General features: G+C 43.0%; 1 long non-coding RNA gene across 1 annotated transcript; it reads right to left on the minus strand.

The window, feature by feature from the left end:
• Positions 1-17,690: 17,690 nt before the first annotated feature.
• Positions 17,691-116,690, minus strand: LOC110475946 (uncharacterized). Its single transcript, XR_004147777.1, has 3 exons — positions 116,647-116,690; positions 18,505-18,596; positions 17,691-17,737 (listed from the first exon to the last, which is right to left on the minus strand). It is a non-coding gene; the product is annotated as an uncharacterized LOC110475946 (long non-coding RNA).
• Between the last annotated feature and the right edge of the window lie 27,489 nt (positions 116,691-144,179).

Raw genomic sequence — 144,179 nt, forward strand, 5'->3', positions numbered from 1 at the left:
GGTACAACTCACATCAGCTTTTTAGCAGCTTGAGGCTTTTGTCCTCTCCTGATAATGAGAGTAGGTGGGAAGTATACAGATTTAGAAGTTCATTCCTAAATTCATTATGTGCTTGCATATTAACAAAGGCTAAACTCCTTTCGCCTTGCCATGGCCTGTCTCTAGCTGAAGTGACTGATTTCAGACTCAGCATTGCAGTGGGCCTTGTAGGGTGCAAGTCAGGTACAAAGCTTACAAAGCTACAAAATATTTTCTGAAGAGAGGGTCATTACAGTTTCTCAGGTGTGCCTTCAAGTTGCTGAAAATGTGCATGGGCATTAAAAAAGTGCAAAAGCTGATGAGCTCAACCTCCATGGAAACAGCACAGCAGCAGATGGATTTGCTGAGGAATGTAACTGTTGGCAAATGCCAGGATTTTTTATTTAATATCAAAAAGGAGAAAGCTGCAAAATTTGGATCTGAACTTCCCTGAAGTTTAGTAGAGGAGCAGGGAGGAACTCTTTGTATCAGAAGTTTTGGTCTATCTCCTTTTTTGATATTTAACTGCTGTCAAAAAGCATCAGTGAAAGAAAGAAAATAAACCATCTGGACACTTTATTATTAGCTATGCTTGATATTTTCCTATCTGCTCTTCTTCTAACCCTTCTCAACTCTATTTCCAGCCTTCATTTCACTGAGATTATTCTACATGCTAGACCTGTTTCTCTATTAAAGAAATCAACTACAAAATCTTTAGACATTTGCCCCTGGAAAAGAAGCACACTGTAAATAATATACAGGAGTAAGAGCCTCATGAGGATCTGAGTCCAAGCAGATGTCACTAACTTGGAACTGAGTAAAACAGCCCTACTACCTCTGAAAACAAACCAGCCCTACGGTCCCAGCCTCTGTCACCTCTTCAGTAATACCTGATCATTGGAGCAGGCTTGGCAATTCAAGGAAAGCTGTCCTTTGCCTCTTGTGAAACTGGCACACAGGCACACACCGCCAGCTCAGAGTTGAATTGTTATGACACCAGAGTTGCTAAACATTTTACACAGAGTTGGAAGCAGCTTTTACATGACTTCCATTTCCTCAGGCTCTTTTTCAGCCTCTTTTCCCAACCTCTTTTTTCAGCCTCTCCCTTTAGCCAACAGAATGAAAATGTCAAGAGTGTTCTCAGACCCACTCTCTTGGGCACATTCACCTGAGTGAAAACGAGTTTGTGGCTGTGAGTGCAATATACATTTATTGAGCTATCTCCCGAGATACCTGTGGTCACTTTTTCAATTCAGCCCTAACTAACTCAGTGTCATGGTGGAAATGAAGCAGCCGGTGTAAATAAATAGATGTTTTGTGCCTGCGGTTTAGATCACTTAAACTGTCTTTTAGAGTTGAGGTACTGAGTTAAGAACTGACTTTGGAGGAAAAATGTTAGCAGCTGCTCACAACGCAGTACACCCTGAGCAAGGATATCTACAGAGGACAGTGCCTGAGTCCTTGCAAGTATTTAGATTCACACATAGGTTTATAGCACTGTAATTTTCCTGTGGATCCAAGCTTTTAAATGTTAAATTGAATTGATTCTCAGATTTATATTGGTATTTGATATGCACACATGCACATATTTATACTCTCATATACCCATGTGTTTAATCTAACTTTTCACCTTTGATCACCTCAGTCCTTAGCCCTGGTTGCTTGGGAAGACTTTTCTTCAAGAACAACTTTTTGGTTGTGAAGTCCCCTGGGATTATGTAGCTGGAAATCTCAGCTCTAATTAGAACAAATTTATCTGCTTGTAAATGTGAACATGTAGCTGAGATTTCATACCTCAGACAATTTCCTTTAAGCTTCTGCACATTCTTTGGCCAAGAGCAAAAATTTCTTTTTCAAATACAAAATCCTGCTTCTACTCAAAAATCAACCATATAATCAATCAACTACTTTGCTGTTTTTTCTGTATGCACAGTATTAAATCCCCTGAAAAGTGACATTTGTAAGAAACAATTATCAATATATATCATTATGAGTGCTTGAAAAGAAGGCTTCCTGCTACTGCATGGCTGAGGATTTCTAGAGGAGCACAGCAAGGGTTTCCAATTGTAGCAGTTTGGAAAAAAGAAGATTTTAAAAAGTCAAAATGACTGACAGAACTGCTGTTTTAAGGAGTTGCTTAGACATTTTTAAATGCACCATTTATACTTATTTTCCCTTCCAGGTCTCTGCTAAGACAAATTAGCAGTATAGATCAAGACATTACAAAAGAAGACTTTAATAAAGTCTCAGATTTAGGTCTTGTGCCTGTAAATTCCTTGGCATAATCAAGAGGCAGTGATATGACACAGTAAAAATCCAAGTGTCAGTCATGCCATGGTGACTAATATAACTCACTTGTGGCCTCATTAATCATGAGTGGAGCAGGCATCCGAAATTCATGTCAATAACAGTTTTACACCACCCTGGCAAATAAGAAATCCTCTATAGATATCCTCAGATAGAGTGGGAAACCCTGGTCCTTTCTGGTGTAAACCACCTGAGCTCTGCAAAGGGCTGGCAAGCAATGACAATTTTTCTTAGCTGAGCATCTGACCTACATTTGCTATTCATTATTCCTGTATTATTTTTTGGGAGTCAGCAGAGTTCTTCTTCTGGCTCTGAACAAAGTGTTTGTCTTGTAATCTAACCAGACCAGGGATGTCTCCAAATACTCTTTGGGAATTTTATAAAAAATGCAGCCTCTGCCTTAGCTGTAGAAAATAAATTGAAGGTTTGTTTCCCCTCAGGTGAAACTGATACCATCTTAGGACACTTTTGATCGCTAGATAAGGGGATCACACAAGCAATCCTAAGAAACATTTACCACTTGAGTTGTTAGATTGTGAGAGGGTGGTAACTAAAAAAGGAACTATTTGGATAAGTATGGCTAGATTTCTTTAAAAGCTCTTTGCTTGTGCACGTGGAAGATTTTTCTTGCCTCTCCCTGCCTCTATGCCTCTAGAGCAACATTCATTCGGGATGAGGGAGACGTGTTGCTGTCAGGACTGACTCAGTTGAAAAGCCATCACTACTTTTTGCTAGGAGTAGTGTCCAGGTGGATTGGGTCCTTGATCTGTGTGACCTCACTGCCACGCACTAGCAGGAGGGAGGCTAATTCAGATGCTGGGCTAAGGGCAGGACCCTCCAGCTCTTTTGGGGGCTTTCTGCATGTGGGTCAGCTTAGTCTAAGAGTCAAAAAACTCTATGAGGTGAGGGGAAGAAGATCCATTGCTCTCCTGCATCCCCTCTAAGCATATCTCTATATATATCTGCTTCACAATTCAGACTTTCCTCAAGAAGCTCATCATAGAGTGGTGCTGATCAGGAGCCCTCCTGACTGCTGTGCAAGACCTCCATGTGGCCCTGAAAGGCAAGACAGACTGCCTTTCCAGCTCATCTGTGCCCAGCCCATTCCCTGGCCCCAGAGGGTGAGCTGCAGTTTGGGTCTGCCAGCCTGGAGTCTGCAGGATGCCTGTGGGGCTGTGCCAGCCTCCTGGGGCTGCATCTGCCACGCCTGCCTCAGCAGCAGCAGTGGAGCATCTGGAGGAAACGTGAGGTTCAGATTTCATGGAGCATTCTCAGCCCAAAGGAAATGGCACAGCTGACTATTCCTTTCAACACGAGCTGCTATGCAGGGTGACAAAAGTGCAGCTCCTGAGTGCATCTGCTGCTGCTGCTGCTCATAGTGCTTGGGGAAAACCCCCAGTGAGGTTGAAATCTGCAGCCAGATGTGTCCTCACCTCCTTGCCTTCTCTCCCTGTGTCATCACGATGCAGGAGCACAAGCCAAAAGCAGTGGAGGACACCTCACCAAGCACCCTGATTTCCCCCCCACTGGAAAAACAGAGCTCCCTATAGACAGAAAACTGGTGCTGCAATATTCCTCCCAAATCCCAGCATGTTTAATGTGCTGTCAAGATAACTGAATATCCAGTTGATGAGATGTAAATGCCTGTCATCAAGAAGGTCATACATTTTCAGCTGAAGTTGATAGGCTGGTCATATGGATGAATGGAGACTGAAAAAGAAAGACCTGGACCAAAATAGTTTTCTAGATATTTTAGTGAGAAGGTAAAAGTCATTCTCTCTCCATAGGGCAGAGCAGCTCACATACTGCTTATGTAACTTGCAGGTCTAAGGCTTCATTTATAATACACTGACCACATGAAAAGCAGTATGTCCATGGTGGTGGTTGTTCTTTTGTCTACAAAGATGATGATTGCTTTGCTACCAGGGAAATTTGTGGGCAGCTGCTCACACTCTCTTGCACACCCTGAGCTGGCTCGGAGCAGACCCACTTCACACCTCTGAAGCTACAGCAGGTGCATCTTGCCCAGGAGTTCACTCATGCACTGAAAAAAGGCCATGCCCAGTCTCTTGACAATAGACTTTGGTGCAACTGTTGCAATCCCCGAGTATAACTCCATCTTGCTGGTTGCTGTGGTTCTCCCCCATGCCTCATTTGTGGGGAGAAATTATATATTTAGGGTCATACCATGAATTAACATTGAGGCAGGTTCCTGGTATCGGACCCAAAGTGGAGAGGCACTCAGGGGCTGAACTAAATGAGTGCCCCTCCGCTGAACATCTTCGATTAAGGTCAGTGTGTGGTTACAAGCACTCCCAAGGTTGAGCACTGATGTGGTGGTAATTGGATCTCACTGGTCTGGTCAAAGGGGAGTTCTACTTCCCAGCAATTATTGCCTGGGGGAGGGAAGGGGAATGGAAGAAAAAAAACCCCAAACCTGGAGGCAGGGAATTAGAGTAAGTGCTGATGAGTTGGCAGATGCTGCCAGATCAATGGCTGTATCATGGCAGGGAAAACAGCGACAGCCCTCTCAGAGCCATCAGTCACTGTTGTTTTGGGTAAATGCCAGCAAACAGAATGAGAGGAGAGGAAAGATGGGGGAGGGAGGCACCAGCCTGCTGGACCACTTTTAATTACTTTGGGTCACATCAGACAGAGAACTGCCCACTGTGACAGATCAGTCCTGCTCAGAGGGCTTGCACGCAACCCAGGGTAGCAACCAGGACTCATGTTTGCGGATCTCCTTTTATCCAGAAAAAAACTCTGCACAACTCAAATCACCACAGCCAAGTGACAGGCAGAAGCATATTGTACACATCCACGCATCCCCATGCCATGCAGGGCTTCCCTGGGCTGGAGCAGCAAGGGGTGTCTGTCTGACAGCGCGTGCAGCAGCACTACACAACTTTCTGGGCAAGAGCGAGGGCAGGGGAGGCTTGATGGTACCATTGCTTCCCTGGATGGGAGCCAGAACATTAGCACATCTAAGGTAGGGCTCCTTTCTCCACATGGCTCAAGTTGTTGCCACAGCCTCCAGAACAGGATCTTGCAATTTTTCACTCCTTTTCTCCTTCGAAGCCTTCAGTGGGTCTTGTGGCAGCACAGGTGCCCTGTAAACTCTTATTTATGAGTGGTTTTTGCAGCAACAGCAAGGTGCTGTCATAGGAATGGTCACTGACTTTCTGTACTTGATTGCCATCACAAATTCCTCAGAAGTTTTAAAAATAGAAAATAAAGAAATATCACCATTCTATAAATATTTTTATGGCAGAATCCATCACTGCCAAGCACGACAATTTCCTGTTGATTTCATGGGATCTGCATTTGCATTCAGGTTGCACGGTCAGGTTGTTAATTATGCAAACTCACCTGGTCCTCCTGAGCTCAGCACAAATTCAAATGGACATGCCCTCATGAAAATAAGTCCTTCATTACCCTGCTGCAGATTTTAAAATACTAGTTTCCCCAGTGGAAACTGTATTTGGTGTTTCTAGAACACTGATGATGTGTGGCTCCTCCTACTTTCTTCTCAGTCCCTGTTTTAGTGTTGTTTAGTTTCAGGCCTTCTGTCCCTGCACCTGTGCTTCTCCTTCAACTTGATAGCTTGTGGTGCTGGGCTTTTGACTATGCTAATCCAAGTTTAAATAATTTTAAAAAAGCAGGCTGGTTTTACAGTGCAAATCATTTTACCCATAGACAATTCAGGGATGGAAAAAAAAAAGAGAGGTAAAAATGACAAACTGAAATTTGCTGCCACAATATTAAATTGCAGTAGGAGCCAAAATTAAACTGCTTGTCAGCCACACCAGTGCAGATAGGAGAATTAGGCATTGTTTCTGTTTCAAATCAAATGGGTGTATAGTCCAGGGGTGCCAGTTTAACTCATATAAAGGAGAAACCTTCATTATAAGTCTGAGAGGCCACTTTAATGAGCTGTTTTAATCTGACGTAGTTCAGCTGATTGTGGTGGCTTTGGCAAAGGCGGTGCTGTGCTGTGTGGGGGATGAGATCTGCTGTGTGCCTTTGCCCCCAGCAGAACCTGTGTGCCCCTGGTGCTCCTGCCATGTGTGGCTGTATGCCCCATGGGTGTTACAAGCACACTTGGCTGGTGGGGTCTCACTTGCCCCATTTAACTTGGGATTTTTGTTCACTCCCCACATTTTCTTCAGCTGGTGAGGTCTGGCTAACAGTTTTGTCTGGGGGAATCTAAGGAATGGGCAACTTTTGTTTCCTGAAACTTAGCAGCTCTAAATTGCTGCCAGACTGGGTTTTTTATGGTGGGGTTTCCCTGCTATGATGTTCATGGTAATGTCTGCTTGTGCTACTCTGTTATTTAGGGGGACAGTCTTTCTGCTGCTTCCTTCTTTCTGCAAACACCTTTTAACTCCAACAAGGTTAAAGCCTGGCATTCATATTCTTAGTCTGTTGGGCTGCTGTAAGCAGGCAATAGAAAAATTTTAGTGCCATCCTAGACTTTCTGTGTGACTTCAGAATGGTTATTGTAATGGCAGAGTTGATCAAATACAGTAGAAATGTTGTTTTTAAATATTTATTGCTATTCCAACTGATGACTACTCAACAACAACTCATACTTTATTTACTTATTTGTTTGCTATTTGAACATCTACCTGAAGAGAGTTTTCTTGCACAAATACTAGGGGAATGGCTGTTCTTTGTACCAATACCCTTGTTTAGCTCCAAGGAAAAGTATTTGAGAAAAGACAAGAAATGCATGTCTCTCATTGCTTTCCAGCTGCTCCTCTTCATCAATTATTGCTATTACTCCTATTGCTACAGAGTCAGAAGGTCTTGGATTGGGTACAATTACTGTGTGATCTGGGTGAGAGCTGTTCTGGCTTGCTGAGTTAGGTGATCTAACTGTAGGTCAGCAGCAGGATCTACAAGGCATTATCTAACCCTATGCTAATAAAGATCTGCTGTAAAGATCTCCCAGGTGAGAACTCTCCTGCTTTCACAGGTTCCAGCATCAGACCACTAAAAAGACTAGATATTATTCAGTGACAGGAGTACTCGGTGCAGGAAGAAGAACATGTACAAGCAATCACAGATTCAAAGGTTAAAATCAAGTTGATAAGTCTCAATGAGGAAAACAAATCGGCAATTAATGTAGGCAGTGCTAGGGATAAAAGAGGCTTGGAGGAGGAGGGGAGTTGATATATTGAGACAGAAGGTTACTGGATGGAAGTACACTCAGAAGGTGACAGGAGACTTTACAGTGGGATAGAAATATTTTTTACTTGGGGGTTGAAGATTCCGGTAGCTACTGAAATCTGCAGGGTGTTCACTGGTTGTTGTCCAACTTTTCGGTGGTAAATTTATACCACAAAAAAAGCCCCCAAAATATTTGTCCTCCTTCTTTCTCATAGGCTCTGCCATGTTCAGATGGAGAGGGAGGATGGACTTCTTCATATTTTTCTCCTCTGTCACCTCTCTTTTTCACTACAAATGTCTGTCCAGGTCAAAGCATCCTAAGATGCACATCCCTCTGCTGGATATTGGACAGGCATTTTGGTCTTTGTGCTCTGGGCTGCCAGAGCAGTAATATTTTATCCAGGAGTGCTAAATTCTTGCCAGAACTATTTAAAACAAATAAACAATTTCTTTTTGCCAAACTCTTATTCTATTACACAGGTCCACTGGTAACTTTTTAATGAGAAATATTTCCTGAGGTTTCTGTTCATGCCTGGACACATCAATTGCTTACAGAAGCCACATTGTGCACACATTGGACTGAGTGTAACAGCACCTGCTGCTTCTCCTGCTGCTACTGAAGAGAGAGCAACTAATCTCTATAATTATTGGAAAAGAATTAAGGCTTTGATTTTTCATATTGCAGAAACATAGATATTTTCCCCCCCTGCAGGCTGGGAAGAAAATGCTCTTTGCCTTCCTGTTCTGCTGCATGAGTGAGGGGCTTAAACCATTGGGTGGGTGGCCTCCACCGGCAGCACCCAAAGGAAAAGTAGGATTGTATGGACACCCACCACTCCATTATCTATGTGAGGATTGCCACCCATGGGTTTTGTCCCACAATGACAGCACTACATGCAAGACAGAGGGGCCAGTTTGCTCCCTGGAACTGTGGTAGAGGCGATTCCTTTGGGTCCCATAGGCAGCAAAGGGGACAGGCTGAGGGCAGGGTTAGGCTCTCTCTAGGAGCAAGGTGAATGCAAATGGCAGCAGGATTGTCTGAGCACCACTGGAGCCTGCTCCTCTACAGGCGTGCTGCATGTTCTGGGCGTGCCGGGGAACCACAGGACCACCGGCACATCGGCTGTCTCCAGCCGATGCAGACAGCACACCTGCTTCTTTTTCCTGGGAGGAAGAGGTGGGGAATCCAAAGTAGAAAATAATCACGGGGAAATGGTTTTCTTGATAAGGATTTTGTAGCTCGTTTTTAGGGAGACCTCCCTGTCCACATGCTGCAAAGTCACACTCTGAGGGGCACCAGGAGTTAGAGGAGCTCTTGAAGGACTAAGGAGGGTTTGTTACCAATCATTCCCTACAGTCAAAGCTGGACCAGACTGGGCTGTAGCGTTCTTCTCTCAAACATTACCAACATTTCATTAGTCTCCTTGTCTCAACTCCCCTCCCAGTCCATTTTTCTGTGTATCCAGACCCTTATCCCCTTGTCAATGTTAAAGCAAGAGGAGTGGAAAAGAGCATGGAAAAGAGCAAAAAAGATCCTTTCCATTCTTTCGGCTCCCTGCAGCCCTCCCACCCCCCCACCCCTTCCCACAAAGGAGCTTCACGTATTCCTCTGCACTACAAAAAGGACCTGCCAATGGGTCTAGGACAGAAAGAGTTAAACTCAGAGGAGCACTAGCTCCAACACAGTTAATCCATATAAAGCTCATGGATTTCTCTGCAGTGATCTTTGTGGTTGTCATTTGCATTTTTTTTCCTTTTGTGAAATCTTTTCTTCTTTCCTTTTACACTCGTATGCATGCAGAAATTAGCATATTGTACCGAGAGTGGGAGATGTAAGAAGCCGACCCCCTGCTGTTCAGCGGATTGTGCAATCTGCAGGCGGCATCAATTTTTCAGCAGTTTTCTCATTTCTCATTACAGTCAGGGCACCGCACAGCTCCCGATTCAACACAATCCCTAGTGGTCCTACAGACAAGCATATGGGCTGTCGAATAGCCGTACTGCTACTTTTATAGCATTAATATCCTTGTTTATGCTTCCACCGTAATTAATCCTGGTATTAATATAGTTTGGGCTTAGCTTTACTAATTATGTATGGGCTAGCAGGATAATTATGTCAGCAGACTCCAGCGCTGATACTTGACAGCAGTTTGCTAACCTTAGGAGCTGCACATAAACACTTTGGCTGATCCTGCCTTGGAAACAAGGAAGGCAGAGAGAGAAGGAGGAGGCTGTACATGGCGACTCGATGTGTGATACCTATAAATTCTGTTTTTAAAATAAGGAAATTTCACAAGCACAATAAAGTTGTCCTTAGGTATCAAACTCTGTGGTTGTCATAGTGATGTGTGCATTATTAAGAGGGTGTTGTTCACTCTGGCATCTAAGCTTATAATGAGGACAGCTCATTATCGGCCCAACGAGAGTTCCTTTCCCCACTGACCACATCGCAGCTTGATGGTGTGTGGGGCTGAGGGGAACTTTTTCCCTGTGTTCCTTCCCTGCCTTCCATCCCACTCCACCCCAAATAAACTCAGCAAGCTATTGGTACAGCATACTGCTGTGCAGGGCTAATGAATTGCCAGTGCTAGAAAAGCCATTTCCCAGTTTCCCTATGGTTTGGAGCATGCCTATGACTTTAATGGGTACGAAAAATCATGCTTTGGCCATTTTAGACTCTTTGGTTGTCACTGGCCTGCACCTTCATTAACATTGCAGATTGGGAAGTTTAAAACAAGCCATTAGTTTGCTTTTATTTCTGCACCTGTTTCTGCTGCCTGGCTGTTCTCAGCAAATATCCTTTGTGGGGTCAATGATGCCCCTTTGCGCCAGGCACACGGCTTAATGGAACTTCCTTTGCTTATCATTAACCACTTTGCATTTTTATAGAGCACTATTAACTGGGATGCAGACTTGCTTTTAATTCCCTTCTGAGGTTTGTGCACAGTGGTCACATCCCTCCCCCGCTCCTCAAACAATCCAATTATCACAGTTTGTCACACAGACGTGGATGACCCACACACCACCTGCTCCTCTGGCGAGCTCGATCCTCCGGGATGGCAGCCCAGCATAGCAGTTCGAGTTTTGCCTCAGAGGGGCCCTTTAAATGGCTTCAAATATCGTATATCTGCTTTTGTTGGCAAAACCAAACCCAAAACCCAAAATCAGCTGTGAAATTACATTATTTGAAGGTATGAAAGGGATGTAGAAATTGCTTTAAGAATTTCAGTTTTCCTTCTCTCCCCCTTTTTTTTTTTTTTTTTTTTGCCATGAAATAGATTTATATCTAGACAGGCAACCTGTGTATTGTTCAACCTCATTAGGCAATCCTGGTCATGTAAGGATCTGATCATGTGGAAAGTTTGAAAAGTGAAAGTTAGTGAGAATGCTGCTGTTGGCCTCCTATACAAGTATGTATGTAAGCATGAGGTCAGAATTAAGGATGTGATTGGATGTCATCAACTTCAATTGGATTTATTATGTGCTGATACATTTTCCTGAAGTGTCTCCCAAATCTTAACCCAAAGAAATGGGTGGAAATGTTCCCCATGTCTTCAGCTCATTTTGGAGCAGACCCATGGAGCTTTGCCATTAAATTCCCCAGGTCAGACTTTCCTCGTTCAGCCCTCCCTGTATGATTTCAGTGCCTTTCTAGCAGCATTTGGCTTTTGGCCTGCAACAGCCCAGGGATATATGGCTCTTGTTCAAAAGTGGCTGTACCATCATAGAGCACAGTACTTTGAGTCCTGCTCCAGTACCTATTCTTTTAATTTAAAGAGCCACTTGCCCAAAAACAGAACCAATCCTAACACCAGAAACTTTATCCCATCAAATGCAGAGATTGTAACCAGAGAGGTCAGAGATATGTGCTCTCTTTGGCCCTGGACTCTGAAATTTTCTTTGCCTGGCAGCAGAGTTTCTGTAAGGGTAGAACCTGGTCTGAGTGGCCAGTGTGTGACTTCACGAACAGGGATGCTAAATCCATGGCCTGGGTGATCCTCCTATATCTAGTCAAGGGTGAGCTGTGAGTTGCCCAAAGAAGAGGCAATCCCTCTAAATTCTCCACAAAGCATTTGAGAGATCTCTTCTAACAGAGACTTTTGCATGTTTACAATTGAACTAGGGGTTTTCCACAGCTTCCTTCCAGTTTTATTTTATTTTTTCTTTTGGTCATTTTATTTCAATGGTCAAAAGTAATGAGGCCCCTTCAGTAAGGGTTTCATGCTGCATGTTCTCTTTGTCACACAAAAATCAAAGGAAATTTCACATGTGAATAAAATAAGAGCCCCTCAAGCTATAGCTAGAAGGTCCTGGATTACTCCATCAGTCTACAGGAGAAATCCTCCTGCCCTGAAGCAGTCATCTCCAAGGAAAACCTCTCTGTTTGTGTTTTTAGATTCTGGAGGGAATTTGGATACACTGTGGAACTGCATGAAAGTGTTTGTTTTTCCACCAAATCCTGGATTTCCCGATCCTGATGCAGATCATCTGAAAGTTATGTATTGTTTAAATGCTGGACATTCCTCTTAGTTCTGTATCATTTCAAGGCTGAGAGCTGGTAGCAGGGAGCAAAATAAGCAAAATGTTTCAAATATGTGTGACTAGTAAATGGACTGGTGTTTTGTCTTGTATTTCAAAAGGCTTTTTCTACTGTGAAATTAGCCTCTACTCATAGCATTGGGATAATCTGCTTATAGTCCAGTTCATCAATATCTTAAGTACCCACAATGATATTTAGATGCTGGTTGTTAACCATCTCAAGTAAATTTCCTAGCAGAATATGGGTGATTTTTAGACAGCTATGCATATTTTATTAGCACAGACTGAAGATGCCTATCAGTAGTTAACAATTTCCAGATACCAAAAGCTTGTTAGACTCTTGGACTACAACTACGTTTCTCTCTATGCTCAAGACCTTGCAGGTTGACACAAGATGCTGTAGAGGAAGAGAAAGGCCTGGAGGAGTATGGACATCAGCATGAGACTGTGGGTGCTCAGCAAAGGTCCACTGGCAGAATGGAGAGGTAATAAATTGACAGGATAAGTAGCAAGTACATTTGTTTGGCTCATTCTTGATTATCTACTTCAGCCTGTAAACTTGGTCTTTTTGGATTCCCTGAAATGGAGGAACACAGTCCTCAGTTTCACCTTCCAGTAGTCAGTGACAGCAGAAATGGCTCATGGAGCTACAGTTAGCGATTGCTGTGGCAGCCCTGGGTGTATATGGTTTTGGCAAAATTCAGCACAGAAGTGGGGATGAGGGATCTACTGGTGCCTAAAATATAACCTGAGACCCACAGAGTGCCTCAACTGTTTACTAGCAGAAGCTGTGAGGGCATATAAGGGAATAATCCTTGTACACAAAATGTGATTCAGTTCTTTCTAAACATCTGCTTGACCACTGTCAGAGAGAGGCTACTGGGCTTAACAAACACTTTTTTTGATGCAATGTGACCTTTCTTAATCTATTTGAGGGTATACTGTTGCATACCCAGTGCTTCTCTCTCAGTGGCATTCCCTCTATTGCAGGTAGCACTGCAGACACCTGGGCAGAGATCGAGGCCCTTGCTCTCCATCTCCATGAGTCAAGCCAATGAAAAGTCACTTTCATCCCACATGGGGGCAGAAATACTAATGCAGAGGGCAGCCGAGAATTTCCCTCTTGCTCTGGGGTCTTGAAAAGGCAATCTTAGCAAATTGGGGCAGGTATTAGTTTGTTTGCCATCTCTGCCCTGAGTTACTACAAGGGAGATATGTTGTACCAGAAACATAAATGAAGCACAGGAATTTTATTTGTGTGTGAGCACTGAAACTGCTACTCATGGTGTATAGTTTGCAGTTTTAGGTTATTTGCTGCATGTATATTCATCAGACATAAATATCTGACAGCAATTACACTTAGTGATACTGTTGGAAACCTGAGTCATATCTACTTTATGAGTTCATAAAAGGACACTTTCAACTTTAAAACACCAAGGTAGCAAGCTATACAGATGTGCAAGTTATACAGATGTGTTTTTTAAGCATGTGCTTTCATCCAGGGCCAGTCCTTGAGACATACGTCAAGTTGAGCAAGCAGGGGAGTAATTTTCTCAACCAGACCTAGGTGCATTTTCCAGTCACTCTTAGAATTCAAAAAACTGGAGTTATCTTAATAGTTTTGAGCCTTGTCTTTGTAAGGAAGTCATACTCTGATAAAGTATTTCCAGTTGGAGGAAGAAAATTAGTTTTGGAGCAGCTTCTCTGTTTTGCCATTTGTTTTTATTCTTCCCATCCAACATGGTGATGGTGATGGATGAGGAGGTGCCCAGGTGAAGTATCAAAGGACAGTTGGGTTATTGGGTTATTGTCTTCTCTCCAGAGCTGTGTGGGTAACTCCGGCTTTTCCTTCACAAGGGTATGGCTGAAGGTAAACAGTACTGTTCCAAACTTGATTTAAACAGTATTGAATGTGCTCTCCTTTGAGAGACACTGAACAGGTGAGCTCATCCACTTGTTTTTATTCACCACTACAAGCAATCTTTGTTGCACACAAAGACTTAATCTAGTTTGTGACAGCTCTCAAGTATTTTCTCTCTATTTAACTTTTCTCATGGAAGATAATTTACCTTAAAGCCTGTGGGTTTCCCCAAAGCAGAGAAATCACCAAAAATGTCCCTACAGCAATTTCTTCTCTTAGGATCTACCCCCTTTCCTGGTGATGTCTGTAAGGGCAGCAAGGCCCAGGTACCACTTTATTCTTTAGTCCATATAACACTGAAGGCTCTTGGTGATGGTGTCCTGCTCCTGCACAAGCCCCAGGTATGCCAGTGGTGAGGTGAGAGATCTGGTCTTTGCTGTAAGTAAAAGAGGTCAGGACAGAAGGAGTGGGTCTCTGATGAGTTGCACGCTAAAGCAGATCCACATTCTGCCAGTTGCGTGATTATACACTGGGACATGATTTTTTAATGAAGATGGAAAACAGACATTCTGACAGGACTGAATTTTGCTCAGGGCTATCTGTGTGCTACTCTCAGTGAAGAGTCTTGGCCGAATTTGTTCCTGGATAGAGAAGACACAACTCTGCTGTGGCATGATAGAGCTGAGTTTGATACTGAAGTGCAGCTGTAGACAAGTATTCCATGTTGTCTCCTGTCAGGGCAGAGAGAGGAGCCCTGTGAGATGCTAGTTATGAAATCCTACTGCTGCCCTGTGCTTCTTTGTCTAGCAAGCATGCAGATTTAAAGAAAAATGTTTTGGTTATCTAATTGATCTTTAATTTCAACTCTTTTAAGCTTGTCTTGTTGAACATGCTACCTGTAAATATGTTGTTGAGCTTAACCTGTTCTGAGATTTCAGAAAATCTTAAAGAATTTCAGAGTTTCATGGGTGTAGAATTGATTGAAATATAAATAAATGAACAAACAGAGAGAGAAATAAAAAATTGCTGAAAGGATTAATCTGTAGTTGCATTTCAACTCCTGCAATACAAGAGAAGAAAAACTTTTCTAAGTTCTTGGATGTGCATCTTGCTGGAAGGGATCATGTCAGAGCAAAGTGACATTTTTTTCCCTTTGGTGATCTGCTAGCAGGGCTTTGGAAAGCACTGGTGCTCTAAGTATGGCAGCATTATCACAATCTAATTATGGATGGAATTTCTTTCCCTTTTAAAATGGTATTTTTTTTGAGATGCCTATATTGGTACTGAACCACCTGTCTGGAAGGCTTCAGGGCAAGTCTGAGACTGTTGGAAGGGGAACTGTAGTGAGATAGAGGTAAGCTTGGCTGAAGAGCAGAAGGGTAAATATATCAAGTGTTTTATTCCTTGGGCCATATCAGATAGGAAGTTAGATGAGGTGATTTGATAATCAAGCCTAAACCAGCCATTGCTGAACTAATAGGAGACAGCAAATATGTAAGTTAATGCCAAGATATCAACAATGATGGGTTCCTCAGAGGACTTCAAGAAATACTGGAAAGGAGTTTTAGTCCAGCACACTAGATTTCCCATACTCTGTGCACCTTTGGCAATCCCCTGAAGGCATAGCATTTATTCTTGTCTCCTGGCTGAGCCATGTTTACCTATCTTGGTGGACTATCAGCTTAACTTTATCCTGCAAGGAAGAAAATAAGGCCAAGTCCCTTGTGACCTCAGGGATGGAAAAGGGAATGGTTTGGCAGTATGACTGGACATTTCCCCATACAAGGAGTACTGTATAATGGTGCTAGAGATGGAACTCACCACCTTCTGTTGGCAGTCCTGGTATTCCATAGATAGTCCCACCTAACTGAGCTGATGTAAAAGATCCTGCCAATAACAGTACTGGAGAACAGCACCCTTCATTTATCCATTGAACTCACTGAATGCTTCACCTTACAATGCACAGCTGTGGTACCCTGTAGAACTGTGTGGGAAGCTGGTATTTCATATGATAGCTCACAGGGGTTCATATGAAGTCCATTTGAGTTACTTCCTGAGAGGTTCAAAAGGTCACTTCTGGGTGATGGCCAATGGTTGTCTGCCAGTTGTGACAGCTGGACCTATCTGACTCTACCCCTTGCACCAAAAGTGACTTTACCACCTAATTCCCTCCATCGCTGAGCAGCCAACCACTGAAAATTATTTTAAGTCTTTTCTGTCTCTGCAGGGCCCAAAATGAATGTGCAGAAGGCAAAGCTCTCTTCTGCTACTATTGCATGTGGCAGCTTGTTTACTCCTTATTTGTGAAAGAATGTTTCTTTGGAGTCTTTTTAGAAAAAGTCAAATATGACGAAAGGGTGTGAAAAAAAGGATGGAATCAAGATGCTTTCAATGAAGGAGGAAATAATTCTGAGAAACACAGCAATTTAGACATTAAAGTCTTCTTTCTCCATGAGAGAAGACCCCATTCATTAAAACAGTCATAAAATCCTTTAAATCAGGCTGCGGTACCTTTTGGGAAGATGATTGCCAGTTCAAGATCTGTTCAATGTGGAGAAGTACAAATGTACCAGTTTTAATCATGATAAATAACTTCTCTTTTATCATATCGTCTCTGCTGGAAATAGTTTCACTCTGTGCAGTAATGATAATTTGTGCACTTATCATTCGGTACCTTCCCAAGACAAGCAGCCAGCCATGGGATGTAATTTAACGACTTATCAACCCCAGTTTTATCCAGCCCTTTCCAGCCAGAAGGGTATTTCACACTATTTAAGTGACTTCACCAGATATTGCCATCAATTTAAGGTTTTACCAGCCCCTAGTCATTAAAATTTTCCACTCAGCACTTCACTTTATAACCTGGGGACGTAGCTGCTGAATGGCACCAGGAGCCTCATGGAATTATCTGCATTGTGCAGGTGATGGGATAATTTACCAAAAGAATGTAAATCACTGATTGGCTCTCAAAGGCTGCAATCATGATTTGCTGTATGTGTCATATACAGAGGCTGGAAAAGCATGGGGGGAAAGAAAAAAGGAGTATCTGTGGCATGCTTATACCCTTCCTTGTGTCTTTGCAGATGAAGGTGTCTCTCCGAGGTTGTGCCTGTTGAGCTCTCAGAGGGTGGGATCTGGCACCAAACTCAGTGGGTTGCACATAATCTCCAGTGCAGCAGGGAGGCAAGGAATGTTGGAGAGGTCCCACAGTTCACTGCCCTGCAATCCTTTGCGGTAGGTCCAGGTCTAGAGGAGCCCTGGCTTCAAGGTAAGAGTTTGTCTTAGTGTAAAGGCGTTATTCAAGTCTTATTAAAGTCAAACACGCAGGAGTTGTGCTCAGGAGTGGTTACTCATTTTGGTCCTAGTGAGGAACTGGCTGGTGGTGGACACAGGGCAGCACACTCTGTGCTTCAGGTGCAGTGCTTTGAGTGAGTTTGGGATCCCCTCTGCTGAAAACACCTGCTTGGTGGTGTATCATTTCTTTTTGGATGACACGTTCAAATGAAAAGAGGTTAGAGGGACTTACCCACCCAAAGATGCTTTTCCTCATCCCAAATTTCTACAACAGTGACCCCAGTTTTCCATTGTAGTCAGGATACACAAAACCAGCATAGTCTTGGGTCTTCCCCTTCTTGTCCTCAACCTTAAACTGTGTTGTTCTTCCCCCTTTCCATAGAGAATGGGATGAGCAGCTTAGCAACAGACTTTTGCATTGCAAATAGTGAGAGTCCTATTTGCTCCCGTTGGGATAGATTTTATGAGACTGGGGGCCATCCCTCGCCCTTGTAGCAGCCTTCCATTGACAGTTCTGCCAGCACTTACTGGTGCTGCTAGTACAATCTGAAAAAGAAGCACAAAAAAATCACTTTTTGGCCTCCTGATAGACAGAATAGGGCCGTGTGGCCTCCAACTGGCTATTGGAGCTGTAAATTTCCCCAAAGCCTGCTAAAGCCTCACTGCAGCATACTCAAATTTCTAACTGCACCCCTTACTCCTCCTGGGAACCACACTGCTCATGGCTGCTTCTTTGCTCTTCCTTCCCACTCACATCTCTGTTTGGATGAGGAGACCTAAGAAATAGTGACAGCCTTCATAATTATCAGCACAGTGGATGACCTAACATGAACCTTTTCTCCTGTTATGGCTGCCTCAAAGCTCATAAGAATCTGAGGTGTCTGCCTATTTGGCAAACCTGTCTGAGCCTGACCAGCCAATCTAAAAGGGGTTTGGGGAATTGGTCTGCAAATCTCGTTTCCTCAGGAAACCAGCCTTTATTTAAAACTTCACTTTATTTGAACAGAAATAGTTCCTTTCCTTTGTCTATTTCTTGCTTTTAAAAGATCCTTAGGACTGGAAGAAAAAACATATTATACCATCCATAAAGGGTTTAACATCTGTTTAAAACACCCACAAAACTTGAAAAAGTAATCTGCTTCTACCCCTCTTGCTGCTCTCACCTGGGAATGTCAACATAAGATACACTGCACAGGAACCAGAAGTCAAAGTCTCAGATGAGACTTTTACCATTATGTGTTGGCATAAAAGAAGAGAGAAGGGATAGAAAAAGGTGAAGGGGATAGAATAAGATGGAGAGTAAAAATACTTACAGTAAGATGAATTCTAGATGTACTTTTTCCAGTCATTTTTCATTATGAGGTGGCTTCTGAACAGATTGTTGTGCATGGTAAGTCAACCAGACCTGTTAGGGCAAAAACTCACTGTGCAGCACAGTTTAATTACAAAAAACTGTTGTAGGATTCCGGAGCCTCCTACCACCTCTGCAGTGTGGGAAGCTGTGCAAAACTGGGGGCTGAACTGTCTGCTGCTACACAGCACTCGCATCCCTGGAATCCACAGCGCCTTTTACTCATCACATAATTTTTCTCTACTGTGCACCTCACCTCTCTTAAGGCTTTGTTGCCTCATGCATAGGCAGTGCCTGGTGTTTTTATGGTTGGGTACAAGCTGTAGGAAACAGGGAGGGGATGAGTGAGAGGCCTGGGCACGCTCCAGCTGTTTCCCCCCTGGCACCACACTAATGTGCTGACCATCTGGCTGTGTGCTGCTGTTTCCTTCTGCAGTGGCATTTAGTGCTGGAAGATATGTGGGCCAAAGCACAATCTCACATTGTTCTGAGAGAACCTTTTCTTTTTTTTGCCAGCTAACAAAGTGACCCTGCCATCAAGTTGGTAAAATACCACTCCACTGTTTGACAAAGGAGGAAAATTCACATTACCAACTGTGATGAATTTATTCCTGGGCTTACACCTGTGTAAACATGAGGACAGAGAGGCCGGGCAATGGCAGAAGATTTACAGCTGAGGGAAGACTTTAAAAAGATGGTGGCAAGAATAGTATTCTGCCTTTGCAGCCAGGATCAATATCTCTTATTGCCATAACTTTGGGGTAGGCTGCTTGTGTTTGTGTAGCTGTTTACCTTCCAGATGACCTACAGGTGCTATACAGAATCAGCATTAAAGTCTGCTTACATAAGGTTTTAGGGAGGGAACATTCACTTAGTAAAAACCCCAACTTCTCAAAATACATAAATATTCTGTTATGCCATGTTATTAAAATGCAGAGATTGGTCAGTGGATTTTTTTGAGCCAGAATCCAGATTTTCAAATGCTTTTATCCTTAAGAATGGGGATAGGCTTTAAGAAGATGCCCCTTCTTGTCTAGTTGGTAACATCAGGGCAGGGTCTATACCAGCCCCAGGTGTTTGGCATCACGCAGGGAGCTGCTCAAGGCTAGAGTTTCTGTTTTGCAGAAGCCAGTGGATGTTTTTGAAGTCGGATGTACATGTCTGGGTTGTTCTTCAGTGAGGTACAAATGCCTGGGGAAGGCTCTTTCCTCAGCCCAGCTTCCCCTCTCTGGGCTGCAACCTGGGAGGCTCTCCCCATACCATACTTTTTCTCCACCCAGGTAATTGAGGATATTTTAGCCAGGCTCTCAGTCCTGGGCTGTATTTTGTATTTCTAGAGTGGATTTCTGCTGACTACACTGCAGTATTTATCTTAAGTGTTTAAAACTCTGCTGGAGAGGGGAGTGCATATTTTTTCCCAGAAGACCTGGTGAAACCATTTTCTATGTATCTATTGTTACCTCTTGGGAAAGTTGTTAGGATGCATGTACCTGCTGTTTCTGAGTGAACACAGCAAAGGATGTGTCCTTCCACCTCCTCTGGCTTTAGTGTCCACCGAATACCTTTGGACACCCAATGGATGAGAGAACCTGCCCTAGCAGCCAGCAGCACTCATCCACGCAGGCTGGGATAACTCAGCAGAGCATTTCACTTCCTGACAAAGCCTCTTGGCCTCACCTTGTTTCTTCAAAGAGGGCTCTGATTGCTGATGCAGCACCATAAATCATCATGGCCAGGAAATACCATTTTGAACCCCACAGTATAATTTTAAAGCTATGGACTGTATGTGGTCTTTTGGCAAATACCAAATGTACACTTAAAAATTGAAGGGTGTTTTTCCCCCCAGAAGTGGTCTGGAAAGGAGCAGATTGTCCTTGGACTGTTTGCAGAAGCTGGAGTTCAGCAGCTGTCATTTGTTTGGCTTCTCCCCACCTCCAGGACTGATGATATCCTGGAAGGCAGGAGAGGGGATGTGGCTGGGAGGGGCTGGGGCAAGTGGAAGAAGGTTTGGAAATTGCTAGCTGTTTAATACTTTCACATCCAAATGATCTCTCTTCTCTCATCTCTTGACTGTATTGTGCTCATTTATTATTTTCTTTGACCAGAGGCCAACAAACGGCAAGCAATGCATATATTTTGTAGAACAAAATTAAGAAGTGGTTTCTGGTAATAAGTCTTGAAGAATTATTAAGGTATCTGTGTTCATTCTGCATGATAGGGAGGAATCAATGCTGCAATTGATAGTCATAAACAAAACAAAAAAACAGAAAACTTCCACCCTCTATAAAGAAAGGTGAAAAGAATTCTGAGGAATTTTAAAATTGGTAAACATTTTTTAAGATCTGAAACAAATTACTATGGGGAGCTCAGAATGGAACAAACTGTGGTTCACTATCCAGAGATTTTTGTAAAAGACTGAAATCCAATGAACTTTGTGCTCCTGAATGTGTTAAAAGATTAAGAACCCTTATTGCATGCTACTTGAAGACAATGGAGATTTTGACTCCATATGAATCCATATGACCTTTTGACAAAGGTCAGACCTAAATAAAAGATTTAGGTTTTGAACAAAGCAGATGTAATGTCCTGCAAGTGGTGGGCAAAACACCTCTGTCTAATCAAGCAGATCCTGTTGTCCTGGAAAGAAGCCAAAGCTCATGTCTTCAGGGAATGCCTTTTTCTTGCCTTTGGAGAGGAGTCTCCAACTGCAGCTGCCCATGATAATATCTGATTACAGAAGGCATGAAAGTCAGTATCTACTGCAATCATCCCACCACAGTGAATTCACGTTTTATTTCTACCTAACTCATCTGCTGCACACCCTTTTAAACCAATGAAGGGGCCACAAAATTTGCCCTTGCACAGATAGATACAGCACCACGAGAAGCTCAGAGAAGCTGGGCAGGAATATACTACCTGCCTGCCTTTTCCAACAAGGAGCACATTCCTTTTCTCTGATATTCCATGCTGGGCCCTGATGGTAGTGGTCTTATAATAGGAGCAGGTCACTAGAGGAGAATGCGTGAGGAGGGTGATAGGTATAGCCCACAGGTTTTCACCCTGTTGAGGGAGGCAGCAGTTAGTTTGCTTCATCTGGGTCTCTCTGCTTTCACAAGATTTGTCCTCATACAATCTATACACTTGGAACAGGCTGTGCCAGCAGTTCCAGTCACTTTGGGGCTTCAGTCTCAAGTTATGCAAAACTGCAGATGTGAACAGTGCAAAACTGTTATTAGCTATTTGTTAAACTAGGAAAAGAAAAAGCACAGTGTGTCACCATCCTGACATCTAGCCTAGTACATGAGTTTGTCCTGAAGGCAGCCATATATATGTTTGTCTCTATATCAGAGAATATAAGTTAATTTTGTTGTTGGGGTATTTTTTATGCCAAGGATAATAAGCCAAAGGACTCCACACCCAGCAGTGATTTTGTAGAGTGGTGGCATGAATGTGGATCAAGTTAACAGAAACAGATTTTTATTGTGCTAATCTCTTTTCTGGTAATATCTAGATTAACAGTAGAGGTGACAGGCCATGCAATCAATAAAAGGCAAATTCTACATCACCATAGTCTCACCAAAATGAAACTCCCCTGTATAATGGTAGAGTAGCATAGACATGTTTTAAAAGTGAATATATCTTTCTGACAGCTGAAGAACAAAGCCCTCCCTCACCTCTCTTTTAATGCCCCTGAAAAAGGCATTACTACTGCCTACTACAGCAGTTTTACTGCTGTCCTGAAGGCTAAAAGGGGAGCACATGTGACTTTTTGGTCTTTCAAATAAAATGAAATTTATTTTTGAAATGTTTGTTCTTTCATTGTCTTGCCAGCTGGGTGGCTTCAAGAGTTTGCATAATACATGGACAGCATTGCACAGTAATTGTTCCCCATCCTCAAAAATTCACAGATTATGAATTCATAGATTTTTTTAATGCAGTTGACTGTGGCTGTGAGCTTCTCCATAGCTAAGAAAGACTGAAACCAGTACAGACTGTATGTGTACAGCTTCATTGAATCCATATTTATCCTTAGCCTAAGTTAGCAAAAAATACATCAACCTCAAGTCTAGTACAAGAGGTACCTCAGGGTGGCAGGGTGTGAAGCCCAGATTTATTCTGGGTACCCTTAAATAAAGGGAAATCTAATTGAGGTGCCTGATTCAGGAATATCACCAGAGATACAATGCCTACAGCAGTGTAAGACCGCTCCAGAGGGCAATGAGATTGGGATGTACCACCTTACAGTACCTCTTTATCTATCTAGGGAGAAGTAAAATAGAGCTCTTGGTGACCAGTCAGTAAAACAGAGTACAGATAATGTGTACTGAGGCATGTGTGTCTGAAAGTGTGTGGGTCCTGCCAGAGAGGACTACAGAGGCAGTGAAGTGTCAGAATGGCTGCTGTTGTGTTCCAAGCACTGCTGAGACCTAGGCAGAAGAACGACCTCACAGCTGGAAGTGGGAAGGAGAAAGGGAAAAGAGTGAGATAAAGACAGAGGAGCAATTAGGAGTAAGGAATGTGAGTAAAGGAAGGAGAAAATGCAAGGAAAGCTAGAACAAAGAAGCTGAAAAGGACTCAACACCATGGTAGGTGCACTTTGTAGTGGTGTATATATCTACAAACCTGCTCTGAGCAGTGTGTTTGTTCCTCTCTCAGCAGAATGCACAGGCGCTTCAGTTCCTCACCACTGAGCATCTCTAATGAATGCTCTTTTGTAGCCTCCTGAACACCTCCCATGGCTAATGCAAGGTACACTAACATATTTGAAAAGGTTTGCTTAGCAATGAATAGATCTGCCCTAACTTCAAAATACATCAGTAGCATGTAGCCTCAGGACCCCCTGTATCTTAAACACATCCCTGGCGGCAAGTCAGATTTAACTGCACACAAAGCCATGCTGCTTTCCTTCTTTAGGGCACCACCTCCACATTCAGTGAGAGGAGCTGCAGCCATGCACAGCACATCACCCTGATGTGAGCCCACAGGGGACAGAGGTGTTCTCCTCACAGGTGAACTCGTCCCGTGCATCCCATCGTGGGCCCAGGAGTCAGCTTCAGCACTGAGAAGATTTATATCTGATTGCTCTTCTTTTTAAAGAATGCCACTCTTGGAGAGAATTTCAGCGCCTGGGGACAAAAGGAATTTGTCAAAAGGAAAGGATTGTTTTGGTTGTTTTGAATTGAGCATTGGCTCTTTGCATGTCAGGGTACTCTGCTTAGGTTTCCCACTTGTGGGTTCTCTGCGTGCATGCTGGAGTCTTTCAGCAGACCTCCCTGGTAGCACAGCAATAGTGGAGTGGGTTAGTCACAACTTTGAAGGGATTTGAAACTTGACAGAGTATTTCTATCTCTGAAACAATGAAGTTATGCCTGCAGGGAGGTCCTGAAGACCTGGCAGGTATTCTTGGTACAAAAATTGGACAGAGGTCTCAATCCTACATCTCATCCCACCATATGAACACAAGCGTTCCATGGGGGACTCCTTTAGGATGGACATTGTGCATAAAAAAATAATTTTTCAGGGTGAGATTGCTCTCTGCTGCCTCTGAGCACTGTGCATGAGTGAGGTGGGGGAAGGGATGGTACTGGGAGACCTGCAGCCTGTCCTGTGCTTGACATCAAGGGTTGCTGCCTCTGGAGTATAGTTTGGAGCAACCCTATGTAACACCTTGAGCAAGGGGATATGGGAATCTCCTCTTCAGTTCCTTCATTTCTCTGGTGCTGAAATCTGAGATGTCCCCAGAGGTCTGAGGATTTAAAAAAACCATCGCCCATTCCCAGCTTCAGAAATCCACAAGGTTACTGAACTTAGAAAAACTGCTATTGAGTATCTGTGAAAGGAGGTGGTGGCTTTAGAGTGAGGATTTGGTTATGCAGAGTGGCTGAGAAAAACTTACTCTGAATTAACAAAGTATATGAATAGAAAGTGGATTATCAATGCCATATAAATGGATGAATTCCTTAAATTCTTCTCTTCAGAATTAAAATTATCCTAATTTGTTTCAGTATAATTATGAAAGGGAATGTTATGCAGGTCTTTAATGAGATATAACTTACTGACTGTAAAACTTAGCCTGGGTTAATTTTTTTGTGTCTCCCAGTAGGGGTTAGATTGGAATACAGGCTTGGATTTTTTTGTTAGTAGGAAGCTTATATTGTCTTTACTGGGGATTTCAGTAACTGATTCTGGTAATGTAAGAATCAGGTTTTATTATGATTGTACTATTAATTAACATTAGGATATGAAATCTCTGAATAAGCAATTAATTAATCCTCACCATGTCCCTGTGAGGTTGGTAAAGGCTTTGTAGCAACTTCACTCTTCTTTGCTGTGCTAGGTCTGCTTTTAGCATGGAATGCAGCAAGGCAAAGTAGGGCTACGAGATATGGCAGGGAAGGTGAGAATAAAATCTTATTGGACACATGGGAGGAATTAAGCAAGAAAAAAATGTTACTGCCCACCTTAGAATTTGGTCAAGCCACCGTGAGAAAGTGTTGGGGGAGTTTTAGAATCAGGGTGTCTGCTTTATGTCTGACCAAATCCACACATGAGGGTGCCACACACACAGTGCACTGTGGTGAGGACCAGCTTAATAGCAGAGTGTAAATATTGTAAAAATACTTGTAAAGATGTGAAAATAATTTATCTAATTTCCCTCTGTTCAAAAGGAGAATTTTGCTATTTAAATTAAATCCCTTTAAATAAAAATTAAAATAAAGAGGGAAAGAACCCTGCCCTCTGAAGGCTTATTCTCCATTGTCATAGGTTGCTCCATCGGTGTTTCAGTGCAAGTGGTACTCCTCACAGTTCCTTCTCTGCACAGGCAGCTTCTTCTTTTCCTCAGAAGACAGTTTATTTTCTACCCAATGCTAAATCTTGTGTTTGTCTTACTTCTTTGAATGAGCACAAGCACTGTGCTTTTGTTCTTCTCATTTTCCAGTGCCTTTTTGCTGATCTTCTCTGCATGTCTCTGAAAGGTCAGGAAAACAAATCAATATGGAAAAGGACCTCCTGTCCCTTTTAACCTAGCCTGTAGGAGGGAGGGAAGGGAGATTGCCACTTATGTGAAAGGGAGCTTTAAATATACTTGAAAAAAGCACTGTGGGAGTGAGGGTTTGGAAGGACAGGTGTTGACAAGACCATTCTCTGCAGTTCACAGGGTGCCTTTATGAACTCACAGTCTCCTCCTCCACAGCAGTGTATACATACAGATGCATAGAGCTGAAGCGTGTCCCAGGAAAGTGGCACTGACAGGGAATGGCCCTCTCATTTCAGCATCACTGACCATGAAGGTCAGGCACAGGGAGCTGGACTGAGACTCACCACATAGTTTGAGGGCTACCAAATGCTGACCTGTACCTTCTGCTGCCTGGGCTTTCTTCAGTACTCTCTGGTTATTCCTCTCTTTTTTCCATTCCTGAAGGTAACCAGCTCCTTCTTCTGCACATAACTCCCCATGCACATTCCAGAGCATCAGAGAGAGCCTCCACATCTGCAGAGAAACTAGATTCCTGCTATACCATCACTGTTGCAGTGAGGCCTATAATTGAGTTCTTGTCTAATCATTCTCAAAAATTGAGTCTCAAACATTCTGCTCAATTAGAAGAGCACTCCTGGAACCTCCTTGGCAGTCAGTGGAGAGGAGGGAGCTCTCCCTTTACTTCCCAATGATGAATGCTTCTTGATCACTCATTTATGATCGTCATACAAATGTCTTATGAAAGGTGCTAACAATTCAGTTCTTAATTTCTGAAACTATTTTAGTCTTTAGATACCTGTCTTTGAACTTAGCCTTAATTGATCTATCAGATATAAGACCCTTGAACAACCTCCTAAAGTATCTTCTTTTCCCCCAGCCCCATCCCAGGTGCTTTTTTAAAGAACAGCTGTTCACTTGCTGCTTATTTGGCTTGCTTATTTTGACAAGTACTGGTGTGGAAAAGTGGCTAATTGGTCTGCCCTCCTTCCAGCATCAAGGTCAAAAAACAGAAATGCAGAGAGCAAAGTGAGTCCCCCTTTTAAAGCATGGAATTGGAATCTCAGAGTGCAGCCTGGATAAACAACAACCTTTTGCAAAGGTATCAGTGGGGTTCTGCAGCCCACACTACCTGTCTGCTTTGTTTGTGGTCTCTCATTTTTGTTACATTTGTCTTACCAAATCAGCAGTAGCAAACAAACCTTTCCTTTTTGCACATATCCACACATATAACCTTCTTGCAGGGGGAAAACAATAGTGCCTGTGTGTCTCAGAAAGCTCAGCATTTGTGCTGCTGAGTGGAGGATGGTGGTGCTCCTTCTGCACTCTGGTAGTGTCAGTCACTAGAGCAGAGAGACAAGAAGGAGGGGACAGAAACAGTGACATAAAGGCATTTTACCTCTTCCTGGTGTCATCTGTTGGACTACTGAAACTGCTTTAAAAATTAAAAGCTTTTTAAGAATACCTTTGCAGCAAAAGCCTAAAATACCCAGCTGCTAGAAAAAGAACGTTCTTTTGCAGATGATAAAAACAGAAGCCCACATGGTAGATGGTTTTCAGTCTTCCCTTTCCTCCCTTGTTTGTGTCCTGCACCAAGCCAAGCCACTTTGGGCCCATTCTGGCTCTCAACTGACTGCACAATTCCAAAGGCAGAGTCATGCTAAAGACAGATGATGCTGGTGTGTTGCACCTTGCATTTTGAAATGTCTCATGTGGGAAAGTTGTTGACATCTGCTGTAAGTTTGTTGTGCCTCTTGAGACACTGCTTTCACAGTAAGATCAAACTCTAGGACTCCAAAAGGAGAAACTTAAGTGAGGAAACCATTCAGGGTCTTGAGCTTGTTGGGTGAAATTTCTTACACTGAAATGCCCAATGCTGTCAGAAAAGGAAGCCTAAGATTTATGCACTCAGAAATGAAAACTGAAATTGGACCATTAGACTGAGCAGAGAGCAATTTACCTGCAGATGCCTTTACTCTAAATGAGAACATAGACACTTCACTAGGCAGAAGCAATAGACTTTGAGATAAGGTGGGACTGTGAATTTGGCTTCCTTTTCAGCTCCAGTCAGCTCTGGTCTTCTTTCAGGTCTCTGGAATACTTCAAAAAACTGATACTAAAATACTATTAACAGAAGAAGGCCCCTTACATTGTGATTGTCATCACAGACACCTTAATGAGCCCTTCCTATGGAGGGGGGCTAGATTTTGATCCCAGTGGCGTGAACCTGGGAAGTGGATTTTAGTGAATTTCAGCAGGATTCCTCTAGAGAAATCCATGTACAATGAAAATTAATAATTTTTAAAGCAATACATTTTCATAACTCTTAGCTACCCAATCCTTCAGCCTTAAAAAATTTTGGGGGATTCTCATGTTGGTTTGATATGGCAGTGCAAGAAGATATCTAATTAATCGCTATTCACACTCTTACAGGAATTTCCTTCTTGCAGTCCAACATACCTCAGAAAATGACACTGAACAGCTCAGAATCTCTCTGAGGTGATGGTATGGCGACCCATCTGTATCTTGCCTGGAAGTATTTTGCAGATCTTTTGAGGCTTAGTTGCTTAAAACATCATAAAATTGTGTTTTGCCTGAACTTCTGCTCATCTCTATCTCTTAGTGGAGACAGCAGTAGCAAAGCAGTAATCCCCCCTGGGACTGCTTACTTAATGCACGCTCTAAGTGATCAAGACATGCTGCTTACTTTCTCATCCACAAAAAGAGAAGTATGTGACTTACTAAGACTTGAGCAATGAAAGAGCAAAAAGCTGTAATGAAGCAGACTGATGACAGTAAAAACAGATAATTAACATGTAAAAATTAATTGTTGAAGGCATTACACGTGGACTGAGCTGTTTTATGCAGATGCAAGCTTGCTGTTTGCTGGGATGTAGCAGGGGTACACTGAGTACCCTGGGCTTACACAGGGTCTTCACACCAGGGCTATGTGTTTATTCTGACAACCAGATAGCTCTGCTGCCAGCTACTGCCATCACTCCATGAAGTTTACCTTGTACCATGGGCTGAAGTGCCCCAAGGCCAACACCTCAAATATGGTGTTCAGTTTTGGACCCCTCATTACAAGAAAGACATTGAAGTGCTGGAGCATGCCCAGAGATGGGCAATGAAGCTGGGGAAGGGTCTGGAGCTCAGGTCCAGAGGAGTGGCCGGATGAGGAGTGGCTGAGGGAACTACGGATGTTTAGCCTGGAAAAAAGGATGCTCAGGGGAGGCCTTATCATTCTCTACAACTGCCTGAAAGGAGGCTGTAGTCAAGAGGGAGTTGGCCTCTTCTCCCAGGTACCAAGCAATAGGACAAGAGGAAATAGAATCAAGTAGCACCAGGAGATGTTTAATTGGATATCTGGAAAAATTTCTTCACTGAAATAGTTTTAAAGCATTGGAAGAGGCTGCTCAGGGAAATGGATGAGTCATCATCCCAGCAGGTATTTAAAAGATGCATAGATAGGGACATGATGGACCTGACAGTGTTAGGTTAATGGCTGGACTCAGAGGTGTTTTCTAGATAACATGATTCTATATTCATCTTTCCTCTTCTGCTATTTTAACTCTGACTCTGCTGAAAAATTGGCACCATGTTCCAGAAGTTAATCAAGCCCTTGTCTACTCAACTTTGCTAACAATTTTCATTTAGAAAAATGCTATGAAAAGCAAGCCACCAGGGAAAATGTTGTAATCCCATGCAATGTGAGCCTGCAGAATTGAGATCTTGATACTTCTGATGGTTTTGGTTTAAGGCTTTAGATTAAGCCACCAACAGTATATTCTGTGTGTATGTGTGTATGCATAACACAATAATGTTTTTACTGCACACAGATTCAGACATACTATGAGACAGACCAAGCTGTCTGTACATTTGGATTCAGGAAACAGATGTGCATGTATCTTGCAATGTCCTCAGGTCTCTCAAGGAGACAAACTGCAAAGATCAAGAGGATAAATTACTTTAAAAGTGGATCTCCATTATTCCTGAAGAAGGCAGGAACAAATAGCAGACATTTGCTCTGAAATTCTACCTGGTGGTTTCTAATCTGCAATACAATTGCACTTGCTTATTTCATGACAGAGAATCCTGGAAAATTTTACAGGTGGCCAATAGACCTAATAAGTGAACCCCAGCCATCTTCTGTGAAATCCTTGAAACAGTGAGACCCATGCAGCACCACCATGTCTTGGGGTCAGACTCCTCCTTCATGGAACAGAACTGATAAAGCTCTGGGTAGCTTCTTGGAGGGTAGGGAAAAGGCCTTTCATGGTTGACTGGACTTTCAAATTCCTAAAGCCACCAAAGGTTTCTGAAACAATGTCTAGTCATTGTTGATACACTTGTGCATGTATTTGCTTATATTGGAGAGGTAAACTAGGAACTTTGTAAGAGGTGAGCTAAGACCTCTTTTTGGAGTCCTCTTTCCCTGGCAGACTGCTGGGATACAGATATGATCAGATTTGGATTTGAGTTATCCATGGTTTTGGTTTAATTTTGCAAAACATGAATCTCCCAGTCGAACTTCCTTAAGAGCATCCTGCAATCACATGTCTGATTTCCCCTTGTGCTGGCAGGGCTGTGAGCATCCACTGTGAGCAAAGGGAACACCTATAACCATGTGACTCCTATTGTGCTGGGTGATCTTGTGGTTCAGTCCTTCATCCAGCAGTAGGGATTGGTGTCAGGGGAATGGTGCAGGCTAAACCAGCTATAGATCCATTGACTTTGATGCTGAATTTTCATTTTGGCTAAGCCAGTGCCCTTGGAAAACCCTAAAATCTCAATAAGTAATGCAGTCATCTTCTTCAATGTGTGAACAATACCACCTTCATTCTCACTCTTCATTAATAGTAGTAGTAGTAGTGGTAATAAAAACAACAATAACAGTAATAATAATACCAATAATTATAATATTAATGCTCTGAAAACCTACTTGGTGTCCTTCATTGTGAGTCAGAACTACAATAAGCAACATCTAGGTTTTGTGGTTTTCCTGTCCTGGGTTTCCAAGAGCTGTTGGTAAGTCTTACTAGGGCAGTAGCCTGAATCCTTGAGAGGAGAAATTGTCTTTCCTTGTTCTGAAGCAACCTCTCTGACTAATCCAAAGCTTCACCTAAAGTAGCCCTTGCCATATCTTCTGGATAGTTGAGAGCTGGTAAAAGGCAGTGAGAAGTGGAGAAGCCTCTGAAAAAGTCATGTCCTTCAGACCCAACACTTTGAGTGACTTGTGGTCTAGGGGTTTATCCCTCAGTAAGGTGCAAAGCCTGACAGTGCTGTGTCACTACAAATTACACCATGGATGCCTCTGCTATCATTACTGCCTATAATTTGTGTCACAGCACAGCCTTATTGCTAATTTTTCCTCCTCCTTTTATTATATAGGCCCTTTTCTGTCTGCAGGCAAGTCACGCAGTGAGCTTTTCCGTGATGACATCAAGCCACAGTATTTACTGAAGGCAGCTGAGTTGCTGGTTTGGGGACACATGGGAAGATTGAAGGAAAAAGGAGGCCAGTCCCATTCCCTGCCTCAGCTTCACTCAAGCTGGAATCTCAGAGGTCCAAGTGAGTCCCAGGGACTCTGAAGAAAGCAGGCATGAAGAAATCTGTAAGGGATTAAAAAAGTAAGCCTGTGTATGGTCACTCAGCAGTATTAAGGTCTGTCTCACTCCAGATACTGAAGCCAAATTCATGGGAATAAAGTGCTAGTGTGATTGGGTTTGGGCTGGCAAAGCTAGCCAGCCTTGACAGGAGCATCCATAGAAACAACCAGCAAGGTCCTGCTGCACAGGATGCCCGTGGCAGGGCAAGAGGAGATGGAGCCAGAGCGTGTCACCACCAGAGTTGTTGACCCAGCACAGCCTGGTCCCTAGGGGTGTGTCCACTTCCATTGCTGACCCAGGAGTGCTCAGTCACCGGCTGTCTGTCAGGAGAAGGATTGGAAGCTGGATACATGTGGAATGATTTGAAGCATCTGGAATGCTGTTCTGGTTCTTCAGAAGAGAAAACACCACTGCTAAAGTCAGTGTTGGGTCCATACATAACCTAGCTTTGGAAGAAATCCCAGCAGTTTTGCTGGTTATCATTTCTTCAGGGCTGGGAGAAGAGTATGAATTAGGGTTAGAGGTTTCATTTACTGACTATAACCTTGCTTTGCTCTGACTTCATATGGACAACAAAATGATCAGCGTCACATCTTACAACCTACTTACTTGATGGAGAGTCAGACAAACAGTGTCATACAAACTTTGAGGATATAAAATGTTGATTTTTAAATTAATAATAACCAGGCTTTGATGGCTTGGTTATTATACACATAACTTGATTTTGGTATCTGCCTCCTTGAAACCTGAACACATGCTTTGAAATAATGGCGGAGATTCTGTCTTTTAAAATACCTGCTCTGAACTTTATTGACAACACAAATTCCCCAGTCTCAGTCAAGTTCAGACTTTGGCGGTTGCTTTTCAATCACACTGGCAACTGCAGGAGCAGAATGGCATCCTGAAAATTAAAATCACTGTAAGGCATTCCTTATCCTCCACAACTTAAGGGAAAAGGCTGTAAACACTTCATCCTAAACTCCTTGTTATGCTGGCTCAGAAAGTGTGGGCTGTAAAACCATTAATTTTATTCTGTGGCGCTGAGGACTAAATTTTATTCTGTGGCGCTGAGGACTAAATTTTACTCTGACACTGGAAAAATGGTACAACTCTGGATTTACATGAGCGAGGTTATGCTCTGTCTGAGACTTTTGTAATTGCATAAATTGGGGAAGGTGCAGGAAGAATTACTTTTGAATGGAAGGAGATCAGCTTACCTTAATTCTGAAATGTGGTCTGAGACTAAAAGGTAGAGTGATCAATTCCTAATACTGCAGAATAATCTAAGAAGAGGAGATGTCCTCCTCATTTCTATACTACAGAGAAAAGAAACAAATAAAGGCAGCTTGCAATAACACTTATTTTTGCCTAAACTTTACAAATCTTTGGGAAAGAAAAAAAGGGAGTATGGTGAATTGATAAATGCAAAGCAAAATTCTTTGGGAAAGAGGAAAGAACTGCAGTTATTGACACTGTTTTCTAGCTTTGGGTTACTCAGACTGAGGTTCCTGGAACACTTATGTTATGGTATTTCAGCAATCAAGTAATATCATCACAATGACATGGCATGACAGGCCTTTTATCACACACAAGCTATATGTGTTGTCTGCAGAAACACGCTTATCCTGTGTCTCACAATAGATGCTGGCACAGGGGTGCCAGGTTCTCTGTCCTTAGAAGTAAAGCAATATTAATCCCACAAAAGGCTTTACACAAACCCTACGAGTCAGTCAAGACTGGTTTTACATGGAGTAACTGCTACTTGTTTTGACTTGTTTGGGTTTTGTTTTTAATTCGTATTCCTGTTCCAACATGACTTGCAGAAGTTGCCTAGAAACCATCTCGCGTCAGCTCACTCATCCAGGACACACAGCTCCCCATATGCAGGCGAAGAGATAAGCTTAACTTCCTTAATTTTTAAAGAAATGCAATTAACTCCCCTCTTCCTCCTGCCATGGATGTGATATCTGAGAACTTGCTAAAAAAATCCTCCAACATCACCAAGGTAGAAAAGTCTGGCACATGTTACATGGGGAAGTGTGAACAGACAAGGTTGTCTTAAGGTGGTGACAAAGTCAGAGCCACATTTATCCCCACTAGAAGGTCCAGCAGGCTTGTAGGGGACCCTTCTCTGCTTCTGCTGGCACAAAACAGCCACAGACTTTGACACTTTAGCCTCCTGGCATGTAAAAATGCCAGCTATTTCCACTGCTCTGTGTTCTGTCCAAAATATCCTCTTGGCTCTCCCTACATTCCATAGTACTTCTGACCCACAGCTCTTACGAAGTCAGTACATTAGGGAGCCTGAAGATTGGTGGAGTTTCTTGTGTTCTTCCAGGATAAAATACTTTACATGAGATAAATCCAGAGGCGCTGATAGCATTAAGCGCAAATCTGGTGGTGAAAGCATCCTGTGCAAATAGAGCTTGGAAAATAAAGGTCTTGTCTGGGCACCAGCTGGCCTAAAAGAATTTGGATCTTGAATCAAATTCCAAAGGTTTTATTAAGCTCTATGGGAAAATACAAAACCATAAAAATAATTTTGGGTTGACCTGTAGCACTTTATTTGGAAAATATTTATTTTGGGGTGCCTAGCATTTTCGCTTGTAACTTGGGATGCTTTTCAAATGAAAAAGTGCCATCTCAGAAAGACGTGTTGAAAGGAATTAAATACTTCTTAAGATGAAAATTAATGTTTCAACACTGGGAAAAAAAAATAAAGCAGCTCCCTTTGTGGAACTTGAAACAATGAAATTTGGATTTAATTTCCCAATGCTTCTTGTCTTCTCAAAACTGCACTTTCTGGCAAGATTTGCTATGACTTGTCTGTGTTTTATGTGTACGCAAGTAGAAGTTGAGGACAAGTGTGAACACCAGCAAAATAGGAGGACCTGTATTGCAGCTTCCAAATACAATTCACTGTCAATTTTAACCTGTGCCCCCTCACTTCTTCCTCTCTTATTGCCTCTCTCCTGCTGCTCTTGCTTTTTTTACGGAGTGTTTTAACCTGTTTTCTATGCAATGATCTTTCCTACCAGCAACTCCCGAGGGCAATAGATGTGGCTTGCTCCCCCGCACCATTCATGTCCCACACTAGGATGTGGTTTATGTAAAGGAGGCTAGTACAGAAAAAAACTAGAATTGTGATGCACTTGTGGTGTAGTGGAGACAGGCAGGGATGGAGGCCTGACCTCCCCAGGGCCAGAGCTTGCCATACCTGGGGAAGGGGAGAGCCCTTCACTCACCACTCAGGCAGTGGAGGCAGGACCCTCCAAGTTGACAGAAGCTGGACAGCTTGTTCAAAGTAGAAAATGGTTTAAAAAGTGTAAATGGCTATTGACCAACTGGCTGGCCTTCAGGTTTTAAGTCAGCTTCTGTGCTTGCCAGGCAATAGTCTGGATCTATTAGCACTAGGATGCTGGCTGAGATGGCATGGCTGAGGATTTCTGAAAGCCTTGGCAGCTTGAGTGGTCTGGAGCAGTCAAGGTGAGTAGAAAGGGCAAGTTCTTGGCTGTAGTGCAGATTGTTTATCTGAGTTCTGATCCTGTTTTCCCGAGCATTTTGTCAGGTGTCAGGGTTGGGAGGAATGGGGACTAAGATAGCTTTAATTGTTAGATCTTAGTTTTTATCTGTGACTCAGAAACCATGGGTAGATTTTGATCTCTGCAGTGTTGACTTGGTTCTCCAGGTGCACCCAAAATGCAAAAGACTGGCTCTCACCAGTTCCAGAGCTCATGGACAGCCCCCTTCATGAGGATGGTAGGGAAAATCTTTCTTGATGAATGCTTTAGGGAGTATGTTGTACTGGACTCAGAAATTGAAGAGATAATTTGTTTATACCTTCCTCTCTTCTGAGAGTGATAATGAGATATATGAGTACATGACTGAGGCCTTTGAGCTTTCATTTGTGGCTACTGATTTTTCCCACCTTTCACAGTAAGCTCTGGAGAGACACATGGGATTTTACAGGCATGGTAGAGGTCAGGTAGCAAGACATTACTGTTTGGAAGAGAGATGCTATATCTCCTTACAGATTTAAATGCACACATTGCTCCTGGAAAGCCATTCTGTAAGTCTTGAATACTGAACTAAGGAAATAATTATAATAAAGCAAATCATTTCCTGGAAATTAGGGTGCATGGTGGACCTTTATCTGAAATTGTGCAGAATATCATTGTTCTGATGATCTAACAGACTGAAGACAGATTCTAATTGCAGTGCCAATGGCACTGCTACCACTGAATAAAAGCTCAGCTCCTCAAGGAATACAGAGTTGTTTAACATGGGGTAGTTATTTCAGCAATTCAAAGATGACAAGCATTCTAGGAAATATTTGAAAGAAATCTTTGTGTGTTGCTGCAAAAATGATACAGATTAAATCTGTTGAAAAAATCCTTACTTTGCCCTGCAAAAGAAATTGAAATTTTAAAGTAAAACACCTGATCTGGAGCAGTAAGCGATCTAGTCCCTTCTTGTATGGTTGTGTAGCTCCAATATAAATACATGGTATCATTTTCTCCCTCTATTGCTGCTGGAGAAAACTTTGGAAGCTAATTTAGACCAGGTGCAAGTGCAGCTAATAATCCACTAGGGAGACAGAGTGCTCTTGGGTTGCCACAGTGCTCTGACCACAGGCCACGGCACGTTACCTTCCAGTGTGGCCAAGACAGCATTGCTGCTGATAGCTGGGCACAAACTCTCAGGCAGCTCTGGAAATGAGTGATCAGATGGGTGGACCCTGCCAGTAATCTATAACCTTGTATAGATTTGTGTGCACCTTTATAAATCATAACCAGCTTATCTTAGTTACAAGCTAATGCCTTCACTCCGGCAACACAAGGGTTTCCTTTTTAACTGTACAGGAATGTTGGACAGAGGACTGGCAGAAGGTTAAGCATCATAGAGACCAAGACTTTATTTTTAACACAAAGCGTTGTTGTAAATCTGAAAATTCATTTGACACTCAATGTGCTGCAGGTTTTCGGAGGTGTGAGTGCATTAATCACAGGTAAGGAGATGGAGTTGCACTTTACAGCAGAAGGAGGGAACTGGTATGTGAAGATCAAAGCGTGCCTCGTGCTTCCCCAGTACAAACAGCACTTGCTTATGGCTGTCTTCTGTGGGTTCAGCTCCCTTCCAGTTACGTCCCCCTATCTGTCTTTGGTTATACAGGCTATATGAAGAGTCTCCTGTATAAATTAATCAAGTTTACAAGGCAGAGTTGAACCTTGGTTGAACAAGTTTTCCTTGACAAGAGCCAATAAATGGAAGAGCCACAAAACTAAGAAGGAAAGCTAAATGCAGTCCCTGGAATTTGTCCCTCTGCTTTTTTAGAAGGAAGATGCATTATATTCCAGAAGTGTAGCAAAACAAGTGCAAAAAATAGTGCTGTGGTATATTTGTATATCCAAACCAGGCCTTTGCTACTGAATCTCTGAATGCTGGGGCTATTAGGTCATGACTGTTATAGTTTCTAAATAAGCAATCAGCTAATTAAGTTATTTGATAAAAATTCACGTCTTTTGCTGTGTCTCACAGCTTCCCCTACAGCAGTAGTTAAAATATGTAGTTGCTTTATTCTCCTGTTTTGTTTGCATGGAGCTCTCTAGTTAATATCAAAGGAGCAAAGTTCAGAGAGATCACAGTGCAAAACTCAAGAGCTAAAAATAAAGAACAGGTTAAATGCTCAACAGAAAATTGGGCACAATAGCCACTGAAGTCAAATGCAGCTGAGCTCCAGTTCTTGCCCACGTCTGCCTGCAGGAACTCTTGTATCAGGCTTAGTGGCCATAAACTGTACAGTCAAATTTGAATTTAATAAACCTTCAGGAATATGTTTCACAAAACTCTGACTAAACATATCCTCCCATACTGTTTCGGCAACTGTTTCCTGTGTCTCCCAACCCTACAAAAGCAACCTGAGTAAGGTGTCTGGCTGCTTGGACTCAGCAACTTAGCCATAAATCCCTAGCTGTCATTCCTCTGCTGAAAGCTGTCATGAGGCTGCTAGAGGAAAAATTATCCCCAGCTTCAGCCTTGCCTTCAGTCTAGACATATTCTCCTTACCTGGCATGCTGTGTAAGTGAGAAGGTATTCTGGAGTGTTCACTGATGATCCATCTGGGAATCATGATAAACAGAAAATATTTGAGAACTGAAACTCAGCTTACAGCCCCTAAGTGCACCAGAGCAGCTCAACACCTGCAGCCTCAGAGGCTGAGCTGGAAGATAAGTCAATTTTTTCATACACCATATAAGGTTGTTAGCAGCTTCCTCATTATGGGAGATAGTTTAGGTAGTGAAATAAAATGCAGGAATCCAGGCTCTAACAAACAGTGCGACAGATCCGTGGATGGGATAAACTGGGGTGCATAAATTGTAGCTACAGCATCTGGGAGCAGAGGATGAAATAACAAATGTATGGCCATGGACTGAAGTGAGGTCTGTACTTAGATGAAACATATTCCTTAGCAATATCAGGGCTGCTGTTGTGGACTCTAAATGGGTTCCTGTGATGAGCCCGATCTTTGATGATATTGGATTAATATCACTGCTCATTCCAGCTTATTATGTGTCCTGCAGTACCTGTCATGTCTCTCCGCCATCTACTGCAAGTAATGACTCCAGCAATTATGAAGGCTTTGTACGCCTGCAGATCAGAAATACTATCTCACAAAGGGCAGACTTTCCTCATCTCATCACTGCAGATTCTTCCTCCACATAGTGATTTGGCCCTTTTCGTCTCCCTTTTGCTCTGCACCCGCTAGTTTGCGAAACAGCAGAAGCTTTACAGAAAATGGAAAACAAAAAAAAAAGAGAGAAAGCTCCATGTCCTATACTTCCCATTTTTCTACCCAACCCTCCTCGTTCCCTCTGGAGACAGAAGAGTTTGGTATCAAACATGCAAGTTCTGCTTCACCCAGGGTCTGATCAAAAATGCACTAAAATCAATGTAAAAATTCCTGTGGATTTTGCTGTTCTCTAGATTATTTCCACCCCCCCCTCTGGCTACAGCCCTTTGACTGTACGGGCATGCAGGGTGGCTGTGGGAGCTCAGGGAGGAGGATTTTCAGCAAAGCAGCCCACAAAAAGGAGTCTTGTATCCCTTTGCAAAGCATGAGGCTCTTGAGTTTTCCACTTGGACCCAAATCTGCATTTCATCTGCTTTCCCATGCTCTATTCACACTGTAACCCACAGTCAGCCAGGCACTGTGCTGAGTGCAAGGCAGTTGAGAAGAAATTTTTCCTTGCTGCTGCTTTTTCCTCTAGTTTTTTGTTTTTGCTCCCTGGTCCCCCGCAACCCTCCTTGCCTCCAGCTTGACTATCCCAAAGCACCAGTGATCCATTGCCTCACTTCCAGCTCAGCCTCCATCTCTACTGACACCTGAGAAGGCTGTTGGGTTACTGCTTCCTGATGTGATTGTGAAATCCAAATCAGAGCTTGCTTTGTGGTCCTCTCTGGCTGCACCTCCCCTTTTCCCTGAAGCAGCGCCACTTTGTTGACTGCATCTTCACAAAATGATGTTGAAACCAGACATGGAAACAGAACAACTGGGGCAAATGGGAGCAGTCTGCTCAGAAATAAAGTATTGGAGGTAACGCTTTGCATTTGACACAGATGGCTTCAGCATGGGAGCTTTGGTTTGGCAAAAATATGGAAATAATAACAGCATTTTTGATCTTTAAAGGGTTCTTCATTCACTAACTAAGGAGTGTAATGTTCAGCTTTACAGATTGGTCATACTCTGAAAATACATTTGGTAGCAAAGACAAAGGGTCAATCTTTCTGCTACTGTAATGCCTTTGAAATGTCGGTGCCAATTTTGTAGTGTGAAAATTAAGGACCAAAGTCCACTGTAAGGGTACAACGTCCTGTTTAGTCAATGGGAATTTCATGCCTGTTAATGAGAGCAGAATCAGATCCTAATTAATTTCAGGCTTGACACATATATTCTTCCATTTTAATACACAATTACTGGCAATATCTGCCCTCACATGTGAACAGACTTGAGCCTTGAAATATATGAATTGGGTATTGGCCCTAACATAAGACTTAATATTTCTCACAGTTTCTGAGGGATCCTTTGCCTAGAGAGTGAGAATGAAGCAGAAGTAACCAGCCAGTGTCAGCTGTACAATGCACAACAAGTGTGTGTTTATGTGCACACCCTCCAACACAGACACAGGCTCAGCTGTAGCTTTGCAGATGCCCTAGGATACCCAGGAATGAACCTGGGATGTCAAGTCTTTGGTTTGTCCATGCAGTCAGAGGTTTAAAAGGAAAGCTGCACCAGCTCTGCTTCTGATGTATAGATGACGTGGCCATGTCTCCACTCATTCCAGCCAGGATTATAAGAAGTGTCCCACCCCAAACACAGCAGGGAAAGGTCGGGGTCTTTCTCTAGGAGCAAAACCTGAGTCCCAGCCTTGCAAGGTACATATGAAGTAATATAGTTTTAAAGTAAAAAAATTATTCAGGATTGAATAATTCAGCTCTGCAAAGCACAAGGTCCCTGCTTGGAATCATCAGAGCAAGGTAAAGGCTGGCTCATAACGAGTAGGTCCTAGAACAGCTGCATTTAAAAAGCTGCAGACACTGATTCCCAGTTCTCTTGGGTGAGAGACAGATCAGCATTGTGTTTGTGTTTTCAAGATTAAGTATCTCAAATCATAAATGTCAATAGAATTATGAAGTACATTGAAAGCTTCCAAGTTCTTTAAAATTAAATAACAACCCTGTAATGCAGCCAAGCTGAGTATTGCTCAGATCCGTTCGACCCTTACAGGAGGCAAAGGACGCTTTCAATTTCTTTGTTCAATCACTTCATTAAATTCTAATTCCTCTTAAAAGCTCGGCAGTCTTAATTCTCTCCCACTTACTTCTGATACAAGTCCCCTTTGTCTGCACTCAGATTTCTCATGCTTTCTATGCTTATCCACCTTCCTATATGCCCAAGCCTCCCCGAGCCTCAAGGCAGTGCTCTAGTAAGGACAGTTAAAGGCATTTTTGCTAGAAATTTACTTGTCCTGTGTGGCCACTGCATTAGGCTATGATGTGTCTGTGTGCAAGTGAGAGAAACACTGCTCAGCTTTTTGTGGGGTTTGTGATGGGAAGTGTGCAGCATGTTGTTAGCCAGCGATGCCTTTGGGGGAGATGAAAGTGTGTTGGTCAGCCCTTGTCCTCAGCAATATGCCCCCCTTAATGTGGAAAGAACCTGAACTGAGAGTTAGGGCAGTCATGTCAGTGGAGTTACATGTTAAGGACAAAAGTTCTGACCTCAGGAACATCATTATTGCACAAGGGGAAAGCAGGGCTGAGCCCTGCTGTAAAATCCCAGTACTTCTACCTGGCAAATGTCCCTGCCACCCTGGTCAGGCACCTGTAATGGGGTTTTAACCTGTGAGAAACACCACTGCAAGGGTCTGTGGGTTTTCAGTACCTGGATGTAGCTCTAGCCTGTGGCAGGTACATTTTTTTCTGTATGTTTCCCTCTGAGGACAGGACTGGTATCACCATACTCAATGGTAATGGGGAAATAGAACCAACAGGCTGCCGCTCAGTCAGGACTTACACTTTCATGCTTGGGGTTCATTAGCTTTCCTCTTCCAGGTACTCAGGGACAGGCAACAGCAGAAGAGGCTGTAGGATAGAGCCAGAAGAAATAAACCATAATTCCCAAAGGATGCCGTTTTTCTGTTTCTGAGAAGAAGTTCTATTCACAGCTGAAGTTGCTTTATACTTTGACTTGCACTTACAGCATCCTGAAGAAGTAGTGGGCTTTATAGCCTCTGATGTTTTCTCATTTCTGCTGGGCCATCCCACCATCACAACTGTGGTGCCTGGGCTTATTTTCTTTTATAATCTCTTTTTAGGCTTTTGCTGAGATTTCCTGTCTTGTGGGATCTTGCTTAGGATGAATGAATTACTCAGATATTCTTGGTCCAGCTCCAATTCCGGCTTTAATTTATCTCTAGCTGTTAGGGTTTCTGAGTGGAAAAAGCTACCCTATAGATTAGTGAAGTTGTAGTGAATGAGGCCCAGAAGCTGACATGCAGCAAATGAGTTGGGACCCCTATGGGCACGGCTCACCATTAATACCGGTGCAGAAAGAGCTTGCCCACAGCGTCTGCCTGAAGGGCTCTTGCCACCAGCAGGATGATCCTCCCAGGAGCAAAGAGACCCATTCAGCCCATTTCCTGAAGGAAGTGAGAGGGTCTAACTTGTACAGCTTTGTCCCCATGGGCTTCCACACCACCATACCCCATCTCCATAGGAGAGAAAGGGTCTGTGCTGCACCTTGCTTTGTACACTCTTAATGAAGGAAAATCAGATGTGGAGAGAGGAAGTTTTCAAATCCTCCGTATGCAAGGTGACGGAAGATCTCATGTGTGCAGTACAAGGGAGTTTTTGGGCCTAGTGCTGGGTGCACACATCCTTTGCTCTGCCAATCCTTGTTGATTCAGCTCTGGGTACAATTCCTAGGCAAAGATACACATGAATGGTCTGTAGAAGTTGGCATGGGGGGATACATGCAGAAATACATACAGAAATCACAACAGAAATTGTGATTTATGATTTTGTGATTTGTGCTGAGCTTACAGGTCTCTCAGTTGAGACAGGCATTACTAATGGCTTAGGACAGCAGTTTTGCAATGGCTGGTGAACTCAGATACTTTGGAAAGGCTGGACATGAGGCTGACTTGGCAAACTGCTCCCAAGACCAGTGCTTGAATCATGGGCTTTATTCAGCCTATGACTCAATGTAGTACCTGGCTTTCAGTAGCTCAGTGCAAGATGCAAACTCAAAGTTTGTCTGTGCAAATCCCAGGTGTTTTTCAAAAATTAAAGCTCCATGACTTGGACATATACTGAGATGAACCTGCAGTTCCTACCAGACCTTTCACCTCTCCTCATCTGCCCTCACATCTGTGATAATTAAGTTTAATCGTTTGCCAGTGCCAGACAGAAGTTAAATAGGACATCAAGGGCTCAGCATACTCCTGATATTCTTAAAACTCTATTCTACCATGCCATAGGAAAACATATTTTGTTTATTATGTGTGGCCAACAACATACATTCCAGTAGCCTAAATTTATCCAGCAGGGGCCAATAGTGTATGTAAATCTACCCAATTCACTGCAGGATTTCTGAGAGGTGATGCTTTAGTTCTCTTAGCACGTCTAGAAAAAGACCTTGTGATTCCCCTACAGGGAGATTGTGTACAAGCCACACTAACTGCTGAAAGAAGTGGTCCCAGGACTGTTCCAACTGGCTGATCTGGTGACATGAAAGTGTTGTTGTTTACACACTGGAGAGCTTCAGGATGCAGGAAAGATGGATGGTTATTCTTCTTGTGCCTGCCTAAACAATATATTTGATCCTGTCACTTGCCCTGTGTGAACTGCCTTCTTTAGAAGTCAGTATTAATGATGCAGATCAAATCTAGATGCTGTCACTTATCCCACTTGCTCCAACAGCCTTTGTTAAAAGAAAAAAACCTTAAAAAGTGGAGGTGATGTTAATTTTTAAAACTGTTAGGAGAGGTTCTAAGGACTAGAAAAGTGCTTCTTTGGAAGCATGTATTAGCAAATGCTACTTAATCACAGGGACACTTGTATCCTTGGAGGAGATATAGAAAACAGACTTGTCATCAGCTTATATTCCTCACATATTGGCATCACTTGTTTTCACAATGAACCTTGCTCTATGGTCTTTAAAAACCTTTTAAAAAAGCACTGCTTGACTATGCAATGAATGTAACAGGTAGTGCTCAAGGTCCTTTACAACCTTCCCTCTCTTCATCCCAGAGTCTAGCCCTACATCATCACTACCTACACGATGTCTCTTCATCAGACTTTCTCAGCTGGAGCTGACACAGAGATTTGAATTAAGCATCCAGCTCCTCAGGTGTGTAGGCTGCCCACCACATCTGTTTAGCCAGGTGTCAAGTATCTCTCTAGTGCCAGACCAAGCATCTGCTTAGTGCTGCGTCCTCCTTCCAGCAGTGGCCAGATGTGGATGCCTGAGGAGGCCTTTGAGCATGTCAAGCATGCATTTCCTGAGAGTGCTCCTGGCCTTCAACTATCTTCAGGGATTTCCTCAATCAAAAATGCTTTCTATGTATTAGTAACACCCAAGGTATTTGTCTTCCACGAACTTGCCTGCTCTCTTCTTAAGTCCCTGTTTCAGCTGTTGGTCCAAATTTTTTACTCCTCTCCTCTCCTCTCCTCTCCTCTCCTCTCCTCTCCTCTCCTCTCCTCTCCTCTCCTCTCCTCTCCTCTCCTCTCCTCTCCTCTCCTCTCCTCTCCTCTCCTCTCCTCTCCTCTCCTCTCCTCTCCTCTCCTCTCCTCTCCTCTCCTCTCCTCTCCTCTCCTCTCCTCTCCTCTCCTCTCCTCTCCTCTCCTCTCCTCTCCTCTCCTCTCCTCTTCCCAGCTGCCATAACATTTTTCCCCACATCCTTGACATCACTTGCTATTGCTGTGTAACTTTACAATACCTGTGTAACTTTGAATTTTGCAGTAATTAAAGATCCAGCAAATTTAAAAGAAAAAAATATTTTTAATAGTAGTATGTTCTGATTTTTTTTATTATTATTAAGCAGGAGAGTTTACAGGTTTGAGTTTGGAAGTAATCAAACAATCTGTTTAAAGTGGAGAAAAAATGTGATAACTTCCCTTAGGGTGGAGAAATGCTGGGACAGTGAATTGTGCTTGGGAGTGGTAACCTTTTTATCTCGGCAGCAGCTGGAACAGTTTGCTCTCAGTCTGCTTGGCTTACTAAACGTTCAAATACTACATGAAGAGTGGTGTTTCCCGAATTTGCAAACAACTTTGGCTACCCTGAAACACCAGTTTTAGTTTTATTTTTTTAGTTTCCAGCAAATAAATAAATCACCTGCCAAAAACACCATAAGCATCTACCACAACACAACCAATGTCTCCTGGGTGTCTGGGAGTTTGCATCAGACCTGATAGTCTTACAGTGGAGGAGGTGATGGAAAAGTACATTTCTGCAGGCATGGTGTGCTTCCTACCAGGGCATTGCTGAAGGCTGGGCTCCCTCCTTCTGCAGAGGGAATTAACTCTTCCTTCTCATGCAGGAACCTGGAGTCCACCACTCTCCACAGAACTAATAAAAGCAAGTGGACACAGCGTGCAAACAATTGGGAGGCTGAAATTTGTTTGCCTGCAGTACTTGCCAGGAGAGCTTAGCTGTGAATAGAGGTCTGTGTAAAAATGAGCCTTGCTTGCAAACAAACTGTCAGTGTTGAAGGCTGAAATCTCTAAAACTCTTTGTAACAAATACGTTTGTCGGTTCTATGAGCCTCTGTCTAACTCTTGCACAGAGGGGAGTCACTCCTTTCCAGAGTAAACAGAGCAGCCCAGTGCACTGTGGGGTTACCGGGCTGTAAGAATACAGTACATTTTCTGTGAGTATTTGCTCTGACTTAAAAGCATGCTTGTCTTATCTGTGTTGACACCTCTCCTGCGTTCATGAGCTGTGAAGACTCAAAACAGTCAAGATTTACTCCTCTGAGTATCTATCGAAATCAAAATTAAACCTCATTATTTGCAAATGGAATAATAGGTTTTTACAGGGGATTGTGTTTTTAGGAAGCTCTACCAGGTCTCTGGAACAAAGGCTATGAAATGAGCCAGACATGGGCGTGCCAGTCTTCTGTAAATAAAAACATGCATGTATATAAGTGTGTCTAACAAGTACTCAGACAGAATTAACTGTAAGATCCATATCTTGCCAACAAATCTGTCGAGTAGATTCTTTGGCTTTTTTTTTTTCTTTTTTTTTTTTTTTTTTTTTAAGTAGCAATGCCTCAGGCAAAAGTCTGTGTGGCCCAGAAAGGAAAATCTGAAAATGGTCTATCCAAAACTTGTAGTCAGGCTTATCTGCCCCCTGCTCCTAAGCAGTGAAAGCCACCAAAGGGCCTTTTGCAAAACCTTCTCCTGATTGTTAAATTTGTGATCATCCAGGCAGGAAATTAACTCTGCCATGGCACCTGAGTGGCTTGTTGCTACCAGAGAGGACATTTGCAAAAGAAACTGTTGGCAGTCCTTCAGTAAAAGCAGGAAAAATACCTGTATCTTCATAACCTGTATCTTCAAATCTGGGAGGCTGATGCATGATGAGTTCCTAGTCTTGTCAGGTAACGTTTCTGGGCAATGTTACCCTCTCTTTAAGCATGCAAAGCAGGGGAAGTGAAGTTCATTCCTTCATTGCCTGCTAACTCAGTAAATTAATTTGAGAGGACATATCTAATGGTTGGTCCATTTGGAAAGGTTTAGGAAGATGGCAGCAGTAACTGTTGCTGAGTACTTGTGTCTAGTGTAACTTTGCCGCTTGGGTACCCTACCTCTGTGACTCAGGTGATGGGTGTAGTGCTGTTCTGCCTGGGAGATGTCTTATTTCTCTGCTCTATAGTTTGCTGTCTGGCTTGCACAACCTTCATGGCTTCCCTGCTCCCAGCAGTGCTCTGTGGTGGAAACTGGAAAAGAAGGCTCCTGCAATTATGGAGTCCATTGATCAGAAGTTAGGAAATGCTGTAAATGGCTGTTCACATCTAGGTTCTGCTCCTATTTGCCTCCATCTTGGGCTAAAGATCAGGCAGGGCTTCTATGGAAAAATACAGCATTTCATTTCATGTGTGTATGTGGAAGAAAAAGTGTTGTGGAAAAGTTGATGTTTGTCAAGTCCCAAGTGTTCATAACCTTGACATTCCTGCAGGGGAAGTTTTTTTGTGTGCAGTTTCCCAATGGCAAACAACATCCCTCAAGCCAGCCCCAAGAACAGCTGCCATGACAAAGTCCTTGTTTCTCAGCTTCTGTCCTTTGCTTTTGTTTTCCTCCTCCTTGCTTTCCTCTTCCCTCTGTCCCCAGCATCTGCAGTGCAGTATGTGGCACTGGTGTTCGAGCAGTGTGGGACCCCAGCATCTCTAAAGAGGGCTCCAGTTTACTCTGGGGTGTTTTGGCTCAGTGCTAGAAGGTTTCTGTGGCAAACTCAAGTGTGCAGGGGGAAGAGAAGTAAGGAAAGGAATGAGCGGGAGCAAAAGTTATTCATTTTTAATGCTTTATCTACAGACAAAATTGGGATAGCAGTTTGCAAGTCTAGGAAAAGACATGGCTTTAGCCTGAGGGCTCTTACCTGCTGCACTTGAGATCTGCTGCAAATAATAGTCATCTCCAAGCATTTCAGAAACCTCCAGCATTTGTTTATCATGCAAAATGTTAGACAGGCAAAACACAGGAGTAACAGCCCGAATGATCATGTCTCAGACTGCTTTTATGCCTCTTTCTGAACCAGTGTTTATTATGTGCTCCGAGCAAGTGTTCTCCTTGCCTGCTTTGCTTTGGCTGGCTTATCAGCATTCGGGGATCCTACCTGCTACTTGCACGCCATAGATTTCTAATTTGGTGGTCCCAATGATATATGCCCATGTTTCCTGTTCTATGTAATGGCAAGGTAAGATAGCTATCAGGGCAGTAACTATTTTTGGAAGTCAGTGCTGGCTTGGCATGACTGAGCAACAGGGTAGTAATGGAAACCTGCTGACCAAAAAGGGCCTCAGGTGCCACTGCCTGTCTCCAACTGGGGTGAGGTGAGTAGGAAGAGTCAGCACTGGTGAACTGTGAACAGCGTCTGTGAACCACCTCAAGGAGATGGGAGGATGCTTAAAATAGGGTGGTGGGCCTGATGCAGGAGGGTTGGGAAGCCGTTCTGGAGGAGCCTGGGAGCCAGACAAATTCCTTTTCATTCAGTGATAGATAGTATCAGGAAAAGGCTTTTGCAGAACTTGAAATGGAGCCTGGGGACACAGAGAGATGAGGTAAACAAAGCACACGGGTGACTGTTGTTCCAAACCAAACCAGCATCTGGACCTCCTCCTTTCCTCACTCTCTCTCATCTTGCAGCTTCCACTGCTCCTTGTCCATAAATTGTGCTTTTTTCCACCGGGTGGTCCACAGCAGGCTCCATTAGCACCCAAATGCATCCTTTTGATGATTGTAGTTCTTCTTTTAAAGGCTGTATCCAGGAAAGCCTGTGAAAATGCCTTATCACAAGGATGCAGGTAGCACATATCTGTGCAGAAAGGGGATATGGGTGAAAAGAAACTCCACCGTGAGAGATCAGAAGATCAAGGCTGTCAGAAAAAATAGCAGCATGTAAATTACTGTATTAGGGAAGTCCAGTGTCCTCTCCAGACCAGTGTTTTATCTGATATAAAACGCTCATGGAAACAAGTGAAAAGTCCTTGCAAAAGGCAAATAGGGACACTTCTACATGTCCATTATTTACATCAATGTAATCATGGGACATGGGGCTTTTATTGCACCTGAAAATCTCTTCGCCTTTAGTTGTACCTATGAAGATTTTGTGATATAAGCCATGGAAGATATTTCCCACCCTATGGTTTCTTCAGGAAAAAAAACCCCAAACACATTGATCATTTCTCACTATTTCATAGAATCATAGACTTTCAGAATCATTTAGGTAGGAAATACCTCCAAGGTCATTGAGTCCATCCATTTCTGAAGGTTTCTGTATAGATGGAAATCAATGCTGCACAGGAAGCTAGACTGCTACTATGTCCTAATGCCCTGTGTCATACTTTTCATGATCCCTAGGAGGAGTTAGTCCTCAAAACTAAGCACTCTGTGAGGTGACAAGCACTGGATCCCTTCACCTGAATGCTTTCCATCAACATGGCTGACTCTTAGCTGAACCATGGACTGGGCTCAAAGTTTCCAACTTCCAAAAGCTGGCTTTGGGATTACTACAGGCAAATGAGCCTGTAGCACAATCACACCAGTTCCTCCAGACCCTAGGAGCAAGAATGTGGGTCTGGGCAAGAGCAGTGACTGCTTAAGCATGGCTCAGAGCTTAACCTGTGTGCATATGGGACTGCAGGCACTAAATGGAAATAGTGAGCCTGGAGCTGAAAAGATGCTTAGGGTGAGTCCAGGTGTATGCTGTGTACAGATGCAGGCAACACACAGGATCTAGGGCAGAGCGACAAACCTTTATTTCCACACTGATTCTATCTGCCAAGACCCCCTAGAAGCAGACAAGAGTTAAACTCTTGTCTTACTGCCCCATAGCCTGTGAACCACAATAAACCTCTCTGCTCTTCTCAGGACATGGCTCATATGCATTTTCAGCCATGTGGGATTCTAGCTTATTTCTAGACATATGATCTCATCCTATTATATCCATTTTTCCCATCCTTTCACTGACAGACAGTCCCCACTTTTACATCTTGAATTCCAGCTGCCTGGAAAACAATCAGCAAATAAACCTTGGAGGAAACATTAAGGAAAAAAACCCCAACCTGTGTCTAACAATTGGGCTTTCTGCCTCCAGACAGGTGCAGGCTGCATGTGAACAGCAACAATTCACTCAGCAGTGCTTTTGAAAGCAAGGAGCTGATGGCACTGGGAAGGCTGAGTGATGTGATGGGTCTGGGGCCAGGGAAGCATTGTGTGTGTATGCCAAGTAGATGGCTGAATTTTAGATGCTGCTGCTAATTTTAGTTCAGTGTGATTTGCTTCACTGAGCTCTCCTGGTGCTTTGAATGCTGTCATTCAGGCTAATCATAATTCTTTACAAGGCTTAGAACTCCTTAGAATACCGAAAAATCTGATCTAAGCTTTTCTTTTTCCTTAAGATGCTGTTTTCCTGTGTGTTTTGACTTTATCAGGAATGCATGTTAGACCAATACCAGTAATCATGAACCTGCTGTTCCATATTCTCTCCTCCTCATTATATTCTTTAACCTATTTTACATGTAAAACATTTCATAGTATGCAGCCAAGTGTTTAAGCATTCAATTCCCTTCCTTCACTGGCCCCTCCTGTTCCTGCAGTTGGTTGCAGATCACTGCCTGGAAGTGAGCAGAGAGAGCAGGCAGCAAGGTGAGTTTTGTTCCTGTGAGAATAACCTCTTTCAACTAATTTTTTATTCCAAGGTGACCAGTGTGCACTGATACCGTATTTCTGCAGAAAGCGTGACAATTTCTGACAGTGCAGTCATCTGACCCTACCCTCAAACAAAGCTGGGCTCTGGTCCCCAGGCAGGATTTCTGCAGAGAGAGAGGGACAGGCACAAATCCTCTTTAAATCTTGGAATTTTCTCTTGTGTTAGTCTGCTGGGCTCAGCTTCCTATGTGTTTGCAGCAGGGAGATGGTCTGCATTAAAATTGCTCAGGTGTTAAAATGAGAAAGTGGTTAAAATGTGATTCAAAAATAGACCCAGGCTAATAGAGTTTCATTTAATCACCTGGTTGCCATTCAAGATCAAGTTTGTGTAGGTTATGATGAAATGTGATTTCCAACAGACAAGTTTGCAGTGCTTCGTATAATGAAAATTGGCACTTTGCAGCAATTTCTGAACAGGTGCAACTGCAGCTGCCATGGGAAGACTGAGACCATCTGTTCCTCCCAGAAGATTCGGGTCCCTTCCCATGGCCCTCCTCATCCCCAGCCCCACTGGGTGCATCTGGAAGCATCCTTGTGCCCATGGGGCAGGCAGGGAGGAGGTTCAGTGTCAGAGGCAGAAATGGTGCCAGGAACCTGGGGCTGTGGTTGCACGGTTCCCATGAATTCATGGGATCTCTTACTTAACATCATGTGTAGGAGTCAATGTACAACAGTGGCAGGAAATCCATGCTAGCAGTCTTCTCTGCTTGCTCTGTGTCCACTCAAAGCTGACTACTTTGCTTTGTGTTTCTGGCTCCACAAGCCAGAACTTTGCTTTATGTATCAGGCTCCACAAGATTTCCTCAATTCAGATTTACATCAGAGCCATTCCTAGAGAAGGCCATGTCATATTCAGTTTTTTGTTTTCTTCTAGCAATACCTGCTCAGCATAGTTTAACCAGGGTGTCAGGAGTGTTGGGCTCCACAGGACAGGAAAGGCTTGGACCTCTTGGAACAAATCCAGAAGAAGGCCTTGGGAATGATCAGAGGGCTGGAGCACATTTCCTATGAGACAGGCTGACAGAGTCGGGATTGCTCAGCCTGGACAAGAGAAGGACCTGGGCAGACCTTATAGCAGCCCTCCAGTACCTGAGGGGGTGCTTTCTGATAAGAAAGATGGGGATGAACTTTTTCACTTGGGCCAGAAGCAGTAGAACAAGGGGTAATGGTTTTAATCTAAAGGAAGGTAGATTCAGACTAGATATAAGGAAGAGTTTATTACAATGAGGGTGGTAAAACAGTGGCATAGATTGCCCAGAGAAGTGTTGGGTGCCCTACCCCTGGAAACATCCAAGGTCAGATTAAACAGGATTTGATTGTACTCTTAAATGTATTCCTAGCTTGTATTAACCCCCAAATTTTAAGTAAAATTGCCTGGAGATCAGGTGCACAAAACTGGTACAATTTTCATGCAAATATGAGCCCTAGCCATTAAACTTTAACAACTACAAATTTCAAGACCGTTTCATTTATTTAAAAAAAAAAAAAAAATCGGCCTTGTGGTAGAGTTCTCCCTTTACTTATGAGTTCCACATGAAGCAAATTTGTCTTTCAGCCTGGACAAAATCACTGCTTGTGTCAGCTGGGCTCCTGCTCATGTGGGGGTAGAGGGAGAGGAAGGTGAGGAACCAGCATGCAGTGCAGCAAGTGGAGGTTTTGTGCAATTCCTTTGTTAATGGTGTTTCTGGGAGCCAGTCCAGGGCTGTTTCATAGCATCAGTATAATTTTACTGTTTTTTTCTCTGGTTGAATTTTGATCCATGGGGCTTTATCTTTAGAAACAACCATTTCCCAGAGCAGTGTCCCCATCCTCATGATGAAAGGCTCTGCAGCACATCCTTTGGTTCTCTAAAGCATGGCACTCTTCACACCTAAAGCATTTCCTAGCTGATTGATGGCAACTCATTTAATGCAGTGTGTAGGTGTAAAACGATGAATATATCAAGCTGTGGAACAATATCTTTTTTCTTCTCGAGTGTGCTTATTGTGCATTTTACCTAAAATGGAGGGTGCAAACACATTTTATTGCCTGTTTGCAAAAACTCATTACTACAGGCTAAAAAATTTACAGGCAGAACACCCTAAATCTGATGTGTTGACACACAGTATTTTTATTGTTTGCTTTACAGCCCTGACAGAGGCACAGGGAAAGCAGAGTCCTCTCTGGTCAGGCACAGGGACACTGTCAAGGTGCTGACAGAAAATAAATCAGAGTGAGCTGTGGGTGGGTTGGCAACTCCAGTGGACCTGCCTGTCTGCATCCCGCCACCAATGCTACACGGGAGGCTGATGATCACTTTTTAATCAGAAGATGGTCAAAGACAGGCTGCATGATCCAAAGATGACTGTGGCAGACAGGAGATGGGAAAATATACCAGAGGAGATGCAGGGGAGGTATGGCTTTAGTGCTCACCATGGCTCTGTCCAAGGATGGTTCCTCTGTCTTGCAAGCTAAGAAAGTTACTTATTTGGTTTTCAGCAGTTTAGGGGCCAAATGTATATCTGATGTAATCAGCTTTGACTTCTTAAGCATAAATTTGAAAAAGATTTCAAGCAGTTTTTCTCTTCTGTCATACTGCTTGTAAGAACAACCACAGACATAGATCCTTATGATTGTGGAGTCTGAAGGAATGAAGTTAGTGTTGTCTGGCTAATCTAGGTCTCCTTTTAAACACCACACATCTCAAAAGTTATATTTTATTTATCTTTGCAGGGCCTGGGCTGGGCTCAGCTTGCAGCCTTCTGGGTTAAGTGTCAGTATTTTTGATAAAAACTTGACTGATTTGCTGAGAGCATTTTAATTTGTCAAGATTTACAACAAATAAATTACTAACAGAGCCATATATAACAAAGGGTGAATCCTTCAAATTGCAATATGCATGCATATTGCATGAATTTATATTAAACAGCTGAATTTATATTAAACATGTATTGCATTGTTAGCAAATAGCAATGATCTACATAGTGACTAAAGGGTTCTGTGCATCTGAGGATATTGCACATTCTTACCAGGGTTTGGGAAATGGAAATAAGCAAACAGAACCATGTGTAGTTTTTAAGCAGCCATCCCCAGAAATCACTCTCACAACAGATTATGCTTCAATACTGCGCTCGGGTTATATTTTGAAAGAGATCCCTGAGCCTATGTTAAATACTCCCCACTCTTATGCACAGAAACTCAGTTCCAGCTCCTGTGGCCACTTTGCTGAGTTTTTGCATTTCCTCTGCTCTCTGTGACCGTAACCATAGAACTACTACAACACTTGGAAAAATATAATCTTTGGCATTTTGTACAAATTCTCCACCCATATGCATGTGCACTTTTGAAGAAGCAAACAGAAAATCCACGTAACTCTGGTGTCCATGGCCAGGAAAAATTATGACTGGGGAGAATAAAAAAAACCAATGATATTTATTGAGGGGAAAGGCATTAATTTGGGGAGTTACAGCCCTGCCTCCAGTGCTGTGTTCTGCCAAGTTGTGTTGTGCCATTCTGGCAGCACAGAAAGGCTGCTAAAGCAGAAATGGTTTTGGGGGCTGTGCCCAGCATCAAGGTGCTCAAAACAGCAGCCAGGTGGGGTTTTGACACTGCACAGGGCTTGTACTGGCCGTTATGGAAGAGATGAGTTTTAATGGAAAGGAACACAAATAGCTACTATGAATGGCCCCAGGCTAAATGGCTCACCCAGGTTATTTTGGCAAATACTTAGGAATGAAAAATATATTCACCCATCAGGGCTGGCTCAGCAAATAGGCTGAGGATTAATAGGATTGATGATAATGATTTCAGTGAATAATTCAGCTGGTTCTACTGGACTGAGCATGAATTCCAGGAACAGAGAAAGTAAGGAAAAATCACATGGATTTCTTGGGTGCTGGATGGTAGGGAAAGAAAAAGAAGGAAGCAAGAAATGCAGAAAAGGTATCGAACAGCTGGGGCACTCAGCTGGGATGCAAGACACAGATCTACCATGCTCCTGCTTGGAGCTGGGAAGAGCAGTGTTCAAACTGGGAAGCTGCTCTGAAGTTTTTCCTGGCAAAACAATGCAGAGGAGAACAAGTAAGACAAGTCAGTCAAACCAAGTCCAGGTAAGGGCCTTAGAAAACTTTTCTAGGCATAGATGAAATTCCAAGGGGAATCCCAGTTTCTCTGAGTCAGAGTTTTCAAAAGTCAGGCCATTTTGTCCAAAGGCACTTGCCCAGAAGTTCAACTCCATCATTTTGCATTTCATTAAGCCCCTGTAGCTGGTGCACTTATGCCATCTGAATGGGCACATCCTCATCTGCACTTTGCCCAAATGTTTCTACACCTGTTTCCCCTTCCTTTCCCTTCCCAGCCTCTTTGTCTCTTCTGACCATGACCTGTCCCCTGACCAGCCCCAGGAGGGCCACTGAGATCAAATGGGTTTTGCCTGGGAGTGGTGATCTGCTCAAAACAGAGAATGTTGAAGGATTTGGGGCTGAGCTTGTTAACACAGTCCTGGGAGTGAGAGTAAGGGGTCAAAGCTGCCACTTTGTTCCTAAAACTGATCCTTGCAACAGATTTAGCATTGGCAGCACAGCCCTTTTCACTCCATACGTCTCTCCAGGCTGTAGGGCTAATTCATGCACCAGTCTGGGAAAAGTCCTCCTTTCAGCTTCATTTTTTTCTGTGGCACAAGGAGCTTTTATATTCATTTTGGTTAATCAGGCCCTTGTCCTGATGCTTCTAGAGGTCTAAAATGTAAAGGACTCACAAAAAGACATGTAGGTCATCACCCATGGTTTCTGCTCTTTCTTCTGGCATCATATTTTGGGGATCCCCATATTGTGTGACTGTGTAGGGCCACTTTTAAATGTTTTCTGCCTGGAGAGAGATAGCTCTCTTTTGCTCATGGAGACTTTCCTGATGGGAGCTGCCAGCTAATTGGGACAGATAATGAGGCTGGCAAAATGGGTTTATAAATGGCCAGGTTGCTGGTAAGGTTACTTTGACCACAGATCCTAGCCTTATGTGGAGAATGGGAGCTTGGCTCTTCAGTGTGGGCTACTGCAGGCTCTAAAGATGGAGAGGGCAAACCTTTATCATTCCCACAAGAGAAACAGGAATAGGAATAGGCTGGGGCAGCAAGCTGCTCTTCTCTGTGCACTGCTGCAGATCCTGTATCTTCTGATGCTCTCCACCAGGATGCTGGTTCTGGATGGGGTGGGTTGGGGTGCTCTGACTCTTTCCCTGAAACATCAAGGAAAGAATCAATGCTGCTCACATCAACTTTTGAAGGATTGGACCAGGATGTCCCCAGGATGCTTCAATTTTTCTCCAGTGGCACCCAGGAGAGGCAGTTCAGAGATCCTGGAGTGCATATGGGTCCCAGTTTTTCTCTATCCCTTCTTGCTGGGGATGACAGCTTGGTGGGGACAGGAGCAGAGTGAGATGGGGTCCAACTCTAGGACATGTGGTGTGAGTGCTGGAAAGGGCTGAGCAGTCCTGGCACAGGGACAGCCAGTGCACAGAGCAATGCCTGTGTGCAGCTTAGGGGAACTGGGAATGAACTCTTGCACTAATAATAAAAATAAAAATAAAAATAAAATAGCTGGGCCTGTATTTCACATTTCTCTCTGCCCTTCCAGCAACCATTCCTTGAAAAGTTTATGTCTATATTACAAGAAGCAGTTGCACTTTGAGGCAGCCAAGTCCTCTCCTTGATGTTTTCCATTGCTGAGCTGGCCTTTGCACAGCCTCAGCAGTTGGGTGCCTCTCACGGACAGAGCTGTGTTTGTCTCGAGGCATGTTGAACTTGGCAGGTGCCATAAGTCTAACTCCAATTTAAGCTACCATCTTTCCAAAGAAAAAGGCTCTGCAGTGTGCGACGGCAGCCGCCACAAGGAAAATCTGCTGGCCCGGCTGGAAAACCCAAGCAGGGTCATAAATAGCAGTTTCTCTATCTTTTCACACAAATTTACTCCACAATCTCATAGACACTGAGCTAGTTGCCTTTTATTTCCAGGTGAAAGAGGCTAAACTGGGGCAGCTTGATTGCCATTGACACAAATAGACTAATATTTGCTAAGCCAGGCAGAAATACAACCTTAAAAAACACAGACCAGGCTGGTCCCTCCCCTCCCCCCAAAAATATCTGTGGTGCATGTGGGTTCTAAGATCAAGCCTGCTGTGCTCCTTAGCAGCCTAATCCATTCCTGTGGGTTCATCACTTCCCCTGAGCTGCAGCAGAGTCAATGGTGCACTTCTTTGGAGCTAGGAGAAATCACAACCTTGTTGCAGGATGATGGTGGATCTCTAGTGGTGGCAGATCCTGTTCCAGTTAGCTTGCTGGTGGAAAAAGGGAAAGCTGGTCATCCTGCACAGGAAAGAATCATTCTCCTTGGAGGAACAGCTTTCATGAGAAGCAGACCTGCCCAGGAATCTCCTTGGGACACACACCATGTCCAGGGGCAGAGAGGAAGACGACTGAGTGTGAGCACTGAGGGCTGCATGTGCCCCTCTGAGGAGTAGGATTGTTTTCCATCGCTGTTCCTGCCTCCTCATTAAGCTTGCCAGCAATAATACAGTGGCTCTTATGCTGCTGAGAGTGGAAAGGGCAGTCTCATGGGAGCTGACTCACTCTGACTCACATCTCCTGGGAACACAGGGTCATTTGGGTTAATCTCAGCCTGCTGCACGCCTAGAGACCCTCCTGGGAGAGCAAGGCATCCCCTCTCTGCTCCCTGCCCGAGTGTCTTAATGTGACCTGCAAAGCCAGCTCCTCTCTCCTTCTGGAGAGAGGAAAACTCCCTTCTGAGGGCAGGGATGAAGAAATGGAGGAGGGAGCCTGGTCTGTGACACCAGTTTTCCCAGTTCTCCTCCATTAGGAATGCCGGGAGCGGCATGGAGATGGGGGTGCTGTGGATACTCTGGGTCAGGCAGACTGCCCTGGGGAATCAGGTCTCCCTGGGGACTCTGGGGCAACATCTAGACCAGAGAAATTCAGCTGAGCTCACTGTGCTGGTTTTTTACTTTTTTGAACTAGCCTTTTTGGGAACAGCACAGAGACAGGGCAGAACAAGCTCCCAGGGAACAAAGTTTAATTTCCTACACTTTATCATTTAATGGTGTGAATCCCGAGGTTGATCTTTGCTCAGGCAGAGCAGAAATTTATTATATTCAGTTTCTTAGGAAAGGAGGGTTTGGGGGAAGGGAGAGCACAGGACAGCCTGTTGGCTGCTGGAGAGGTGAATGTGCTGTGGTGCTGCTGCATGCCCGGCTCTGGGCTCCAGGTGCAGCCTGGGCTGAGGGCAGCAGTCACAGAAAGTCAGTTTTGATCTTTCTGTGACTCCTGAGATAGCACTTCAGGTTGCAGGAATCTTCATGTTCATTTTTTCTCTTTACTTTTGTTTCTCTCCCAGAACCAAAGGGCTGATTGAGCAGAAATGCAATCTAACCTGTGTTACCATTCTTTCTGACAGGTGCCATGATGCAGAGACCATCAAGTAGGCAGAGCTGGAGTTAGGGAAGGATTGGGGAGGAAAAAGGAGTGATTTCTGAAATGCTTGTCTCCAGGCAGTCTAGACCAAAATCCAAATTTTTCTAGTTAAAAAAACCCTGTCATGCTGCCTAAACACTTTTTTTTTTTTTTTTTTTTTTTTTTTTTTTTTTTTTTTTTTTTTTACAGGAGCTGCTAAGTTTTGGAACAGGACAGCAACTGTGATGGAGCAAAAAAAATGTTAAAGTAAATGAGAATGATTGAGATTGTGGTTGTACACTGGTGATGCTTTCCAGATCCAGTTACATTTTCCTGTTAGTGGCATGATCCTCCCTTACCCTCTCCCTCTCCCTTTTTTTGCCTGACCACTTCCTATTTTCTATTTGCCCTCTTTTCCAGTCTATTCCTTCTGCCACTCCTTTGAACCTTCATCCATCCCAACTTTTCATGTAGCCTAAAGGTCATGGTACTTCAACCAGGGCAAATACTGCTTTTCTAAGCCTCTGAGAGGTTTTCATTCCCTTCTTGGAGGTTGTGGGTTTTTCCCCTCAGTTTACTCTGAAGACAGGAGACCACCATGATCCCAAAGCATAACTAGATCCAGTAAACTAGGTCCAGTCTGGATTTAGCAGTGCTCAGGTGCATCAATGGCAGTGTAGTCATCATGAGTCAGAGCTCAAGGAGGGCTGCAGCCTGTTAGCAATGTGAGCTAACTCTTGGACAGGTTATGGTGATTGCAGCCTACCAGAGCCCTGATGCTGTCTGCATGCTGCCCAAAAAATTACCAGGCTGCACCTCTGGGTTGATAGGGATAGATTTACCTGCTAGTCCCCTCCTTATTCAGTGAATCTTTGATTATTACTCTCCATTGTCCCAGCCCACTAAATTCAAGCAGCAATGCTGAGCCTAGGGCATTGAGGGGTAACAAACCCATGTGGCAGAGCAGTAACACAGCAGTGGTAGCAGCTCTCCAGCGAGAGGAGTGAAGCCTCTGTCACCCTTAGCTCATCAGGATGCCTTGCATGGCACCCAGGAGAAATGTTGCTCACACCAGCCTTTCTGTGTTGTTGCCTTGAATGTGTAGCAAGACCCTGTTATAAACATCTCCTCTTCTAGATGGTAACGAGAGCTCTGATGCACAAAATTAAAAATCCGGTGGCAGTTGACTTCTCATTAGGGGGAAAAAACCACAAAACCAATACATCCTTTGAATAAGCCTGTTGTGTTAATAAGAATATGTGGCTTGTCCTCTCTCTCATCCCTGTCTCAGACTCTCTTTATGCTGTTTCCCTACACTTTTTATTTCATGTGCCACAGCTGACTTACTTGCAGCCCATGCCCAAGTGCTGTGGCAAAGCTTTGCAGGGAGGGAGGCAGGATGTCCCAGAAGCCAGGCTCTTCTCACTGCAGGGATGAGGGGGCAGCTTTGGGCTGGGAAGGATCAGGAGGCCAGCTCTCCTGAAGTGATGAGCCCTTCCACATGTAAGAGTCTTGACAGTCACAGGATCACACTCAGCTTTAAGGATTAACGCTTGGGGTCTACGTACTATTTGCCTTCAAAACCAAGGTAATTAATCATGTTTTCATTTACTTTCTAGTTCTTGAGCTTTTTGTCCCAGCACTTTTAAACCATTCTCTGAAGCTGAGAGGAAAAAACATAATTTTCTCTATAGAGAGCTGAGCTTGTTCTGTAAAGGTCTGTGGAGTCAGGACTTTGAGAGAAACACAAGTGCTGTCATACTTGCAGCGTAGTTGTGGCACATTGCAACATTTGTCTCCTGGCTTTCTCAGCAGCCTCTTCCAAACTCAGGAAGACAGACTTAGTTCAGCTTTTAAAAAGAAGCAGGATTTGTTTCACTTAGAAACGGTGAAATTTAGGTGTCCAAACTACTTAGTTAATTTTCACAGCAGAAGCTGGGTTCAATATCAACTGAATTGTTCTCTAAAAGTCATGCATCTGCCATAGCATATAGGTATGTTTCTGCTTTCAGAGAGTAAATATTGCTCCATAGTACTGCATTCTGTGCTCCTGGGGAGGTTGGCACTAATATAAATACACTGTGAAGCTCTGTGCTTCCTGTTCACTCTGAGTATCGAATTATTCCCACCTTGAAAAAGCTGGGTTTGCTGTTATTTACAGAGCTGGTCTCATCAGCAGTGTACTTCCCTGGAAACAAAGTTTCTTCCAAGAGTTAAAAATATGCAGAACCCCCATAAAGGGTTTTAAATATATCCTAGTGCCATTCAGTGAAAGTGCTAATTGGTACTCCCACACAGTGCTTTGCAATTAATCGTGATGCTGCTGTTTAGAAAAAATAGGGGAGAGTCTCAAAGTCAGAATACAAAAGACAATAACATCCTGTCAGAAAAGATGGCACACAGTTACAGACACTATCAGATATCTTTCACCACTCTGTCTCCTGATCACGATAAGGCCTACTCTTCCCCCAGCCTGTTCTGTGTGTGTGGGATGCCCTGTTCTACAGGGGAGTCTGGGGGATGTACAGATGAACTTCAGCATGTGTTCCTCTTCCATGCTGTCTTCCAGGTCTTCCTTGCTGCACCACTTCAGTCCTGGATTTGCTGGGCATGTGCTCAAAGGCTCCTGAAACTGAAGATGCTGCTTTGGGCAGAACTGGGGAGAGGACTGGCTGATCCAGAATCCCTGAGTCATGTCCCAAATTCCCCTCTGCAGCAAGGCTGCAGGCTAACCTTGAACTGTGCTCCTCTCAGCACTGAAGGTACAGCAGGATACAGCCCTGAAATTCTGCATGGGAACACCTGCATGAGGATCTGCTCCAATGCTCCCCAGCTCAGGGCTAGTGAAAAGCCAGCTTCAAAATGCATTGAGAAAGAGCATCCTTCATTAAATCATTGAGGAACACTGCTCTACAGAAGGACCTATCCTGTAGGCAATAAGGGCTTCCTCCCTCTCTCGTGCTCTAGATTTCCCTGGTGTTCAGGCCTGCTTCTCCTCACTGACCTTTATGAAGTTTGCTTGGGATACACATACTGAGGGTCAGTGAAAGTGAGGGGCAGTAGCACCTTCATTTGTCTTCTTCATGCATAACTGGTCAATGAATGACATGAAAAAACAAAGATTACAATCATGTGAAGTTATTAAAGATTACGAAGGGAGAGGACATTTGACACCAGTCATGCTATCCAGCAACTGCATCATCTTAGGCTCCCGTGCTGCTATTTTGCAGGGCATATGGGAGAAGAAAGCCTGGGGCACCTGGGCTTTGCCTTGTTTGCCCCAAACCCTCCCCTAGATTAGAAAAGCAAAGAATCCTCAAACCCAAGGACAGGAATGTCCTTGTTGTCTAGATCAGACTGGCTGAGCACTGCCCAGGGCTTTCAGGAGGCTAACCACAGATTTACTATGGAGCCTCTCCTTCTGAGAGCGGCACAGGTAGAAACCGCTCCCCTTTGATGCTAGACCTTGAATCCATTTCATTTCAGCGCGTCTGTCCTTGTTGCCATGGTTGTTGCAGCTTCCAAAGGTGAAGTGGTGAGTTGGTGCCCAGAGAGACTGGAAGCAGCCCTATTTCCTCCTCCTGCCTCCCACAGCTGCACCCACCCACAGCCTGTCCACACCGAGGTCTGACGGTGGGGAGATGCTTTTAGTTTGCACCAAAACATCCCCACCACATGCAGCTGTGCACAGCCCCCATCACCAGGGGCAGGGACACCTGTGTCCCCAGCACCTGTCCCTGCAAGGCTGGTAAGAGTCTCACAAGCCAGCCAAGCCCTTTGTGCAGCTCTCGGGAAGGCAGTGTGTGCAGGATGGTGAGGAGCAAAGGCCGGCTGTGAGTCATGTCAGATCCAGCGAGTGATCATTGGCTGGGGGAAGAGGTGATTAGGCTGGCTTCACTATCTTGCTATTATGCTCAGGAGTGTAACAGGGTGGTGTTGCTGCCATTGAAAAAACTTTATTTGTTAGGAGTGACTCATTGCACATGAGTCACAGATTATACATGGGAAAAACTACCCGTGCTCCCTGCTGGCAGTTGGAAGTCCAGTGCAATGTGCCTGTATGATTCTGGCAGCTGGCTGATAATGATAGCATCACCTGGTGAGCATTCCCTTCCTTTCATCTCACCCAGCGAGGATCTATCAAAGTCAGGTCTGCTTGTGCTACTGGTAACTGCATGGGCCATGTACCTGCCTCACTGCAGAAGCTAAAGGGAAAATGATTTTTGACAAAAAGCAGCAGAGAACTAGAAGCATCAGAGCCAGACCCCTGGTATCCCAGGCTGCCAAGATCCCTCAAGGACTTTGTAGCCCTTGCAAATTAATTTAACCTGCCGATCCAGGTCAAAACTTCATGGCCACTCTGTTTTTGGTAATAAGATATAGTGAATTTTGACTGCAAAGCTAACACATTTACAGTATCCAAAATATGTCCCCAGACCTGAACTTTTTGCAGTAGAATTGGGCCATCTTTTGATTTAAAAAAAAGATTGGGTCAATTTTTAGTCTGATTTTACTGAATTTTATTTCAGGGACTTGCAATCTTTGGTTGAATTGTGTCTTCTTCATAAACTCAATAAGATTTTTAAAGCTATATTTCCTATTATTTCTGCTTCCAGAACAACCTGAAAAGTTGTTTGGAAAGAGAGAGGCAATCAACAATAAAAGAGACAAAATAATTGCTTGGATCTTTGCTTTTTTTTTTTTAACTTTAAAACCCAATTTTAGATCTCGGCTGAGGCTTAAGGTTTGTACTTAATTTGCCCAAACTGTTTTTCTTTCTTCCAGTAGAACAAACCCAGTCAAATTGTGTTTGCCCTTCAAAACTTAGGTCTGAGAAGTGCCCAGTGCATAGTTACTCAGTGTAATGAATGTAAACACTGGGAAGATTACTTATTTCCTTTGTACATGTTCTTTTGAGCTGGAATTTGATTGCACCACTTGAAGAATATCCTCTTACTGTATAAAAGCACAATTATGGAGATCTGATCCTCAGCCTCACTTCAGTGGATGAGTGCTGCAGAGATGTGTAGCTGTAAAGCAAGCATATCATGTTTTCTGCAGGGATGCTGTTCTCTTTTGGGATCACTCTGAGGTGTCTGCTTTGAGATGGTGGACCCTGGTCCAGATGTTTCTGCTTTTTCATGAAAACAGCCATTGCATAATCTCAGACACCCTGGGTGTCTGTCAAAGGGCTTGGCCCTGAAAAGACGTAGCTGCAGCACAGCCAGAAGGTGGATGAACCTCTCTGCTGCCCATCCTGGTGACCCCAAAGCAGAACCGCTTTTTCTGTGAAGGGGCTCATCACCTCCAGCTCTGTCTTTGTGCCCTGCCTAACCTGCAGCCGTTCCTTTGCTGTGCAGGGACACCCGGAGGGGACCTGCAGGTGTCTGCACTGGCACTGAGGCAGTACCCAGCCCAGCAATACCAGATGTGTTGCTGCAAGCCATTCACATCCATTGCAGCTGCTGGGAGTGCCTGGCAATTGCAGCCTCTGCCATGATTGATATGGAAATAGGTGAATTAAAGCTATCTGTTTGCTGAACACATGCAAACACATCTCTCTCTCAGACACACTCACACACACAAAGCTAGATAAAGAAGGGGTCAGAACTGCAGTGTCATGTCTTGAAAATCCACTGGGGAAAGCTCAGTGCCTGATCTGCCAAAATTCTTCCATTTCATCTCAACATCCAAGAAAGAGACTGTTGAAACCAGGTGGTCATTTTTCCAGGAGGCTTGGGAAGAAGAGAGATAATGCTTTGGTTACAGGCTGGTAAGACACTTGGGGAAAACATGGCATGCCCTGCAAGATATGTGCTGTGTTTTATTGAACCCTGTTATATTTTCCAGCCTTGAAGTTCCTCTGGATTTAAATAGTATCTTACTGAAGCACAGACCCCACTCCCAGCTACTACAGAAGCTGCAGCCCATACAGTGTGCCTGGCAGAGGCTGCCTTATCCAGGCTGGAATAGCTGTTGGTAAGCTCTCCAGGGCACCGACAGCCTTGCACTGGGGACTCGGCACTGTGCAGACGCACCACGACTCTCAACTCTTCTGGTCAGAACCTCTGGGCATTTTCATAACTCAGTGAGGAATCCTGTTCTGTTTTCTATCTATCTGCAGAGTAATGGCTCCTTTTGCTTGCCCTTCCCCCAGCAGTATGGGTGGTTTTGTTTAGAAGAAATTATATGACTGAATAAGAGCCAGTATGAAAGGCCAGATCTTGAATGCATCCATGGGCACGACTGCACTGTGGTGTGAGGACAGGCATATCTCTGTGAGACTGATCTCCTGAGCATGGGAAACAATAGGAGGGCAGATGTAGCCGTGGGGCTGCAGAGTGAGCTGTCAGAGGGACACCCAGAACCAGGGATACACGCTGCGTTTTCCAGCTGGTGGGAAGCTCATGCTGTGCTGCTGGTATCTCTGCTGATGAAACCACGTCTCAGCCAGATGTCCCTGCTTTTGCTGTGAAGCTCTCTCTCTTGTGGGAGAAACTCTCTTCTCCCCTCCTGTTTATTTCACTGCTTTCATTCCCAGTTCACTAAATTACTCCTGTGTCATCTGTTGGTCACGTCGCTCCTTTCTGAATTCACACCAACAGCAAATCAGGATGGATGGAAGCTAATTCTAAGCATTCACATCAAAGCAGAGATGTGCAGGCACATACCCAGATCTTGCACTGACCACTGCTCCTATGGGGCCACAGCTGCCAAGGGCAGGATGGATTTCCCTGGTCACTGTCAGCATGGGATACAGAGCAAAGGCAGCCTCTTGGGTGGAAGGAGAGGGAAGGAGAAATCAGGTGCTGCTGTAAAGTTTTTTTGTTAACATCATGCTGAAAACTGCAGCAGATGTTGGAGTTTAAATTGCTTCTTCGCACCCTTTCATTTTTGTGGTCACTTTTGCTAGAATTTTTGTGAAGTCACAAAAGGCAATTAAGAAAGGCAGAACCAGATCCTGAGCTGGGTATGGTTGTTACACCAGATTGCCCTCATTGATTTTCTGGCACGCAGTTTTCAGTCATGCTAAAAGTACAGCAGACACAAAGTCTGAGTATGCAGAGAGGGACATTGTAGATTCCCACCAAAATCAGTATAAATATTTCTGTCAGAACTAGGGACAGGATCTCACTGAACTTGCTCAAAAGATGATAGGGAGAAGTTGTGTTAACCTAAATCTTCTTGCATTTTTTAGATTAAAAATTTAGTCTTCCTCTAATCCTTTCTGAAGATTTTAAATTTAGAGTTTCTTTTGCCCTGACACTAAATTTTTGGTGTGGCTGCTGCTGCTGGGACTGTCAGTCTGTCCCACACATTAGTCAGGCCTTACACAGTTTCTCTGTCAGGGAGAAAGGAATGGCGTTGGGGAGCAGCCTGATAACAAGTCATTCATGATCCCTTCCTATGGGCTGTCCAAAGCCTACTCACTGGCAGACACATACTTTGGGATCTCCTGAAGCCTCAGTGAGCCAGGGTTAATCATCCCCTCTCCCACGTCTTTATTCTCCCCAGAATAGAGAAGCAAATGGGGTCCAGTCTACTTTGAAATCTTAAAAGGTTTCAGGTGGACTTCAGGAAGAGAGGAGGTCCACAGCAGAGTTGGGTCTCATAGAGATACAGGATATTTATTGTGGTCCAGTTTTCTTTTCTTGCCAGCTGCAGACTTTTGCATTGATACAAAAGGGGAACAATTAAAAAAAGCCTAAATCTTACACTGCTTATTATACCATTATCATGATGCTAAGTGATTCTAAAGTGAAGGATCTAGAAAATCAGGTTTTGTTTTTATCAACTTAGTTTTTTAAACAGAGTTTATTTGATGCTAACTAGGCACTGTCTGACATACCACATTATTTTTAATAAGCCAAAAATCTTCTCCAAAATTGTTGTGGCTGAAGAACTAATAAGATAATGTTTCCATTTTAGGAAATCCCCTGAAAACAAAATACAAAAAAGCATAAAAGCCCCTTGTCTCATTTTCAGGGATCCTTATTGCCCAGGGCTCCCATCAGTCACTGAGACTGGAGGCAGCGCAGCTTCTCTCAGATGTCAACTCTACCGTGCTGAGGGGTTTTACTGGTGTGGATTGAATGAGAGACTGGCTCATAAAGTGAGGTAGAGTTTACCCCAGAAAGTCCCATTTCTGTATTAGTTCTGCCCCAGTGAGATGCCTCTCAGGCTGCCTGGCTCCCTGGTGATGGAACACCCATGGGGCACATAAATGAGCCTCTCTGGTTGTTTTGCCTAGCCCCAATGCTAGAAAAGCCATTTATCTGCTTCTCTGAAGAGGCAGCAGTGGAGACCTGTACCTTCAACAAATTGGAGGGGAACTTGTTAAAAACAAAGGAAGACTGCAGGTGTAAAATATTTGTCATACTAACACCTGAACAAACATGTCACTGCGCCCTTGCTTATCTCCTTCCCACTCACTGCCTTTATTGGGCCCTGTGTCCTGCTAACTGCAGACATATTAATCAGGTGGCTAGATTAGAGCAGTCACTGCCTGTGGATTGTCTTATCTAGACCATATAGATGTGTCAATATATAGATCAGGGCGAGGCCAAAGCAGTTTTTTATACCTTTGTGATGATGGAGCTGCTCACTGTTTCCTGTTTACAACAATTCCCTGTGCCTTAGAGGGAAAGCCAGCCTTCTCAGGGATTGCAGCAAAGTCCTCTGTTGTCCCATCTCTACAAAAATATATACAAATATGTGGTATTTTTCTCCTATTTCAGCTTTATTTCATCATTTGTATTCCTTTCCCCACAAATGTCGATCTTCTTCTCCAAAAAACAGTTTGATGAAGCAAGGTCTGTTTTTGACCCCATACAGCCCACAGTTGCATTGGTGTTTTGCAAACATCCCCCAGTGATTTCTGCTGTCCTGCACTTGCTAGGCCTTGATTTGTTAATGGCTGTCCCTTTCTTTCCCACTTCCCAGCTGTGCTGTGAAGGGGTTCCTGTACTGGAATGAAGCTGCCCCAGCTGCACAGGGAGTGGTTTGCCCAAGGTGGCATCGGGACAGGGTGGGGAAGGGAAGAAGGGAAGGCTGCCTGCACCACATTGCCCTCACCACAGCACTGCATGGTGTGAATGCCTCCTTTCTGCTTGTCTTCCCTCCTCTGACACTGCAGCCTGGTGGCTGTGACCTCAGTTTTGTTCTTTCTCTCAGATCCTGGGCTTACCTTAATGATTCTGTGATTCCATCCATTGGATTTTGTCTACCTAGCCTACAGCCCTGGAAGTGGTGTCAGTTTCTTCCTTCATGAGCAAAGCATAAAACTGATTTTGCACATACTGAAATCCCCAAATCTCTTCCTGCTCCCATCTCCTTTTTACATTTTTGATGACAGTAGATAAAAATGGTACACATACAAGCGCTTTGAGAGTGTCACTGTCTGCCTCGTGTGCTAAAGGCACATCCAAAGTGGGTTTTTGAAACACAAGATGCTTCTGTGCTAAAATGAGTTTTCTGTGCTAAAATTAGTTGCAGGCACCATGGCAGCAGCATATTGCTACGCTCTAGCTGGTTTTCCTAGTCCTCAGCTATCAGAGAACCTCTGGAGAAGCTGACCCGGTTTTCAATCACCTTTTTCTGTTCCTTGTTCTGTTTCTGGTTCATTAAAACTATAGGTGGATTAAAGGTATATCCTGGGAACTGAGAGTCCTCATGCTTTGGAAATCTCTGAGTCACAGCTGAATGCAGGAGATGAGTAAAGGGGTCATGGCTGAGTAAAGAGGATGAGGTCACAAATCGATGAAGCAATTTTCTTATTTTTTATAAACAGCCAAGAAAAACACAGCAAAAATATCACAGCTTAATGCATGGATTAGTACTCGTGTACAACATACATGGTTATGATATTCATAATCAAAATAAATATGTTTACCAGTTCTGTAAATCTCCATAAATTCTTCTTCCTTTTCTGCGCCTAATATAATTCTCCAAAGACTTGAAAATGTGCATGGTGAGTCTCTAATGCACATTTTATTTGCTGATTTCCCGTGGCTCCGTACAGACATTTTAACTTCAACAGAACATCTCAGCAGGAACTTTCTTATCAGGATTTCTGAGACTCACAACTGTATTCAGAACATCCAGTAAAAAGATTCCTATGTCTCTGGAGACATCCCCGCTTAAAACCATATTTGCTTTCCTGGCAGTTTCCTCTGAGAGCCTTTGAATGCAGGGAACAGTGCCATGAGTGTTAAGCTTTTCTCTCCCCATTGCTACAACTCCAGCAGGCGTCGAGTCTCATGCGCTTGTACTCACCACGCTGCCGGGGAATCTGGTGCGCTACGAAAATGACTGAGATTATCATGACAAAAGGTTCCCTCCACCTTTTGTACCAGGAACCTCTTTTGCCCTAGGAAATGTCTGTGTTTCTGAAAAAGGCTTAGCAGTAATCTCTCTGCAAATTGTTTCCTTAAAGGAGCCTCTCCTGTTCACAGCACCCTGCGCTGTCAGAGTGCACGGAAACAGATGCATCATTCCTGGTGCATTTTGTGGTGCTGATTTTTACCACAACAATGGTTTTCTTTAAGGGCTTTTCTGGGATAAAATAGGATGCGAATATCTGACACAAGCTGCTAAATATAAAGGGAAGATCTGTCCTTTGTGTGGATATGGGTGATCTCCTTGCTCCCTTCTGTCACTTCATTCTCCATGTGTGCAAGTCTGATGGACACTCACTGTTGTGAGTGTCATTACAGGCAGCCCACGAAGGCTACAGGTGTACACAGGACCTTGCACTGTAAGCATTTCATAAAGCTCCCGAATGAGTGGAGAGCCAGAATGTGCTTGGGAACTGCTAATGACTCCATAAACTTTGAGGACATAACTTTGAGTGGCTGTTAAGTGACAGGGAGGTCCACAGAGTGATTTTGGTCATGTATTCATTCCAATGCAATGTGTACATTAGCTATTTTTGGCTTGTTTGCATAATGAACGTCTCTCGCAGATTTTTGCCTTTTAAGTTCCCCCCTGAGTGGTATTTACGAAGAGTGAGATTGTCACTGTCCCTGAGAAGCCTGTGCAAGGGTGATGCTGTCACTACTTCAATAATGGTTGTATGCTGAAAGCAGGTTTTAATGCCTTCAGAGGGTTCTTTTTGTAAGCAGGACACCGTGTATCCTCCACCACACCAAGGCAGGCAAGTCTTGGTTTTCCCTGCAGTGGAGGTGGGGGGGTAGAGGGAAACCCTGCATCAGTTTCAGGAGAGAGTCAAGCACCAACACAAAGCCCTTGTAGGTATCTGTGAAGAAGAGCTCGGGTTTCTGAATCCAAAGACTCAATTTCTCAGGCAGGAAATCATTCCTTTTAGATAGGTGTTGTCTTGAGCTTTCAACTCTACTATTTGCATGAAAAGATCTCATCCTGCTGTCAAAACAGCCAAATCCTCATAATTTGTACTCTATCACAAAAAAGTAAATATGAAATGTATTCAAATGCAGAAGGCATTCTGTTACTTCCTTGCAGAAGTTGATCAATATCTTTTCTCTCAGCTAGTGCTGCTTCAGTTAGCAGCAGACAAGCTGTTGGATTTAGGCTTCCTGGGCTGACTTTATTTTTAGCTGGGAGTGGCATTTTTCCTCTGGAAGCTTTCCCTGCCTCACATCACACAGTGAAAGCTGCTAGCTGGCATGACACTTTCCTCTCCTTGCTACTACATTCCCTCTGCTGACGTTGTAGCCTTCAAAACATAATTTTGCTTATTAGATTACCATGCTGCCTGCAGTGAGGGAGAAAAAAGCCCTAGCGCACAGCTTGGAGTGAGCATCATGCTGGGCACCTGCCTGCAAAGGGGCTGACTGGCACTGAGGACACGGCAGGATGCGGCAAGCATGGGGACAGGCAGGACAGCAGCTGCAAGGGGCTCGCATGACACCTTGGCAATGCTCTTGACCCCACCAGCATTCAAGACTCTGCTCTGTGCTGGGTCAGAAATCTTCCAGTTCAGGTCTGCTGGAGGGAGGTGATGGTGTGCTATGCATGGGTGCAGACAAATTATTTTTGTTGGAAGTCACACGGGAAAAAGTTTTGTTACTCATCTGAGGATTTTCAGGGATAACACAGTCAGCTGTGGTGAGAGCTCAGTTGGTCCTGATAAAAGCAGTGTGAGGATGTGCTGTGAGAAAGCCCCCCACAGCAGCTACCACGTGTCTGGGATTTTGGCCAAAGTCCTCAGTGGGAGGAGCAGACCCCACAGCCTGAGCTGATGGAGACAGGACAGAATAATGGCATTGTCTCATGTGGTTTGCTCTCCATGTTGCGACCACGTGCATTCCTCAGCAGGGCTCATGCTGGTTTCTGTTACTGCTCTGATAGAATTTCCACCAGCTCCACCTCTTGCAATGAGTCATAGTTCAAAAAGGACACTTCTATTAAAGAAAAAACAAAACAACAATGGGCGAAAACAAGAAGTCATCACAGCTATAAAGAAATATTGCACTTCATTTCAACATCAAATAAATCTTTAGATAGTGATGAATATCTGCCAAGAGGTGGATGAAGTCACCTCCATCTCTTAAATCTAATGACAGTTTCTGGTGAAATGATTTGTGCACTGACCTATCTGCTCCAAAATTTCTGTCCTTCAATCTTGAAACTCCTCCCTTCCCTTAAGAGCTGTATCTCCAAATATTCCCTACACAGCTGCTAGCATGTCCAGTGTCCACTGCTGTGATACAATTATGCACAGTAAATATTAGCACTAAGGAGTACTGAATACCCAGATGCTGGGCAGAATTAATGCAGTTCATGCTTCCTCTGTAGTCCAGGCATGCTTCCTAAGAGAGCAGTGATAACATCCTGAGCAGTTGGGTAATAGCAGGCTTGGTACTGAAAAGATGCACAGATGATCCTTTGTCCCCACCTCTAAGCCCCAGCAAATCAGATGCACAAAACTGGCTGCTGCTGCCTTCTGGAGGAGCATGCTGCAAGAGCAAGAGTCTTGGCAAGCAGACTATAAATCATCTGTGATATTAGAGCCTGTTTGAACTTTGCACTTTCTTTTCTTCACTAGATAACATTATTGAAATCTTAGTGGTAAAGACCCGCAAGGTCATAATGAAAAACTGAAAGGAAAGAATTCTCCAAGTCCCTGACAGTCTCTTCTGCCAGGAGGATCTCCAGATTGGGTCTGTGAACACATGAGCCTGTGTGCATGTGTGTTTTGGAATCTCTGCATTGTTGTGGCCAGATATGCCTCTAAGGTCCATATAGCTTTCTGCTCCTACCATGCATGCATGAAAACTGGGGGTTTTCTTTATTATTTGCTTACATAAAATAAGCCCTCTTGAGCCTGAGCTCTCTTTCCAGCTCAGCTCTTCTGAGAGGAGTCTTTACTCCTGTTATTTCTCTCTAAGACTCATGCTCCTTTAGTATTTAGAGGAGTGAGAACTGCCTTCTCTGTCACATGGGATGAACTGATGTAATGGTTCTTCATCTCTGTGTGTGTAGCGGGGCAAGTACCCATCCACGGTGGTCAAATGGCAGCCACCACACATGTGAGACATGATGCCTTTGGCTATGATTACATTTTAGCATCTGTGAAAACAAATGCTGCAGGTCAACAAACTCTGTGGCTTGGACATTTGACTCAGGAAGGACCATTACAGTGGAAAATGTATTTCCTTTTGTGGTTTTCACCAGCTCACAGTTAATTTCTCTTTGTCTCGGTGTCGCTGATACTCTTGTCACTTCCCGTGACACTGATATTCCCAGAGTATTCTGAGAAACACATGATATTGTGCAAGCACATGCTCCTGCTTACTTAGTGCCAGCCATGCTGATTAGCCAGATTGTGGGCAGCACAAAATATCCAGCCCACTGCTGTTTGCTGTATTGCTCCTGAAGGGAGAAAAAAAAGCCCTGCTAGACATCATCTTTCCCCCCAAAAAAACAAACCCAAAACAAAACTTAAGATTATAATAATTAATTTAACAGTACACGTCATTAGGAGTATATTTGTGTTCTTAGAGGGCTCCATGATGGGGTCTAAATGCCTCATTTATATTGGATATATCAACCAGGGAGCAGAAGCAAAGTCAGAGAGAATAGTGACTGGCAATACAATGAGTCCACCAGACCCCATGCAGGGACGTTTCCTTTCGTTGGTCATTTCACATTCAGATACAGCCCACTCTCCAAAGACACCATCTGTGTGGGTTTCCAGTGCCTGGGTTGTACCTCTGAAGCACAGCCTGGCTGGATTCCTCAGGCTTTTCAGGGCAGAGAAAGAAGCTGTGGGCAGGCTGAGTACAAGCCAGACCCCAGCTGACCTTGATGCCGTGTCCCACAAGCTATAAATACTGCTTTCTTCTCAGTATGCTGTGGGAAGAGTTGTCCTGTAAGAAACAGCAATCCCTTGGTCTTCTCAGCTTTCCAGCCCTTCTGATCTCCAGAAGTAACTGCTGGGAAATCTGTAATACCATGCTCTGAGCCAAGCTTGGCAAGTGGATTGTGATGCCTCAGGCTCTTTCATCCCAGCACAGAGCTGAGGTATTTCACCCATCTTGGTGCTGCTGTTTAATGGCACCTTTTCCAAAGAAAAGTAGGAGTTTCTGGAGAGGCAGAGGTGGATGAAGATCACAAACTGGGGGTGGCTACAGTGAGCACTAAGAGGGGGGAAACTCATGCAGTGAGCAGAGGGGGACAGATGTTACAAGAACAATCCTTGCTCCCTTCTGGCTCCTCCTGGTAGTAGGGAGCAGAGCATTTCTCTGCCTTCTCCAGGGATTGTCTACTGGAGAAGACTTCACCTGGTATTTCTCTTAGAAGGACTCAGATGGTGGCAGTAGAGAAAATACCCAGATATTAGCTGCTGTTTTCAAAAGCTCTTTCCTTTGTACACAAGTAATATTTCTTCCTTGGGCTCAATCCAAACTTGTGCACTTCAGCTTCTTCTGCTCTGGGATCTCTGAGTTCCTTAGAGTGCTCTGTGCTGAAATATCTGGGACCACGTACCTCTGCTTCTCTCTACACACCTGGGTCCTTCAGGAGGAAGAATTAGTGGGAATCTCCTTCAGTATGGATAAATTATGATACATCTTCACTGAGTTGTTCCTGCTCTTAAACAGGGCACAGAAACATGGCATGCTCAAGGATAACCATGCTACAGCTTGCCCACACCTGTGACCAACTCCCATACAAGGTTTATGAGGGTGTTCACAGAGCCTGGGCACTAACATCCGTGGAGCTTTCCCAGCGGTGTGGGGGGTCTGTCCTGCCCAGGCTGTGGGCAGTCCTGTTTTCTGCCACATGTGAACTCTTCCTGGGCACTGCCACTGCACTTGACCATGGTCCTCCCCTGTATAAAGCCCTTGTAGCAAGGCCTCTGAGGAGGAATCTCTACTCCTTGCAAGATTAGCCCCTTATGAATATGTAACTGGTTACATTACCTTCTTGAATCTGATATGCCTAGCATAGCTAAACTTCTCTTGTATATAATGGGAAAGTTTCAGCAGAAAATAGCCTTGCTGATGTCTAACATCCTTCTCTAATTAACAAAGATAATTTTCTGCAATGTATGTGCACCTAATTACCATTCCACGTGATCATTCAGATGTACACACAGTTAACAGGAGCCTCGCTGCTCACTCATCTGGAGAAACCTTATACCCCAGAGGTACAGGAAAGTGCCTGGAAGTCCAGTATTGTGCTCTGAATATGCTCCCATCCACGAATGAGATACAGGATGCTGCTTTGCCCTACCAAGGGGAATACAGCCATGAGTGATCTTGGGGCTCACCTAATAAACCAAGCTATACATCACCAAGTCAGTGATGACAATAAGCACTCTCAGTGTTTCTTGCTGAGGTGTTTATGAACCTCTCACTCTGTTTTCTCTGGGGCTTAGCATGACGTCCATCCTCTCCTACATTCCTCATGAAGCTGGAAACTTCTATTATCAGGCACACAGCTATTCAGGCACAGTCTGTTCTTTCCTCTGCTGAGCTGACTGCTATCTGACTGTCTTGCAATCTCCCCTCTTATTAATTCAGCTCTGGCAGGCAACTGAGTGCTTCTCGCTCTGGCTGAGGTGCTAAGTCTGGGACAGGGAATGCATCGTATTAATCGTTGCCATATCTGACCCGTGTCTGGTTTCAATGAGGTGACGGGGTGCATGAGAAGGTGACTGCTATGCTCAGAAACGTGGGAAGCATTTGTGGCAAGGAGTGAAATAGTGCCAAGATAATAACTGGGAATGGCTTTATTTCCAGAAGCTTGTAGTGGGTCACAGCACACATCTGTAAGGTTAGGTTTTTCCAGGTACAATGCATTGGAGTGTGACAGCACCTTGTAAATGCTGCCTGACCTAACACCACAGCCTCAGTGGGAGAAGAGGTTTTATGGTGCCAGCCAGCACCATATCTGAGTGTGACTCTGACACCACACATGGCACCTCAATCCCTGGGCTGCAGAGCAGCTGGCAGCTCGCTCCTGCCCCATTCTCCACTTTTTAACTAGATCTCTGCCATGAGTTGGGAATGGTGAGCCGTGTGAGTTAAAGATGAACACATTTATTCAGATTCCCACAAAGCAAAATTTTTCACTTTTGCAGAAGACTTATTATGGCAAGCACTTTTTTGCTGGAGGGAGAGAGTGAGTTAAGTCAAGGAAGGAGATGCCTGTGCCATACTTATTAGTTCAGAAACTCTGCAGGACTGAGAGTAACTTCAAGAGCACATGGAAAAAGCAGTTTGGTGACAAGTAAAGATCAGATGCCATTAGTTATTTTCCAAAGCAAAAGAGACGAACATTCAGGGCTTGTTCCAAATCATGGTGAAGTCCAAAGGAGTATTTTCTCTAGCGTCAGTGAGTACTGGAGCAAGTTGCCTGTAGAGTCCAAGAATGAGCTGATCTCAGTTCCTCTTTGTTAGCTTATTTATTTATTTATTTTTGCTCAGGAGGTGCAGAGGGCTTTCTGCTGATAAGGAGTGCACAGTTTCCTCATCTCACAGTGTGCTTGAGAGCCACAGTGAGCGACTTGAGAGGGTTTGCAGCCACCTCCACCCTCACAAACCCCTCAGGGAGCTGCTGGAAGCCGCGCTTGTTTCAGCGCTGTCTCTCCCTCCTCCTCTTCAGCAACACGCAGACTGAAAATCCCACCCTCGGTGATTCAGATCAACAGGCGGCCCTGTTATTTCTCAGACTGAAAACTCCTAACATTTCCTGCTGACAGCTATTTTGGGAATATTAAGCCTGACTGTTTTGGTGGAAAGAGAATTCAAAGGGCCACAAGAGCAGGGGAATGAGTGAATGAACCCAAGCAACTCAACAACACTAAAAATTTTGTAATGCTTTTTTTTTAAACACAGAGGGAGCTTTGATAGCTCACATGGCAACAAAGACTTTTGTCATGCAGGCTTCTTGGAGTTACTATGAAAGCATCTCCATTGTGCCAGCATTTCGTTGCAGGAAGCAAAGCTTGTAGTGGAGCGTGAGATAAAAATATTTGTAAAGCTCATCACTTTTTGACATCTCCACTCCAACACTTCTTCCCCAAAGCAGCGTTTGCAGACAGCTCCGCTGTGACTGCTGCTTCTGATCTTCAGCCTCACCCAGGAAACACTCTTGGAGCACATGTGCTGATGCAAACCCTATGAGGAGGTGGAGGAACTTAGGGTGACAGCCTGAAACCAGTGGGGATGGCTCATCTATTCAAGGTGTGTGAGATCTGGCCTCCAGCGAGCAGTCATTATTCCTCAGGCTGAAGCACAAAGGAGCTGAATCTGTCTATGAAATTACATTATGCTACAGCAGTGGAAAAAAAATCGGTGTTCTGTGATCACAATTACACAGGTTCTGGGCCGTGCTGGAGACCACTACATGGTTTTGTTTTGATTTTAAAATTGCAGCTGGGCTTTCAAGTCACTCAATAAAACAAAATCTCTGACTTTCAGTAGAGGTAGTACAGGCACTGGATTAGGATCCGTGTGACTAATTTCAAAAGCGTAGTTGTTTTGCTGCCTTCTGCCTCAAGATCTCAAGGCAGAGGAACATTTGTACAAATTACAGCTAACCAAGAACATACAATATTTATCCACAATAAGTGCTTTTACTTCAAGAGTTCTTTGGAGCAAAATGGTGCATATAAATTTGCATTTTAGAAGAAGATTCAGCCTTTCTAGGTCTGTGCAGTGAAGACCCTGCCCTGCTAAATATTGCCTTGTAGCTAAAAAAGCCTTAGTACCGCCCTGGTGCCCAATAGTTGTGAGCCTGGGTAGATGACATCGTTCATATGGGAATGTTGGGAATGTAGTGTGCAGTACAGTTACAGGCAATATAAAGGAAGGTATCAGGACACATGGGGCTTGCTACTGCCTGAGACTGCAGATTGCATGTCATAACCATCTGGAAAGCCACAGGTTTCCCAAGCTCACTTTCAGCCTCCAGGCATGTCTTTGCACATGCCACATGGTAGGACACATCCATCCTCACAGCAGATCGTGTGGCTTCTGTAGGTAAGCCAGAGACTGACAGGTGGATAGACCACAGTTTGTTGACATGCCTGGAGAGTCTGGAATTTGGGAAAAAAGAGAGAAAGATTCATGAGACTATTCTGGACTCGAAGTTACTGTGTGTAGTACTTTCTTGCTAGTCAGCAGAGTGGACTGTAAGAAAATGGAAAAAAGAAAACTATGTAATAATTTGAATTTGAAAGTGAATTTTGATTTGATTGAGTTCAGCAGTCCTTCTGTGTTTGTCTTCTGCATTTATTTGTATATTCAAGGTCTACAAGAATAGGGGCTTGCCGAGTGAATTTTAAACAGAGATGTTAAAGTACTGACCATCAGTGAATTCTGAATAGTTTATATTCTTGTAAAATTTACACTGTTCTGTTTTGTTACCTAACTCCCCTTACCAGGGAACAGAAAGGGAAATAAATGGATATAGCAAGTATTGCATGTTATAATTTATCATGGACTGCTCTACAGGGAAGACATTATTTGCTGATGTTACTATTGAACCTAAATAATGAATAAATTAGAGAATGATGCAAATTTATAGAGAGTTGTCAGACAAAGGTGAAATTCATCATAAAAAATATTAGTTGCAAATGGCTTGCTGAGCTTTAGTTCTTACTCCTGTGTCTCTGAGGCACCTTGACTACACACAGGCCAATAACCTTCAGTTCCAGCATGGCAGGCTATAAACTCTTCTACCTGACTCATAGAATCAGAAGTATTTTAATTAAAATATTTGTGAATATTCATGTCCTCTTTCAGCTCCAAAGCAACCTCAAAGCAGAAAGGGGCTTTCGAGGTCAAGGTATTTCAGTCATTCTCCATTTACCTCTCTTGCTGCTGAATATCATGTGAGATTTAATTTTGCATTAAGGGTGTCAGGGTAACAGCAAGGGGCATCAAGAGTCATACATTTTGGATGTTGAAGCTCATTTGTGCCTCTTGACTCTCAGTACAGCATGGGTGGGGTGAAAATAACATGGAAATGTCATGTCTAATGTATAGCTGTGGTCATTGCCACCTGGAAAAGGGAGACAGATCAGTGATCACTCAGCCAGGGTAGAAGGATACAATCTCATGTCAATGCTGGTGAGCTTGCTCCTGTTAACAGGCAGCTGCTAGCGTAACATCTTTTGTGAAAAGTCTTTTGGATACAGGACATCTCTTCTGTGACAGAGACTTGTAGAAAAAAAAAAAAAAAAAACAAAAAAACAACCATTTTGCACAGACATTTTAAGTTTTAAAGCACTGGTGTAGGTCCTTAATTTCCTGTCATTTTTCCTCATTATGCTTGTGACACCTAATTATCACATGGATATGAATTCTGAAGCGGCCCATGCCCCCTCCCTGCCTATTCCTATTTCAATAAAATAAAGATTGTAATATCTGCTGGTCTCACAGGGGTGCTGCGAGGGACCATTTTATGGCCTTTTGTCTTAGAAGAGAAGCTATAAAAGTTCATAATGTCTTATTAGTGATGCAGATCAGTTTGGAGTGTCCATAAAGGATTTTCACGATATTTTGTAGGAAGTGTTTTGAACCAGTGAAGGCCCCCCCATACTCTGTAGTGCTGCAGGTCAATGGGGCTCATCCTATCTCAAGCACCCTGGGAGGGGAGACATGGGTTGCTTTGTCTTCACAGATACCCATGGAGACGTGGGGGAGACAGTCTGTTGGAGGAAACAAATCAGGCCACTCATTCTTCCGTTCTTACCAGGTTTAGTTACCCTAAACCTACTTGTCTCCCTGTTCTTATCAAAGCCTGGATTTTATTTTACTTTACTATTTTTTTTTTTTAATCCCCCTTTCAGTCTCTAAGAGAGGCACTGGATTATTGTCCTTTTGGCTTTCCCATTTGAGATTGAGCTGAGATTAGCCAGGACACTCCTGCCTCAGTTGCAGTGCCTTTGCTTTGATGCCAATATTTCAGTTTTAAAGTCATCATCTCTCCCCAGCAGCTGCCAACCACACCCCCACCCTCACAGAGTGTTGTGTCCTGGGATTCACATGGGCAGAATAAATAGATATTTGCTCAAGCTTCTCACATTCAGGTTTGGCAAGACCCACACCACCCTTCCATACCCTCTTTGGTCTGGTCTGCTTTTCCTCTCTGCCTGTCTCCTGGTCTCCTGTAGGAGCCTGTTGTGATTTCCTCAAGTGAAGCCTTTTGGGAGAGTCATTGGAGGACAGTACCATAACTGAAACAGCATACCAGAGCTGAGTGACCATTATAACAAGCTCTTCTGTAACCTGTGGCCTAAAAGAAACACAAAAACCAAATCTGAGGGAGAGTTGCTGTTATTATGTTATAGAGACTGTGATTTCCCTTGCTATGTTTTGCCACTTGTTTGTTTATCACTTTGCACCTCTGCTCTGGATGAGATTACATGACTTCAAAGCATTTAGCTATTATTCAGAATATAAAATCTCAGCATGACCTGCTGGTTAAATCATAATCCACTATGATACAATATGTGCCATCTCTTCTCTGTATTAAATCTAACCAGGAAAGGGGAGTATGCAGCATTTCCTCATCCATCCTGCAAACACCAGCCTGGTGGGAACAGCCAGGACCACTGCCGTGAGCATCCTACTGGGAGAGGTGGGATTTAGTACAAACAGCTGAAGTTCTGGTGTGAAGGAGAAAGCAGCCCTGTTTCCTGCTTTTTGCTGCCTTTTTCTTACCCTACTGCTTTCAGTAACCCCATGGAATGCCTCTGTCTAGTGGCCTGTTGCAACCACTGGAAATAAAGTTATATGTTCTTTGTGAGACTCATCAGGGAGGTGGGGAGAAAACCTTTGTTCTCACCACAGTGTAATGCTGGGTTGCCTGGATCTAGCTCCTGCTTAACCAAGATAATACCTACCTTCTTTCAGGAATTTTTTTCCTTTCCCCAAAAGCCAGCTCCAAAAAAGAAAATTGTTCCATCTTTAGTTCTAGCAGGTGTGAAAGTTTGTTTATAAATCAGCAACCCACACAGCATTATGAGGGATCAAACCTTAGTCTTTCAAGGTCACTGAAATTGGCTTCTCATACTGCTGGATCTTGTGTGCAGTCACAGCCCATTTTTAAATATTTGGATACTGTCTCTCAGAGCAAGTTTATGGCTGGCTGTGTGAAATGCTCTGCATGAGCTTTCAGGGAGCATCCCACTGGCAGCATCTGCTACATGTCCCCACATATAGGCCAAACACATGAGCAACCATCACAAACAGAAGGCTGAAATCAGGCCTTGGTAAGGTCTGCACGAAAGCTTCTGCCCCTCTCCCAGGGTTTGCCAGAGCACAGTGACAGCAAGGGGCTCACCCTGTGCAGGAGCAGCTTTACAGGTGGCGATGGAGTCAGCCCTGAGGATGCGAGTGCAGCTGCTGAGGGGAGGCAGGTGAGGAAGGGTTTATCTTCTACAATCAGCAAAGAGGCTTTTGCTAGAAAGGTTTACTGCTTTGGAGGGTTCAGGTTCTGAGAGCTGGCAAGGAGCATGGAGGTGGAGTCAGCCAGCCTTAAGTAAAATACAGACTCTTGGGTCCATAGTATATATGGTTCAGCACCACTAGTCATATAGCAGGTTTGTTTTCTTCCCTGTCACACTTCCACAGTCTATTGCCTCCAAATACCACTGCAGAAATGACATGACACAGTATCAGAACATTTTTCCCTCCTTGTAGCAAGAATATATAATAATCTCTCTGGAAAGCACATCTCAGACTATTTCCAAGAACAATAGATGCTTGTAAGGCATCCAGTGAGGTCAGAATAGCTGGAGGCTGTAAGTCACATAATAACTTTTTGTGCTTGCATGGTGTTTCATTTTCAGACTGATCTGAGTAGGAGACAGGAAATAAACAGATTTTTTTTCAATGCCTACTTCTTAAGTCAGTGGGATATTTTTTTGAAAAACAGGACTTGCCGTCTTAATTATCACACTGGTAAAAACAGGGTCATGCCACAGAAACAGGACTCCTCCTCTTCAGAGCAGACTTTGGGAAGAGAAGGATAGTACTGGGAGTCTGGAAGTGGTCTAAGTGATGCCCAGCTCATGCTGGGAGTGGAGCCCCCAGCAGGTGTGGGCTATAAAGGTGCTCTGGTCTCTCTACTTAAATGGTGCATGATCATTTCTGGTGTGAGGGAAAAAGGAAAGAAAAGATCATCACAGAAACTCATGGGAGCTGATTATTCTTTATCATGACTTGATTAATTGAAAGGGAGGCCCTAATATTTAAGATCCAATTTGCTACCCATCTATGACAGAAAATCCAGGTTTCACTAGGCCTGGCTTGGGAAATGAGATGGTGTTACTGGGCATCCTTCAGGCTGGGATTAGATCCCTAGTGTACTGTCTTCTTTTCAATGGTGTGGACAAAATCACAACAGGCTCTAAATCAGTGCTATTATATATTGCTGCTAATTAAGGCTGCATAGACTTGGATTTGAGGAGGATTTTGAAGAGCTTATTTGTGTTTGCTTTTCTGCTGAAAACCATTAAAAAAATTTCATTAAGCTATATAAAACCAGATCATAATGTACAAAATCATATTTGCTAGAGAGGGCTTTCAGCACTCCCTGGGAAGAAGTCATTTATGATAATCTGAATTACCACAATTTGGCAGGAGGAGAAAGAAATGGAGGAATTTGTACTATTCCAGGCTGTGTTTTCTGACTGTGCCACTGTCACCCATACTCTGGGCAGTTGCCTTGTACTATCAGGCAGAGAGAAGTGGGTGCAACAAGACACTGCTTTGAGCAGAGGCCAGGTAGACAGAGCTGTGGCACTTAAATCAAAATTGGGGTTGTGCTTTTTTCCTCTACATGATTTTCTACAGAGGGTGGGTATCTATGTATGTGCTTTGGCACAGGGGCATGGTGCTGTATTCTACGTGGCTGATGTTGAAAAACATTTAGTTGAAATATACAGTGCTTCTAGTCTCAGAAAATACTTTTGTCAGGAAGTTATTCACTTCAGTGTCAGGACAGGAAAAACAATTCAGCAAATATTTTCTGGAAATATGAAAACGTAAAAAGCAGATGCATTTAATGGACTTTGTAGTACCTTTTTCAGCCCAGAGATTTTTATTTTGCAGTTTCTATAATTTGACAGAATCTTTGAGAGTTGGAGTATTTATTGGTAAAGAACTCCACTTTTTCCTCCTTCTTCCCTTTCCCCTCCAATACATCCTTACATATATCTTTACATGCATATATCTTTACAAGTGTGAGGACATATATTAGGGATAGGGGAATGCTGAGCTCCAGGGCCTTCTCTGTCTGATTTGTAGTTCTGAAAGGAAACTTCATTATTGAGCTTTTGGATATTTTTGGATACTGACTGCCTTTTCCATTGAAATTCTTTCACTCAAGTTAAAAAGACTTGAATATGGAGAGCAAAATATGCTTGAATATTTGGACCAGAATCTGACACTCAGCTACCCTTGCTGGAAAAGCACCCAATTCTTCTCACCTTGGCTGAGCCAATGAGTATTTACCCATTTCAGTCTCACTCAATTTTCTGATGTTTGAACTTTCCTCTTTCTCTGTCCCACCACCACAATCAATTTATAGCCCATTGCCAAAAGCTATGCATTTCTTCCCTCTCTGTCTTGAGTGTTTCAGATCATCTTGCATCCACTCCATCCCACAGAGTAACCCCACATTTCCCATCTACCTCTCTGGAGCCTGACCTTGTGCCAAGGTTCTTCCTCAACCCACGTCTGAATCCCTTCCCCAGGCTTTTTTTCATGTGACTTTTAACCATGTCCTGGACCAAAAATCAGGCATCTGAAGATGCCTGCTTTCTCGATCACTTCTCCATGGTGGTCATGACCTTGTTCCCCTGTGCATCTCTTCACCCAACTTACAGCTCCTGGCAGAAAGAGCAGATGGGGCCTTTCATGCATCTCCAGCTCATTTTCCTTGCTATGGGGGTGGTTCAGTATGCTCCTTCCCTGCTGCAGGGAGGGCCTGAACCACAGAGCTTTGGAGGTGAAGAGAAGCAGCCTTCTGACCACCTGCATCCTCCTCAATAGGGGAATAACTCTGGAACCCAGAGAGGAAACCAGCCCTACAATGACTTTTTCTTCTTCCTTTCTGAAAAAGAGGAGAAAAGAGGTTTTGGACAGCTCAAATTGACTTTTTTGTTTTGGTTTTTTTTTTCTGGCAATCTAACTGAAAATATCAATTATTTCCACAGTGACAGGCACTCTTCCAAACTCCCACTCTTCATAACTAGCACTCCAGTGGAACTTACGTATTTATCATCACAGAAGATTCAGCCTTGGCTCTTTGGCAAAACAACATTTTGCTCTTCTTTATGGCTACTTACACCTCTTCAGAACTCACTGCTAGCAGCACTGCTGCATGCACACCTGCACATGTGCTACATGAGGTTAAAAGTTCTTGATCCAGCCATGACCCAGCCACTCCTCTTTCTGCTGGAGCTGTGCCATTCCCGGCCTTTGTGCTTGTTCTTTTTGTGGTCCAAGGTGTAATTCAGCTGTTACCACTATTCCCCAAACACCTTTTATTTCTTACAGCTGACACAGAGGCCAAAATACTTCATGCTACTAACCAACTCTGTGTTTAGCCTAGTAGGCTGTAGGACTACCTTGCAATAAGGCTGTCTTTCCAGGAAAGGACCCATCTGGAGAATACTTGGCCCTACCTCCCTGTGCACAAAACTGGAGTGGAGTAGCTGGGATTAAGCATGGCACACCTCGTGCTGAATTCCGATGTGTTGGCAAAGCCTCCTTTGCTGCCAGGAGGAAAGGCATGAGCAGCTACCAAGGGAGCAGAAAACAACAAGAATGTGGGACACCAACCTCAAAGGCTCACACAACAAATGGATCTTTCAAGGCTTAATAGATGATCTTGTTCCTTGGGAGATAAAGGTATGTATTTTAACAAAGTTCCTTTGAAGTTCTATAAAGAGAAGACCAAAGCCTCAGGGAGGTCCCAGAATTTGGAAGCTCCTCAGAGCATGTACTATGTGAATTTTGTGCTTAGAGCTGGATGAATGCACAGTTCTTTCCTTCCAGAGCAGAGCTGGCCTCACATCTTTGAACCTGGACTTGGTGTTTTGGTCAGTTTATGCCATTTTTGATCTCTATATCTTCAATTTGGACTCCATATGAACCACCCAGGATTTGGAAATGGCATTCTTCAAACACAACCAAGGATCTGGAGAATGATATCCTGATGAAAAAATTATGTGTTCCCTGATTAGCACATGCTTATTCATAGAATTAGTTTCTTCTGTGGTTTAGAAGTCTAGTTGAAGTTTGACTGCAAACTCAATAGTATGGTTGGTGACACATCATCTGCACTGCAGAAGTCCATAAAAGTACCATTTCTGCCACAAAAATTCACCATGAAGTAATGTTTTTCCAGTGCTTTTGTTCATGCTACACTTTAATTCATAATGCATTTTTTAAAATTCATTAGATAATAGATACTTCAGGTAATGAAAATTCATTCTGTGTAGCAGAAATACCAGGAAGAAGTGGATTTTTATAGCTGTTCAAGAGCTCAAAAGTGGATACTTGTATGCTTTCATGTTTGATTCTTGTTCCATATCACTTCAGAAGCATAATTTTTGTTGACAGAAAATTGGCCAGGCTTAATAAAGCAAGGTATTTCTATATCAGCTTCTGAGTTCTTTCTAATATGTTGTCATTTTAGGAGCTAATTGACTTCATAGGCAAGTTACATTGGGACCAAATTTTCAAAGGCTTATGGCTCTATGGAAAGAAAATCCATAAGAAAAAAAACCCTAAATAATACTAGCAAAGATTAATCTGTTTTATTTCCCAAGTCTGCAGGATGCAGAGCACCACTGAATGTTATTTTAGGGAAAGAAAACACATAGTAGAACTCCCAGCTCATGTGGCTCTCCCAGCTGTCACACATGGGAGTTGTGGGGGCCATTTTGTCATGTCAGGAGAAGGCGAGCAGCTCAAAGCACCTTCTGGTTGGTGCCACAGGAAGCTGGAGAGCTGACCCACGAGATGTAATTCCATCCTTTAGAGGTTTACTGCCTCCATCTCCCATTGGCAGATGCACAGTTTCTGAACCTGCTGCCTCCAGACAAACCTGAGCTCCACGAGCTGAAGTCGCTCAGTTCAAGGGAAGTAGACACATTTGTTCCCTTGGATGTTACTGTCTCCCATTTTGTTCTGCAAAGAGGAGCAAATCACCCAAGAAGACTTCAGAGTCAGCTTGTCAGAAGATATTATGCAAATTACCAAATCACATGGGGAGCAGGCAAGCGAAAAGAGAGAAGTGTTTAGCTGTAACATAGGCTGAATTTACTGCCTGACTTTGAGGCACAAGATTGTCAAGTGACTTGCTCACTCAGATGACGTGTAAGGTTGGAGGAAACCAACCTTCATGTATCAGAACTGAACTTTTCAGTATAAGCAATTATATGGTCTATATACATATGCATGTATAAAGAGATTAGAACACACATACACACACACACAAGTACACATGTACCGCTCAATTGTACCCTCTTGTAAAGTCATCCTCATTGAAATTATCATGTATTTCACAAAGTCAGGGATTGTTTCCATTTTAAAAACTCTCATGGAGTCCTGTCTGTCTCATGACATTCAAACCTGTGGCCTCAAGAACAATCCAGCAAAGTTTTGGAATGGGAATTGGCTACATGTACTGTTGTTTTTACTTTCAGCAGGAGACCCCTTAGGCCTCCTGTCTTACAGATTTGTGCAACTCATGTTTTGGATTACATTCCTTGCTAAATGTCAGAAGCAGCACCAGAATGATTATTGAAAGGGCAGTCACTGCTCCCAGGCCAGCCCTTCCTCCTTCAGACAAGAAGACCACTGCAAACTCTCCAGATTTGCAGGTAAAATCAGAATTGTGAAGTGCATAGTGCATAGGCTCCAATTTGGTCACATCTTGAAGGTGTTGCCTTCTAATGGCTGATACAGAAGAATTATCAAGTTCAAAAAGGAAGATAGGTGGGCATGTTTCATTGCAGCCGAAGTTCCACAGGTTCACAGAATCCTCATACTAATGATATTACTAATAAAAGTGTGCTGGAATATCTGAATTTTACATACCAAATTTTCCCAAAGATTTCCATACATATGTTACAGCGAATTACAGCCTATTTATATATTCTGTAAGTACTCGAGTTCACGGGCAGGCCCTGATTTCCTGTGAATGATAGATATAAAGCTGCACACACTCCCAGTGCAATCTCTGAAACAGTTTGTCAGTGTCTTCAAATGAAAATGTGGCAAATACTCCCAAAACTCCCATCAGGGCCTGTATTCTCCCTCCTGTGCTGCAGTCAGATAGCAAAGACTCTTCAAATGGGTGGAGGAAAATCTCCTTACACAATCCTTGCACATGCTGGTTTTGGTCTGTCGCTTCCTCACACCACCACATCCCCACCTCCCACCCCCCACTCCTCTCTGTAACCTGGAGTTAAGAAAGCAGTTCATCTGATAACTCCAGGAAAGGTCACAGCATTTGGTTTAACATTTTACTGAAAGAATAAGCAGTCTGGTTCTCTGGAGTGCCAGGGATGATGATCTAGTGGCTTGTGCAGAGGACCAGAAGTTATAAATTCCTAAGTCTTAATCCCAGCACTGACAATTACTTCTCTGGCAACCTTGAACAAATTGCTTAACCTTTCTGATTCTCCCTCTCTCCACTGCAAAACTGTGAATTCTGCCTCACCAGGTTTTTTTTGAGAGTTATTTTTTTAATGTGTGTGTTTAATTGTCTGTCTGCTGGTGTTGGTTGTGTTCTGTATCTTTGTCTGTGTCTAACACAGTTGATATCCGCTTCATGTGGATGTTCAGAGCCTGATGGAGAAACCTCAGACAGCAGTTTCACCTCACAAAGAGGTCTTTCAGCAGGCTTGGGACAGGAAGAACAATGATTACAGGAGGCTAAAGGAGACCATTGACCTGTCAGATTGCCTTTCCTGTAGGAAACTTTCCTGGCTGTTTCAGAGTGGGGGGAGAGTGCCATGGGCATCACTGTCTGTTGATGTTTCAGACATTAAGGATCTCTGCCTAACTGCCTGCTGCAGGAAGTGGGGCTGTGTCTTGGAATAGGAATGATGCTGTAGATGAGCAACATGGTGTGTATGCTGCAGATGTACTGTCAAATGGTAACTCAGAATATTTAACTTTTAAGAAGTATGGAATCAGGCCCTTCATGACAGTTGCACTCTGAAGAGAGGATGAGTGAGGCAGCAGTATATGCTCCAACAGTTTCACTTCTCTCCATACTCGCCTATCAATGTTATTTCATGTGCCATTAATTAGACTTAATAGTCTATACTTTATCTCCCTTGTCATAACAAATTAAGTGTGAACGATTCCAACAAAAAAAAGCACTCAAGTGATCTCAACATTAACAAGCTCAGTTTTCCTGACAATCTGAATTCAGAAAAGTGCTTCAGCATCTGCTTGAAGTTCAGCATGTGTTTACGTGTTCTGTAGCTCTGAGGTGTTCTGGGACAGTACCAAGTGAAGGGCAAACCTCCAAGGTTGGGTTGCTCAACCTTCCAAATTGATGTTAGTAGTTCTGCCCTGGGCAAGTTATTGTCTCCATTCCAGTGCCATTGTTTGCCTAAACCAATAGATGGTGGGTGCCTTTCATTTGTCACTGATCTTCAGCTTAAGGGCAAGTCACTCATTTGGAACCCAAATTTTCCAGCTCAGTGGCTACGTTTTTGCTTCCAATCTGACTGCTTATATATGAATTTTTAGTTAGGCAGGAGATCAGCTCTGAAAACTTTGGCTCCAGGCAGCAACTGCATTTCAAATAAGCTAGCCTGAGCATACATCACAGAAATGTGCTACACTCAGAGCTGGGGATGGGGAGAGCTCTCAGAGATGCTACCCAACTATTTTTGGTTCCAACTTGGGTCATTATATACTCGCTCTCACATTCTCAAATTTGAAGAACATGAGCCATGAAAGTTCAAATCCTAAAAGACAGAAGTCACCTCCATTAAAGTCAACAGTTCCCTAGATCTCACTGAAAGTTCTTAACTCCTTGAGGGGTCAAAACTCTATGGTACAGAAATATTATCTGGAGCTTTTAAATATTTTGGCTTCCAAACTTGGCCCAAATATGGAAGAACAAATGAGTTCAAAACAGGAAGGGAAAAGAAAAAGATCCCAAACCAAAGTGCTCACATTTTCATTGGATCTTGAGGGGTTTGACTTGAATTTTGTTGGAGGGAGATTGTTCAGCTGTGCTTCTGTTTTTATTCCAAGTGTCTTCATGCACTCCAAAATGAGCACTAATACAAGAAGTAGCATGGCACAAAATAATCTAAATGTTTGCCTTCAGAACAAAGCCCAGAAATACATGCTGCCATAGAGATTCCTGCTGTGCTGAGGTGTGAGGTCTGCCTATATCTTTATTGGCAAACTCCTGCAGGAACAAAGAGCAGGCAAAGGCATGACTCGAACCAAGTTGCTTCTCACTGCTGCAATGAGAAATCAGTCCCTGCTGCTGCCAATTAGAGGGCTAATTGAGAAGTGGATCCTGAATCCTTGGAGAATTGCTATCTGAAGGAAATTTCCTGCCACTGTCAATGGTGCTGTGATACAGAGCCAGGCAAAGGCTGAGCTAACAGTTGCTGGGATAAGCATCGTGAGGGAAAGTGCTGTTTGGGAAGAAAAGTATGATGCTTCAATATTTATGCAAGGTTTAAAGAGTATTTGATATTTTGAAGAAAACAAGAATGCAGGCTTGCTTCCTTGAGATTCAGGGACTCCTGTCCCAAAGACCAGCAGCAGGTTATGTCTAAAACTGCTGGGTATTTGTCATAAAAATCTCCTGAAATGTGGCATGCTGGACTTTTCCTATGGCCAGAGCATTTCAGGCTCTTTCCTGATGAGGCCTAAGATAATGTTGTTTATTTATAAATTCTTCCAGAGTGTCTATTTTGTATTAACCACTGACCTTTGTCACGTTCCCTCTCTATCTACAGTCTCACCCCAAAAGCCAGCTGAGCTGATTAATTGTTAAGACCTAACTCAAATTCAGGGCTCTCACATGAAATCAAAAGATTAAATCTAGATTAAATCTGATTACCCACTGGTGCAACCTCACAGAAATTGTTTAATCTTCAACTAGGGGTGAATTTGTCTGAGAGTCACTAATTGCTTTGATTACTTGCATTTCTTTGCCTGAAAGACATTTAATACGCAACATTTATTTGTTGCAAAACAGTTTTACATCACAGCCAGTATCTGTCACAAAAGAAAAGACAAGCAAACTATCCCAAATTGCCAGGAAGCTATAATCCTCAGGGAATTTTCTCCTGTCTAAATTGGAACTACCTCAGTAACGGAAGGTTACTGAGGGATACTTTAATAGGAAGGAGTGAAACAGATCTTCCATTGTGAGCGGCCATGCAAGTTCTCTCTGTTCTTGGTAGAAGTAGGGCTGAATCTCAACACAGGAATATATCTGGATCACCACCCAACCCTGTACCATCATTTTGCCTTTCAGAAGGGTTCATTTTTTCCCCAGATGCTTTTCCAAGTTCCTTTGCCAGACTGCACTTTTAAGCTATGACTGGCAACAGATTCACAGCAAACCAGTATGAAGAAAAAGGATTTTCTCCTAGGATTCCTGACCTTAGCAGAAATAGGCAGTACTGGAAATAGTAAAAAAAAACCATCTTCCTTGAAAACTTTCCAGCCCATTTCTGCAGACTGCAGACATTTGGGCAGTACAGATGAACTCTGGATAACCACCCAAATTTTTGGGTTTACCCATTGCTTAAAATATCACAGACTGGAGGGCACTGTCCTGAACTGAGTCTCCAGGCATTTTGAAATACACCCAGCCCTGGCTGAAGTGATCATTATAATCTGGCGAGGAAAGAAATCTGGATTCCAAACTGTAGCTATTTTTAAAATCATCTTGCCAAAGCCCTGTTTGAGACTGAAAAGAAAACCATTTTAGCCTGAAAAGGATGCTCAGTAATTTCTTTCTCTTGATGTAGTATTTGTTTGTAAGAAACATATAACTGTAGGTAAATTGCACATATCTTAGCAACTGTCAAGATTTGTACTCTTGCTCTAGAGTCTAAAATAATGGAAATAAAGTTTTAAAAAGCCTCCAAACTCTATTACAAATTTTGGTTACCACCTACTCATGGCCTCCCACGCACTCCAGGAAACCAGCTAGATTTCCCAGCTGCTCTGCAGCAAGCTCTTTACAAGAGTACAATTATACTCTAAACAAGGCTGGAGGTTTCCCTTACAGATGACTTTACTTTCTTTTCTCACAATACAATAGGCCAGAGATGCCAAGCCATATGGTGGGCACATGCACCTGTGTGGTCAGGTGAAACAACGGTAAGGAAGTCTGGTTGCATTTAATGCCTTTGGGGGTTCCCTTCCCAAAGAAGCTTGTTATTCCTGAAAAGAGACAAAATAAAATGTTCAAGGCCAGGTTGGATGGGGCTTTGAGAAACCTGGTCTAGTGGAAGGTGTCCCAGCCCATGGGGGGTGGGGTTGAAGCTAAATAATCTTTAAGGTCCCTCCCAACTCAAATAAATCTATGATTCCGTAAAAAGCAGCGTTAGAAAGCAGCTTGCAAAGGTGGTAGTTGGTAGGCTGTTGTCATCCACACCCATCCTGGGAATGCCATTTGTGCAAAGAGTGGGAGAGAGCATGATCAACACGAAGAGGAGCCTAAACAAAAATAAGTGAGCAGGGAGTGAAATCCAGAGAAAGGACAGTGTGAGCCATAGTACAGTGACAGAGAATAGAAGATGACAGCAGCGTCACCTGTTTTCAAGTGTGTGAAAGGAGGGACTCAGGGGCAGGGGTGGATTGCTGGCAAATCTTTTACTGCTTTTACCTTCTATCTGCATAAGACAACGATGGATTATCTACATATAATAGGAATTTATGACCCAATGAGTGATATTTAAAAGACTCAATGATGCATTTAATAACCAAACATTCTTCCTGATTAGTACTCATTTGATCTCTTGAGAATAGTGCTCCCTCTGACTAGATTTTTAAAAAATGCCTTTGTCTACCTATAGTTCATGGCAGAGTCCAGGGAAGCTACAGACCTCACAAATATCTGGGGAATTAATTTTCCCAAGAACATATGAATTATGTACTTTATACTTCAATGGTTGCTCTCTCTCTCTCTCTCTCATAGCATCCTTTTAGAAGGATCCAGAAGTTGGAAAGAAGAAATCCTACTGATTCTTCATTAAAGTTGTTTTTTTCCTTTCTTCGTCAGTTATATGAAGACTCTTTGAGCATTAATGCAAATTCTTAGCCCTTTGCAAAGGTGAACAAAATTGGTCTCAAGTAATCTGCATGCGTTTAGTAATTCAAATAAAACTGAAAAGGAATGAACTTGTGCCACTTGGCAGAGGCTGTGTTTCTCCTCTTCTCTGAGTCACATTTTCGAAAATATGCTAGCTTGGATTCTCAGCTCTCCATCTGAGAGGCAGAGAAGAAACAGAGGTGTAGAGAATGGGTAAAGAAGAACTATTTTTGACATTGAAAATTCACTTTTAGAGACACTACTCCTTGTTTACTACTTCTAGTCCTGAAGATAATCAGGAGTGTGCAGTATCCTAGGAAAATAGGATTGCTGTGTGTCTCTGGTCACATCTCTTGGTATCCCTGCTGTTTTTTGGAATTCCCACTAAAGAAAGGAAATTTGCCTTCCCCTTAATCTTGCAAAGATTTCTCTTTTCCCCTCTAAACCCCCCAAATCCATTTAAATTTGTTTCAGGGAAAGGGGCAGGAGTATACCTTAGTTATCTATCCTACTGCTGGCCTGAATTTACAGGCAAGCACAAAATGTCTGCTGCAGTCCAGGCAGTGCAGCATTTTTAACCTTCTGCTGTAGGAACTCTGAAAGCAGGATTTGTATCCAGAGGCCACCAGCTGATGAATGGTGGCTGTTTCCTTCTCATTTACTCTGTGACTACCTTCCGAAATTAATCACCATTCGACAGACACGGGCAAACAAATCTTTGCCCATCTCAACAGCCTTGTGTTCTCCTTTAGTGTAGGTTACTGTGACTCAGCAGGTGAGGGAAAACACTGAAGTACTTCTTTAAGTTTTCCTACAAATCACCCCATCACAGAGAGGCATTTGACCACCCACAGCAGAGTAGGAGCTGGTCCCCTTTGCAGAAGCTCCTTGTCTACATGCTGGCTTCGCTGCCTTTAGCTGAACTCCTCAAAGGAGAGTTTTATAGACAAGTGAATCAATATTGATCAGATCAGCCTTAATTTAATAATCAATCCTCCTCCACAACAAGGAGAAAATGCTATCTGCCTGGTCCCCCATGCCTGTTCCTGCCATATTAGGGACCTCCTCCATCTCCAGTGAGAACCAGCTGGTTGCAGCAATGCAGGAGCTTTCACCCATTTTATCTAGCACAGACCAACCTCCACCTCCTGCCTTTGCTTTCTTTCCTCATAAGAGTCACAAAACTTTTGATAACCTTCCTTTTTGCTCCTGAAGAAAGGTTAACAGCCCTTGGGGCTTTTTGTTTTTCCTTCCCCTTCAAAAGTCAGCTTAGTTTTAATGATAAAAATAAACAAGACCATTGAAATGTCCCCATGGATCCAAGCCTGGTTTAACCCAGCAGAAGGGCACTTTCCCTCCTTTCTTTTGTCCATTAGGCCTGCCACTGAAACCCGTACTTGAATTTCAATGCTTTTTTTATGTGGGCATGATTTATCTTCAACTTTATTCTGCTAAGTTTGCTTCTCAAGCTCATTCTTTATTGCATCACAATAAAAGCATTATACAACTCGTGGCTCCCTACAAAAAAAGTTTCTCAGAGCAGTTAACATGAGAAGACATTAATGAATGTTGCAGAAAATACTTGTATTTTCTGTGTAGATACAGTTTGTATACTGTCTTGTTCTAATGACCTGTAAATAAAAGCTGTGTATTTCTCTACAGCTCGATCTAGAGCTATACACAGTAATGCCCATTCACCAAAAACCAGCCCTGTCAAGTGTGTGACAGATTGACACATACACAAATTCATTCTTATTTGAAATATCCAAATAAAAGTGCCTTCTATACTTTCTGCAGAATATTCTACCTTGAAATGGGTCCAGGTAGTTTCACTGTAGATGCAGATGAATTTTCTGCCATTTGTATCACTGCTTAAATGTATTATTCATTCAGAATGATTGATTTGGTGTTCTGTCCACGTTGCTAAAATGCTACTGTCTGTCTGTCTGTCTGTTAATCTGTTTTGGCATCTTACAGAGATAGACATATAGAAAACACTTTTTATTTCTGTTGAAGTAGTGACAAAAAAAAAAAGAAATCATAAAAAAGTAACTCTTTGATCTTTGAATTCATATGCATAAAAAAATCTGTACCACTGAGATGACTGAATAGCCAAAAGGACAGATTTTTATATTCTGCCAGTGGTGTGCTAGAAGCACGGTACATTTGTTTCTGCCTGATTAGTGGGATGCTGGGGCTGGGGAGCCAGAAGGAGATGTCGCAGCAGAGGAAGGAGATGCTCTCCGTAAGATCATGACCTCCATTCCAGTGTCATTTCACACCTCAGGCAGTGATCTTGTTACATCTCATAAGCTAAGCAAGGTCAGCCCTGGTCAAGCTAAGCACTTGAATAGGAAACTTCTAAGGAAAAGGCACTGTGGAAAGCAGGGCTGGTGGCTGGGTAGGTGACATTATTCTCTTGGAGTTGGTACAAAAGATGTGCTCTTTTAAGAAGCCTCTGTGCGTCCACTGTGGCTCTGCTCCGGCAGCTAAAGGCATTGCCTCTCAGGTGAGCCAGACCCAGAGGCTGCAGCAGCTCAAGTTATTAACAGCATTTCTTCCTGTTTCCCCCTGGAGCAGAGGTGCTAACCCCACTGGCTACCCAAGCTCCATTCTTGGTGATTACAAATGTCCCCAGAGCTCCCCGCTGCAGTTCCCGTACCGGAGGTCACACTTCGCCCTACTGCTTTGGCAAGCTGGCCCAGGCAGTACTGCTGGCAGAATCTATCCCCAAGCAACCTGCAGCTTAGGAGGAGGCAAATTGAAACATATGTGCAGGGAAAGAAAATTCTGCTGTTTTGGAAGGGTGTTTACTCATGAAAGGGAAATAATGAAAAGCCAAAAAATGCTCATGTGAAAATCAACTTGGTGCCACCAGTTCTTCCAATCTCTTCCCTTGTCTTCCCAGTCATAGTTTGTTTTCGCTTCTGAGGAGTCTTGACTCATCTGAGACACAAGCCCCTGTGATCCCCATTGTCTGCTGCAAGAAAGAGTGTAACACCCCTCGTGTCCTGGCAAAGATCTCCTTCTGCTGTTACGGGGTGAATGTATCCTATTGCTGCAATTTTTGAAAACAGCATCAGGATTCTGGAAAGAGAGGAGGACAACTGTCACCCTGATTCTTAAGACTTCCTAAAGCCTTCTGAGTTTACATTCCTTTGGAGAACTTTCCCACACAATTTCTGTAAACAACGTATTGTTTACATTCTTTTATGGGGGTGGAGAGCACTTGATGTACTGGTGGTTTGTCCAATGTCTTTGGAGAGGTGGCCCGTTCACTCTCCAATCCAATGTCACCCTTGGGAAGGTATAAAAGACAGAGTCAGATAATAAACGTTCCTTTTTTACCTTGCAAGCAGCAGGTGGTCCGCGTGGTGCTTTCACGTGTCCCACAGCGACAGACAACTGTCTTGTGCTTTGCTCATTGAATGAGATGCAGGACACACTGCTAGGGAAACCAGATGAGAAAAACTCTCCCCAAACCTACAACTCCAATGCCAACTACACTTGGAAGTGTGCAGCTATATGGTACCATATTTAGAGAGATTACTAATTTTGGTGTTTAATGAAAACATTAAAATCTTCTCAGCCTTATTAGAGTGGTCTACATTTTAATGCTGCATCTCATGCCTGAAAGTGCTTTGCTTAACATTTCAGTTGTGAATCTTCTGAAGTGGGAAGGTGTTTTCTAGCCTCACTTTCCATCTCTCGGTTACAAAACAAGTGGTGAGATGAACACTCCATCAATGTCCTAAAACTAAAAGGAATTCAGGCTAGCAAAACTAGAACCAGCCAAAAATTTTCACCTGGTCTTCAGATTAAAGCCTTGTTACCTCCTTGTAAAGAAGGTTCATTGTAAAGAAGTCCTTCAGAAGACAAGGGCTCATTGCTGTCTCTCCCTTGTTGGTGTGGGCACTCCTCTGCCAGTTTGCCCTGTAAAACTGAATGTGTTTGCATCCCAGCAGTGGGGCACAGCCGTGGGTGCCTCTGGCTGCAGGCACGGCACAGATGGCAATGTTGCCATTATGGACCTAAGTCTGAAACCTTTGACTTTATGAGCATTTCAGATCTAGCTCAGGTTCCCTGGCTAGTGTCTGGAGAGGTTCTTCACAGCCCCACTGCTGGTACAACAAACAAACAGTCAAAAACAACCCAAAACTCCACTTGAGGGTCTCTAAAAATGCTATTTTTATTTGACATCTGCTTTCCAAGTTGTCTATAACATGCCGTGCCCCAAAACGGCACTAGGTGAACAATAGTCATTTTCTGTCATTTCTCTCAAATCCCCTACATTTGTGTTTGTTGCTGTTGTGATTCTTCACCTGCTGCCCTTTATCTAGCAAAGAGAGGTGAGTTCAAAGACTGCTCTAGAGGTCTGTTATGGTTTTAATGATGAGGTGAAGTTGGAAGGTCTTGTGTATTATGAACTTAATAGGGCATTCTTCTCATTTTCGCTGACATCCTTTACATGGAGTAGTGAAAAGGAAAAGGCATGGACAACTGATCACAAGCAATTGATTTATAAAGAAATAAATGCCCCTTAGCTGTAAGTGAAGGTCCAATAAGGGAAACAAATATTTAATAAGCCCGTATAATCCCACTGGAGTCACAATAGCCTTACCTCCTCATTGTCCTCTCCCACTTGCTTTACTTTGCTATATGAAGCCATCAGATAAAATATGATGATGACAATAAATAACAGAGATGTGTGAATAACTGAGATTTTAATTTTTCCTGGCTATGCTGAGAAATCATGAGAGAAATTAATTTGCAGCTGTCCTGCAATGAAATCTTTCCAACATTTTTTGGCAATCAATTTAAGTTAACTGTAGCATTTTCTTCAGCCTCAGATTAATTTTTTTCTCTGACTTAAACATCTACAAGATTTTTTAATTACAAAATAAATTGCAAGAAGTATCAGAAGTGCCAGAAGATAGTGGAACAAAAGTGGCACTAGTTTTTCTCAATACAAGAATGAAAGCTTTAGATTGTTTTTACTGAATTTTGTTTTGCAGAAGCACAAGTCCACTGAAATTTTCAATTAATTTTATTTTCACCAAATCACTTGTTTTCTCTGAGGAAAATTATTGCTATGAGGGGATTTGCCACTCAGTACTTGCATTCTCGGTGTTAATGTTGTAGCTGTTTATTCCAGGCACTCCATGCTCCTGTAGAAAACCCAGAGTGATGTACATGAGACTGATATAGACACAGCAAGGAATTTTATTATGAGAAATTTTGGACAGGTATGGTTCTTTCTTTTGGGGTTTTGGGGCAAATCTGTAGAGATAAAACTGATGCCTGGAGGACCAAAACCACCCAATTTTTCTTTTGATGAACTTTTCATGGTTTTGAGATTAAAGTACCACACAGCTTCCATCACAGATACTTTCTGCAACAATTCCAAAGAGCTAAACATTTTGAGACAGGGGTATAAATCCATATGCCTGCTTCCACACAGACTGGGACAGACTATTTTAAGATTGTGCTAGAAGACAGACAATGCATTGGGGTTGGTCAGGAAACAGAATCAAACCTAGAGCTCCAGTTAGCATTGCCAGACAAAAATAAGTAGCTGAGTAGCTACAAGTTACAGAGGAAACAGTGTAATGCATTCATTTGTTCCAGGAAATTATGTCCAGTTATTGTAAATGGGAAGTGGTGAAACCCAATGAGGAGTGCAACAGAGGGTTTGTACAACTCCCCCAGTGCCTTCTGAATGAACCTGGCTGCTCACCTCCCCTCTGCTTCCACTCTCCCCTGCTTATTCCCACAACACCCTGTCACGTGTGGACCTGGGACACTGAGACACAAAACAACTTTCTGAGAGCCATGCTGAAAACCAGGAACACAGCTGTCCCCTGGGCTTTCTCGTTGTAGGCTGGCATGAGGAGGCCTGTTCTTTTCAGCAAGATTTTGGGTCTGCCACACTGAATAAATAAAATTATTTTGGACTGCCTGCTTATTTGTCCTTTTACAAACCAGTAGGAAAGAAAAAAAAAAAAAATACGGCAGTTTGCCTTTTTCTTTTCAAAGGTGCTTCCTGCAATAAGAGTTGCCAGGTCTTTGTCCTCACTTACATATTCCTATTTGTAGTAGGTAGGCTGCCACACTATTTTGGTAAAGTAAATGTCAAGTTGAGGAGAGGCAGACAGAAAGGCAAGTGAATTGAAGGGTTAGTGCCTGAACAGCTGTTTGATAACAATGCATTATGACTGCAATAGAGTAACTTTTGAAGAGGGCCATCAGGAGCTCAGCCACATAGGAAAAAACACAGCTGGACTTGGTATACCGTACCAATTAAGCTGGAAGTGTCTGAAACAGCAGCTACCAAATGAGAAGAGGGAGGCAATGGGAGAATGGGGCTGCTTCTGGAGTGAAGATTTCAGCAGCTCTCCAAGAGTGAGAGCTGAGCCAATCCAGGGTTAAGCAGCCACCCATGAAAGGAGAACAGCCATGATAAATTGTTAATTTGTGTCACAAAATAGGCAAATTTGCAAAAAGCGTGTCTGTCTCCTTGCGGTCACCATACTCCAACATGAAGAGATGTTTCTGAGCCTGATGAAGAAGCAGAGCCCTGTGAAAAAGTGATGCAGAGCCATGAAGAGAGTATTCTCTTTCTCTATGGACATTTTTTTAGATGCATTACTGGGTAAGGAAGCTTGGCAGCCAGGCAGGCACTGAAATTCGCCGTAACTTTGTTCACAGTGGGACACAGGCTCGCGCTGACCAGCAGCCAATGGATCCACCTCTTGGTGTGCCTGAAACAGAGCTTTTCATGTTCAAAGGGGACAGAAGGTTTGAAGGTTTGGAAGCTGGCGCAGGGTATGAAGGTGCCTGCCTCTGATCTTCATATGCCTCAGTTCTTCCAGGAAAACCCAAACCAATTTCTGTTTTAAAAGGCTATTTAATTTTAAAACCTCCCCCATACCCATTATTAAGCCGGCATGATTTTCAACACAGAAGAGGTTTGTGCCATGTGAAGAGAAAGTAAAGGAAACATGAGGAGGACCCTTGCATGTACTAAAAATAGCATGGGGGGCACCACCAAGGAAGTCACTTCATAGGAGATAGGAATTGAGTGGCTTCTACTCTGTGAGGCTTTGCTGAGCCCAATTAATTAATGTTTGAAAAGCACTTTGAAGATGAAAACACCAATTTATCTCTAAGTTTAATTATTTGGATCAAGTTACTTTAGACTATCGCTAGCTACCTTCAAACGCCACCAAACTCTTTCCTCTAAACCATGAGCAAGCTCAAGGCAGAGTTTGGGAAGTCAAAACCACAGCAGGACTTTGCGATGACGGCTCTTGTGGATGGAGGGCGGGCTTAATATATACACCTTGACTTTGACTTTACTGGGCCTGGGGTTTTCAGCCACACCTAAACAAGGGTTCTTGTTGAGTTCCTAATGAATTTCAGATGCCTTTAAATTTACAGTAAATAATTAAGATTTTTTTAAGGCTGGCAATTAGAAGGAAACCAATTTTGGATAGAATCACATCTACACTGCACAATCACGTTTCTGATACATGTGACTAGCACCAGTGATAGAACATGAACTCTCGATAATAGTGTGCATGCTAGTTGGTAACAGATCTTAAACACATGAATACAAATGCAGATGTAGATGTACCAGCTGGAGGAAATGCAAGGAAAATGATCACTTAAACAGCATATTCCACTCTTGGGAAGAGAAAGGCTTTAAACAGACAGGAATAAAATCTTTGGGAAGCTCATCAGGTGAGACAAATGAACAATGATGCTTTAGACTTGCAAACAAATGGACCAATATTGTTCACACTCATATAGCTAATATTCTCTCTTTCCTTTTCCAGATGAAGCAGTTAAAAGATTCCTTGTCAGATTACTACACCTGTCTTTGCAAGTAAGGCATTTTTCTTTTTCAAATAGCATCCCCAGGGGACATTTAATTCTGAATGATTTTCACATTAAAAATATGGTTCTACTCATGAGAAACAGAATGTCCTAGTAAAGTAGGGCATGTCAGGGCTAGAGATTTATGGGTTCAGCACCATGATTGAAATCTTGATTACTGAATAGAAGTATCTACAGAATTAATGATAATTTTGGGATCTCCACTCATCTCAGTAGGATGCTGCTCATCATTTTCTGATGATTAAATAGGAAAGTGTTCCTCATCACTTGTAAACTCTAATCACAAGAACAACATTAGCTCTAAGGATGAAAAAAACATCATCAGACATAGATAACTCAGGGGTTTGCACAAATTGAACTTGGAAATAGTTCAGGATTCACTGTTTGCTGCATCCTTTTGGCATCTCCTGATTTAGCTGTAGACTAGAAAGCTGAAACATGGAGGTCTTCCCTAAATCTACCATTTTCTCAGGAATATCCTTGGTGTCTTCACAAGATTTCCAAGTGAGCATTTAGCTCAGCAAGGTTTACACACACAGACACAGTAGAGAAGCCCTGGAAATTTTGGGCCCCTTCTCCTGCCATTTGCAAGAGTCAGCACCCAGGGATGTTCTCCATGCAAGGTACTTTTAGGGTAAAAGCTGTTTGCACCCACAGCACTCACTCACCTGGGAGCAGCTGCTCACTGGCAATTGACAGTCAGATCTGACCTTCTGCTTTTAGAAGGAGATTCAAAGGGTCTGACAGGGAAGCTTCCTTGAAACAAAGGAGAAAACTTGTGCACAGTAGAGAATATTTGTTCTTTTCCATCTTTAAGGAAGAACCACTTCTGCAACACCATGAAGAAGATTCCAGTAAGGGAACTGAGGCTGAATGTTTTTTTTTAATGCATACAGATTGTGACTGGGGTCTGCTCCAGCAGTGATGCACTTCTGCCATGGGCCATGGATCCATACATGTGCAATTTTTTGCCTCCTTTTTATCTGCAGTGCAGGTTTCCATTACACATTCTGTACTTGTTTCATACACACACAATTCCTGTAGAAATCAATAGAAATCCTGTGTGCAGAAAAGCCACAGAAAGTGCAACAGAGATTTGCACCATGGATTAAGAGATTTTTAGCCCTGATCAAAGAAGAATTTTGTCCGAGGTTTGTAAAGCACTTTTGAATCCTTCTTGATGAAAGGTGCTATAAAAATGTAAAGCTGCTGTTGTTGTTAATGTTCCCTTGGCACACAACAGGAGGAAAGATGCTGAAATTAAAGCCACATATATTAATATTGATTAAGAAATAAGCAAATTCTTCAAGAATTTGATCTGCCTTTCATTATGTGCACTTGATCTTCCATTTTCAAACAGGGCATAGTTATGTCCTGGAAAATCACAGCCTTGAACTCCACCAAACCAGAACTACAGATTATATATTATTATATGTAATTTTGGAAATCTGTCTGGAATACACCATAAAGCAGGAATAAAAGAAAAACTGTAAGGACATTTGTATTTGTCAGTGTCTCCCCAGACAGAGCCCTGAGGATATGATATTCTTAGAATAAAGCTTTCATTTCACAGTGCATCAGTGGGAAAATTAACAAGCTCTCCTCGTGCTGTTCCATAATTCATTTTCTTTGTTTTAGATATTGAGCTGAGCTGGTACAGTAACTTAAATAGATTGGGGAGATTTTAAGCACAGATTTGGATTCTGGCTGGTTTGGATTATTTAGTTTTGTTTTGCTTTTTTCCTCCTTTATCCTGCAACTTCCTGGTATCTAAATAAGAAGTTGCCTTAATTTATTTTAGCACTTGTCTTTTAAATGGTAAGTGCCAAATGCTGCTATAATAATTTAAAATACATCAGAGCAGTTTCCCTTCAGTTTGTATAAGGGGTGTAAGCTGCATCTCCTGCAGCACCAGAAGCAGTGTTCAATCCTCAGAGAGTCTGTTTGTCTCCACCAGTGGCAATAGGAGCCCAAGATACCACAAAACACAGAATTCCTTGGGATGAGATCAACCACCACTTTTGCTCCACCTGAATCTCAATTAACAACAGGCAATTACCTTGAAAGACAGCAATTTTTGCTGTAGTTTTCTGGAACTGCATAGTTATATTTTTGCAGAAAATCATAAAAATACTTCTGAACCAAAAGCAATATTCCTGAATCTGTTTTCTACCAAGAAGTTCCTTCTGCCCTTAGAAGTCCTGTGACTCCAGAAACCAAAAGGGGAGGCCATAGCAAATCTAACTTTTCTCATTGAGAAAACTGCTTGAACAGCAAAAAGATCCAAAAACGTGAGAAAAATCTTATTCCTTCCTCCAGCTCTGCTTATTCAGGTGTTGAGGAAAAAGAAACTCTAGCATAAAACTCCAGTCTGAATGTTTAAATATGTGTTAATATAACAGGAAGGGTGAAGAAGGTGCTGTGGTCCCCAGAGCTCCAACAATGCTTCAGTAACATCCCTCCTTGCAAGCCCCTCTGCCTGCACAGGAGCAGAGATCAGCACGTGGCTTTTCTCAAACATCCCCAGCCAAGTGCTTGCCCACTTGCCAATGAAAGCTCTTCTTGTCATTTAAGGAAAAGATTACCTACATCTTAAAAAAAAAAAAAGTAAATTCTGGGGGAAAGTGTGCTATGCCTGGTACACAGTAGCTTACTGGGGACTAATGCAGCTTTGGCTTGGTTCTGACTGGTTCCTTGGCTATGCCTGCAATGCCTTTCAGAAAATTTAATCCTCTAAAAGAACTCGTCTGTCCTGCTCAGCCATGAACATCAACTGAGCTAGAAGGACATAGTCTGAGGTGCTACCTGTCATAAAATAGAGTCCAAAACAGAATTGCCCTTTCATACTTTTAATGGTCTGGCAGCTGAAGGGAAGCATTCACCTCAATGCCTTACCACCCTTAGGCAAAATTTTGTTAGCACTTAGTGAAATGAATATAAAATATCCTTGTTACAAACAAAATGTTGAGTTGCAGTTGAGACAGCTGACAAAATTAAATGCATTCTTAGAGCATCTGTAGTGGGAAAAGCCATCCCTATTCCCCACAGATAACCTCAAAGACTTCCTTGTTGCATCCCCTTTTCCATCTGCTTGCTGTTGGTAGTACATCCCAGTGTCAGGCTGCTGGGTGTATAAGATGGCAATCTAAAACTGGATGAAGCCCATGTCACTCTGATGTGAGAAAATTCATTCAGCTGGTAGTTTTCAATAGAAGTGATGCTATCTGGTCCAGAGAGATCTCTTTGCCTATGCCCATATATACAGCGGCATTGTTGCAACACAAATAATAGTGGAGGCACTGTATGGTGAAAATGTATCTTCCTTAGAATAAGCTTCCTCCTTATCACAGATAGTAATATAACTGTATTATTCTGGCTTTTGGAAGTCTGTTCTTGCAAAAGAGCAACTGCCCTCAGTTCCAAATGGCTTCTGGCATCAGCTGGCATTGTTCAGTGCTCTGTAAGAGTGAAGCTCTGTGGGAGCTCTCCCAAGGGAGGATGAGGATGCTCTGATGATGGTAAGCCCCCTGGGTATCTGGCTGCAATACTGCTCATCCACAGGGTCACGACCACAATGTGATCCCAGTCCATGGTGGGGTATGCTGTGTGCTACCAGTAAGGAGCCCTGCCTCAGTCTACAGTGCACATTTCTTAATCTACAACCATGTAGAGGAGAGACAATACCATCTACTGCCTGATACCTGTGCGTATATAACTGTGCATACTTTGAGTGTTTGCATAAATGTTTTAGAACCCCATTATATTACTAAAAACAAACAGGCTCCAAAAGTTAGAGAAAGATGAAGAAAATATACTGTACTGAAATTTTCAAGTTCAATGAATCTGCTTTGTGCAAAAATCACAGCTAGCCAATCACAACCCCAGTATTCCCTTTGATGCGTATAAAATGTATTTTTAATTTCACCAGGCTGCTGCTCACTTTTATTTGAAAGGATATTTGAAAGACTCTCTGGGAATTACTAGATTCCCTAGTTTTGCTACTTCTGTCAGATCACCTCTTAATTTTCTCTTGTGTAAAATACAGTCTGGACCTCCTGAATCCTTCCATAGAGTGACCTTTCCTTGTCTCTGGACATTATCATCACCTTCTAGATGTCTCTCTGACAGTCTGATTCTTTTACAGTGCAGGAACGAGTGTAGCCAGACGTTAACAATAGTACTGAAGCCAGCACGTCCCTACATTTACAAATAACATTATAGTGTTTCTGATTACAAAATATTTATTGCAGCCTCTACTACAAAACCATGTCTCTGCCTGTCCTGGCAAGGCTTCATGCTCTACCAGCAGCCTTATTTAAACAGGGGCTATTGGGACTGCCAGTTATTTTTGAGCAGAAGAGATGACAGCACCACAAAGCATCCATGACCTGACTGCTGGAATATCTCCTGTTAGTGAATGGTCCTTGTTCAGTGCTGGCTTCTCACTCAGAGCTTTGTGTTCCCCTCACCAGATGGATGTTGGCAGATGGCAACACTGTTTTGCTGTTTAATTATTTAAAATGCTGCATACAAATCTACCTTTGGCATTCAACAATAGAACAGGGTGTTTGTTGTCCATATCCTATCTTTGATAGGTTGTTTCACATATTTCTCTCTTTATAAGACAGTGGAGATGGTTCTGGTTTGGGTACTTACACACATGCCCTGTTCTGCGGTGGGTCTCCCATGCAGGGGGTTTCACACTTGCTGTTTTGGACTGGGGCTACCTGAGAGACAGTACCTGGCTGTAAATCAAAAGGACAGTCCATCATCTTCACTTACACAGCCCCAGAGTCCTGCAGGTTGGAAAAGACCTCTGAGATAATTTAGTCTGACCTTTAACTAAACACTGTCTTTTGAACCAAACCATGGCACTGAGTGACACGTTCAGTCTTTCTTTAAACACCTCCAGGGACTCTACCACCTCCCTAAATAGCCCATTCCCACCTCTAGTCACCATTTATCTAAAAAAATTCTTCCAGATGTCCAACCTGAATCTCTCCTAGCACAGCCTGAGGCTTCATCCTCCTGTTGCTGGCTGCCTGGGAGAAGATGCTGACTCCCACCTGACTACACCCTCCTTTCAGAGAGTTGTAGAGAGTGATAAAGTTACTCCTGAGCATCCTTTTCTCCAGGCTAAACACCTCCAGCTCCCTCAGCTGCTCCTCATTTAACTCTCCAGGCCCTTCACCACCTTTGTTGCCCTCCCCTGGACTTGCTCCAGCACCTCAGTGTCTTTCTTGAAGTGGAGGACCCAGAACTGGGTGAATTATTAGATGCGTGGCCTCACCAGTGCTGAGTACAGAGGAAAAATGTGTTTGTGTGTTCATCTGAAAGGTCCCTTTGCCTTCAATCACCAAGGGGCAGAAATCTGTCTTTTCAAGAAAAGCAGGAAACAATTTTTAGTAGTAGAGATTATTAAAAATGGTTGATATTTGAAGCTGTTGGAAGAGTTGGAAATGATGCCAACTTGTTACTGACCTTGGACTGGGGATTGTCCACTCTGGTTCTCAGAGCCACCTTCAGTAGAACTGGAGGCACGAGTCTGGACTGTAATCTCTAACAGGAGGGAAGGAGCTTGTCATCAACACGAAGTGATGTGTTTGATTTTCTCTGAATCAAGTTACTATTTTTACAAATTTTTGAGCTTCCATCATCTCCATCTAGCCACTAGTCACTAGCCACTAGCATTAAGTTTTTGCCAGTTAAAAAATTGCTATAAGCCTCTTGTTTTCTTGGATTGATCAAGGGTTTTGTGAACTGCAGAATGTCAACAGAGCCGTAAAACTTCATGTCCCAAATCGTTCTCCCACTAGAGGATCAGGACCCCTTCTGAATCACACCTTGATTTCATGTAGCCCCAAACTGCCAACTGCCTGATCATATCAGGCTGTCCCGGTGCTTGTGCTGTTGGCTGCACGATGAGCCACTCCCAGCATTCAGGGCTTGGCACACTGGTCTGTGCAGAGGCAGCTCTGCATGAAAGGGCTCAGATCCTCAGGGTGAAGGACCTGTTGTGCTCAGGGCGTTTGGTTCAGGGAAGAAAGAATGACTGGGGAAGTGGGAGGGGAGGAGTATTTCAAAGCACCACATCCTGCTAATTGGCCAATGGTCCACTGAGGAATGAGAAGGGAGGAGATTATTATGTGCTACTGTGAGGCATTAGTGTTGGGGAAAGAACCCCTTGGAACAGCTTTGATGGCAAAAACCCTGAAGTTAAGCAGCAGAACTCCAGTTATCCTGTAGATTATTTTAAAAGGAAACGCAGCAGCAACAAACACATTAATACAACTTAGTGAGATAATAGCTACCCCAAGCTGCACTTATTGGAAACAATTGGCAGAGCCTGGAATATAAGGAATTACTTCCTGCAGCAATTTCCTTTTATTAAAAAAGCATTTAGAACATTTACAGGCTTTTCATTTCTTAAGGATCTATTTTTAACTCTGTGTTCTCCTGAAAGATACAGCTCAGTCCATCTGAATGCATGGCTAGGCCAGGTGGAATTTGCTGAGAGTACAGATGTTTGCCAACCCAGCATAACTGCAGAGGCTTTCACTCAAAAGATGCTACTGAAATCTTCTTAAGGCAAAAAAATTCAGGCAAACCACCCTGCTTTCCAACCTAGGCACAGAATCACAGAATTACAGAATGAGTGAAGGTGAAAGGGACCACAGTGGATCATCTGGTCCAAACTCTCTGCTCGAGCAGGGTCATCCTAGAGCAATTCAGTTTCTGTCCATATCTGCACAGCAAGGTCAATTCAAACACATAGGTATAAAAGTTCAGTCCTTCAAAAAGGCAGATACTTAAATGCTGTGTCCTCATTTCCAACACAATTGGAAATAGTTAAATCTTCAAGATACATTCAACTTCAAAGCATCACTGAAATAAAAATCACAACCACCTCAATTGAAGGCCTAGTATTCATTACCTGTTGGGGCTACCAACAGCAATTGTGAGTTGGCTTATTTTTATTTGTTTATTTAATAGTACCTTGGTCCAACACAGGGATTTTAAAAAAAAACTTTGTTTCTGATATAATTGAAATGAATTTTCATTTCTGTTTTTTTTTCTCATGTGAGAAAAAATTTATAAAAAAATTATTTGGGTCAAAATTTGGGTCAACTAAAAATAAAACATTTTCATTGTAGAAACAGCAGGCTACATATATTTTGATTTAAGTAGCCTTCTAGCCTGAGCATGAGTTTGAAACAAAAATAAATTGAACATCCCCTTTAACTAATATGGAGACAAGACAATTTGTTCTGGTGTACCCCCTTTTGTTTTGAAGTGGGACAAACTGAAACACTCTTGATATGTGACACAGTTGCACAAATGCTTCTGCCCAAGCTTTGATTTTTTTGTTATGAAGCGAAACATTTGCCCATCTCCAGCTTCAAGACTTTAAAGAACAAAAGTCCATTCTCTCTCTTTCCTGCATGGATCATCTGCACAGGATTATCTCCTGTGGGTTATCTCTCTAAAAAAGCACGCCTTTGGTTATCAACGGCAGGGTGGGATGAGGTGTGCATTCCTGTGCAAAGGGACTCCTTTCTGCACCTCCGCTTGTTCCCAGAAGCATCCCCATGCCACCTGGGCAGAGAAAGGGCTGCCAGGACAAGGTGGTAGTGCTCAGAGGGGACAGAGGAGTGTCTGTGGAGTGCCTGTAGAGCCTAGTGTTCCACAGCCCTGCTGCGGCAGCACTGCACCCCCTGCCTCTTCTGTGGTGGGGCTGAGGGGGCTCCATCAACACTGCACTGGTGAGCAGCGAGGGCACCAGCCAGCAGGACTCCCCCTGCTGCAGCTGGGATTCTTCTCTGCCTGCATCCGTGTCTTGCTCCATGGAGGTCCCAAACCTTCTCTCTTGTTCTCTCCCAGGAGGGAGCAGAGGCCAAAGTACAGCTTAGGTAGGAGAGGCCCAGCAACATGCACCGAGTCATTTCCCAGATATGATATGAACTATCACAGGAGCCAGCCCGGCTGTGAGGATGGAATCAGGGACCACGAGGTACACAAACACAGCACCTGGATAGTGCTGGAACAGCATTGCCAGGTCACTCTTTTAGGGGTGTGCTACTCCAAAGAAAAGCTTTTTTTTTCTCATCAAAGGTGACCTTTCCTTTGTGTAAAGTTTTGTTGTAACTTTAAAATTGGTATCTTGAAAAAAAGTTGATCTGATATCTATTAGAACAGACAATTTTTAGCTACCTACTTTAGCTTGAACTGTCTCTCCTACTTCTCAAATCAGTTTCTTTTAGAGAGGGAGATTATCCAAGTGGTGAAGAAGGGAATGAGAAGCTTAGTAACACGTTCATTTTATTGTCAACAGCACAACACTGCTCCCATCTTTACAGTCATAACTGGTCAGCTAATCAGTGTGTGTGCCCAATTATAACTTGCAAGAAGCCATGTATCTCATAAAGAATTCAGTTGATTTTCAATATTTTCTAAAGTCTTGTTAATGAACAATGCACTTTTTACAGGTCTTTCATCAAGGAGTTAATAACTAGATGAAGGTTCCCTTTTCATCAGTTTCTAAGTGATGCTCCATTCGATTGAAGAAGATCAAAAATTATGATCAGAAAATAAAAAGGAAGTTTTAAAGGCAGTCTTTGTACAACACTTTAACTGTCTCATTCCTGTTATTTCAGAAGTATTTCACTGGGTTTCTTTCAGGCTTAAAAAAAATATAAAATTCTTGTGAAGTGCCAGTACTTGCCTTCTTCTTACTTTAATTTTAGAAACACTTGTGTTAATGGTGGGCAAGATACCTCTGCCAGATAGTAGCCCAGGCCTAAGTGAAAGCAACACCAAGGATAGCAAAACTATTCAGATCCTGCCATTGTCTACTATACTACCTGTGCTCCTAATCTTACATCCTACCCCGTGCCAGCCTGCAGAGTGCCATCCCACTGTGACCCTGACCCATCTCACTGACACTCCATCAGCTGGGACTGGGTGCAGGTGCTCTCTGGGGCTCTACAGGCCAAGGGAGGTGGGGAGAGAGGACAGCTGTCATGCAGAAGTTCCTTTATCTTTAGTGCAGGAGAAGAATATTGTCCTTCTGTGTTTAGTTTTACCTGAAAATTTCCTCTTTTCTTCAATGGTCTCTTGAAAGCCCTCTGTATAAATTTCCTATCCCTGGCTCATTTTGCCTTTTTCCATTTGCTAAGCCCTGATTGACTGCTTTTAATTAGAAATGGGCAAATTTCCTGTGAAGATGTGAGATGCTGCTTCCCTGAACCCAGCTCAAACATGCACCTGCTTTGCTGAGCTCTTCACAGCACAGCTTCACCATTTTGTCCCCTCTCTGTCAGGGGAGCCAGGCACCTCAGGCATGCACTCCCCTCTCCCACCCTTCCATCTCACCAGGGTTCACTCCCTGTCTGCATCCCACTCTCACTGCAGCATCCATAGCAAAACCCAGTATAATCCTCCTGTTGCCACCAAAAGAAGCTCCCTCTCTGAAATTTCCTGCAGTAGTTAAATGTTGGGCCCTTGTCCCCCGGCAAAGATTTGCTTCATAGTGGGTCATTAATCTGTGGCAGCTAATAATGAGTGTTTGATGCAAGCTGGCATAACTAATTAAGACACTGGATGCTGTCATACAAACATCCAAATTATAATTTCTGTACAGCGAGAGATGTAGCCATGCCTCTCCCTTGCAGAGGGGGAAAATGAGGCAGTACAGGACCAAAGACATTTTGCCATCTTGAGCTATTCCGTCCTGTGGTTTGAATTGTTCCCCTGAAGTGAGTGCTGGCATTTAAGGGAGGTTTCAATCTAGGAGTAATTTGGGTTTCCAGAACTCAGTATTTCATAGCTTGTAATCATCCTACATGGTGAAGCCTGCAGAGAATCAGAAAATTATGCATTTAGTTTTAGACCAAGTTTATTGAAGCATTCTTCTTTAAGAGAAGCACTGTACTTTTGGGCACACTAAGAACACTCAAAAAAGGGACATTTTATTGCAGGTGCTTTGCACACTACCTTTGGAAAAAGGGTATAGCTAAACAGGGATTGACACTAACACACATTTTACAAAATGCTTGATCCCACTGTTCTAAGGAGCAGTTATCTTAATATCTGATTCTTAAAATTGCTTATCTTTTCAGCAGGATGTATAAATAGATCAGCAGAAGAACCAGCTAATGACTCAGTCTTGTAAATTAAATGGAATTTGTTATGAATATGATTCATCGAAACTTTCCTAACAAATCAATTTGTTTCAATCACACTGTAATTCAATAATAACATTTAGCATTTGTGTGGTGCTTTCAACAGCTCATGAACTTTCCAATCATTAATTGTCTGTGTTTCACAATATATTGTGAGCTGCTGAGTTGGGCTGTCTCTTGTTTATAGGTGAGAACACTGACATCCAAAGAGCTTAAGGAAATGTTTCAGCCTGTTCAAAGTGTTGAAATTGAAATTACTGTTTTACCTTTTTTGGTATCTCTCCTCAGACATGATGCACAGTGGTGTCTTGGAGTCCTGAGCATCCATGATGGTTTTGGTCTGTCATGGTAGAGCTAGCATTTAAAAATCATCCCCTTCTGTTGCAGAGCTTGACATCCCCTGTTTGGAAGCTTTGCTCACCACCAGGGTGCTTATCCAATATGATCCTTCTTTCTACCTTCCCCCATTTAAAGGCTGAGCTCTGGAAATCCAGTGTCACTGTGTCTGCACTCATGGACAGTCTCCCTTGCTGCACTCCACGGACAGATCCTGCTCTGTCCCTAACCTGCCCGCTTTGTCCCCTCTTCAATGACAAGTTAACACATTCCTTTGGCAGCTCACATCTGTCCAGCTGCTGTGAATTTCAGCCTGAGCTGCTCATCAAATGAATCCTACAGATTCCTACAGAATCCAAATGAATCCTACAGAAGATTGAAGCATTGCATATCACATACAAGCAGGCCAGAATAAGGGCTTAGCTTTCAGGTAGTCTGTGCCTTCAAAATGGACATGGATGTCATATAAGGATTTTTAAAAGCAAGGAAGCAGAAAAGCTACCTAATGATTACTCGTTTCTAGTTCAAAAATCTTAAAATACCCCAAAGGCTTCTGTAGGACATATGAAACTTTGATTTAAGTGAGATGATAGAAGGTGAGCTACTTCTGGATGTAAAGGCACAATTAAGACAAGCTTTGTCCCACTCCCATCTCCTGTGTTCACCTACAAGATGATGTATGAAAGGTGGCTACTGGAGTGCTGGTTGTTGACCCCTGTGCTGTATCTGACAGCACCATATGAAGAGGAACACATGAAGCTGGTTACACACACAACTGTGGGAATCTCATCTGAGTTTCTATCTATTACTGTGCAGCACTGTAAGCCTAGAAGACCTGTTGCAGTGCTCCAACTACCATAATACAAATGAGCCCAATCTCGTCTCTTCTTTGAAATCAGGATGTGGTCTTTAACAGTTATCTTGCACTATTAAATTATGGAACTCACAATGCTGCAGAGGCCAAAAGCAAAATCATCTCCATGATCTGTCAAAATAAAAAAAAAAAGATAATGGAAGAAATTGTCACCAAGGGCTACAATGATGTGGATAGGTTCTGTAGCTCAGGGACTCACTAAATGCCAGACTTCCAGAAGCTGGATCTTGCTAGTGGAAAAAGGTATTTTATATATGCCCATTTACTTATTTTTCAGGTGCTTGCTAGAGGTTGTTGTCACAGACAGAATGCTGAGGCAGACACACCTCATGTCTGACCCTGAATAGCTATTCTTGTGTTATGTTTTCCATAAGGATTTGAGTGGAATCCTGGCTAAAAGGGGTCTATGACTCTAAGAAACTGATGGTCATGATGTCAGTGGAGTAAAGAAAGAAAAGCTGTCAGTGTGCAAATAATAATTTATGAATCATCATTCACTGTGTCACGTGAGAGGAAAAATATGGAGGTTTATTGCCTGATTTTATTTATTTTTTAAGAAATCCCTAGTCCCACCTCTCTAGTTTTCTGCCAGTGCATATGGTCATCTTCAGTCAATAAAGGCTGGTGTTTCCATACTCGAGTAAGGCTCTACCTGGAAGTAACTAAGGACTAAAACACACATAGAAATCTTGATTACTGTGTTTACCCCTTACCCAATATCTACCATTTTGAATTGCTGATGCACAGCATTGCTGGCTTCCCTTGGTTTCTTGTCTTCTTTCTTGCATCCTCTGTGCTGAGCATGGTATCACTTAGAGTAGAAAAACATGTTTGGCTCCCTGCCTATGGCAAAACACTGAACTGATGTCTGGTGCTTCCCACTGAGACCTTTTCACTATAAACTTCACAGTCAAATAAGTCACCTTGATGCCGATATTTGTCCCTGTTCCCTGATGCAATGCATAAATCATATTGCTGTTCCTTATCAGCTTGTAGCGCTTGCTTAATGGGTAGCTCTGCTGCTTCAGCAGGGAATTAGCCAGAACAAAATTACAGTGATAAAGTAAGGAGAGCAAGCATCCATCAGTGGGTCAATTAGTAATGTTAAAAAGGAAGCTCTGAAATAACTCAAACGGTAAAACACTGGTTCTTGTGCACATGTTCAAAACTGTTGGTTGGTGAATACGAGGGAAAGAACAAATAATCAAGGATATGTTCTTTTTTAGATACATGCCAAAAACCTCCCTTTAATAACAGTATCTCTCATGGCCATAGCAGCTTTTATCTCTAAACTCTTTAGATTATATCTGCAGTCACTTTCAGTGAAGCTGGATTTGAAGCCTACTCTCAGTTCTTATCAACCGTGGACAAAGCTCGACGTGCTGACACCAAACAGGCAGACCTTCGAGTTCAAACCTCCACCCATAAGTCACTCCTCACCCACTCACCAAAGAGAAGTCAGACCCCATTTGCACTCCTTGAAGCAGCAAGAGGTTTCCCAGGCAGTGGGATTTATCAGGGCCATGGCAGGGCAGCTGGGGACAGGTCTTTGCAGAGCTCCTGAGAGCCCATCACGCCTCGGTGTGCTGCAAACTGCCTGGAGTTCAAAGCCTGTGAAACAACACCAGCTCCTACTTCCCACAAATCCAGCTAGAGTGCTCTAAATACCCCTAAAATGGTGTTTTATAATCACTGACAAGGACTTCCCTTACATGGAACCTTCATCATATTGTTAGAAGGATTCAGAGTGACAATTTTATTCCAAGGGTACCGGTGACAGCATGTTCCATCAGTCAGCATTGTGATGCTGGAAGGCAAGGAAATGGTCAGCCAAGGACAGCAACATTCCCTGGAAATGCCCTGCACACCCCCTGCCTCACTGCAAGAGCAATGGAATCGCTGACATCAGTGAGGAGCTCAACCTGTGTGTGTCAGCATGGGGAGGAGCAGATTGGTGACATAATTTTGGTTGCAATAAACTTCTGGGGGAAAAGAGGTGACTTACATAAATTTAAAATGAAGAAAATCAGCTGTCACATTTTCACCATAGAGGTACAGATAATCAGGAGGCTCCCTAAACTTTCTCCAGCACAAAAACCATTGGAATTGCCCCTTTGTTGAACAGCTATTTTCCACAACACTGTTCATTAATGTTTTAATTCAGAACTCTCTACACTCCCAGACCCTTTAAGTATATAAATGACCTGAAATTTAATTGCTAATTTAGTAGACTATAAGAATAAAATCAGGAGTTTAATTTCCAAGCTACCCCATGGTTATTATTCATTGCCCAAAAGCATCATTAACATAGCATCAAGACTGACACAGCAATGCCATGTACATTCCAAGATATCAAATGCACTTGCATTTAAATGGCTGGAAACCAGGAAAGAGTGAGTTATGGCAAAATCAATGCATACTCTGGAAACAAGCTAAATCCACAACTTCTGTAAATTAGTATGGCTCCAGTGACTGTAACAGAGTTACCCCAGTGTAGGCAGCTGAGGGACTGGTGTCTGTTTTTTCCGGGCATCTGTATGAGATGACAAGTACCTGAAACACTATAGTCTCTAAATGTCGAGCAACTTTAAAATCAAATGAATCAAGTTGTTGGTTATGTGATAGTGGCAATTACATTGAGTGGTTTGAGATCAGGTCTTTGTCAGCAGTAGTGAAAATGAGCAAACAAAACCATTGAATGCTCCTATAAATAGCTTCAGAAAAAATAATACAGTATCTTTGTTGAAACATCAACTTTTGAAATACTTACAAATTGTCAATATTGCTTCTAAAGATGCCAGATGTGCCAGAGATGGAATCAAGCATCATAAGTCTACTAGAAAAAAATCAGATTAGAAAATAACCTGAGAAAACCTGGGTAGTCTCTGCAAATACGATGTGCAATATATATCACTGCTTGCTGCAGAAGAAAAATTAAGAATTGTTACTAAGACGTTCAAGTAAAAATATATTTAACCAGACATTCTGGACACACAGGCAACAATTTTAGTCATGTCTACCCAGTGAATTACTTGAGCAGGACTATGAAGATCCTGGTCATCCTCACGGACTGCCCCATGGCAGCAGGGCTATCGTGGCTACTAACTTGCAGATACAGCAGCTACTACCAGCACCAACCACTAGTCCATGAGGAGATGCAAACTAGTCCTCTCAGAAGCTCAGGGAGTTCATGAAAAACCTGCTAATTCCCGCATGTTCAAAAATGCCTTAGCATTATCTGATATTTTTTATTCATTTTCTTAATAAAACTGCAGGTGGTTTGCTGCAGCACAGCAGTTTCCTCACAAAGCCATGAGGAAATAATAGGGAAACCATACTTTTTCCCTTGTTTTGAATACATGCATTCATTTTATTGCAAAACTTCCTGCTATGGTTTCAGAGCTGCTCTTTGAGTGGAAGTTTTTGGCCCTCTCAGCATTTTCCTCTCTCTGTTTTACTTTTGTCTCTGCTGAGACCAGCACTTTAAAGTCAAGGGCCAGGTCTGGGCAGAGGCTGTGAGGATGGACAAGAGGCTGGGGAGAGCCCTGGGAACCCTGAGGAGCTGAGTTCATGGGCCTTTGCAAGGGCTCTTTTCACTCCTAGCTTGCTCTGGGACAAGCTAGGCAACTCCTAGTTATCAAAGATATGATGAAGAAATTGTCCTTTCTCATTCTACAGCCTGTCTTATTTTCTTTTTCCCCCCTTTCATTTAAATCGCTGTTTCCTACAGTTTCCTTTTGGTGTGTCTTTAATCTTAATTTTAAATGCCAGCATTTTTTCTTTTTCCCCTGTAACTCCTCACTTTATAGCCTTCCCAAGTCAGTAGCAGCCTAAATTTAATGAATTCCTGAAGGTCAGACGAGCGTTTGGAGACCCATAGTTTGTGATGTAAAGTGAGGACTGGGGAATAGCTTCCATGCTACCCCTGCCGCTGCAGTTGGCAGTAATCAGCAAACATCTAATCAATGGGAACAGTAGCACATTCATGGGCAAAAGATATTATCTTGGCATATAAATAATGAACGCCTCTAAAGTACTCCCAGATGTTGGAAACAAGATTCCTTCTGGGCATGTGAAGAATTTGCTTAGAGGAAAACAGAGCAACCACACAGAAGTAGAGGGCTGTTCCAGTCTTATGAAGTTCTGTTTATGAGAAAGCTCTGCTAAAAAAAAAAAAAAAAAAAAAAAAAAAAGAGAAGAAATACCTATATGTCTTGAATCAGCCAAAGCTGACCTCACATCTGCCAGATACCTGTAAAGCAGACAATTGATTTTATCTAGGGTAGATCTGCAAGATTGTCTTTCAAACAAAAGATACCCTGCTTTCTTACTATTGCCAAATATTCAGTTTACAATCAGGTTTTCAATATGTCCTGGAATCCAGGCTTCCCTGAGAAAAATGAGCTTTTTGATCTCATAATGACAACATTCCATGAGATAAGGCTACAAGAAAAGAAGAACAATTAAAACTAATTATTTCTGATAAGAAAATGCTTTAATTCACAGTTGAAGCAAGTAAAAAATTTTAACTCTAATAACTAGTGTTTTGAATTTTTAAAGAAAATCAAAATTCACAGAAGGTTTGCAGAGTTGTGGTAAGATTTCCTAGCCTTTTGGCTCACAAGGTATAGTTCATTTACACAGCTTTCTTTCTTCCTTGCTAGGGACCCTAGCCTTGCTGCTCCAGTACAGCTGCTCACTGGAATATATTACTCATGGCAGAATGGACCAACAGCCTCTGAATGTCTGACCACAAGTGATCCTTGCAAACACAATCCTTATATTGCCAGCCAAGTAGTTTTAACAGATCTCATTTAATCTGCAAATGTAGAAATTGTTATCAGTGCAAATTCAGCATAAGGTATCAGTGAGAAAAAATGAACTATTGTTTAACCTTGTACAACACAAAAATAAAAACTAGTCAGGGATGTCTCTCCATGCCCTAATAGACAGAACTTGCCTCAAAGGCCTTACCAAGTCAATGATCATTTTACCAAGACCTGCTCAATATCATGTGCCAGGATGGGCACAATCCTCAAGTAATGTGACTTCGCTTTAAAAGCCTCTTCATGTTTATCTCTCAACAAAATCACCACAATCTTCAGAAATCACAGTGGCAGGGGTTTGTTAAAGCACAACCTTTTTTTCTATAAATGAAAATGTTGATATACAGCATTGAATATCAAAGGTTGTTGAATTTTGTCAGTCTCTTTCCATGCTGGAGGGCAATGAAATGATGGGAGTTGCTTCTTTTCCTCTCAAAACCATAGAGGAAGGGTTCATCTGTCAGATGAAATACAGAACTGCAACAGAAAGCAAGTTCACAGAGCAATGAGTGTGGGAAGGAGCAGGACTCAAACCAGCCTAACATGGTGGGGACAAAAGCCCTGATGGATACCAGATCTATGGGCATTGTTACCACAATGAACATGATCCTAATGCCACATTTGAGAGAACTGACTGGAGCCTGTGCAGTCTTTAGAGGTCACTGAGCTTCTTGCACTTCCAGTAGACGGGGCGTTACAAGGCACACCCTCAAACAGAGACTGTGATCAGACCCTGCAGGGATGTATGTACATCCTTTATCTCTTCTGAGAACTTCAGTGGCTTCAGCGAGGAAAACTCAGAATTTTGAAAGACTTTTCTGGACTGGGGTTTGATTTGGAATGGCAACTCCATTTTGTCACCTCCTAGTGTCAACCTCTCGTTCATCTCATAGTAACTAAGGAATCATTAGCAGCTACCAAATCTCTGCTTTCTCCCAAGAAGCAGACACCTAAAGTAACAGAAAAATTACAATTCTGTCAAATATAAATAAATCCCAAAAAATTCAAGCCATTGTGAACAGATGGTTCTAGCATAGGGCTAATTTCTATGGAAACCTCTTGGTAGTGCCTTCCTGTAGGACTCTGGACAAGTTATTTAAACCTCTTTGTCCTTGTTTTTTTGACTTCCATAGTCACAATACTTGTCTCATAAAAGAAGCATGTGCTCTAAACAGTATTTAGAAAGTGCCAGGAGGTTTTCTGAAGGAATGTAATTGTGAATCAATGAGTGTATTGTCAGCACCTCCTTCAAAATTCTCTGGATCTAAGTCAAGCTTTATATATCCCATCACAGGAGCCTCAATGCATGCTGCCCCATGGAAGAAATGACTGTCATCAGTACACTGCCAATTATTTGACATGCAGAAGAATAAATACTAGGTAATGGTGTAATGGTTGGGAATGTGTCACAGGCATATTTCCTTTGCTGGAATAATCTATAGGTGGCAAGAGGGCCTCAAAAATAGTTCAAAGACACTCAGGCACAAGACTTGGGGTTGTGGTTTGTATTTTTCCCAGCCTGAACTCTCGTGACCTGGAGTGCAGAGGACAACCTCTGACAGCAACATGAGGAGTGCCCTGGCTCTGAGGTTACTCACAGCAGACGTGAGGGGATTAGATCCTGCCTCTGTTTGTGCTTCAGCCTCCATCGGCACACCTGGGGCTCCTCTCTGGCTTGGGGGTGCACAGCCAAGCTCTACCCCTGCCATATATCAGTCTGAGTTTGGGGCTTGCCTCAACCATCCTTGTTGCAGTGCTTCCTTTCCAAGCAGCTTTAATCCTGGCAACAGGACCCCCTGGCCAGCCTGGCAAGCTGATGAAATATTCCCCAATTCCTTGTCTACTGCTGAAACAACAGCATTTCACTACCACACAGAAAAACAACAACAGCAAAAAACAAATTAAAAAAACCTCAGCAGATTGATTTAGCTGTATCAACCAGTAATTTATTTATTAGAGAAGCTGCTATAAGCCATACTGCAAATGAACTTTTCACTTAGATAGGAGAATTTCATAGTACAGCGGTACTGGAAGTCCTTTTCCCACACCTGTGAATACACACACATTTTGTGCAGCTGGGGACATATTATGGATCTGAGCTAAAAGAACACCAGAGCTATGGTTCTGAATGTAGTTTTGACATAAAAATTGGTCATTTTGAAAGAATTTTCTCTGAAGAGCCTGTTCAGTCTATCTCTGCCCCCCACCCAGCACATTGTGCTTGTAAGGAGAAGATACAGGTGAAGCCGTTTCAGAAAAAAAAGCCCTGACTTTTGTGTACTTCCATTTCTTTTATATTGCTAGATAATTTGATGTGACACATGGAAAAAAAATATAGTGTTTTATCAGCTCTGTGTTCAAGCAGGTGGTGCTGTATTTTGTATAAAGGACAGTGCTTAATTTAAGATTTCTACCATAGCAGCAATTCTAAATGACAGCATTTGTATTAAAAGAGCTGCTCTTCCCAGCAGCACTGTAATAAAAATACTGAAACAGTAGTGATATTATTATAGATCTGCTCCACTAACAAAAGTTCTACTGTAAGAAAATCTCTGATTTAGAAAAATTCTTGCCGCCTTTTGTCAGTGATAAATGTTCCCTTGGTTTCCATACCGGTGCAATTTAATCCTCATGATTTGAAGGGCTCGCAGGAAAGCAACTGTGTACAGTAAAAGCCCAACATGTTGTAAAAGCTTCAGTGAGAGCAAAGGTGACAAAATGGGTCCAGGAGCCGTATTCAGGGTGACAGTGCTGGGAAACCAGCTGGGAGCCAGGATGTGCTTACTAAGAGCCCTTTGTGTGCACTGTGTGTGTGTGTGTTTGTGTGTCTGTCCAGCGGCAGGAGGGACATCCTCCCACTCTCCCCAGCCCCCAGGCAGAGGATGCAGTGCCCCTCTGCAGGACAGGTCCCTTTTGCCTGGGAGAGGAGTTTAATTCACTGCTTGCATGAATCAGAGGAGAGCAAACATTCTATTAAAACATTCTATCTAAAACAGTCTGCCCCTGAAACCAGCAGCTTTCCCATCACTGGTGATTCAGCAGTAAGGACTGGTGTGGCTTCATCCCTTCTCCCCCATCCACTCCACCCCGCCAGGGTCAAGGATGGGGCTGATATTGACCTCTCTCCAATAAGATGGCTTGAGAGGTCCTCTGCCCACAGACTGCATGGGAATGCTTTTCAGAAAACTATCCAAGATGAGAAATGACTGACCTCTGTCCCGCTCCATCGATGGTAACATACCCAGTGCAATCGGAAGCCGCAGCAAAGTCATTTGTGCTCTGCTGTGTGTTGCAATAGGACTTGGTTCCAACCAAAGTGACTCTGTAAGTCCAAGCACGTTTCTGGTGGGCCGGACGAGGGGCTGGGAGAGACGTTTTGTGCCAAAAGTTCATTCATCCTTTCTCCTTGTAGTGCATCTAAGTGATTTTTTAATTACACTAATGTTTTTCTCTCATGACATTGTCTCACAGGTCACCTTGCTCTCCAATTACTGCTCATGTAAGGAAGTGCTTCTTGACACTGCCCTCAATTTTTTTCACTTTATTTTCACTTGTACTTAGCTGTGATGGAATGAAAGTACAATATACAGCTGAAATTAATTTAGAATTCTTTTAAGAAAACCCATTTCTCTCTATTTTTTAAATTTTTTCATTTGGATCTCTATATTACCCTCACAAGCTTCATGTCTTAGTTTTCAAATTACCATTCCCAATTATTTCCTGAATCTGTCTGGTGCCATAGTATTTTCTTTATAATATGGTGACCAGAAATTGATGAGTAAATTGTTTCATCTTCCTCTGACGATATTTTGAGCACCAGTCTGTACAGGAAACAGTCTTTCTTTTGAATTAAATGATGCTGGTGGCCTACCTGAGATCTTCTGTGGCTGAGAGCTAAGTTTAGACACACACTGCAGGCGGTGAGGAGAAAATTTAAACAAAGGATGCATGACCAGACTCAGAAGTGGGTGCAGGACACCACAGGTCACTGAGCTCTTCTCATTTGTCACCTTGCTCAGTGTTCACCTGGTGCTTGAGAGGGACTTCATGGGGGTAAGAATCAAAATGAATTATGCAGAATTTATCTCCATGGATATTTCATATCTGCCCTATCCCAGAAATTTTATGTTCTGTATTCCCTGGTCACCCTAGAGTTCACATGGGAAGGCAGCTCTGAAGGATATGAGGGTCCGAACAGGCTGCAGAAGTGGTTGCCATACACAGGTATGATTTTAATCCTTCCTTTCCACACCTCAGGGGCAGGAGGATAGGGAGGAAGGAGCAGGACTCTCCATCTCATCTCAGACCACCTGGGGTTCTTCTCAAAAGGGTAGTCTGATGGTCAGTTCATTAGATGGCATCCCAAGGAGTTCTCTTATCCTCTTGCTGACTCCTGAGTTGCAGAGCAGGTTAGTCTTGCTTCATCATGGAGGAAAATTGGCCAACACTAATTAAAAGTGAGTGTCAGCTCACACAGAAGCTCCACATTATTAGTTTAAATGAAAATACTTTCCATGGACAGCCTTGCATACTGTAGTACAAACTACTGCATGCAATTTGCTTGCAGAAAAACCCACGACATGCCAAAGGAAATATCAGGCAGGAAAACAGCAGCGTCCGTGCCCTTCCTCAATAGGAAGAGGTGCGTCCCGTGAACCAGGCTGCCTTTCTGCTGACACAGGAATTGCAGAAGCTGGGAAGGCTCTGAGCCCAGGCCAGCCTGGATATACACAATGGATGTATGCAATCCTGGCTGACCACACGGGATCTCTCTTCTTGCTGAAAACCTGAAACCACATCCCTCTTGTTATAAATGGCCCAGCCCCTTCCCAGTTGAACAGCCAAGTTCACTTGTAGTCAGTCAGATATATTCAGGGTCAGGTTAGCTATGTCCATGTCATTTCTGATTACTGCTTGTCTGAGCTGCTTGTGAGCATCTTTCACACTACAGACAATCCCTGTGCCCAGACAATCCACTCCCAAGCCTACAGCAGACCTGCTGTAACAAACTGCTTTCTAATACCTAGATTAAACTGTCCTCTACTGCAATTTAAAACAATTTCTTTTTGTTCTATCTGCCATGGAAGTGGAGCACAATGGTTTTCTTCCTCACTTTTTCAGCACAAGTCATATTTTCAAGACCACTGATTATCAAGACTGTCCTCTTTCTCCATTTTTTCACATCTTTCTTGAAGTGCCATGCTCAAACCTGGACATAGTATTTTTTTAGTACTGAGGAAAAATGACCTTCGCATTTATTACATCTAATCTAATCTATTGCCCATGTTTTTATTTGGGGAAATGTCTCATTTGTGATTTTTTTAAACCCTGGGCCGGATAACACTGCTAGCACTGCTAGAAAGAGTACAAGAGTCTGTGAAGAAGTGGCAAGACCTGGGAAAAAGAAAACCATATCCCATCGAACCATTACCATGCATCTTCTGCAAAGATCAGCTTCCACCCCCAACTTACTGAGCACAAAGTTTGCTCCTTCCTGCAGGGACAAGTAGTCATGCCAAGGCAATAGGAAGCAAGCCATAGTTTCAGAGAATTTATCTAAAGCAAATAGATGCTGTGAGGCCTAAATAAGTAATATTTGACACTGCTGCCTGTGCTGTACAAGGGATATACTGTGTAGCTATTGTGGCTGTAGCCTCCCCACATGATATGAAAATACACAAAAATGGTAGCAAGGGGAGTGAATGAACCCATGGACCTCCTATTCAGCCAAAGGCTGCCTCCCTCATCCCAACATACTGTATCTTTCCTAAACATCTTGATATCAGAAGATATTTCTCCTCCAGTTCACAGACTATTGACTGACAGTTTATGTGTGTCTGAACAGCGATGTATCTGACTCAGCTTGTCTCCAGAAAACTTCCCTACTTTAATATCAAACTATTGCCCAGTCTCATTGTACATACAACAACACGAGTATTAACTTCCTTAGGTGGAACACATTACAGGTGACACACACCAAATACCTAGCCATTCCTATATCATGAAGCAGTCACCCAGGATTTTTTCTTAAGTGAAACTGCATACAAATGCAAATAAATCCATGATACTTTAAAAAACAAAACAACAACAACAACAAAGCTTCAAACAAGACAGCCCCTTTCCCCCCCAAAAAAAACCCAAACAAACAAAAAAAAAGAAAAATCAAAACACCAAAAGCCAACAAGACAAAACAGTGAAGACAGTATTCAGGTCTTTATGTCCTTTTTCTCTGTTTTACATGCCCATACAATCTGGGGACATAGTCTACATAGTCTACAGCAATTACTAAGGGCATTAGAACAGCTGCTTTATAGTAGTGGATGGTTTATGAGTACTTGTGCAAAGCACTGCAGATAAAATGAGTATGCCACTTGACTCGCAGATTATACCCATACCTGGTTAGAGCAAGGTGACCCATGTCATACCATAATCAGTATAGAAGTCTTATGGCAAAGTTATGTATGTGCAGCAGCTCCCACATAAAACAAATTCTTCCCATGTTGCCCATGTAATTCAGCTGCCTTTAATTCTAAATTGCCACTTTCATGAACAAAATGGAACAGCATTTCTGTGGGTAGTGGATGTTTTTCTGCTTTTCATCACAAATAAAACAACAGGCCATTTTTGCTGAGTGAGCTGTTTCCTTGCATAGCCAAGTGTCCGTGTTTTCATTGGCAGGGCTACATTGCAGATTTTAGGAGCCACAAGGAGCAAATCATGCTTTAGGCTCTGTAACACAAGCGTTAAATAGTTCTGTGCTGAAACACACTGTGGGTGCAATTAGATGCCTTTGCCATGTCCCAAAAAAGTAAACACAGATCTTGGCTGTTCACCTAAGCCCATGAGTAAGCCTGCACAGATTGGGGTTATTCATGTGGGGCAGCCCTGGAGCACAAGCCAGGAACAATTCAGGGTCTCACACAGATTTGGCAGAGCAGAAGATGGGTTAGCCCTGCTCCACACCCTCTCAACAACAGGATCAGCAATGGCTTGTGGCCTCATTTCCCAGCCTGAAGAAGGGCTCTTCTTGGCTGGACTGGTGGAAACCCTCATCCTGGTGCAGAACACAGCTCCTGGAGTTGCATTGATGACACGGGAAGTTTGCATTGATGTGTAGCAGTGGCACCTGCAAAATCAAATGTATGACACACTGTGGATGTCCTTACTATCACTTCAGTCAACCTGCTGTGTTTACTTCCAGGCACCTCACATGGTTTGATGAATTTGTTTCTTAGCCTATTTCACAGGCAGCTCAGAAGGAAATTATAAAAATTTCCTGAAATGTGCTTGTTCAGAGACAATATTTCATGAACTTTAAATTACTGCCACTGAGATCAGAGTTGCTTTTTTTTTTCAAAATGTAAATTCATGTTTTGAGGATCCTCAGGTTCTTGTGTTCCTGAAAGAGGCCTATTTTCCAGAGGTTTGAACTTGCTCCTACCCAAAAGTAGCCCTGCTGCCACTTGGCAATCCAAAGTTTTCAGGCATCTTAAACTATTTTAGCTGCAATATTGATTTTTCTGGGAAGGCATATACAAGGATTTTCCCTCAACTCCCCTCCCCCATTCAGGCACTGCCTTCTCTTTTTTGTATGCTTCATTTTAGAATGAAGCATTCAACAAATGTTTTAGGTGTGTTGTCATAGTTATTCTTATCTCCTTCCTCAGCAGAGGGAAATCACATATAAACATTTCCAGCCTCACTCCCCTTTGCTTAGATTAACGAAGTGACCAGTACGTCACTGCTCTTGGTGATAAGCTTTGCTGCAGTTCAGGGCAGAGTTAAACACTCCTTCCATGAGAGCATTATCAGAGCGAGAGCCTGGTGGTGTATTACACAGTTTCTTTGTCTGGCTGTAATGCTGTTTTGACATGAGTCAGTTTCTGGCACTGAGTCACCTAAAAGCAGTGGAGACTCCTACCAAAAAAACCACTTATATTTTGCTTAACATTGAAGCTATGCCATTGGCTCTTGGGATTTTGTCCCCAGCCTCGCATGGTCTGGGTTGGTTTCAGAATTTTTTGAAAGAGACAGTTATCCCAATTTCTTTTCTTTTGAGCTTGTGACATTTCACCAGTCCAAATAGGCTGTCACATTCTATTGCTTCTAAGGAGGTGGAAAAGACCTGCTGGAGCGCCTGCCTGCTGTGCTACTGCAGGCTGTGTACAAACAATGCTGGTCATGGTAGGGAAGCTGGGCATCCCCCTCCATCCCATGGACACCATATCTCTTGCTTCCCTATCATCATTAGAGAGGTCTACTTCACTCTCCTCTTCCGCTTTTCTCTTTCCTTTAGTTTTGTGCCACAAATTCAGACTTTGGACTGTGAGACAAACTGCATTCAGAAGTGTTGGTTATTATTGTCCACAGAAGAACATTCTGCCCAAGAAAAGTTCAGGTTGAAATAGAAATAGGAACAGAAATCTCTTACCCAGGATTATCATACAGGACCCTTCTTCTGTCATTGGTGTTCACCTCTTCAGCCTGTTATCCATCACCAGCTTAGACCAAGCTTCAGCTTATGTTCAGGACTTCATTTGGATGTTTCCCCTTTCATGTCATCCCCTTATTTACATACTTATCTCTTTGCACATTCCATGGCCATCACCTCATTGAGCCAGGAAGCAATCTGGCCCTTGGGAATACCTAGCAGTTGCTGGGCAGCCATAAGGGAGGTGGGACACCTGTGAATCTCATCAAAGCTGCTGGCTGTACTCCTGCTCAGCCTGTAGAGTCATTCATTACCCTTTTCCTCATGTTTCTAAAAAAGATACTTGAATAGTGTCAGGTATTCCTCATGATTGTTCAACTTCCTGAGCATGGGTGCACAGGTGTGCTTCCACGGGACCCGCTTCCTCAAGTGGGGAGATCTGCCCATACATTCAGTATCCCAGCCTTGAAAGACTTCTTTGAACAACTAACCTTTCCCCCATCCACACCTGAGACTTCCAGTGTGAGCCATGGGTGCTGAGCCCAGGCCTGGTCAGCCTTATCCCACAGAGCAGGGACAAAGCCCATGGCTTCCACCATGCAGAACCCAGGGATCAGCATCAGCATGGTGAAGATAGTGTGCAAAGGTTATCTCACATCTTACGGGCACTGCCATCTGGCACAGATGCACATGTAGGAGATTAAACATGTAAAACCTAGCAGCAGCAACAACAACGACCATTTCCATAATAGTTCTTTTTTTTTTTTTTTTGAAGGAAAATACATTGGCCGTCTAATTTGGATTCATAAAGGAAACCTATTAATGAAAAGCTTCAAAGAACTGTCTCAGAACTTTTAATCAGTAGTTGCATTTTAGCATGGAAAGAAAAAGCAGAGGGGGCTGGGTGGTGGGCTGTTTTGTTGTTGTTGGTTTTGTAGTTTTTTGTTTAAAGCATCAGACTATTTGAAAGCAGGCTGGGTGAGGGAGCCCAGCAGGGAGTCTCTTCTCGCCCACCTGGAGAAGAGGCCCCCTGAATGCTTGTTTTCATTAGCATGGGCCTCTCTGGCTCTTCAAAACCCTTTCCACCCGTTGCCAAGGCAACCTGGAGCCGTATTGCGGCACATGGGTGTTGTGCATCAACTGGTGTGTTGCACTTAACTGAAATAAATAACCAAATAAACATGGAAAATGGCCACGGGCCAAATAAGGGCACTGTCTTTTATCATGGACATCTAACATTTATAGGGATTTCAAACACTCTACTAGGCGTATCGGCAGAAAGGTAGTTGATCAAAAAAGGAAAATGCATGTGCACGCACAGACAGTTCGTTTCATCACTTCGTTTTAATGGGTCCTCTTGCTTGAATAAGGTGAAAGGAATCGGGTCTAGAGCATGCAAGCAAACCCTCAGTTATATTTTCATGCCATTTGATGGCTCTCAGCTGGGCCTGGCTTTTCCGCAGAGCTTGGCTCCTACTTCAGCATCAGCATCACCATCAGCAGCTGTTTTCCCATCAGGCCTGGATGCATGCAAGCTGCAGGAGGAACTTCTGAGCACTGCAAAGACAACCTCCACAGCAGGGGCTGTAAGCGTGGCTTTCAGGATCCAACTGCTCCTGGACCCCCACCTGTGTAATTTATACCACAGTGTTACCCACCACAGCTGTGGGTGTGTGAGTAAAAACCACGGGCTTTGGTTTCAACCAACCTCGTGGAGAAGGACGGTGTCTGGGGAGATACCACAGACTGCATTTGTCATTGAGGATCAGCTCCCAAAGTCCTGCTTTATGGGGCATGAGGGGAATGGTTTCCACCACTACCTGCATGAGGTCCCTGGCATTGAGGGGTAACAGCTGCAATGCCCCTTCACAATATCCCAGAACAGCCAAGGAAAACCAATGTCCCCAGGAATATCTGTAGCTAGTTCTGCTTCATATGGCTGCAAAAAATGTTTTCATTTAGACTCAGGAAGGGAGGTGTTGGCTGCAACTTCTCTCAGGGGAACAGGGAAGGGAGTGGGGTGGGAAGCTTGGCAAGGAACAGCATCCATTGCCCAGTGCCACACTGTACCATGCCATACTGTGCTGTGCCATGCTGTGCTAGCAGTTGTCACAGCAGGAGCTAGCAGCAGGAGCTTTGCAGAGGCAAGACAATGAGCTATGTGCAGATTGTACATGCTGGTAGGTGCAGGTGTGAGTCAGGGGAAGCCAGCAGGGAGGAGATATGAGGGCTGCCATTCCTCAGGAGGGGCCAGAGCAGACTGCAGTAGTTTCCCATTGGAAAGAGAACAATGCAGCTTGTGCTTCCATCAAGGTGTCCAAGAGGTGAAGAATTGCACCTTCTGTGGGGACTAACTGAATGATTTCTGAACATGATCCTGGTGACTGGATGTAGATCCAGGGCCAGATGCATGTCCAGAGTCAGTGCTCAATTAAGCCCTGTCTTTAGCTAACACCTAACAGAGTCTCACAGTTTTGAAAAAAAAAAAAAGATAACATGGTGTGATATCACACCAGCCATTTTCCTTCTTCTTGCTTCACCTTGGAAGCCCTCCTTGCAGTCTTTCCAGGACAAGTCCCTCTTTTCCAGCACACAGGACCCAAATACCTGTGATTGCCCTTTTTCCTGAGTACCCTCTGTCCTTTCGTTCCCTTGGGAGACTTATGGTGCCAAATGCAGTGTGAAAGCTGTTTGTCCCACCTGAGATCTTCATTTTAAACACGTGCACAGGCCATACTATCAAACTGAAGAAATTTTGACTCTGTGTGTGTGTCTGGTGTTTGCCCAACAGCTATGGTGATCCAGGGTGTCACCCCTCAGCACTTCCCATGTATCCTGTGGTGAATGGCAAGGTACATCAAAAGGCTTCCTCCAGCTCCCCATCCCTCAGCACAAGCCATGGTTTTCCCTGCTGCTCTTGCAGCTCCCCTGGCATGAAACAGCATGGCAGCTCTGTTTTTTTAAGCTCCCAAGTATTATTACAACACAGACCTTCCAAATGCCAGGATCTAAAAGTAGTATGGTAGAGAATGTATGGACATGGATGCACTTGGATGTCAGTGCTTGCATATATATGTATAGACAGGTGTGCACTTAATATTTTTCTGTTCAATAGATACAGATGTATTTATATCTGCTTTACATATTTATGCTCAGTACACAAAATACCTTTAAAATGTATATGTACCTATCAGACATACAAAACATACCAAGTATTTGATAACGGCTAAGTCTTCAGATGATTTGATTCTAGTTTATATTTTCATTTAATTTTACTTAATTGAGCTGTAACCTCTTTATTTAGGACTTTCAAATATGTAGCTATATATAACTGTGATTGCTGAAATAAATGTAAACATTATTAAAAAATGCATCACAATGCATCACAGTGCAAGCTGTCTAACTGGTGCAGTCAAAAATACACAAATGGAAATGATGATCAGTCATGGGTGTATACACATACAATACTTATTGTATTGTAAAATACATATATATTACTTATAAAACTATGAGAAACTTTATTGGTGTTCAGATGCACCTGAATCTGACCCTGGCAAATGCATCTCATGTAAGCCAAAGATTGAAAAATGCTTTTCCAATGAGGACTCTGACATTTTTACAAAACTCTCACCATATTTAAAACCTAAGCCCTGAGAAACAGAAGGAGCTTAAGGAAAGAGCTGTGGGAGGAGCTACTATATGCATCCTATTTAGTGTCCATTTTGGGTTTGGCTTTGGTATCGGTGTTTCACTCACATCACCCAAATTAGTTCAAAACTGTGTTAGGAAAAATAGGGAACACCTCCCTCTGACATGCATGGTAAGACCTATTTGGGATTGATACCACAGCCACACATCTGTGGCATACTTCTGGTGTAGTGCCCATTACTGAGTGGAAAAGTTGTGTTGTAGTCTCTCATATAGCCTGATTTTCAGGATTTGGCACTGATTTGCTGAGGGTTTCCCAGTTCATGCCTGAGGACAGGGAACAGCCTGCAGCCAAGGGTGGTATCCTGAAAGGTAGAGGAATGTAGACCTGACCCCACACTGGAAGTGAAGTGGCTTGCAGTCACACAGGCAGAGCAGAGAATTAAACCCTACAGGTGCTGTTAAGAACAAAAGACTAAAACTTCTGAGCTGCCACAAGAAGCAGGATTGCCCAGATCTTCAAATGGTGAAAACTGTTGCAAAACCCATTAACTGCACCAGAGTTTCACTGATCTGCACTAGCTGGGGACAGGGTACAGTGAAAGAGAATAGACTTACAATATATGCAATGGGGTACACCTCATCCCCTTCCCCAGCTAACATCTATCAGGTTCAGCAAGGCTTTGGTAATACACATTAGAGGCTGTCCAGCATGATCTATGGAGTAGTTTAAATTGCATCAGACTTAAGGTGGCCTCTCACATTGCTCTCAATGGGGAAACTCAATAATTCTGAGCTGCTGTGGCTCTGAAAAATTGTGCCCATAAATCTCTTTCTCATATGGCTCATCATGTATCCAAGGATGATCATGGCACAGCTGAATTGAATATGCACCCTAGAAAGTGTGTGTAGTTCAAAGAATCAGACTTTGTTTTTTACACATGGTAGAGAAGCGTTTCAGTTCACCTTTAAGGAACAAGATCCATCTCACCAATCTGTTTTCTGGTAGTACACCTGTTAGGAAGGAAAAGGCATATGGGTCTGCTCTGAGGAAAAGCAATCTCCTCTTGGTAAGCTCAGGTCCTGGATCCTGAGAGCACCAATTTTTCCCACATAGATGAAGCCCAGTTCAGCAGCAAGGAAAAGCAGAATTCCGATGTGCCACTACAGCCCTATCTAAACTCGAGTGCGGGAACAGGCAGGGGGAAGAGGAGGAAACCATACGTCAGCTGTCTGTGAAAGTATCAAATTAAGCTGATAAGTAATCTTTGCTCCATGACGAGTGTGCTGTTGGTCTAATTAAGCCTCATTTTGAGATTAGGCACGAGTGAAGAATTGCAGGACTTGGCAGTTTATTTGCTGATCGCTCCCTGGTTGTGTTTTCCAGGCATTTTATAGGGGGTAGGATGAGTATTCTCCATTTCACATGGCTGAGGTAGTATTTCCCTGGAATGGGAAAATTAACCTCAAAATCCAGTTAATCTTAATTAGAAGGGAAAAAACATCCGTCAAAAACGCAAACCCACCCAAAAAAATCCAAATCACAGCATTTGTGGCTCTGAGGAGGGTCCAAGGGGTAAAAAATAGCTTCCTGTTATTTCAACAAGCCATGGCTGCAGTCCTGCTTTCCTCACCCCTGGGACATCACCCTGTGATTAAATCAATGACAAATCTAAGGATTAGGACACACTGACCAGTAATGTACTTAAATACTAAAATATCCAAACAATCCTTTTGAATTCAATGGCAGCACTCATGGAGTTAAAAATAAGCATGCTGTTAAGTGCCTTCATCAGATCAAGGTCTAATTATTTACTCCATGTGAGTAGTTCCAGAGGAACTCCTGTCTTTGCTGATGGGGTTGCTAAACTTAAGAAAAATAGCCTACAATTTCAATTCATGTAGTGGCAAAATGAAGTTCTCCTAAAATTATTTTGTGCAATAAAACCTATGTCAAACAGATTAAAATAAAACGGCAAAGGAAAATTTCCTAAAAGAAAATAAATCTTCTACGAACAAAGACATTTTGACACAGACCTTATGGATGATTTCAAGTGATATTTTTAGGCAAGTCTTGTCTTTTGGGGACTTTAATTTGCAGTGTATTTTTGAAAGTCTGTTGCTACTTCTGTATGGATTTGATATGGTGTATCAATAAGGAGGAAGTAAAAATGAATACAAAATGAAATGCAGAGTCTCCACATTAGTTTCTTAATATTGCTTCTGTCATTTCAGGACAATGTGTCCCCATGCATCAAGTTCTCTAAAGCCTTCTGCTGTATATTATGTCCCTAATTGTTTAAAGCAAGCTTTAAATAAAACAATGCTTTCGTACCCTCTGTTTCTTCTGGTCACCTCTGGCCCAAACTGGCAACCACAGTAGTGAAAAATCTCAGCTGAACAAGTGTGTTAAAGTGCTTCTTTGAGTGTTTAGATCAAGATTTCTGAGTTTGGTTCTAACTGAATATTTTCCAATATCTTTTGTGGTCTGTGAAATCTGGGGTGAAAAACTCAGAAGAAGGTTCAGAGGAACCTTCAGCAGAATCTCAGGAAGATCAAGCTCCTCCAAGAGCCCCAGTACTACTTTCTTCTGGTTGAATTGGAAATGCTCTAAGGACAGGGTCTTACCTACTGAAGGTGCTTTCAGTAATGGCCCCAAGCATGCGCCTGAGAGGGAAGGGTGGAGGCAAGAGTGAAATGTCCTTTAAGTGAAATCTTTCCTTTAAGTAACTGAGATGAGCATTTGACTTATATTTGGTTCTTTCTTGGCTGGAGGCTTCCAACCAAAGGCAGTTCATCCTATCCTCACATGTCAGGGCCAGGATTCACCTCGCAGCACGTCAGGCACTTGCTTTGCAGCAGCTGGGGTGAAGCACAGGCTCTCCTGAGGGTGATTCACATCACAGGTGGGCTGAGGTGCCCTTGGGATGTGCCTGCCCTGTCTATAATGGGAACCAAGGGCTGACAGCACTCCAAACTTAGCCACCTCAGCTACATGCCTACAGCACAGTAGGACGAATCTGGGCTTATACATATATTTTCCTCCCTTCAGGTAAAATTTCACTTTGCATTGACCTTCTGCACTGTTGCTCTCTTAAAAGCAGTCTCCAGGGCAGCATCAGGGCTCACAGAGCAAATAGACACTGCATTGACCCTGCAGACTTTTGCCATTCATGACCCTCCCTTGGGGGTTTCAGAGGTGTCTTCCAGGGTTTGCATCCTTTCCTTGAGATGCTGGAACTATTAATATTCCTGATCATAAACTCCAGAGAAACACAAACAAAGCTCCCTCACTCCGAGAATAGCTCCAGTGCTAAATATAGGGGATTTTTATGAATCTATTTGCCACTTCCATTAGTCAGGGCAGAAATACATCATTGTAAGACGTCTAAGCATTTTGCCATTGCTCACTGTCTGTATCAAAACCTAGTCTAAGCAGTTATCACTGTATTTCTGATTAATATTATAACAACCACTGGCTAATCACAGAGTCAGCAGTGAAAACTGCTGTAATCATTATCTTTCTGGCTAAGTAACTTCCCCATTATTTGTTGTATACTGCAGATTTTGGCACGTGGGGGGTTCTTTTTTCTTCTAATGTTAAATGTGAGATTTTATCCTCAAAGGAGTGATTATCTCGGAGCAAAATTGGCAAGGTTAAACACTATCTATAAAAAAACATTCAGCAGTGTGCCATGAAATGAATTACACAATATTTCACTCATCTACCTGGCTTTTGTGTTTGTTCAATCTGGATGAGTATTTTATATTAGGCTTCTTTTTTATGTAGGTAAAAATGACCTTGGTCATTAGAAAGCGAAGATATATTGAACCAGATAGAACCAACACAGTTCCATTTCATTTAGTCCCCTCTGAAATTGAAAGAAGAGAAATACAGATTGAATTTATTTTTCTATATATTGTCTCATTTGAACTTTAGTAAAGCACTAGCCACTAAGGAAAGCCCTTTTCCCACCTCCCTTCCATAATCTCTTACAGATGGTATGTTAAGGAAATTGCCTTGACTTTATTGATTCCTTGCTATAAGGTTGGACTAACAGCTGGTGTGTTACTGGGGAAATATATGCTGTACTACTATAGTTGCAGGAAGGTAGCTCTTTGACCTGGCAGATCTGTGTACCTGTACAAAAAAAAAAAACAAAACAAAACAAAAAACCCAAACAAACAAACAAACAAACAAGAAACAAACAAAAAAAACCAAAACAAAAAAAAAAACAAACCCAAAAAAAACCCAACCCAAAACAAAAACAAACAAAAAAAAAACAACCCTCCTTGACATTTTAAAATTCCAAATTGGTATATTTTTCCCTCTTAGACATTAGTAGTTCTTATCTTTAGGGCCCTATTTTAAAAAGCAGTATCATACCAATCTGAATATTTTACAGAATAGAGGAAAACAGTATCCTGCCAAGAGGGAAGGGCATAGGCAGAAAACCAGCTGCTATATTCTGCCAGGTCACCATAATTTTCCATTTATTTCTTTCCATAAATATTTATTTTGCGGCTATTATAAAAAGGCCAATGTGTGGTGCTGCATGCTACTGGCCTCTCACAGCTCAATAATTCATCAGCTGGAGCTTCAGACATCTCCAAATTTAAATTTCCTGTTCAAGTGAAGTGATCAATGTGAACTCTTTCTTCTTTTTATTTCGATTTTAAGATTAATTGGTGTCTTAAAAATTCTGGCAAGTAGTTTCATCTGGCATGAACCACTCTACTTATAGTGGAGCCCAGAGTCCACCCATTTCTACCAGCTTAGCAACTGGCCCTCTGAATGTGAAAATCTACATTATCACCTGTTTTATAGGTGATAATTGCTGCCTAAGTACTGTAAGAGCAGGATATTAGCACTAGTTCTGAGAAACTTCACAGAAGGTCAAATTCATCCCTCCACTAGGGAGCTGGTAGCACATCTTCCAACACATATTATCTCCCAAGGTTTTCCTCAACCCTATTACTCCCCTCCATTCTTTGTCTCCTCACCATAAAGATCCTTTTCCTGCCTCCAGAGCGGCTTCAGGTTACATTGCAGAAATGAAAACCTGACTGGGAAGCTATTGATGAAAGAATGAAAGCATGAAGCACCCAACCTGCAACTCCCACAAGACTTCTGAAAATCAGTGTTAATTGTGTGTCTCTTTTCTCATTTCAGAGAGAGTGACTTTTTATTTGTTTCTTAGCTTTTTTAAGTTGTGGAAGTGTAGAGTTGCCTACAGTGTAATATAACCTTAAAATATTTCTTGTTCTCATGATCCTACATTGTCCCCCACAATATTTGCTGGTATTCCCCTGGAATCACTCCATCATGGGATATCTCCGCTCCCATTTTAAAAAATACATTATTATATTTCACCACTGGAGGGTTCAAAGATTGAAATCTCTAAAGTTTTATACTGTTTCTGCCTGTCTGTAGTGCATTACATTTTAAATTAAGTTCATCTTCCTGTGGATGCTTGTTTTACCTCACAGTTTTTCAACACGTTGGCTAAGTTTTCAGAATAGTGCTTAACAGGGCTGGATGCAATGCATGGAGCTTGTCGTGAGATGGGCTGTAGGGCTGGGAAGGAGCAGACATTGCAAGCCACACTCTTATGTGTCAGTAGCTTGGTGTTTGTCATACGCTACTTTGGGGTCCAAATCCACTCCCTGGGAGCATTTCAGTGGGATGGATTACAGCTCAGCGTTGCATAGGTATACTTCCATTGGACATGTCTCCACAAAATAAATATACTATTTTAGTGGTCTAAAATCTCCTAAGAGCCTGATATGGAATTCTTCCATTCATCAGTCAAATGGTGTTGCTAGTACAAAGCGTGGCTGACCTAGCCTACTGTCAGGGCCAAATTCAAAGGCAGTATATACAGCAGTGTAATTCAGATGTCTTGGCCTCATTCCTCACCTCTGCTGTAGAGCTCAGCACTGCAGAGCTCACTAGCACCAGCAGGGAGAGGCTACCCATTTTGCATATAAAGCCATTTTCCACTCCCATTAATTCCCTCTACCATGCATTAATCCTAGGCCGAGGAAAAGATTTGCAGCCATTTGATCAGGTGCTCCCTTGCTGCACCAAGGCAAATCTTGGTAGTTCCCAAGAACAGTCTGTACTCGGTGACCTTCAGCCATACCTGAAGTTTAAGTTGAGAAGCTTTGTTGGCTCTGCTGATTTCAGTAGCAAAATCCAAGATGAGAAAGAAAACCTTCAAGGTCAGCATGTGTCTCTCCTCACTCAACAACTTCCTTTCCTTCTACCCGGCTTCCATCTTTGTCCTCCCCAATTGCTCTAGGGCTTGAGTGCCTCACACTGATACAGGTTTCTTTTCATCCCTTCCCACTGAGCAAAATGTTATTGCTTTAATTATGCAGGTTGAGTAACTGATCTACAGTGAGATAAAACAACTCCCTGCAAGCCCTATAACAAGTCAGTAGTGGAGCAGGTCCCAGGCTCAGCTCCCATGCTGTCCCTTCCTCCCAGCCTTCTCTATAGACCAGCTGCATACAGCCCTACCAGGCTGCTCCACCACTGCTTCATCTCACTGAAATCTCTGCATATGAGGGCATATCCCAATTAGTATTCCTTTTCTTCTGCCAGCACCAGTGGAAGTCTCTCCATACCATTATAAAAGGAAGGATTCTTTTGAAACACTTTTTAAAGCTGCTTCAGACAATACGACGCTGCCTGGAGATAGGAGAAGGATTCACAATTTTGTCACCCCAGGGGCCTAGACCCAGAGGCCGCTGTGGCACCCTCATGTCACCTTATTGCAAGACCTCTGTGGTCCCTCTCCAGCACAGCAAATGCCAAATAGTAGGAGCCTGGCTGGTTAAGGTTATATTACATTGTAGGCAACTCTACACTTCTCTCAACTTAAAAAAAAAAACAAAACATTTTGCCTTCCACTTTTTCTTTATCACTGCCTATTTGTGATGTTTAAATGACATATGACATTGCACCAAAAATCTGCCAGCATGGCTTTGTTCCCCTCCTTCCACAAACCCCGGCAGACTTTGAAGAACAAGGAACCCAACTCCAAGAGCTGGAGCTGCTGCAGGCTGTGATATTCATGTGGCATTAGATCATGTTAACGTTAGGTATAATCCAGTACAAATCCTCTTAGTGTCACTGGCACTGTAAGGGCTGTTATAATTGCTCATAGCTTAAAACAATTTTGCAGCTTTTCTTCACCTCCGTGAGTCGTTTCCAATTAGAGGAAGGGAACTTTCTGAACCTGCAGAGTTTCTATTTAGGACACAGCCCTGTCCTGACAACACGCTGTCAGACCTGCCGAGCAGACAGGAAAATGTCCACTGTATTACAGAGACGTGACAAAAACAGAGGGAGAAGAGGAACATGTGTGCTCCAGTTTCTTTCAGAGTCTCTCAGAAGCACCTCCTCAGGAGTTTTTATTTTGCCTGACACGGCGCTGGTGGGGACACACGGCCTCCTTCTGCACCTCCTGTTTTTCAAATAATGTTCCTATTTCAGAAAGTTGGAGGAAAGAAAGAGGAGAGAAAGGAGAGCAAATCAAGTGACAGCAAGGCTGTAAAAGTGCCTTCGACTGGAGGGGAGGAAGGATTTTGACAAGCATGAACAGCCCCATGGCCCAGGGGCAAGAGGAGCGTGGCATGGAGAAGACAGTACCCAGCCACAATGGCCTTGTGCTCCCCCACACAGCAAGGTGATGTGGGGTCACCCTAAGGGGAGCCAAGCACCAGGGCTGTGGCCACAAAGGTGGTTGTGTGTAGGATGCACACACTGGTCAGCAAACCCACCACTACAAGGACAAAGACTTGGCCCCTCTGCCCTGTTGTCAGCAACATCCCTCCATCCCACTTCTCCTGTCCCTAGTGCTCCCAGCTGCATATGTCCCATATCCACGGGGGAGCAATGGCAGGAGCAGAATGGCTCACCTGCTCCAGGCTTGCCAGGAACTGGCTGCCTCAGCATTGTAAGCAAGGGAATGCTTCTTACCAGGCTGTTCAGCTGCCAGGGTCCCTGATGCCATCAGTGCTTTCCCAGGAGTGAGCAGGTACAAGCACTGGTTTTATGTGAAGGATCAGACAGCTAGAGAAAGCACCTGCCGTATCTGCATCTGCCTCCAGGACAACAAGGGATACCTTCTGTTGCCACATCCTTGTTTTCCAAGGAGCTCATCATAACAGCTTCCCATGCTCATAAAAGAGTTGGCAGAAGGAATGACCATAAATATGACCCCATCTGGCCAAATACACTCTTTCAGAGAGTTCAATCTGAGGCTAGCTTTGCAATAGAAAGCTTGAAGCACATGGGAGCTGAAGCTTTGTTCTAGGCTGAAGGGGTGGTGTTTGAAATTGATGTGCCTCCTGAGACCCTGGAAAACAACAATGTGCCAAGGCATCAGCTAGTTAAGTTATGCACAAAAGTGGGAGCCAATATAACAAAATCAAACAGGAAAACTCCAATGGATTCCCCCACTTTCGTTGCAAGCATCTACTTTCTCTCTCTCTCTCTCTCTCTCTCTCTCTCTCTCTCTCTCTCTCTCTCTCTCTCTCTCTGCTTTGCCTCAAATAGCTGAAATAGCTCTGCACTAATTTCTAATTTGGTTAACCCAGAGCAGGAATGGTTTTGCCAAGGTGAGCTGATTCCATTTGGTGAAAGGTCCAGTGATGGGGGTGACAGAGGAGCTCATGCACCTGGCAGCAGGGATAGACCGAATGAAGAAGTGGAGTGGGACACAGTGGGGCAAAACTCCCCATCCTGCAGAAACAAGGGCTTAGATGGCTCAGCCAGAAAGCATGCACAAGACAAGAAATGCACAAGTGTGCAGGTACAAAGTAAATAAATAAAGACTCAGGGGTGTGAAATCCAAGAATAAACTGAAGATTTTTGCTTTCTTTTCTTCCTTCCTCCGTATCCACCCACCCATAGTAACAGAAACACATAAGAGGAAATGAATTTCAGGAACCAGGTCTGGAGAGGAAGTCACACTCCTTGCTGCCTCCTGTTATGCTTGGCTCGAGTTGGATGGACACACCTGGCCTTCCAAACAGGCACTATTTATACACCTCCTTCCCCACAGCGCTGTGTTCCTCTCCCCACTTCTCCCCCCACCTCCTCTGCTGGCAGCCTGCCGGGGCAGGGTGGAGAAGAGACCCCAGTGCTGTGTGGGGCAGGTGGTGGCCGGCCTCAGGGAGGCCACTTCTGCTGCGAGCACATGGAGCATCAGTCCAAGCATCACCTCCCAGCACTGGCTGAGCCGTTCCTTCTCCAGTGCTCCTGGTGCACTGATGGAGCTGGTGTGGCTAAGCTGCACCTTCTTTCCCTCTCTCAGCTGCCCTGGGAGCATCAGAAGGGGACCTGATCTGTAGGTGCTTCTTGCTTGCAGCAGCTTTCCCAAAGCTTTGCTTCCCTCATTTCCCTGGTGCTGGAACTTGTCCCTAGCCCATGGTACCTTTCACCCTCAGGTGACTTAGAGCAAAAGTAAACCTCTCCAGAGTAGAGATTGGGATTTAAGTACCCCATATTGGGGGTATCATGCTGGTTTCAATGTTCTGCAGCAAAACTGGAGCAGGTAACTTAATTAAAAAAAATAAAATAAATAAATAAATTAAAAAAAAAAAAAGAGGGAGTTAGACCTGGAAATACTAGCTAAATGTGGCCTGTGGGATAGGAACAGAAGAGAAGGAAGTCAATAGGCATGGTCAGCTTCATTTCTCCTTGCAAAAGAATCTGGCCAAGTAGAAGTAAAAGCTAGCTTACCTATACTACTAAATCTACTTTCCTGATGGTAACAGAAGCCAGGTTTAGAGGTTTTTCATGACCAGCAACTGCAGTGGAAACATTCATCAAGAAACTGAGTTAGTTCTTCACATTGAGCTTGTGCCCCATGCTCAGGTTCCCTAAGACTTCAGAGCAAAGTCAGCTAAAGCTGTTTCAGCCTCTGCATTGCAGCTGGTCCAGCATCGGGACCTTGCTGGTGGATCTACAAATCCTGCTTGATACAGCAACCAGGAAAATTACCATGGGGGAAATTAGAGTGTGAACCTGCCGAGCCAGCAGCTAGTCAGCAGTATGTGCCCATTCCTACCCTATAGTACCTGCAAGGTGACCTCTCCATCAGTGGAGGAGAGCAGTTCAGTTTAATAAACCAAACTGGATGCTTCAATCACCTTGCCTTCCTTAGCAGTGATATCTAGCACTAAAATGAGAGCATAAAGAATAAGCCAGTAAATTAAAAAGACCCAGCTCTACGATGCTGAGAAAATCTGCAGTGGAGCTCTGACTGGCTGACATGCAGAGTGTCCTCAGCTCCCGGTAGCCTCTCTGGGTGTCTGAAAGCATGCCATGATAGACAACAAATTACTGTCTTCTTTCTGCACATCTCTGGAGATTTTCCAATAATTCCTGCAGGACTTTGTTGACTTTGCAACAGAAAAGTTCACTGTTCAGGAAACCAGTGATTCATTCTGGGAAGAGTTTGCTTCCATAAGATTTGTTAGTAAGGGGGAAGGGAGGCTGAAGATGGCCATACAGGGAAACAGTGACTTGTGTTTGAAACATGTCTGTTTACATGAGCAGGCAGAGTGCCGAGCAAGGATGTCCTCATATTCTCCTGGAATTGAATCTTTTTCTTGTGAAATGCATCCTTCCCTCCTGGCTCCCATCACTTCCTCAGCCATTGGGTATGAGATGACATTAGCCCAGAGGATGCTCCCTCCCCTGGTTTCTCACAATCTCAGCTCCATCCTCAGCCCCTTTCAACATATTTTACACAAGAGGAAGTCACACATTAAAAACATTTTTTTTAAAACACCTCTGTCATTTATACCAAAACACACATGCTGATAAATGTGGAATGATCCCTTCCCTGTGATGTCACAGCAAAATGCATTCAAATTTACTTGATAGAAACAAATGTGCTTAGACTTCTGCAAATGGGAGAAAGCTGCCTCTGAAATTATTTCCATTTTCAAGGTCAGTAAGCAGAGTCGGTCCATGTTCCTTGGAGACAGCCTCCAATCAGAGAAAACGGTTCCCCTGTCAGCCAGCTGTTATCTGCATAGTCCTTCTCTGCTATTTGATGTGCCACGGGCTTCTTGTCACTTGACTGTGAGATATTTTCATCATTCCTCTAGATGACACCCTTCATGTTCCCTCTTCCCTGGTGCAGAAATCCCAACATCTAACAGCAGCAGGGGACTAGGATGCATCTAAACCAGCTCAGGCTTTTCCTTGTCCTTTTACCACAATGCTATTTTCCCAGAACATATTTCCTATATATCTTACAGCCTCTTTAGCATTTTTTGCTGCAAATAAATACATTGATTGTAATAGCCACTTGAATTTGACCCAGAAGGGACTGATTAGGTTCTTAATGAGCTATGCAGGGCACATTCTCTATTGGCTAAATCTTGAGGTGCTTACTTAAGCAAATCTCCACAGAGGCTGAGGCTGTATAAAACACTTCCATATGCGGCCCCTTCAAATTAACCAGAAAACTAAGCATCATTTGTTTCAGCACCAAGAAAGGAAAACCATCCTAGTTCACTGGCTGATTTGCAGCCTCTTATCTCTTTCCTGATGCCTCGTGCTCTAATTGCGAAGGGAAAGCTGAGGAAGCACAGGCAGAGATTCTAGCATCATGTGCCCCCCTCAGCTGCCAGTGTCTCCCACAGCTTAACTCCATGCAGGCTTGAAGGTGATGTGAAGTAGTTTCAAGGAAGGAAACTCCTCCCCATGTATCCCTTGGAAAATCCCAGAGTGAGCAGGGTCCCCACACCAGCCTGTCCTGAGAAGGGTGGCAGAACACCTAATTGGCTGGGAACAAAGAGCTGCATGAGCACCCTGGCCCTGCTGTGGAGAAGTGTGTGTACATTGTGTGTATATGTTGGCATGCGGATCCCACGGGAATGAGACTGTAACTTCCTGGGTTGTCAAGAGTTGGAAGAGGCTGTCCAGGGAAGCAGGTGAGTCAACATCCCTGGAGAGCTTGGGTCTGTTTCCTCCACATAAAGAGAAGGTTGGATTACAGGCTGGCTTTTATGCTTTCCAGGGTTACACCCTCCATATTACACCACACATTTCCAGTGTATTGGAGGCAACTCCCTGATGTGCTTATTTGGCCCTGGGTCCCCTGCCAGTTTCCATGTAGTGAGAATCATCTCCAAACCCCACAACACCATGAAGGCATCTATACTCCTTCAGATCAGGGAAACTATGATATTGCAAGGGACTGTCTCCCTTGTGTATCTGATTCAAGAACCAATGGGAAAAGCAGCTTCTTATATTTACAGGCCTGGAAACATATGTAAATATGGAAACAGACAAATATCTCACTTCTCTTACAGAACTATTTTAATATTGATAGATACCAGGGAGAAAATATTTCTTTTAAGTTAGATCACACAGTATTTCTATTAATATCATAACATATTTCTATATTATCCATGGCTGATAACTATAGCTGAATAGCTTGCACATAGAGCAGAAGTAACCTCTATATGTCATGATTCTACACGTGGTACAAACATGACAGATGTACTATAATGCAGTATAAATCCATTTAACACCATGTATAGCCTGTGCCTGATTGTCATATATAGCAAAGTGTGATCTTCACAGCTAACACAAGTAGAAGTGTCATGGAAAAGAGCAGTGTGAATGATGATGACAAATGTAATATATGAAATATGAAATATATTAATATGGCCATGGGACACTCAATACAATTGCTATTCCAGGTGCTTGTCACTGTGACAACCACTGCTGATAAAGCCTCAGTATTCCTTGAAGCCAATGAGGCTGCTTAAAGAAACCTTAACACTGGGACTGCCTTAGAAATGCACAGGAAACTAGAAGATATATTAATATATTGTAATGCAACTAGAGACACAAGCATTACTGTAGGAGGAGTGATCTTAATAATCCTAATGCTGCCCCAAAGAGAAAAAGAAGAGAGAAAGCTCTCTCCTGTCTGTTTCTTGGCAACAGAAAGCAATAGATGGTCTGAAAAGTGATCATGAGACTTGTTGCTCTTACTTTTTCTTGCATGTTGCAATTTCCAAAGAGTAGCTGCTAAGTCAGCCTGTGCTTTGCAATTTGTTGAATGAAAACAACAACTCTTTCCTCATGTACTTACTTTCCTTTATTTGACCAGTTCAACCAAATCCTGCATTACTGAAAATTCAGATGAGTTCTGGTCAAGTGATAAAAAAAAATAAATTAGTATATAAATACTACTGTGAGTAAAGGAGCTAAATTTATCTCTCTTGGATTTCTAGGAAGTCACATTTATTACTGGTTTTGAATACTCAGAAACCTGTTAGCATTGATGGGAATGCTCACAAACCCTGATCATCTTGTTGATTTCTGCAGGATTGCTGGTCCTGTTTGGTGAATAAACTCATCATGAAAATGCTCAGTCAACCCTCCAGTACCAGAAAGAGGACTCTGTGACTTGTGTGTTCACTCATGGACTAAGGAGGAGAGCGTACTTTACCTCCGCTGTTGAAGCCTTGGTGCAAGTGCTCTGCTGACAGCTTGATGCATAACCTTATGTACAGTAATAATCTTGTCTTTCTTTGTTTTGGTGCTACTTCAGATGATTGATGTAATACCAATGTCATCAATGACAATTCAAACAAGTGGAGGAATTAATCCAGAGTCTCCCATGACTGAAATCATGACTGGCTCACAAATGGAAAAATCCACTCTCAGCCTTAACTAAAAAAACCAGAATTGCTAGAATTCAAAATTAGTTCCTTCTCTTAAGACCTCAACAATAAATAAGTCCCCTTCTTCCACCTCAGAAAGACATATCTTTCTCCATCATTCTTGGTTTTAAAGAGTTTGACTCATGAGCTAATGTGAATTCAGGATAAAGATGGAGGATATTTAGCTATTCTTGTTTTTCTCTAGAAAAATTTTCTGTGGGTCACTGCAGCTTTAATTCAGAATTGTATTGACTGATTTCTTTCTGCATCCTAAGGAGTTGCTAAGCAACATGGATTCTCTCTTGCCATGCATTTGTCAAGACAGAGAAAAGTGGGAAGAAATAGGAAAAGATTCACCTCCTCTAATATATCTATCAAACAAGAGAGTATCACTTATTTCGGTATCACCCAGACTTAAAATATTGATATATTATTGAATTCCTGAGTGCTGTAGCTAGTTCTAGAGTCTCAGTTCAAAACCAATGAAGGTCTGATTTTTGTTCTCAATGATAAGAGACTGTTGAATGATGACTTTCACCCATTAGAGCATCTTTAGCCTATGGCTCTTAAATCTGCTCATAAATTAGAAAAAGGCAGTAGTCTGTCATGCCAAATTCTTAGGTTGTACTTCTCATGGGGAGCAAAGGGTTGGGAAATGAAGGCTTGGCTGTACTCAGCCTGAAACTCTCTGAGATCTTCAGAAAAGGCAAGTCATTCCAGGCAGTCAGCACAGCCTGAATGCTACAATTTGGCCCTTTCAGACTCTGAACTTATGGCTTATGAGCCACTGAAATAACATGATCAGTCAGAGAGGGCATGGCAATGCTGTGATGATCACCATGCACTGTACCCTATATATTCAATGTAGTGGTTCCATGGCCATGCTGCTTGAAAGGCCAGTCAGAAGCCTTCATGTGGTCACCAAACATACTAAAAAAACCCCCATAAATTTAATTTTGATGTCTCCAAGACACTGGTTACCAAATGTTATGGATTTTCTTATTTTCCTTGCTCTTTGGCAAAACGATTCTTTGCTGGGTGGGTCTTCACTATGCTGTTTCTTGTCCACCTCACCTCAGAAAGAAGAGCTGGTATTTGTCACCTAGTTCTCTTGCTCTTTCAGAGTTGTACTGCAAATAGATCTGTACAAGCAATAAAGATATACTTTTGTTGTGGTTGCTGAAATATTCAGACATAACTTGGAATAGAGAGAAGTGAAGCCAAATTTTGCAATACACCGCACTAAGGAAAACTAAGAAAAAATATATTGATCTTTATGTCTTGATGTAATGTATAGTAAATGGAGCCATTCCTTATTCAGTGAGAACAGAACTTGTGCCTCTTTGCTGCACTTGAAATCCAGATTTTTTTCCTCAGAAACATCTATTTGTAACTTCAGTTGACAACACATATCTGAGGGCTCTCAAAGTGGGCAGCAGATAAGCATTACTGATTGACTTTACCCCTGTTGTTTGTTATATAGTAAGCTCAGCTTCTCCTAAATAGCCTTTGGAGGGGCAAGACCAGCAACTCCATTTGCTTATTCTGAAATTAAGATCACAGTAGTGTTTGGAGTACTGTAACAAGAAGTTGTAAAAATCTTCTTGCATTTCAGAAACTTTGTCAAATGGTGTATGTGGCTCACTCTGTTTTATGGGATACTTTAACTACAATATTTGGAGTATGGCTTCAGAAATACATTTATATTATTAAATTGGTTTATCTTGAATGTATTTATAGCTTTTAATGTCTGTCTCCTGTTGCTATTCTCACATTTATTGTCAGACACAGGGGTAAAAACCATTTAATTATATATTGTGGGTTTAAATTATATAGCAGGAGATGACAGTGTATATATATGTATAATCACAAATGTGTACATTGAGTCCCTAACTGTAGAAATTAACCTAAAGCAAGCCAGGAAAAGGAAGAACACGACCCCATGTGCAGATTCAAAAGAACTTGAAGTGCCTCCACTAGCCCACCCCACAGCATGATGGATGAGACAGAGATCCATCTTTCTGTGGTCAATTCGGTGAGTATTTCCAAATTGTCTGGAATTCTTCAAGGTGCAGAAAACCCCACCAAATTTGTCAATCTCAGTTGAAGGACTGTAGACAGGTTGAGTGAGTCTGTAGCACAAAGGCAATCACTGCACACTGGGAAATTCCCATCAATCAATAAATAACAAAACTTTTCAGGTCTGAAAATATGAATACAATTTCTACAATCTCAGTTCCCATTCTTATCTTGAAAAATCAATATGATATGCAACTCCAAACCCTACTGAATATACAATTCAATTTACAGGTCTGGTGCAAATTTCTGCGCTTATGAGCCACTCTATTCTCACTAGGTTTGAATACTCATACGAACAAGCCCTGCAAAAGTGATTTTGGGATCAGGCTCTATTTATTGAAAACTATGAAATCTCATTTTCTCTTTATTTTTTCAATTGTACTGTCTTGGGCTGTAGTGTGCTGGTAATGTGTCTGAGTCACAGTCTCTGTGTATATATATGTATTTATATATAGCTCATAGTATTTATAGCTGTGAATCTTGTGTCTGGTACAGCAACGCAGTGAACAAAGCAAATTGGAAAAGCACTTTTCTTAAGCAATAAGAAGACATGCTATCAGTGCCTTTCTGCACAATTACTGCCTGCCCCAGGCACTGCTCTAAGGCACAGAGTCAAAGGTTGGCTTTCTCAACCACTCAATAAATACTTTAAATCTCATTCTTATTGCTACTTTGACATGAAAAAGGGAGGGGAGGGGATAGAATTAATAGGTATGCATTCATTAGAAGTTGTCACTGGAATTCTTTACCTGCTCAGATCATCCTACATTTGAGAACCTCAGAGATATTTGCAAATGCCATTGAATCATGTCTCGCCACACCCGTGAGACTTACAAGCCTGATCTTTCAGCCAACAGTTGTCTTTCCTTGAATGTGCCTGGACTTTGGCTCAATCAGTCATTTTTAAAAGCATCTGCATTTTTACAGACAAAAAATTATTGGGTAGTTTAATTGACTTTGCCAGGTTCACACAGCAAGTTTTACCAGCTGGGAAGAGCTGTATCCTGACTTCTGGTCTGAACTTCATGGCTGCATTGGTATTTGGCACCTCTCCTAGGAAAACAGACTAGGAAAATAATCTTGTCCAAAATCATACTAAAAGTCCCTTTTCCCCAAGCTATTTCTTTGAGACCCCCTATCCGCTGATGTATTTGAAGAGACCAATTTTCTGTACTACAGTTTAAACACATTAGTGGAGATATCTGTCAGCACTCCCTGTTTCCTGAGACACAAGTCACTGTTATGAGGAGCTGTTGCCAGCCAGTAAGAACAATGTTCAGTCATCCTATGTCAAATGTGAAAGCTCAAGTAATTTTTCCAATACTTAAAAACAAACAAAAGCAGCCGAACTTGGTAGACACAGGATGGAAGATTTCAACTTCAAATGATGTGTAAGAAATGGACGAAACTGATACCTTTAACAACAAATCAGGGAAAGAGAAACTGCTTTGCAACAATATTGGTAGGAACAGTGCACTACAATGAAAAAGAAGCATTCATTAAAACATTTAACATGCCCTATTCTTTGCACATCACATTTACTGTCTTCTTTTTCCCTTTCTTCATAAATTCTAGAATATACAAAAATGCTATGATCATATCTTATTCACTATGGATGCAGACCTAAACCTCAACCTCATATTTTTCCCCAAACAGAACATCTCTGCATAAAGTTTCCTGAAGCATGGCTGTATCCCAGACAAGTGCTTTGAGTATACCATGGTTTTGCATCAGAGTGAGAAAGAGTGGCTGGTATAAAACATTTGCTCTTTTTCTGCTTCCCAGTGACCAAAACGCCCTCTGATAGTTCCCTGAAAACTCAAAGAGAAGTTTCTATCCTGAAAAGAAACCGATTGGTAGATTAAAAAAAAAAAAAAAAAAAAAAAAAAAATCTGTTTCATTTTGGTGCTTCAGACTGCTAAGCCAGATTTCTTAGTATAAAACCTGCAATGGAGCTACTGCCATAATAGACTCAGAATGAATTTATCTCCCAGTTCAGTTCACTATAATTCTTTCCTTTTAAACCTTTCAAAATCACAGATTTGTGTGTAGCTGATGAATGTGTGCTTTTTGCAGAGGGGCTAGCAGCATTTTTAGGATGCAATGCCCTTCACTGTCACAGAGTAAGGAGCTTTCCTGCATGGAATATATCCTCTAAACGGAGTTAAAGCCAAATCCTGAGGTAAGAGCCCCAAAGCAGCCCCTTAGCTGGACCACAGAGTCTCCACCAGCAGTTGGCATGCAGTGGTGTGGCTCCACAGCCTTCTGTGTTGCTGGCACATGGGCAGGGACTACCTTTGAGTCACCAACTTGTTGTGACATTCCTTGCTGTCTCTGCACCAGATTGTCATTCCACCAGCTTCTCTGAGCAATGCCACTATGAAAATGTTTTTATGAAGGTCCTTCACAAGGTACAATAGCTGCCTTAGACCTGCATTTTGGTGACATAAATCTCATTATTTACATAATAGACTATTTTAAATGCACCAAGACATACATATATGTGTGTATATTTCTACACACGTGCATCTGGAGGTACAACATCTGCACCCACGAGGGTAAGTATTTTGGGGTGCAGTCCAAGTTGAAATGCATTAGCCATGTGTCTCTACTGTCTTTTATGTGTGCTTGCAGCTGCAGCCATGTGCAGGAGTTGCTTTGGTTACTCTGTTATGTCTAGGGTTTGACCATTGTGTGAGGCTGGACCCAAAGTCCTTTGAAGTCAGTGGGAATATTTTCATGGAAGCTGCTGGTCTTCTGGTTTGCTTGATGTGGCTTTGCAATCAGAACTGACATGGAGAAAGGGAGGGCTGCTCCACAGCCACCAGAGTGGACGTCACTTCAAACAACAGCACAACCAACAGCCAACAGGAATG

This window comes from Lonchura striata, chromosome 1, assembly GCF_046129695.1.
Source record: "Lonchura striata isolate bLonStr1 chromosome 1, bLonStr1.mat, whole genome shotgun sequence".
NCBI classification, from domain to species: Eukaryota; Metazoa; Chordata; class Aves; order Passeriformes; family Estrildidae; genus Lonchura; species Lonchura striata.